This window comes from Acomys minous, assembly GCF_964271855.1.
Source record: "Acomys minous genome assembly, chromosome: 4".
Taxonomy (NCBI): Eukaryota; Metazoa; Chordata; class Mammalia; order Rodentia; family Muridae; genus Acomys; species Acomys minous.
In genome coordinates, this window is record NC_140486.1 from 10832970 (window position 1) to 10943026 (window position 110057).

The window sequence follows — 110057 nt, forward strand, 5'->3', positions numbered from 1 at the left end:
GAGAGAGAGAGACAGAGAGGGGGAGGGAGAGAGAGAGACAGAGACAGAGAGACAGAGAGACACAGAGAGAGAGAAAGAGAGAGAGAGAGACAGAGACACAGAGACAGAGACAGAGACAGACAGAGAGGGGGAGAGAGAGAGAGAGAGAGAGAGATAGAGAGAGAGAGAGAGAGAGCAGACATTGGGCAAGGCTAGAGTAGTAGGCTGGCCCCAGGGCCTGAGTCATAGCCAATTCGACCTGCCCCTCCATCCAGCACATGGTTCTCTGGACAGAGTAGGCCAGATGACTTGTTACCACACTCAGCACACAAGGAACTTACTTGGTGTCTCTGACCTGGAAAGTAAACACCACTAAGCTGCTTTCTCTTGTTGCCCCAGCATTCTAGAAAAGCTAGCCCCATAAGGATGCCATTGTAGGAAGACTTATTCTTCCAGGCTTACTGCTGATTGTCTCCCAAACAAAATCACTAAGGACCTGGCTTAGAGGAGGGAATCTAGAAAGACATTAGTCCAGGGCCCACTCTTTCCTCTTCAGTGTCTACCCAAGTAGAGCCATGTTGAGGGAGAATGAACTCAGATCTAGAGCACTCTGCCCCATGCAGGCTGGGGGCACGCTCTTTCCGGCTGCTTCTCGAGTCTTGACAGCCTGTCGTATATGCATTTCCTTTATTGATCCACAAGACCAAAGTCACCACAGTATCTGCTGTCCACACTCATCTGTCAAATATTCACCACTACCTATAGTATGGCGGGCAATAATTTGGATGTTAAAGAGACAGGAAAACCTAAATTTGCACTCCAATATGCAGACATGTTCACAAGCACATACCAAGACCATCTGAGGGTAAAGGGGAAATTGTAGAGGAATTGCACCTAATGATAAGCACAGCCCCAGTGGGTGGGTGGCCGACTGGCTGTGGGTCCTTTAGATCAGGATATTTTCTTTGAAGATATTTGGCCCTGAAAAGACCAAGCTGAAGGTTGTAGCCTAGGGTGGCCAAGGGGATAGGGATATCCCAGGAGTGTTAACTGGAGGTAGAAAGGTCAGGTGGGAGGTGGGAGGGGCACGGGCATGAGGAGAGCGTGACAATGTGGGCTGGGACGGCAAGGTTGGGGTGATTCTGAGTGAGGTGGAAATCAGAATGGTTTTAGGTCCTGCATGAGAGGGAAATTTTTTTGTTTTGTTTTGTTTTGTTTTTCAAGACAGGGTTTCTCTGTGTAGCCTTGGTTGTCCTGGACTCACTTTGTAGACCAGGCTGGCCTCGAACTCACAGAGATCTGCCTGCCTCTGGCTCCCGAGTGCTGCGATTAAAGGCGTGCGCCACCATACCAAGCAATAGGGAAATTTTGAACAGAGAAGGGTCCTGGATGGGAGACCCCCTCCCAAAAAAAAAAAAAAGGCTGATGTTTCTTCTGTTCTGACAACAATCAGGCAAAGAGGCTGAGCATAAGGGCACCCGGGGTTGGCACTGAGTCCTGGTCACAGAGATAAGGAGGGAAGAATGGGGTAAGGGAAGGGTGTGTGCTGTGTCTACCACAGTGGGTGGGAGGTTGGGGGAGATGGTAACTGTGGTTGGGGACGCTGTCACCAGGAGCATCCCTCTGTCCTACATTAATCAGTCCTCAAGCATGCTGGTTTGGGCTCCATTGCCTCCTGTACGGTATCTTCCTTGACCCCCTGCTGGGACACAGCGTGGGAAGTCAAGGACCTGACCTAATGCTGGGTGGTAAGTCAGTCTTCTTCTGTCTGCAGGTCTCAAGCTCAGGAGTCCAATTATGAAAACTTGAGTCAGATGAGCCCCCCAGGCCACCAGCTGCCACGTGTTTGCTGTGAGGAACTCCTTAGCCATCATCGTCCAGTCGTTCACAGTGAGAAATGATGGACAGTGCCAGGCTAGACCTGTAAGGTTTCTAGTCCCCTGGTTCCCCGGCAGCTGTGGGCCAAGCAACATCCAAGGGGACCAGGATTCTGCTCACGGAGGCTCAGAGGCCTGCAGAATTATGCCAGTGGAACAGCAATCTGGACGTAGATGTATACCCACGTGAGTCTCTGCATGAAACTTCTGGGAGAACTCCCTTTTATTATTATTTCTTTTCTTACTTAGAACTACATAGTAAAGCAGATGAAAAAGGTAGCCATGAAGTCTCCAGCCTGCCCTGTCAGCAGCTTGCAGTGCAGACCAGACACTTCCTTCACCTCTCTGGGGCTCAGCTTCTCTCTGGACTGGCCAGTCTGTCTGGAGCTAAGAAAACAGAACCGAGGGAGCCGCGAGAGCTTACAACTCTAGCTCAGAGGCAGGCCTTTGGGCGTACAGAACTCTTAAGTAAGCACGACACTGCTCAGCCTTGTGGAAAGCAAAGCACTCCAGAGAACAGCCTGGGGCTGGAACTGTGCCCACCGATCAGGGGAACAGCAAAGCATGGAAACAGCAAGAAGAGTCCTAGAGCCCACTGCCTCCCGAGATTTCCACAGTGATGTCCCAGCCCACAGCTTTGAACTGGGACCTACCAAGAGAAGGAGACCAAAGACTCCACAGTCTCCAAGCACCTAAAAGCTGTGTCAATAACCGAGAGACTTGCAGGGGCACTGGGTTCCAATGACTAAGGCAGTTGTGGCTCTGACCTCTCTCTGCAGTATGCACCCTCCCAGAAAGTGCAAAGTCTAGGAGCACTGGCAATGGACTTGCCCAAGCCCAGCCAGGCTGACTTCGGGAGCAGTGCTTTCCTTATTTACACTTCAGTGTCTATTTGTTGATCCTTTTAAGAAGGAGAGAGAGGTACTTGGAACTGAGTAAGAGACAATGTTTTTCAGTGACAGTCTCTGTACATTGAGGGCCGTGAGTTTCCAGGCTTCCCACTGCACCAAAGCCTCAGCCAAGGCAAAAGGGTGACAGCTCCTAGTTATCTCAGGATCCAGCAAGAGCTGTTAAGAGAGCACAGGGGCTGTCATCTGGACTCTCCTTGCTGAGCGGAGCACTAGAGCATCTCCATCAAGGGCCTTGTGTCACCAAGGAAAGGGATAGGGATGTGATTATGATGTGGATTAGAACACACATTGGTCTTTGAAGCTGTTTTCATAGCCAAGAAAAATCTATGAATTATTGCTTATATACTGTGTTGTATTAGGAATTGGCATTTGGGGTTACAAAACTGAAGAAGACATCATTATCAGTCAGGATGAGCGAGGCCATGCTGCAGTAACAAGCTCTAAAATCACAGTGGCTCCAATGGTATTCGTCTCGCCCTGTATCAGTCAGGATTCTCTAGGGGAACAAAATGTATGGAATGAATATATGAAGAAGGGGAAGGGAAAGAGAAAAGAAAGAACGAGGATTTATTAGAATGGCTTTACAGGCTGTGCTCCAGCTAGTTCAATAGTGTCTACAAAAGGAAAGCCCAACAATCCAATAGTTGTTCAGTCTATGAGGCTGGATGCCTCAGGTAGTCTTCACTGTACCATGGGGGTGGGAGGAAAGCTCAATGCAGTGAAGGAATGGACTGGCAAGCAAAGGCAAGCAGGCGAAGAGATCAGCTTCCTTCTTCCATGTCTTTCTAAAGCTGCCAGAAGCTGTGGCCCAAACTAAAGGTGGCTCTTCCCACCTCAGAAGGCCAGGATTAAAAGTGGATCTTCCCACTTCACATGACTACACAAAGCAAATAGCCCTCATAGATGTGCCTAGCCACTTGGGTCCTAGCTAATTCCACATGTGGTCAAGTTGGCAACCAAGAATGGAGCCATCACACCCACCCATTCCCATAGCAGACTGGCAGGGAGGTTCATTGTTGTTAATTGGGAGCCTAGATCACTGGAATCTACCTCTGATGTTGTGAATTGGTAGACTCGAGGTAAGAAGAATTCTCTACAAAGCATCCTACTGGTGACTCTGAGAATGGATGACATCACAGTAAGCTCTTCCAGAAACTCTCAAGCTTGGAGACAGACAGACAGACAGACAGACAGACAGACACACACACACACACACACACACACACACACACACACACACACACAGTGAGTCCAGATTCATGCACATAAAAGGGGTAGCCAACCCTGTCTTGGGAAGGCTTCCTGGAAAAGCGTATGCGGAGATGGTAAGGATTGGCTATGTTGATGGGGAGACCACAGGGGAGGGTAGAGACTGGAAGGCAAGAAAATGGGGTATTTGAAGCACAGGGAAAACCCAAGTGAAGGTGGCATAGTATGGACACAGTTATTAGTTTCTGGACATGAAGGAAGAGGCAGGGTGTGGACAAAGTAGGCAGAACACTGCTGGGCGGAAGATGCTGCCCTCTTGGGCAGTATCCATTACAGAAGACTGTTCAGGCCTGAGTTTAAGCCAGTAGAAAGTCTTTATTAGCCAGCCAGCAAGTACACAGTGTAAGGGATCCCAGTGCAGCACTCTCATGGTGAACTTTTAAGCATGAAAACCGTATTCTAGGTTGACATACTTCAGTTAGCAAGAACCAGAAGCAGAAGCACAGAAGCCCAAAGGCAAGGTTTATACATTTAGAGACTTTCCTGTAACTATGGGCTTTGATGGATTAGGTCTTTGTTTTTGTTTTAGCAGGTGGTACTTTCTGTCTATGTGCTGAGTTTTATGGCCTGAATGCTAGTTCCATCATGGAGTCAGTTGAGCTAAGGTCTGGGGGCTGTTACACCCGTAGCAGGGGTGAGAGTAGCAGAAGTTGGCACTCAATGGACTGAGTATGGTGCTGGTCTCCTGCTCCCGCAGAGCAGGGATGCCTGTGTTCACTCATCATCTTCCTAAGGACCTGAAGGATGCCTGTGTCAGGAATACCTGGGGAGTCATTTAAATAAGCACATAAGCTGAGCATTGCCTGGCCCTACCGACCCACAGGCTCAGGGAAGGAATTAGGACTTTTAAGCAGTATCTTCAGGAGACTTTACCTCCAAGACTTTAAAAAGTATCTTTCAACCACTCCCCTCTTTAAAAAGTTGGAATTAAACACCCATGTGGCCACCATCACCTCCATCCATCCATCACTCATAGGCTGCTGTTTGGGTACTGCACATCTGGCTGAACCATTTGCAAGTAGGGAGCAGACTTCACAGTTCTTGAAGTACCAAAATACCTTGAAGAACATAACCACTCTGTGTGTTATTTAGCGAATCAGCCTTACAGTCTATATTCACATTTCCCCAATTGTCCTCAAAATGTCTTTTGTGTGTAGTCAGAATCCAGTTGATTTCAAGGCCAGCTGATGTCTGTTTGCTCTCTGGTATGCCTGGCCTCGCTCACAGTGCTGGCACTTTGCTGGGATACCTGAGCTATGTGCAGTGGCCTTTTTGAAAATGAAAGCAGCAAGATTCCTTGGGGAAACAGTCCATGGTGGTGGTTCCACTGATGAGCAACAGAGGAGCTGCTATCTCCTTTAACAGTCTGGCAGGCTGCCAGGGGTGCTGGGGAATACAGTGATGGCATCATTTGTCACCATCTCCTCTGAGCTGTCCCCAAGATCTAGATGGCATGAGATGCCTGTCCTCTCATACCCAAACCTCTGAGGAGGTTCAGGTTGTCCACCGGCAAGCAAGGACCAGAGACACAAGCAATAGTCAAAAGTCATCACATTTGGGATTCACCTCCCCTCTGGTAGGCCAGGAGACAAGGAGAGGACCCCAAAGACAAAACACTTTCAAGACTGCACTTCCCATGTGGTGCAGGCTGCAAGGCTGGAACCATCTAGTTCTTCAACCCCTGAGCCCCATGGCTCGCTCTGGAAAGTGAAGCTGATCCCACACAAGGATGGGGAAGACATGCCCCCATATCAAGAAGGCTCTGTCCTTCGAGAACCTCAAGTTCCAGTTAATCCCACATGGCACCTACCAACCCTCCACCCACAGCTTGGCCCATTCCAGATCTTTCGTCTCCATGACCCTCGGTGCTAAGGAGAAACTGTAGCAAACCAACACTGAAGACAGAGTTCCATAGCAGACTCTGAGAAAACTCAGGCCAGGCCCTGCCAGACACTCCTGCCTCTGAGCACCCCAAACATTTCTGTCCACACAGACCTTGTGAACCTTTGCCCAGATTTCCAGGTCCTCCTCCTGCAGGGGCCAAGGCCACCTTACAGATGTTTCAGCTATCAAGGGCTCTTCTGATTTGATGGCCTCCCATCCCTATCAGTTCTTAACTGAGCTCCCAAATACGAGAGGGAGAGAGAGAGGAGGGGGGGGCAGGGGAGGACGATGAGAGGGAGAGGGAGGAGGAGGGAAAGGGAGGGAGATGGAGAGAGAGAGGATAGTTAGAAATTTTCTCTTTGAAACTAGAGGTCTTACCTTGTGGTCAAATATTTAAAAAAAAAAAAAAGACTTAGCCATGACAAATCAATTAACTTAAAAGTTCTCAAAGTGATTCATGTGTGAAAAGGCCCGCCAACCAACTTGCTGAGAACAATGAGCCAGGCTCAGCATGAGTCAATCACAATGGCCTTTATTTGCAGAATTTCACTTAACTAATTCTCACATCTTCCAGTTTCTCACCATTATACAAAAAAAAAAATATGTGTCCTTTGTACAGCATGAAAAATATTAAACAATGAACAATACATGAGTATTTCACAGTTAATGACCAAAATAAAATATGGTTTTAAAGGTCACACTAGATGAGGTGAACACACCACAGTGTTGATCTCCAATATAAATTATCTGAAACCACGGAAAGAAAAACTCTCAGTGTGATCACATGATACAAAGAGAAGTAAGTTACAACCAACAATCCTTAGAAGTAGCATAAGATTTTTTCAAGTTACTCTCATGAGGGATCAGGAACCTGTGCAAAGTGAAGGAGACTATGGTTAAGCACTTGACCTGCCCCTGGCTACATGACTCCTGTTGTGCTCTGAAACAGGAGCATCCTGTGGCACAGTCTGTTTAGGGCCAGGCTCTAAGTCAAGAGCCTCCCATAACTTGGTCAGCCATTAGCTCAAAATGAGCTGTGAAGTTAGCTCACTAAACAGCAGTAGTACAAGGTGAAGTCCAAAGAGCCTGACCATTGGGCCAACCAAGCAGATAGGCAGTGTAACTGGCCTTGGAAAGTGACTGTTATTAAATGAGGTTCGTAGCTTAACTCAGTGCCAGGTTACTCTGCCAACTACAGACCACAGTGGGAGGTGACACTGCCAGGATGGCTTGTTATTAGAGTGATTTGCACTGCCTGGCCCACAGGAGGTGACAATTCCAGGCCAGGGTCTAGGACTCGGCAACAAAAGCACCAAGGACAAAAAGGGCAATGTGTTCTCTCTACATCTGTGAGGGCTGAGTGAAGTGTGTTCCAAGGTGCCTCACTTGTGTCATTGTAGTTCTGGCGATGCTAACCCTTGGCACAGTAGTGTGGACTGACTTTGGCACTGTGCCCCCAAAAGCAGTTATATTGGACATCATGTTCAAAGAGGACTACAGATTCTGAGCATTTAGCCCAGAGAAGACTAAGGGGTGGGGGCAAAAGAGGTCAGAGATGTGACAAGAGGCAATGTCTTGAGGTATACTGAAAGAAAGCAGGCCCTGCCTGATGTTCCAGGCAGATCCGCAACCAGCAGGCAAGGCCACCAGGAACCATTCATCCTCAAGATAAGTAGAACTAGAGAGCCCTGGCATAGCAGTGGACTCCAAGACATGGGCCAGATGGAGGAAAACTTGAGGACCCCCACTAAGGGAACCAAGGTATTTAATGTGCCTTGACTCTGTCCATGGTTCAAAACATTGGCTTCTTGCTTCAGAAGAAGTAATTTTTAGAATAAACACCTTTGAAAACCACTGTCATCAGCTTGATTCAGACAAAGAGCTTAGACACACCAGAGCTTCTGCTGATTGGCCTAAGGAGCTAACTGTAGGGAGTGTCTACATGTCTACTAACACTAAAAAACAAAAACAAAAACAAAAAAACAAACAAACAAAAAACCCAAAAGACTTGGGCACAACACAAGAGAGATGGAGGCTAACCAGCAAGACATCAGTCATGTTTAGAGCCAAGGTCAAGTGTGCAAGAGCTTTAAAAATGTGTGTGGTGAATGCCAGCCATCACAGCCCCACTCACACTGTACCCTGCTGTCACTTGTTCTGGTGAGGCTGCAGAGAAACCTCTCTGCCTCGTGGGAGCACTGTGACTGAGGTGGTGGGCAATGCCTGGAGAGGCCAACACGTCTTTCTGTTCCTGGGAAGCACTTGATGTTGTGCTGCGAAGGCTGCAGAGCTGTGATGCTCCATTTTCCGCACTGCTCAGCCATGGCCCTGCTGGTGGAAACGGTGTCTCTGACACCATGGTCTTGCACTCTGAAAGTAAATCACTTGCCAGCAAGCCAGGCTGTCTGCAGGCAGCTTTCTTTGTTCTGAATTACTACGTGTTTTTAAAGCACGTAGTCTAGTGCTTCTCAGAATCTGAGGAAACAACTCTCAGATGTTAAGCAAGGATGAAAAATATCGGCACTTCTACCGACCAGTTACAAAGCCAAATAAATTTAATATCAGGCACAAAAATCGACATCAGCCTTTCAATGCATATTCATCGGTAACAATCAAAGGTTGGTTTTATTGTTTATACTTTTTACAGACAAAATGTACAAATATTATAAACTTCCAAGATTAACTGATTCTCAGCACTGTACACACGCCCACGCAGACACTTCACATTCTAGGATTGGTAACTTGGTTCTCCTCAGAGAAACACACACAGTATCACTGGTGCTTGCTCAATAGTTTACAGCTTCTAGAGTTTTCTTCTACTCAGAGTTAGGAGGGCTGATTTGAAAAGCAGACATATTCCCTTTATCAGTGTTCCAAGGCATATCTATTAGGCAGAATTGTTCTGTCCAATAAGAAGTCCCTGCAAGCCTCCAAATGTGGGGGAAGCAGCCCACTAATTGTATAATCCCATCTGTAGTCAAGGCTCTTGATGGCCACCCAGAGATTTTACACAGATATTCCTGGGCTATAACCCATAAAAACAGACACATATTCTAAGCTGGTCATACAAAATCCATTTGGGGCCATTTTGGAGAAGTACGAATATATTGACAGAAGTCAAACTTCTAACCCCACAGGAAGTAAATTGAGCAAGAGAATAGAGCAATGTGCTGGACAGGCTTTGGCAATACAGACTGTCAGCAATGACAGAAGGCACAGAGCTACCCAGAAAATGCCAAAATTCTGAAATTCCCCTCACCTGGCTCCTTCTCCTGGACATGTGTTCCAGCATGTCTGTGAGCTTCATCTGAACTTAACTAAGGAAGAGACCAGGGTCCCCAGTGTCCTCTGACAGTAGGACCTGCAGAGAGCGATGACATATATCAAGAGCTGGGAATGTCCACATGCACGTGGCCAGCGAAATGATATGAATGAGGAGTCCAAGGGAATAGGCTGCTCCCACTACACAAACCAAATAAGACACACCAGTGCGAGCACAGTCCTCACAGTGCACTGCTGCCACATCAATTCACTTCCAGAGGATGTATCAGCATCTCTGCAATCCACTGTGTCAGGCTTAAGTGACATGTCTTCATAGGACTCATTTTAGCTCAGCTTCTTTGTTGTGTTTGCTGAGACACACTTGATGCACACCTCAGCTTCACCTTGTAACCATCCCACTTCAGCCACCCAGGAGCTCAGGTTACAGGTGTGTGCCACCACCGCTGACTTAATTCAGTTATTATCTCCACTCTAGGAGAAATGACATAATACTTCTGAGCTGGTGTTTTTCTCCACATTTGGGAAATGCAGAAATGTTCTAAGTTGATTTCTTTTACATTGGAGAATACAATGGAGTCCAAAAGAGAGCTCTTCATGACTCCCAAAGTGATCAGCTCTGCCAAGGGAGCCTCGACATTTAAACAAAGCATGGAGGCATAAGCACTCTGTCGTTCTTAGCGAGCTGACGGGCGCATTCCCCAATGTGAGTGGCTCTGTCCACAGTGAGTGGACTTCCTTTCACTGGTGGAACACAACAACACAACACAACACAACACCATAGAGGCTGTCTAATGCCTCCCAGCTTGCACCTCAGCTCTGTGGTGAAACTGAACAAGGGGACATGAGCAACAGCACAGTAGTGTAAACACAAGGCCACAGCTTCAAGGGCTTCAGTGTCACTATCGTATGTTGTCCAAATAATGCACTTCTGGGTAGAGACAGTTAACAAGAAGAGCCAGGAAGCCTTTCCCGTTCTGAAGGCTATGGCCAGGGTGTTTTATAAACTGGACAGCTTGCAGTATCTGATCCTGGTACTCCACATACTGCTTACTCAGTGTCATGGCTTCAAGAGCAGACAGCACCTGCAAGACATGAATGACGGCATCACTTATCCAGGAATGCACACGGCCTGACTGCCATCCCTGTCTACTTCCACTGTGGGCCTGGAGAGAAGAGGGCAGCCCAGAAGACGGGCTTTGGGTAACAAGCAGGATGAGGCAGACACCTCTGAAGCCTTCTGCCTTTTGTGCCGTGATTTCCCAGCCTTTCCTTGCCAAGAGACACTGCCCCCAGCCAGCCTAGTGTTCCTGCCTGTCTCACCTACCACAGCCGTTCCCCTTGCCTACCTAGTCCCTGTTCTCCTGGGTCCCACCAGTGGGCTCTTCCCCACTAAGTGCCAACTCCATCTCTCCTCAGAGCCCAACAGAAAAACCACAAGCACCAGCTGCATCTCACTAGGGTGAAAGTGCAACTTCCTGCTCGCTTTGTTCTTAGGTTACAAACCATCACAGGAGACAGAGTGAGTGAAATCCCAAACACAGCAGCTACCAAGTGCTGCTAGGAACAAAAGATAAGGAGGCCACATAGGCCAACTTCCTCCATAAGACAGAGCGGGCCTGAAGGAAACGTATGTTCCCATAACCCTCTGCAACAGAAATAATAATGGCATCTCTAGCTGGGTAACTTCGATTTTTTTCCTTCCTTCATTGTAGGAAAAGAAAGTACACAGAAAACAAAAATTCCAAACAGTGATACCAAGAGAGGCATGGGGGGGGGGGGAGGGGGAGGGGGGAGGGAGGGCATTTGAGGGTGGCTGTGTTTTCCAAGTGCCCAAATGCCCACCACACATAGCATAGTGTCCTACCCTCTCTCCTCCTCCAGCTTTGGGAACAGCTTTGGGCTGTGTGTGTGTGTGTGTGTGTGTGTGTGTGTGTGCGCGCGCGCGCGCATGTGTGTTTTGTTTGGTTCAGAATACAAAGAAGGAGATTTTCTTTAGTATGGTAAATAAAGCTGGAATGTTAGAAACAAATTATCATGCCAGCCATAAGCAGAACTTGGGGCTGAAAACCTTTTTAAAGATTAGTCATCTGAAATCTGAAAATCCCGAGAGCACGTTTGCAAGGACAGGTCAGGAAGCAGCGTTTCAAATCTAACAGAAGGGGGCCCACGTGACCTATGGTCACAGTAACATCAGAATCCTGATGCTCCAGGTCCTGGGACACAGGACAGTTGAGGTCTCCTCAAATACTCTATAAATTAATCTCACCGACTGTCCAAATGCCCAAGCAGGGCTCACCTGCCCATCTGTGAGGCTTTATGAAGACATCAGGGACTCCAACAGCGAGTGTCAAGTACCAGATGTCTTACATCCTGAGATCCTGATCTCCGTGAAGGAACTGTATAACTGATCCACACTCTGTTTGTTTGTTGTATGGGACAGGGTCTCTCTATGTAGCCCTGGCTGTCCTGGAACTCACTATGGTGCCCAGACTAGCCTTAAACTCGCTGAGCTCCTCCTGCCTCTGCCTCCAGAGTGTTGGGATCCTCACACACCCCAACACTTGCCACATACAGATAACCTGCAGAGTGGAAAATGTGCAGCGGCCTGGAGATAGAGCAGCCATGAAGCCTAGCCCTACTACCTACTACAGCGTGACATGGGACAGGTCACCTAGCTTCTCCTTCAGTGTTTCCTCGTCTACAAGATCAGAAGAGTCACCACTCTATGCTACAGGTTGTTATGAGGATGAAATGAATAGAAATACTGACTCACATGCACAAATACTCAAGGGTAGCAGCCACTATCTCACTATTTTAGGACGGCTCTACCTGGTCAGCCAGCTGGGAAGGTGAAAACAAGTTATAGGAACCAGCCCATGGACCTGCAGCCTCCACGTGCTCAGTAATGTAACTTCATTATTATTATTATTATTATTATTATTATTATTATTATTATTATTATTATTATTAATTCAGATCACATCCTGATTGTTATCACCTTACTTGTATCTTCCCATTCCTACCCTCCCTCCCTCTCACACCCTAGTCCCCTCCCCTAGACCTCTGACATAAGGGGACCTCCTCCTCCACCATATGATCACAGCCTATCAGGTCTCATCAGATAGCCTGCTTCCCTTCCCTTCTGTGTACCCACCAGGCCTCCCCACTAAGAGAAGGTGATCAAATCAGGGGCACCAGAGTTCATGTCAGAGGCAGTCCCTGCTCTCCCCACAACCGAGGAGAATGAGCTGTCCATTAACTAGATCAGGAGTCCCGCAACGAGACCTCAGGCTGGCGTATGTGGACCCAGGGGGGCCTGTACAAACTGCTGTACCAACAGCAAGGACGATGAATGTAGTAAACTTCTGCATTTTGTTGGTTATGCAAGCAGCAGCCTGCAGTGGCCACTCGTCAGTCTCCTGGAACAGGAGTGCCTGCTTTGGTAGCACACGAAAACTCAGCCTACTATCTCTCACATCAGTGAGCCATCTTCTGTGAGTGCCAGTCCTGGCATCAGGAAGTACACTTGGCACAGTCTCAGCTTGCCCTGGCCTTGCCTCGTCCCTGCTCTAGGCTTAAGATCTAAGATGAGCACAGGAAGGGAACCAGCCCTGTGCTGCTGCAGAGCCTGAAGGGTACAGCTTAGAGCTGCCGCCTCTCTTCTGAGAAAGTGCACTAGGAAACCTCCAACCTTAAGGCAGCTGTTACTGACCTGCTGAGCTTTCGGAGTTAGATGTAATTCAGAGCTGGGCTTCAGACGAATCTGGTCTTCTGCAGGCACCTGAACTGACAGGAAGGCCACCATGCTTCGGGCAACCACCCGGAACCTTGGGTGTAACAAGAGGTTAGAAGTGGGAGACACTGAAGTACAAACCCTATTTCCTATTTTCAAAGAAAACAATGTAACTCCGTTTCCAGATCCTCCCTTAGTTAACCCCTTCAGGGAAACACTAATCTTTCCTCCCATGGTTATCCAAACAGTGCGTGCCCATTCAGATTCAAGAATGAAAGTGTGGGTAGAAACATGGAACAGCTGGGACAGTCAGCTACTGTTGGTGGGAACGGAACCCGTGGGGGAGGGGCCTGCAGAAAACAATGCACTGCCTCACTACACAGTACTGCCATGCCACCAGCAGTCCCGCTCCTGCGTATGTACCCAAGAGAACTGAAGACAGACGTAAGTGAAACTTATGCACGAATGTTCAGAGCAGCATCAGCCGCAACAGCAACCGAGGCAGAAGCAGCCCAAATGTCCATCAGCTTCTGAATGGATAAACGAAATGTGGCAGATCCACCCTCATCTGTGTGCCACTCAGCCACAGGAATAAAGGGACATGGCTCGGCTGTAGGACACTTGTCACGCATACATGGGTTCAATCCTCAGCATCACAAAAACATAAATAAATAAAAATAAGGAAGGACCTGCTGATACATGCTACAACACAGATGAACTCCAGAAACTATATCCAGACTGGAGGGCACATTTTATTCAGTTCACTGTTATAAATGTCCTAAGAAGGACTTAAATATGAAGTCTACCAATGGTTGCCAGTGACTAGGGGAAGGGGGAAATGGAAGTGAATATGGGGATTACTTGGGGGTGATGAAAATATTTCAGGTTCTAGAATATTGAATTCTAGAGTGTTAATACTCTAGGCATTACAACAACATTGCAAACATCACTGAATTATACATAGTATAATGGTTACTGTAAGTAAATAAAGTTAAATATATTTTACCATACTTTTTAAAAAGCACTTAATTCAAGTAAAAGATCTATAAACAAATTTAAATAAAACTAAAATTATGTCTGTCACAACCTACCATAAACAAACATGGAGTTAACTGGTCTGGAATGAGGGGTTCCCACGTTACAACACAATGCGTGTCAACAGAGTATGAGACCTCTCTTCAGTAATGACAAGGATTTGAAAAAAAGCCATGATGTAGTTGATAAGAAAAGGGTGTATGGGCTGGAGAGATGGCTCAGTGGTTAAGAGCATTGACTGCTCTTCCAGAGGTCATGAGTTCAATTCCCAGCAACCACATGGTGGCTCACAGCCATCCACAATGAGGTCTGGTGCCCTCTTCTGGCCTGCAGTACATGCAGGCAGAACACTATATACATAATAAATAAATAAATACTTAAATTTTTTTAAAAAGGTGTAGATTATAAAAGGTATTTCTGAGCATGAGGAAGGAAGGGAGGGAATGGAATGGGGAAAGGAGGGGAAGGAGAGAAGGAAGGGAACCCTGAGTAAGAGAGCAGCCTAAGACAGAACGAGAGACCATGGCAAATTACCCCACGCCTTGGAACTTTAACCCACAAAACCTAGAGTTGTTTCTCATCACTTCTCACTAACTGAGCTCAGCCCACCATGAGGGTTTAACTGTTCGACACTGAGTCCCTCACAGTTCTGATTCCCCCACACTCACACTGGGGGTCAAGATACCACAATGAAACAAAGGACCAACGTAGCTTAATTCATTGTCACTGGTTCAAAACCAAAGTGAAACCAGGAGTACAGTCAAGTTGCAGAGTCAAAATATAACAAAAGGTATGGTTTGACCTTTGAAACAAAGCTGTATTAATATTCTCTTTAGGATATGGAGATGTAAGCAGTCTCTGACCACCTCACCTTTATCTTTCTAGAAAGCCTGCATGCCTTAAGCCAAAAGCCTATTCCAGCATCACGCCTCGATCAGCGGCCGCTGTCTGAGGCCCACCAGGAAGAGCAGAATAGGTGCTCCCTCACCTGTTGGACAGAGGTGACTTCCGGCCCAGCCCAATGGCCCCCAGGATCCCGGAGCTGAGCCTCTCCTCGGCCACAAGGCTCTGCCTGCTCTGCAGCATTAGCAGAATCCGGATGACCGACTCAGTCAGGACGGGGTCGGTCTGCTCCAGCTGAATCAGAGACAGCTGCAGGATTTGATGCCACCACAAAAACAGCTTTGCCTCTTCCTGTGCAGAGCTGGGGGAGGAGCCAGAGCAAACAAAATATAAGTATTTTCCCCACTCATTTAACAAACTCACATTTGAGTTTTAAGGAAGGGAGAAATTTATTACTTTAAATCATACGCTAGGGCCAACAAGATGGCTCAGTGGGTAGAGATGCTTTTGCCTGACAAGCTGACTTTGATCCCCAGGACACACATGGAGGAAGCAGAGAACTGACAAAAGCTGTCCTACCTCTACAAAGACACACCATGAAACACACGAACCCACAAGTACACACACAGACACAGAAAACAAAAATTAAGGAATTAAAATAAATCCAAGGCTGACGTGTTAGCAAGATGTTAATAAAGCAATGGGGCTCCAACAGCCACCATTTATTGATCATCTGCATGCCACACATCAGGTTATATGTCCTCTGTCACTTGATCTTCTACTTATAAGAGAGCTGGAGGCTGGTCCTTCAAAATACTTATGTTTTGAGATAAAAATTAACAAACAAACAAACAAAAGAGTCTTTGCCAAGAACCTCCTACTGCCCCTGAAAGGCCTTTTTGACCTGTACACATTACTGTGTCCTGTGCTCTTGAATAGACATGTACCTAAACTGTGCATTCCATGTAAATTGTGCTCGCCACAGCCACGGGCACACATACCTTGGGTACACCTGCTCCAGCCACTTGCTTAGCATGAGAAGCACTTTCATCTCGTTCCTCACAGTCTGCTCACTGTTTAAACACTGGAGCAGGTAAACGTAGAGCGTCAGGCAGCTGCCCAGGGCTAAGCACTCCTGCAGGAACTCTTGCATGGTGAGCTCGGGCACTTGAAGGGACACCAGAATGGGACCCCAACCTAAATTCTGATTGAGGGAGCCTAAGAAAAGAACACCGAGAAGAAATATCAAGATACACTCATGTCCATAAGCATCCTAATGACTGTGTTGACTTCAGCCTCATGTATGACGTCATTTCTCAGAGTGGACCTAGAGGCCAGAAAGTGAGAGATGCCCTGAAGCTTAGGCTAGGAAGCCAGATGCTACTTTACTAGAGAAAGTTCACAAAAATTTGGGACTCAGGACTATGTATCTCTAAACCAAGTTTCTCATTATATGATGATTATTAGCATCTACAGGGCACCAGAGAGTTTTAACTTTAATCAGCACTTAGGCTTTCCTAAGAAAATAAATCCAATCTCTCATAGGCATTTTTATTTACGAAAGTACAGCTCATATTCTAGTGGAAACCATTTTGACTTTTAGTAACTCAAATTCTAATCCTGAGTGTTATGCTGAAGGTTCTCAACCCTTTGGGTAGGTGGAGATGTACAAAGCACCTCCACAGTAGGCAGGGCAGATGGCACATCACGGGTACATCTTGGAACCGCACGCTGACATTTCCCTTTCTTGTTATCTATAGTAATATTTTATATATTATATATCCCAACATCAGAGCTAAGAAGGGCTATTCTGAGCAGGTCTTAATCACAGCCCCCAGAGTCTGGAGCTGGGAAATGAGAACAATAAAAAGATGATATGATATTTTATGATAGTTTTAAGAGTATGACAAGAGGGCTGGACAGATAGCTCAGCAGCTAGGAGCACTGGCTGTTCTTCCAGAGGATCTGGGCTCAATTCCCAGCACCCACAGGACAGCTCACAATTATCTGTAATTCCAGCTCCAAGCCATCCAGCACCCTCTTCTGGCCTTGGTGGCACCAGGCACAGATGTGCTATACATAAAAACATATGGGTAAAACACTTATACACAGAAAATAAAAAGATAAATCTTAATAAAAAGCATGGCAAGAAGAAATAAAAAGATCTCTATGAAAACTCCTTTCACCAAAAGTGGTAAGAAAGAAGAAATTACTATCATTATTATCTGAGTTCTGGTTTACAGCATTTGTTTTGAAAACAGACTTTGCTGTTAAAACATGGCTGGTCTGATACTCTGAAGCACTGTAAAAAACAAATTAGAATTTTTCTTTCTTGAAACATATGATTAAACCCAAAAGACATGGGCCACATGTTCTGATGTTGACTAGCTCTTTATGGAATAAATCTATTTCTATCATATATGTAAATATATATAAATGTGTGTGTGTGTACTGTAGTTTGTGTGTATATATGTATGTCTGTATATGTATTTATGTATGTGGTGTGTGTTTGGATGTGTGTATATGTATGCATGTGTGTATATATGAGTCTATGCATGTTGTATGTGTGTATATGTATATGTGTGTATGTGTGTGGTTTGTGTATATGTGACTGTGTGTGTATGTGGTCTGTGTGTTTGTGTATATGTGTGTTTATGTATGTGAGTGAGAGAGACAGGTGAGAAAGAGAGACAGAGACATAGACGGGGAGGGGGGAATAGAGGGGGAGGAGGTAAGAAATTCCTCACAGAAATAAGTAGAACAATCTAAGCTCTTTGAGAAGAGTGGAAAGCTATCCCTGATGCTTTGACCTTCCTGGAAAAGGCTGACGTGATGAGAGCAGAAGACAATGTCCTCTTACTTTCCTTGAAGTAGGCAGTGATACAGGCTTCTGTCGTCTCTGCCATGTGGCGGACTGATGCCAGGCTCTGGCAGGCTGCTGTTAAAAGGGGCAGCACTACCAACCCGTGGACCTTTTGGCCAATCCAGGTTCGAATACTGACACCAAGGAATTCTGCTGTTGGAACAGTTGCGCTGTTCATCATCATTAGGACTTCCATAAAGAGGCCGCTGAGGGCCATGTGGCGGGTCTGGCTGTCCATGTCTAAAGGCAAAGACACACACATTCAGACCTCTGGGGCAGGGCTCATTAGAACAACAGTTCTTCTCTCAGCTGCGCTCCAGGGTCCTCACAGTCCTAGTGTCTGACTGCAGGGCACCAGAGCAAGGGTCTGACGACACTTGAGTTTTATGGGTAGGGTGTGATATATACACACACCGTAAGAGGAAATCAGGAACTTCTGTAAGAAAGTATGCAACAAAGTATGTCAGAGAAAGACACCTTAACAAGGAGGCATGGGGTGCCTTCCTGCAGCCCCCCTCCATTCCACTGTGACACCCACCAACCCACAGAATCACTCTCACCACAAGAGACCTCAGTGGTCACAGTAGGCTGTGACTCAGGTAAGCTATCGTTATTGCCCTTGCTGTCTCTCCAGACGCCTGTGAGCAGTCACCCCTCCTCCCAGCTCAGCTCCACTTCCCGGGGCTTCTGGCTGTTGGTGCAGACCCTAGTCCTGCCGTCACTTTCCTTCTTCCCCTCTCGGCTTCTCCTCCAGCCCACTTCCATCCTTTTGTGACACCCACTGACTCACAAGAAAGCTCCCTACCAGGGACTCCAGTCACCACACTTGGCTGAGATCCAGAGCGGACAATGGAATACCTACACAGCCAAGAGAAGACCAGACATCCACACCAAGAAACACTTCCAAGCACCTCAACCTTGGATGCCTAGATCCCAGCACAAAATACAACTATGAATAGCCAAGATAATATTTATCCTCCAGAAGCCAACAACCCTATTGCAAAAGGCCAAGAAAAGCAATTTAGCTGAAGCACAAGACAAGAACTTCAAAATAGCCATTACAAATATGTTAAGAACCTTAAAAAGAATACAAATAAATTCTTTAATGAAGACTGAAAACAAATAGTTGAATGAAATAATGAAAACAATTCAAGACATGATAGCAGGTTTTAACAAAGAAATTGAATCACTTTTAAAAATTATAATAAACTGGGAACACAAACTCAGGATGTCAAACAGAACTTCAGTGGTAAGCTTCACCAACAGGCTAAAAACACAGGAGACAGGATTTCAGGTCTAGAAGAAAAGGTTGAAGAAATGGAAAGCTCAGTCAAACAAAATTTAAAACTGTGAAATCAAGAGGCAGCTGCAGTGGTGCACGCCTGTAATCCCAGCACTCAGAGAGGCAGAGACTGTTTGATCTCTGAGTTCGAGGCCAGCCTGGTCTACAAAGTGAGTCCAGGATAGCCAAGGCTACACAGAGCAACTCTGTCTCCAAACAAACAAAATGTGAGGAAAAACAAACAAAAACGGCCAGGCACAAAAGTCCAACCACTATGAAACACCAAACCTATGAATAATAGGTATAGAGGTAAAAGGCACACAAAATATCAAAATTATAGAACAAAATTTCCCCAAACAAAGAAAGGATTACCTTTCAAGGTACAAGAAACAGAAAAAACATCAAGTGGAGTCAGAAGAGAAATGCCCGTGACACATGGTAATCAACGCACTAAATGTAACAGAATAAAAGCAGCACACTAAAAGCTGCACAGGAAAAGGTATTAAATACATATAAAGGAAAAAACATTAGACAACACGAGTTCTCAGTGGGGACTCTGAAGCCACAGGATGTTCTGCACATTTAATAGAGGGTTAGTAAGAACTGAAAAAACTGAGCATCAAGAAAACCCAACTTAAAAATGGGTACAGAAATGACAGGAGTCCTCAAAAGATAAAATGCAAATGGCTGAGAAACACTTAAATGTTCACCATCCTTAGCCACCAAGAAAATGGAAATTAAACTACTGAGACTTCATTTTACCCCAATCAGATCAATAAAACAAATGATAGCAGTCATCCTGGCGAGGACATGGAGAAAGGCAAATACTTATTCATTGCTTGTAGGAGTACAAAGTGGTAGTGACTATGGAAATCAGTATGGAGGTTCCCCGAGAAGCTGGAAAGTGTTTACCTCAATACCCAACTATAATACCTTTAGGTATATACCCAAAGGACTCTGTAAAAGTCTGTTTAAAAAAGACTAAAGATACTTACTAAAAAGATACTTGTTCATGTTCATTTCTGCTTCATTCGTAATAGCCGGAAATTAGAAATAGCCTAGGTGTTTATCAACTGATGAATGAATAATGAAAATGCAGTACACTTTCACAATGGGCCATTGTCGGGAAAAGGGACAAAACATGATCAAAACACTGTATAAAAAATTTTAATAAAAAATTAAAATATCAAGACATATATGTTGAGATGGTGTGAAAAAATATCTTACCTATCAGAACATGAATAATTTGTATTTTCTAACCTTTGCTCATAGAGAAAACAAACATGTAGCTCTTAGATGTCAGTCATTTGACAACTACACAGAATAAGTCTACTTATAACTCAGCATAAAAGGAAACCTCTTCTAAAGGCTTCTAATGACAGGTGCTTTGTCTGCTACAGATACTATCCATGGGTCCTTTGGGTTTTTTGTTTTGTTTTGCTTTGTTTTGTTTTTCCATGACAGGGTTTCTCTGTGCAGCCCTAGCTGTCCTGGACTCACTTTGTAGACCAGGCTGGCCTTGAACTCCCAGAGGTCTGTCTGCCTCTGCCTCCCAAGTGCTGGGATTAAAGGCATGCGCCACCTCGCCTGGCTTATTCTTTATTCTTTATGTTTATTTATTTATTTATTTTTTGAGGCGGACTCAAGCACTCTGCCCAACTTAGCCTCTAGTACCTAGGGCACTTGGCTTACACTACTGCATCTGGAATTCTTCATATTTTGATTAATAGTTTCACAAGGTATAAAATGACGTATCTTACTTTCCTGGCTCTACCACCTGAGAAGTGTATGAAGGTCTCCTGCGCTGGGTTAAAGGCCTGCACCACCACACCTGGCTCTTCTTAAAAAGAGGAGAGGTGGAAAGAGAACAGCACACAAGAAAATGAACAAATTCATTTTACAAGAGAACAGAGTCAGAGAGAAGGTCACGGGAATAGACCACATCACTTTCAAAACGGAACGTATGTCTCCTTGAGTGAACAAGCATGTTTTCCTAATTTTTTTAGCCATCTCGAGTAAGATAAATTTTTTGTAATAGACTAGAGCTGAGGCTTGCTTCCCTCCCATTGCAGACTCAGTATTTATGTCCATGAGAGTGGTGAGAGCTCTGGACGTCCTGCCAGTGAGGCAAATTCACTATCACAGAGGGGAATGGACCCTAGCCAGATGGTACTGGAGAAAAGTATTGTCAAAGAAGAACTTAAAAACAAAACACTTGAGAGTGATATTCACTGAACAATTATCAATTTTGGTGTTTTTTTTTCCTTGAGCATTCTTGGTTGTTTTCAGCAGGATGTCCACTGCATTGGCCAGCTAGCAACAAAGCTCTCCGTATAAAATGTCTTCACAAACCAACAGGTGACTCTGACCTGCTGAGCTGCTGCTTCCTCCAGACTTCCGATCACCCCATCACTCAGTGTGCTTATCCAGCGGGAACCTTAGCCCAGGTCACTTCACACTCGCATCTGCCAGGGTCAACTTCTCCCAGTGTTAACCTTTCTGCCTGCCCCCAGGGCTGGTCCTGCTAAACAGGCCACAGACTGTCTGGAGCAGGAAAGGTCTTGACCATCTTCCTCAGCTCACAAGGCCTAACACACAGAAAGGATCACTGCCCGCCTGAGTATGTGGCTTCCGCTGGTAACTTACCAGGTGGGTTAAAGACAATGATATCATCTAAGAGCTTAGATATTTCCTGTTCTAGGACTGGGAAGGCGATTTTCCCATTCTGCTCCAGGGCACTGAGGAACTGAACCATCTGATGAGTGAAAGCTCGGCACTTTGGAAGTATGTCCTGAAAAAAAGGAGAGGGAGAGAAGGGACAGTCAAGTGAATCTGAGCAAGAAAAGTTAGCAGAACATTCCAGGGGAGCACAGTGGCATCTGGACAGATCGGGAAGATGCCACAGAAGACCTCATTTAGATGGCTTAAAAGATGTGGCTTCAGCTCCACAAAACAGCAATAGCACTGAGACTAGCTTCCACAAAACAATGACATTAACTAAGCAGTAATTACTTGTCAAAACTTCCCCCCAAACTTTTATATTTACTGTAATGCAAACCTCCAGCTTACACTCCCCACCCCCCCCCCCCCAGACACTCTGACTTTAAAGCTGGCCTGCTGCTGTCTTCAACCCCTCTGACCTCTGGTCCACCTGGGTCACTACAATTAAATGGGAAAAGTCAACCCAAGGACCTAGAGGCCATGACTTGGGTGGCACACCCTCTAGCTTTCTTTGCTGAGGAAGTCTCAAGAGTCATGGCTACCCATACTAGCACATATATGACTTCTGGTCCTAAAGAACACCAACCTTTAAACCAACTTACAAGATGCTTCTGGCCATCCGCAGGAAGAGAAAGCCCTGCTGACACTTTCAACAGCCTCACTATCAGCTCAGCCGAACAGTCTTTCGCCAGGATGACGGACGGTGGGTAGTGACTACTGAAATAGCCCAGCGCACTCTGATACGACACAAGGTCCACAAGATGCCACGAGAGTGAGCTCGTCTGTCCAAGGAGACTCAGTAAAGGTGAGTCCTATAAACGGAAGACAGGTTGTTTAAGTTCCTTTACCCAGAAATATAAGCCTCTAGTCTGGGGGTAGGGAATAGAGAAGACAAACAAAAAATAAAAACAAAACAAACAAACAAAAAGAGCTTATGGTAAGACAGAAAAGTTAGGAGGGTACAGTGGTGCAGGCCTGTAATCCCAGCATTTGGGGAGGCAGACGCAAGTGGGTCTCTGTGAGTTTGAGGCCAGCCTGGTTTACAAAGTGAGCCCAAGAGAGCCAAGAATACACAGAGAAACCCTGTTTCAGAAAGAAAACAAAAAAGAAAAGGGGTAAAAAGGAACAGCAAAGTTAAGGAACCAAGGAAGTTAAGTACTCAAGTTAGCATCAAGGGAAAACAATATTCAAGGTCATAGCAAAAGTACATTAAGATCTAAAAGGATTCAGAGGAACCCTGGTGGTACACAGGAACACTGACTTCAAGAAAAACACAACAGAGCTGGAGAGATGGCTCAGTGGTTAAGAGCACTGTCTGCTCTTCTAGAGGTCCTGAGCTCAATTCCCAGCAACTACATGGTGGCTCACAACCATCTATAATGTGATCTGACGCCCTCTTCTGGCCTGCAGGTGTATGTGCAAATAGAGTACTCATACATGAAATAAATCTTAAAAAAATAAAAAATAACTTAAGATATGGTAGGTTGAAAAAAATTAAAAATTAAAAAAAATAGAGCAGACTGAACTAAGAATTAATAAAATAAATTATTCTAATTCAATAGGGTTATCTTGATTATTCAGAACTAGACTGTGGCTACCCAGGAAAGTAAGCAGGTAGCCGGATGCACAGCTCATATGCTGAGCATCTACTCAGACTAACAAGGTGTTAGGGAAACACCTGAAAACATCATTAGGAAGAACCAATGTGCTGAGACGCCAAAGCTCATCTCAGCCCCTAGACTTACCGTCTCGTCGACTAACTGAGCTTCCTTTGCCAGTAAAATCATCATGAAAAGGAGGCAGACAACCATACTCTGGGTCTCGGGAAGAGGGCTGGGATTCCAGGCACTGGCCAGCACACTAACCCAGTTGACTCTGCAAAGTACAGACCCCAAAAACAAGAAACAGCTCTTGGGGCTTCCACGCTCCACCTGTAGTGAACAAAAAACCAGGATCTTGCTTTAGTTGTTTGATATATCTTAAAAATGGAAATAAGTTAATATTTCATATTTTTATACAGTCTATACATTTTTTAAAAATATCACTTCTCCCCAGACTGTAAATATTCATTGATAATCTCACCTTACATAAAATGAATTCCAGTCATAGCTTCCTTTCAGGTCCAGCACATATGTGCATTCTTAAGCTTGCCTATTCGTAATTCACTATCTACTCTAATAATTCTAATCCCTGTCACCAAGGCACTGGAGCTGCTGGAGTGCCCGGGCCTCAGGAGAGCTGGAACAGGAGGAAAGCTGAGTCCTACTAGTCAGTGGTTTTCAAGCCCCAGCGTGTACTGAACCACTGCTGGCACAGCCAAGAGCTGCTGACTGCCAGGTATATGCTGGGAGCAGGGATAGGCAAGTTTCCGTCTGGTGTTCATACTGATGTGGCTGAGACCACGCTTAAGTGAATTACCACACTGGTGTGTATAATATTAATATGAACTTCCAACATAATGCTGTGTTATAAATGTCTCCACATGACTGGTCTTTAAAATCTAATGTTTAAACTCTAGTCAGAGATTTTCTTAGGGTGCACTAGAAAGTACATAATCTGAAAGTCTTATTTGATAGCCTATTTTAATATTTCTAATTTGTCTATCTTAATACATAGTTATAAATTTGTCTTTTAAAAACTAATATTTAAAGCTCTATATTACTTATAAAATAATGATGAGAATCTGGTGATAACTTTTGTCTGCTTCCTCTTGGAAGACAATTCTTCACCTTCTTATAATCTGTTCTCTAGCCTTGCTATCGGCCTTGCAATTTAAAAGACTCAGCTTCTGGGCAGGTCAAGGCTATCTAATCCTTAGAATAAAACTCCTACATACAGGATCCACATCACTCCTTGACAGACTATCCAGGTTAATTGGTCTTCTAAGGCACCCGCTTGGCTAAATGCTGCCTTTTGAGTCATTAAGCCAAGGTTCTCTCAGGCACTCACACTGATGATTAAGTATGTACTCAGGACCTGCGCCTCAGCTACTAAACAGAACCAGCTTCCTTGAAAGTCAACTGCAATAGAGCAGCTGCCAAGAGCAGTGTTGGGTAGGGCTTCACAAAAACATACCAGAGGCTCCAGTACATTTTACTAAACATTGTAAATAATAGTTGTGCCTTAGTAATCATCATAAATAATTATAGATCTGTATCAATTAAAGCACTGAAATGACTCAATAATAATAACTATGACATTAAATTAGGAGAAAACACAAATGAACTGATGACTAATGAACAAATGGACTGAAGCCAAGATCAGGAAGGCCTTTACAATACAAAAGGAGCACATCAACTCCTGGCCGCTGCTGAGCTCACCCTGAGGCTCCTGTAACTGCGCTTCTACGGCAAAGGGTCACACGCACATTTCTTAGCCCTTCCTCCAGATTACTCTGCCTCCTTCTATAATCATGATGTGTCCCTGATCGTCGCAGTGGTTTTATCTCTTGCTAACTATTCAGTTGCATAACTGCTGAAATCAACTTCGAGTTTGGTTGCTAATTTCCACTTTGCTTTCATGCACCATTCACAGGTAGTTCTAACAATATTAGCCTAGAAAAATAAAAACTAACTAGGACCGAGAAAGACTCAGGCAGTAAGCCAGGGGCTCACACAACTTTATTTCTAAAACTAAAAGATGAACAACACATTAGAGGTAAATCTTTCTCTGGGTTTTAAAACTGGCCTAATAGATGTTTTCAAATCAATCAACATGATTTCCATGGGCTGCTGCTTTCCACAACGTGTGCCAGGCAGGGAATGTGCACACACTGGAGAGGAGACACCAACAGATGGCGAACCTTGAAGAAGGCCTCCATGAGCCTCTGGTCAGGGTGCAGGTCCTTCCACTCGAGGTTCTGGTACGCGCAATGAAAAGCATAGAGAATGAACTCTGGCATCTTGGGCGCTGTGCATGCTTCACAGTAATGCAGCAGGTGCAACCGCAAGGCTCCTTCATCACCTGGCAACAGCTTATCTAAAATTTCCAAAGAAAATACAGCTCAAGACATTTGGCTTCTTTAAAAAAAAAGGGGGGGAAGAAATAAAAAAAACATGCTAACACAAAACACAAACGTGAACTTAGAAGTCTAAGAGTCTCATGGTGATTAGCTTTTTTTTTTCCAAAACTTCTAAATGGCTTTTAACCCAAATACGTTTCTATAGCCTATTGCCCTCTCATGTTTTCAATCACACTCCATTAAGGCTTCTTTCTCTATTTAGCATTTTAAAAGAATTCCTCAAAAAATTATAACATTTCTTTTAAAAATCATAAAAATGACCAACGAGTACATAAAAAGAAGTGTCCGGCATCACCAAATATCACAGAAATACAAAATAAACCAGAATGGAGGCAGGCAAGATGGCTCACTAGCTCAAAGTGCTTGCTGCCGAGACTGACAAGCAGAGTTTGACTCCTGAACCCCACATGGTGGAAGGAGAGAACCAGCTTCCACAGTTGCCCTCCAGCCTCCACATAAATCACACACACACACACTATTAAAAAAATTAAAATCATGATGAACAATTGCCTCACACTTGCTTTTCATTTATTTTTATGTGGATGGGTGTTTTGCCAGAATGTGTGTCTATGCACCACATGTGTGCAATGGCCAAAAGGTAAGAAGAAAGTGCTGGCTCCCCTGAAAGTGGACTCAACAGATGGTTGAGAGCCACCATGGGAATGCAGGGAATTGAACTCACATCGTCTGGAAGAGCCACCAGTGTTCTTATGCACTGAACAATCTCTCCAGCTCCTCGGACTCCTCGTATTAAAAAGACGTGGGCACTGAGAAGCTGGCTCCATGCATAAAGTGCTTCTACGCAAGCATGAGAGCCTGAGTTGAGATTCACAACACGCACATCAAAGACAAGTGTGAACCGTGTGTGCTGCAACTCAGTGCTGCAGAGTCAGGCAGGTCTGTGGAGCGTGCCAACCAGCCAGTCTAACCAAAAGAGAGTTCCATGAGAGACCCTGTCTCACAAATAAAAAGTAAGATGCAGAATGACAGAGGCAGGTATTCGACATAGACCTCCATGTAGCTACAGGAAGGGTAGGCATGTGGACACACAAAGAAGGGGGAAAAAGGAAGTAGGAGAATGCAAGGAAAAAAGAACTCACATGTCTTACTGGGTTAGGGTACAAATCAGTCCGGTTGTTACTGAAACCAGCAAGGAAGCTCTAGGGTGGAACTAGCAGTAAGCAGCATTAATAAAGTGTAACTCAGAGGACCTCACAGAACCGCCATAAGTAGCTGGAGCAGAGGACAGCACAAGCAAAGGGGGACAAGAGGCTGAAGGAAGGCACAGCATGCATCCCCAGTACCTTCCTACCTTTAAAACGCCCATGCAGGAAGGCCACACAGTCAGCAAAGAGCTGCACGATGCTGGAGGCCACCTCAGCGTCGCTCTCTAGCCAGGGGTAATATCTCTGTTGGTTACTTCAAAGGAGAGAAACATATACTCAGAAACGGAAGTGCACAGGGCTCAGGTAGTGGGAAGACTCTAGCTGTGGCGTCCAAAGCTGCCCACTCCTGACACTTCAAAGCTACAAGCTCCTGGAGGCGACTGACTCGGACTTCTCCCTCTTCTATTTGTGCCAGCGCAACCAACACTCAGAAGTGTGCTCATGCGGAGGGAGAGGAGAACTGCTAGGAGCCAGGTCTCTCCTTCTGCCACATGGGCTTCCAAGATTAAGCTTAATCTTAGAGGCAAGCACCTTTTGGTACCCACTGTACCATTTTGCCAAACCGACAAAAATGTATCTCTACTCAGAGCATGAACAAAAACAAACTAAAACTCATGTTAACAAACAGATGACTCAAATTTACCACAGGAGATAACCAAAAACCTTTTTTCCTAAAATTGATGTGTGTGTTTGTGTGCATATACGTGTGCATGTGCATATGTGCATGTGTGTTCACACATGTGTGTATGTGTACACATGTACATGTGTGTATGTGTGTGTGTGTGTATGTGTGTGCGCGCATGTGTGCGTGAGTGTGTATTTGGCCAGAAGGAAGATGTAAGATTCCCTGTAGCTGGAGCCACCTGACACAAGTGCTAAGAACTGAACTCCAGCCCTCTGCAAGAAAAGCAAACATTCTTAACAGCTGAGCCACCTCCCAACCCTCACAAAGAACTCCTTTATATGAAATTCTGCATGTCATCTAGAAAGTTCAGTATCAATAAGCTCCATTAATTCATGAAAATTAGCAAACTGCCAAGCCTATAATGAGGCCAGTCCCTATAAAATCCTGAAGCTAACAAATTACTCAAAGAGAGTCCTCTAGCAGGAGTAAGATCCAAAGCCTCTCAGGTTCTCTCTAACACGCTCTCAGTTAACACAAACAACCGTGGTACAAAGACTGAGATCTGGCTCAGCTTTGGCACTAATGAATCAGCTAGGAGATTTTAGTAAGATACTAATGTTTCTAAGGGCACTTTATAAAACATGACATTTGTCCTCTTACAATTTCTATAAAACTAGGTTCATCTAATTTGTTTGCATACTTTTACAGAAAAGTTTACAGAATAGCATTTGTCTGACTCTATATCACCACATAGTCTAAATGCTCATGAAACAATTTCATTTAACTCCAGAGTTACATGATTTAAGGGGTCATCAACAACCCAATAATTTGTTATACAACTTAATTCTAAAAAATAGCTGAGCTGCCAGGCGTTTGGTGGTGCATGCCTTTAATCCCAGCACTTGGGAGGCAGAGACGGATGGATCCCTGTGAGTTCGAATCCAGGATAGTCAAGGCTACACAGAGAAACCTTGTCTCAAAAAAACAAAACAAACGAACAAACAAACAAAAAAGCTGAGCTAACAGAAAACACTGAGACCAATATTTATAGAGCTAACTTTTTGAAAAAAACTTTTCTTTATTTTTGTTTTGTTTCTGTTTTTGGTTTTGGTTTATTTTGTTGGTTTTTTGAGACTGGGTTTCTCTGTGTAGCCTTGGCTGACCTGGACTTGCTTTGTAACCAGGCTGGCCTCTAACTCACAGCTACCTGCCTGCCTCTGCCTCCCTGAGCGCTAGGATTAAAGGAGTGCGCCACCACATCTGGCAAATATGCTAACACCTTCAACTTCCTTACTGTGGAAAATTGGAAATCAGTGGTCCAGTTTGTTCCAAAATTAATATCAAGATAACATCACTGGTTAACCAGATGAATAATTACATAAACAAGTGCTTTGAATTCTGTATTTTATCAATTTAAATGTCACTATATTAAAATTTAAATCTGTAAAATCATCATGATCTGTATAAAATATCATTAGAACTTTAAGTAAATAAATTTTTAAAAAATCTGAGTATATGAAAAAAGTATATACCTTTCATTGTCCTCTAAAACCAGGATCCAGGGCTTGAAAAGCTGGATGATCTGTGAGTGCAGCGACTGCAGCACTGAAACACAACAATGTCACAAACAGGAATGTTCTCATGGTGGCCACTGGTCACATTTTATACTAACTGCACACACAAGCTACTTCAGAGTGTGGGCCTTTGCTGATACAGAAACAGTGTGGCTAGTACAACTACTCATGCTTCCTTTTTCATTTGCTACAATGAACCAAGTTAAATTTTTATTATAACAGGATGTCATAGATAATCTTATAATGTACATTTTCCAAGAGAAATGCCTCCTATTCTGAACACTGGTATAACCTAGGTAAATGACAGGAAGAAGGAATTGGAGACAGAAATAGACCTCTTCATACCATACCCCCACCAAGGAGGGGCACAGAGAAGCTACAGCAAGCATCCTATATTCACTGTGAAACAATAGAGGTATAACGAATACACCAGCTCACACCTGTACGACTTTGCCTCTTCAGCATTTGAAAAGACTCTACTTCAAACCTGTTCTGATGTAAGGGCACAGCACTTGGCTCCCATCATCCTGGAGGCACACTACCTTCTTTGCTGCTGGCAGCTGGGTCCTGGGCCAAGGAGGCTATTTCTAAGTCAATCAGCCTCTTCACAAGGTATTCCAAAAAAGTCTTAACATCAGCCATGTACGGGCTCCATTTTGAGAATAATCCAAAGCTTTTAAAGTCCAACTTGGATAATCGAAGCTTATAAAAGAAGTCAGAAAGCCACTGTATCGTCTCCACAACCTACAAGAGACAACCAACAGAAAACTGCATACTAAAGATCTACTTTGGTGCAGTATTTCCCCTCTCCTTCCTTCTTTTCTGCTGCTGGAGAGGAAACTGAGGACTTCATGGATACCAGGAAAGCGCTCCACCCGCGAGCCCCGCCCTCAGGTTTAGAGCACTGCGCTGGCAGGTTGTGATGGGAGTGTAGATGTTTGACAGAATTCCAAAAGACAGAAAAATTAGTAGGCTTAAAACTCTAAAGCAATGGAACCTTTATGTCAAATAAATTCTCCCTTTTTCTTTATTTTTGAGGTTGTTTGTTTGTCCTTTGTTTTTGGTAATAAGGTCTTACATACAGACCAAGCTGGTCTCAAACTCAAAGGGCTTCATCTTGAGCATCCTGATCTACAACTGCAGGTGTGTGCCACCACACCTGGCTTCACTTATATGACACCACTACAGATAAAACTGATAAAACAGAGGACTCTGTGGAACCTACCATGGAGACCTGTGGAGTGGCCTCAGGGATGAATAAGATGAGCTTAGGTGGGAGGGAAGGTTTACACAGGAATGCTGCTCTGTTCTGTTCACATAGGGATCAAACTACATGCAGGAGCTTAAGAGAAGAGCAGTCCAGACAAAGGGGACAGATGAAGCAAAAATCAAAGAAAAGCATATAGCTTTTGCATAAATGCGCACACACACACACACCCCAACTTTTACATGTGCTCCAGTTGTTTGAAGATGCGCAACAAGGAAAATGGAAAGTAATGCACAAAGCTGTCAGAAACCAAAAGGCACACACCTGCTTGTCTGACAAGAGAACATCTGAGGCACTATGAAGCACAGAGCTCTCTACCGAGGCTGCCCCCTGCTGGCTGCTCGGGGGATAGCAACCCAGTGCTCTCAAGGTGGCTTTCCAGCATTCAGGACTCAGCAGCTGCTCTGCAGAGCCTAGAGAAAGAGACAAGACAACAGGTCTGTGTTTTCTCCAAACCATTTTTTCAATCCAAATCAAAGAACATGTGTATTTTACAAAATAATGATGATAATGACAAAGATGATTCAAACCAAATCTGTAGGGATGCATGGTATAAGGAGACTAAAGGAAAGGGACAACAAAAGTGACTTAACTGGGAGTGAGCTCCACTGAAGCCACTGGAGCTGGAGAGTTGGGGGTAGGTGTGACCTCACACTCCTACTGTGATTGATAAATTTTATTAATGTGAGTGTGTGTGTGTGTGTGTGTGTATGTGTGTGTACACGACATGAGTATGAGTGCAGATGCACACACATGATCCAGCACTCAATATGGAGATGAGAGGACAATTTTGAGGAGTAGTTCCGTCCTTTCACCATGGTTTCTAGGGACTGAACTCTGGTCATCGGACTTGAGCAGCCACCTGCTGAGGCATCCCTCTGGCCTCCCCTAACAGCTCTGGATGGCTACTCTGGTCATCGGACTTGAGTAGCCACCTGCTGAGGCATCCCTCTGGCCTCCCCCAACAGCTCTGGATGGCTACGGAATGGTCAATGTGATCTCTAGTACTGAGACACTCACTTTGCACCAGCAGCCTGAGGACATCGCTGTACTGGTCAGGGAACTGGTAGAGCAGAAGGTGCGTCCAGTGCTTACAGAAAAGGTTAAAGGGCATCAGAATGTCCTCATCTGGCTCAAGGCCCCAGGCGGTCAACGCCAGGTGAATGGATTCCAGAAGCCTGGTGCGATCAGACAGAGGGGGTTTAGTGGCGGCTAACCATTGCTTAACATCGAACTAAAAAAGAAACAGAAACAAAAAGCAGTTTTATTTACACTAGAAAATTAGACGAAGCTAAGAGGTCTGTGCAAACTGAAAAATCAAAGACCATCTTGCAATTAGTTACCTGTCCACCTACCACACAGAAACTAAACTACATGGATATGGCCGATGGGCACTATGGCACCGCCGTCTCTATTCATCCTCCGAGCCCTGAGTAGGGCCCTTAGCCAACCTTCTTTAAACACAAAGATCGTTCTTGGGACTGGGTAGGACATGTTCAGAAGCAGAGCACTCACCTTGAAGGCGCACAGCACCGCAAACAGAAACAAAGCCCAGCACTGACTAGGCGCTCACTATTGCCTTACAGTTCCATTCTGTTTCTGAAGGCTCCATACACGTCTGTCTTCTGTACTAAGTTTCCCTTCTGAGACCTGAGCAGCTTCAGAGCTGCGCTTCACTCATCAGTGTCAGAGCCAAGCAGCCCCTTTCCAGAGTGTACTTAACAGCCATGGGTTTAGTGTCACTGGTTACCTACTTAAGTGTGTAGAAAGTCAGACTGTTGCAATCCTCCCGCGCTCCGTACTATGAAGTATATGCGCCTCTGCTATAGACTGAGGTCAGCCATTAGCCAGCGACATGCCAGGGTTCCACTGCTTCACAAATGCCACGGAAACAACGCGAGGACGAGGGAAGCTTACTTAGACTGGGCTTGTTCAAAGCACGAGGGGGTCAGGCACATCATACCTCACAGATCAAACAACCCAGGCACAAATTCAAGATAAATTAAAAGAATTATTAAAGCCTTCATAGGACTATTTCAGGAATGTACTAAAGCTTTTTTGGGTTTTTGTTTTTATTTGTTTGGTTGGTTTTGTTTTTGTTTTTGAGACAGAGTTTCTCTTTGCAGCCCTAGCTGTCCTGGACTCACTTTGTAGACCAGGCTGGCCTCAAACTCAGAGAGATCCGCCTGCCTCTGCCTGCCCAAGTACACCATCAAAAAATGCATACTAAGTTTTTAAAGAAAGCTTGGAATGCAGTCCTCTGGAGATTCACACTAGGTGGGAACCGACTGCCCACACAGCACAGCCAATGCCCCTGGCCACTGCACTTGGCCACTGCAACGAGAACCAGCTCTTGTGGTTCTGTGGCATGAGAAGCAAGCGTCATCCCTGACTATCCACAGGCGTAGCCGTTAGTACCTTGGTAAGCAGCATGAAAATCATGTCACTGTTGTCCTCACTTAGAAACTTCACCACTTTTTCATACAGCAGGATGAACTCGGCTGGAGCAGCATTGGGCGTGAAGAAAGGAGAGAGCAGGGAGCAGAGCCGCCTGTTCTTCAGAATGGTCTGCAGCACTTTCCTGCACTCCGACTTAGTGCCGCTGATGAACACCTGGGCAGAGCACAGAGCACTGTCACTCAACTCTCCCTTCCCTCGGTTTTTAAGCAGTCAATTTCAAGGGTACTAAATAAGGTGAAAATTTTTTTGTAAATGAGAATATATAATAAAAAGATATCCAAAATCATGCACCTTTAATCTTAGCACTAAGGAGACAGAGATAAGGGATGTCTGTGAGCTAGAGACCAGCCTGGTCTACACAGTGAGTTCCTGGCCATCCAGAGCTGGAAAGTAAGACCCTGTCTCTAATAATAATGACTTCTTATCATCATCATCTTCATCATCATCATCAATGTGGCTCAAAGGCTAAAGTGCACTAGAGCATAAGTGGCTCTCTAAGCAGCCTCAGGGTCAGGAAGGCTTTGCTAAAAATAACATTTTTTTTTTGTCTTCTACACTGTATGGATCATAATAAACACATATTAACTTCATGATAATCAGCTGTTGACATAGGTCAGTGGTGGAGCAACTGCCTAGCATAGGCAAAGCCCAGAGTTAAAGCCCAAAGGAAAAAAAAGGAAGAAAAAGAAGCGGTTGCATCTGATCAGCATCCCGGTATGGGTACCCAACTGCTCGACTAAATTTGGATGCAAATATGGTATCTGAACAGCATCCCTTTTGGGTACCCAACTGCTTGATTAAGTTTGAATGTAAATATGTAGCCAGGATTGCATTTTCCAAACAAGTGGGTTTCCACATATGTAAGTCTGTATGGATACTTTGCCTTCGCTCTGTTTAAACAAAACAGAAAACAAATGGTGGTAGAAACAGCAGCTGGGAGGCAGTGGTGGGGGAGCAACACTGTCAGAAGCCCTGGGCTCATACCTGAGCCCCAACACTCATGGCTGTGTTCTTTAGGGAAGTTGCTTCGTCATTGAAATGCCAGTCGCTTCTTTTTTGAATAAATAGCAATACTAGGGATTCTGCATGCTGGGCCAGATTTTACCATGGAGCTATGACTCCCTACCTTCTTTGGTTTTTTTGTTTGTTTGTTTTTTAACTTTTTTAGACAAGGTTGCCCAGGTTGACCTTGAACTCATTCTGTAGCCTTAGGCAGGCCTTGAACTTGGGACCCTAAGTAGCTAGACTGCAGGCTATGCCACTAGGACCCACTCTTCTTGATCATGTTCAAGATAAGAATGGTACCAACTACACAGAGTCAACATGAAGACAAACTTTAAAAATTAATTAGAAACTATTTTGCGAATGATAAAGAAACTTTAGCAATGCTATTGTCAATAATACCAACAACCTATGCCAAAATCTGATGTCTCCCTAGCCTTGTAGAAGCAGCAGCACTCGACAACAAAAATTCTGCCAGTATCATAGGATGCCAACAGTTCTCAAGAGGCGTCTGATTGTAAGTAGTCAAGATACCATGGGGATTCGCTGACTGTCTGCACGTGGCTAACAACTGGGAATAGTCTTACCTGCCCCAGGATCTCAATGCACGAAGTGAAGAACTGCCTTGTAGGAGGATGGCGCTGGGTCTCGTCACTCACATAGTCCACAACAGTAAAGAAAAGGCTAATGCCAATTTTCTGAACTCCAGGTGTGGGTTGTAACTTATAAGCATTCACTAGGGCCCTGTGGGTAATGGTGAGCACAAAAATTGTCTTACTATAAATAATCCATATTCTCAAATGTCCCTTTGATTTCCTACACTCCTCGGGCAATATCTATAAGTCTTCAGAGCCCTATGCAAATAACACTTTAAAATATTACATGTGGTAAATGTGTAGCAATTGCCCAACCATTCATATTTGATTTTATACTTCCCTAGAGAAAATAAAAGTCAGCTGTTATTGTAAGTACCAATTAACATTCTGACACATATTAAAGTTTTTCATGTAGTGTATGTAATTCATAGTTACTTATAATTCATAATGACTTTTGTATTCCTTGGAGCTCTTTCGAGTCTGGGTTATTTCACCAAACATAATGGTTTTCATTTCTGAATATTTTCTAGCAAATATCATGATTCCTTATTTTTTAGGAGTTTTGTTTGTTTTGTTTTGTTTTGTTTTGTTTTGTTTTTCAAGACAGTGTTTTCTCTGTGTAGCCCTGGCTGTCCTGGAACTCTCATTGTAGACAAAGATTCACCTGCCTCTGCCTCCCACGTGCCGGGATTAAAGGCCTATTCCTTACATTTTTAAATGGAAGAATGTTGATCTCTCTACATTTTAAAATCTAAAATATACCTGAGAGTGACACGAGCATCTGAGACACAAGTGGTACATGTACATATATGCAGGAAAAATACTAATACACATAAAACAAATCTAAAATTTTTTTCTAAGATTTCCTTCCAATGTTCACGTTTTCTAGTATGATCGCAGTGATAAAAATACCAACCTGTGGTTAACCTGATCTTTGCTAAAGAGGTCAATGGCTTGCCAGCAAGTGGAGTGACCTTAAATTAAGACAACATTCTCCTGAGCTTTGTCCAGCTTGCTTTAGGAAAGGTGAACATATGCCAGGAGCTCTCAGAGAAAACCACAATGACCATCTGAAAGTTTAAAAAGCCCTCGTCCCTGCGAGTAATGGAAGTGAATGTCACTGTGTAATCTGAGCCGACAACGTTAACTTCCCAGGTGAGGATGACACTAGTGTAAACTCACTGAGTTCCCGCGCACAGTACTATCTTACAGGTCAAGCATCTGCAAACTTTTTCTGGAAAAACCCAGACAGGAAATATTTTATGTTTGTGAGCCATAAAGCAAGCATCAGAAATAGTCAATTCTGTTGTTGAAGCGTGTAACTCATAGCCATTATGAGTAACAGAGAAGCCTATGCTCCAATAAAACTATGTGTAAAACAGATAGCTAGTCAGATTGGACCCAACAGCCCTAGTTTGCTAATTCCCATCCTAAATGACCAGGTGTTTAAGGCAGGGAAGGGGCAAGGTGACATGCATGAGTACCATCAACAGCAAAGCCAACAGTGAGATGGTGGCCACCAGGACTCACGTGATCAGGTTCTCTGCATGCACGGCGGCCTCCACAACGCTCAATGCCGGGGGCTGAGCAGCTTCAGCTTGGAACTGCCTCACTTCTCTTTGCAGAACATGAACCTGCTGGCTTACGGCTTCGTTCTTGTACATGCCTTCAAACTAATAATAATTCAAGGGGTCAGCCAACTTTCTACATTGTTGTTATTGTTTGTTTTGTTTTGTTTTGTTTTAATTTTTGAAATGGTCTTACTCAGTAGCCCAGGCTGGCCTCAAACACATGACAATACTTCTGCCTCAGCCTCCCCAGTGCTAGGATTAGAGGTATGATCTATCACACCCAACCCTCAACAGTCTTGTTTTCCCCTAATACTTCTAGAACAGGCGTTTTACTATAAGTACAGCGGCATATGATGGAGAAAATATTATTATAGTCAATAATACAATTTAACGCAAACCTTGGTTGAATGTAAAATGAATGGAGAGCTATGTCAAAAACTATTCAAGGATTATTTTAGCACTCAAGATAGAAGCAGAAGGATCTTGAGTTCAAGGTCATCTCAGGCTATACATAGAGATCCAAACTCTTTAAAAGAGAGAGAGAGAGAGAGAGAGAGAGAGAGAGAGAGAGAGAGAGAGAGAGAGAGAGAGAGAGAAAGAGTAGGGCTGGAGAGATGGAGCGAGGTTAAGAGCACTGGCTGCTCTTCCAGAAGTCCTGAGTTCAATTCCCAGCAACCACACAGTGGCTCACAACCATCTATAAGGAGATCTGGTGCCCCCTTCTGGTGTACAGACATACCTGCTGCAGGAAGAACACTGTATGTAGTAAATAAATAAATCTTTTTTTTTTTTAATTGACAAAACATTTTAGTTCTCTTATGTTTCAACTGTTCAAACCCCCATCAAAAAACAGAACCACCACCTCTCCTGCTGGGGTATTTCCACCCGCTCCTCCCCCCACCTCTCTGGAGGGAGGGAGTCGGGCAGAGAGCTGAAACAGGATCAGTCTCATCCAGTTCAGGACCAACACACTCTCCTGGATTCAATTAACCACAAGTATCATATTGCAGTTACTTAATAGCATGGTCCAGAGGAATGCTGTCCCTTTAAAACATTAGGTCCACTGGAGTCTGGTGATATGCCTTAGCTGGTAAATGCTTGCCATGCAGCATGAGGACCTGAGTGTAAACCTTAGTCAACAAGTGCAGCACAGTGGGATGCTCAAACAGATCCTGAGTCCCTCCCAAGGACTGAGCCTGTAGACTACCTTAGCCCACTTGACAAGCATCAGCCGGTGAGACACCATGTCTCAGAAGAGCAAGAGGATGACACTAGGATGTCCTCATATTGCACATATACAGAACTAAGTCCACTTAGAAGTGGCCACAGTTTGATGCCGTCATCTCCCCGGCCACAGCTCTTCTCCCTGCACTCTGACTGTTCTCTGATAAGTTCTGGCTGATTCTTACATGCCTGAGCAGGTCCTTTAAGTGTTTTCCCTTTGTGACAGAAACTGAGAATTACCCACAATTCCTGGGAAGCTTGTTCATACTTGCACTCAGGCCATTCTCTCGCCTCTCTCACAGCAGTTCCCACTGGCCCACTTACTACCCGACTCTTCTGTATTTTATTGTTTTATAATTTTGTTTATTTTTATTTAAAATGACAGGTGTTTTCACAGCGTCTGTTTCTTCCTCTTTGTGCTAGGCACACATACAGCCCCTGAATATTTGCTTTGCCTGTACTCTAGATGGGAGAACACAGAGGGTTATGGTAGTGAGTGGGGGGGGGGGGGATATTCAACACATGAAGGGGTTGGTGTTCTTTCAGAGAAGCTTCAGAAGGGCTAGGGATGTAATACCATTGTTTGCCTAGCATAGACATAACCTCCAGCACTGTATAAACTCGGCACAGTGGTGCACACCTGTAATCCCAGGACAAGCTAGTTTACCACCAAGCACACTGGGCTTGGGTTCTGTGGTTTAAACTCAGAGCCTCAGGCTGCAAGATAAACATTCTAGATCTCAACAAGGATACCATGAGTGAGCTGGGTGGACCTGTGGTGGGCAACATCAGCACCATCCTCAAACATACTGAGGTGGTCCACTGCCGGGACCTCTACAAAGCTGCACTGTCAGCACCCTGTAAACATAGCTCCCTCCCAGGCAACCTTGCCTATGATGCCAGTAGTGCCTCTTCCCAAAGGATCAGCAACCTGAACCGTGACTTTCAACCATATACTCCTCACAGGCACCAGATATCAGCCGCGCCTACAAGGTCTCCACCACTGCATCCAGTAAGATGGTAGCAATGAAAGCCAAGGATGCCACTGCTTCACGCAGGGAGGGCTGCTCACACCAAGCAAGACAAGGTCACTATGCAGATAAGGAAGTACAGCATCTATATGCCCAAGATCCAAGAGCAACAGCAGCAGACAAAAGGCCTCCCCAAGGCATCCATGTTTGACTGTCCCTCAGAGACACAAGAAATAAGCCCAAATGAGTTTTCAAACACAAGCCATCCCAGCGATAAATAAGGATCTGACTTGGGACAATAATAATGCCAGCTGCAACTCTGTCTTTCAGCTGAGGCTCTAAAGAAGCAGGGACAGATACCAGACAAGGCCAGTCCCAGCCAGTGGGCTGTCAAAGCAAGGCCACAAGCTTAGTAACTACTACCAGAGCTCCCCAGAATGCTGAGGCACCAGTGCTTTCCTCTCACGCTGGGCTAGAGACAGAGAGGAGCGGCTCACTCTGGCGGGGCTGAGGGGCCAGTTCCAGCAAGGGCTATGGAGCTGGACAGTCTATGCAGACACCTGAGCTTGAGCTGTTCAGCTGACTGACCACAGGACCCTCTAGATCCCATGCAAAGTGGGGTGAAGTACAACATAACAAGCCGATCAACACCCTCCAGCCTTCTTCAAGGGCACACCAGCTCCAAGTAACACTCTGCTTATTGTCCTCAAGTGTTCACACTGATTCCAAGAACTTGGGAAGTTGGGCATCTTCTTTGTCTAAGATATTCCTTGAGGACTCTGAGACTGTCTTCCCTCCTGCCTTGTCAGGTGACCCTCACCTACCTCTCCCTAGTGCCAAGTGCCCTTCCTCATCCAGCAGCTCTGCTGCCTTACATCCTCTGGTGGATCGTACACCCACACTGCAGGTACCACAGGAGGGGACCCAGAATCCCCGCCCTGAGACTGCCCTCCCTCCTCTGCCGCCTCATTTAGGAACATCTCTGCCTCTCCTCACTGTTCATTTCTTTTGTATTTTCTGTCCCTATGGCAACACACGGCCATCTGCTACATCCTGCCCAACTCTTCAGCACCTCTGGCTTCCTAGCAGTTACTCAGGGATACCGGCACTGAGCCTGTACCTCGATGGCTGCACTCCACTCCCAGGCTGAAGACCCTAGAACCCTGAGCTACAGTCAAGATGTTTTCATTTCTCTGTCCTGGGCATCTTTTTCTTTTAATCTTTTGGTGAGTGGGCAAGGGGCACTGGGAAAGGAGGCTAGTTTGGAGAGATGATATCTATTTTAATATATTTTTACAACTTCTCTAAAACAACAGGATGAGGGAGGAAGATGAACCCAATCAAGTACATGTCAAAGAAAGACCAACTGGCCAGGTGATGAGTTCCTGGTAAGTTTGTCGGACTCTTAGTAAAGATGTGAAAAATAAGAACTAATGGAGTCTATTCTTTTAAAAAGTATGTCTTTCCTACCTGAGGTAGTTGCTAACACAGCCTTTCTCTAACTGACTGTGGTTTTTGTCTCTGCGTTTCTGATATGTGGATGTGGACAGATGCACAGGATATCCTATGCCCAGGATGCATCACAAAGATAGACATGGGGTCACTTCCTGGTTGGTGTCAGTGGCTTCTAACTAGAAGAATTCTGTGTCACAACCGCTGATAGCAAAATATATTCAGGAAATGCTCCAAATTGGGTGCCCTGGCTGCAACTTCAAGGCCACAATTTTTAGACCAGGTCATCACAGTGGCATAACTTATCTAGCCACAAAGAAGAATATGCTGTGCTCTTTTTTTTTATGATTATTACTTTTTCTGGCATGTGGGGGGGGGGTAATGTATGTACATATATATGTTCACACAGTACATGAGTCATGTGTGTATGTGTGCACAATCATGCACAGATGCAAGGGCACATGCATCTACTTCATATATTGAGACAGAGCCTAGCACTTGAACCCAACACTTGCCCATTTGGCTAATATTGTTATCCAGCTTGTTCCACAGAGTCCCTGTAGCTGCCTCTCAGGTTTTGAGAATCAAGGCAGGCTACCACATCTGCCTTGCATTTACACAGGTGCTGGGGATCTGAACCCTGGTCCTCATGAGTGCATAGCAAATGCTTTACCCACTAAGCTAATGTCCCAGCCCATACTGCATTCTTTTACTCTAGATTTCACATTTATGTGCCCATAGGGATCATCACTTCAGTGGCAGAGGAGAAAATCTTATGCACCCAAACTATGAAGTGAATGGTGCTTCTGTAGATTTCTACATCTGTCATAAAGCATCAGTGAAAACACCGAGGAAACAAGGCAATAGAGAGCTATGAATATCCCCTTGGTATCAGCCTTTAAGCACGGCAGTGCTCAAGATTTCAGAGTTTCAAAGGCCATCTCCCTCAACGGCCTCTTTACCACAAATAAGAAGGATCGCTTGTGAATGGAGCTCCTGTTGGCGACGATGTGCAAGAGAATCTGACACTGACTCAGCCCCTGCAGTTCGCTACTGACCAGGGGACCATGCACTTGGCTGGCTGAAAGCTGCACATGCTACCATCCAGCATGATGTCCAAAACAGGGACAAGTACTGAGCACTTGGCCACTGAGTGCCACATTACAGCAGGCAGCCGCAACAACAGAACCTCTTCTGCACCTTTTCCTAGTAAATTTGAACTAAATAAGATGGGGGAGGTACTAAAAAAAAAAAAAAACATAGTGAGATGAGCACACATGCACGTTTACAAACACACACAGACAGGGAAAGAGAGTATGTGTGTGCGTGTGCATTATCATGGCTTTTGGAATGGAGGGACAGTGACCAGAAAGAGAAAGTTTTTTGGCAAGCTGAGACAGAATAGTCAGAAGAGAGCAAGGGGGGATGACCTGGAGGGACCCCAATGGACAGGCCACTCTTAAGGGGGAAGCACAGCTGCGAATGCTGAAAAGAGCAGAACATGTGCAAGGCAGAATGCTAAACCCTCATTCTCTCAGTTTTCTCACTCCCATGGGGAGCAGTGGTATTTACACCTTTTCTTTATATCCACATACCCAGAGGCCATCTTCAGCTACCACTGCAATAACTATATACCATTTGTAAATGCTGTAAATATAATTTATCAACTTAATTAAATGAGACCCTCATAAATGCTACATTTAAAGTCTTGAAGGCCAATGGTCCTGTCTGTTTCACATCTTTGGGCATATCGATTTTTCCCTTTCACAATAACTGTGTTATATAAGAATCACCAGTGTTGCACAAAAGTCTTCACACTTCCCACCACTGTTGAAAGATTCCTTGTCTTACTAAGAATAGATGTGAGAAGGACTGAAAGACTACAGCTCTCAATACCAAGAAGCTACAGAAAATGGATCAAAGCAGCATGGTGGAAGTCCTTCCATTTGAGTCATTTTAATGAGACAAAGAAAAACTGGACAAAGCATGTCCTTTTACAAGGTTTTACAAAAATGGGAGGCCCTTGGTGGGCCTTTTCCACCTTTTATTTCTAGAAATGGAAAAATTATTCATTTAAGAATAAATCAATCCTTGGTCTAGCAAATATGCCCTGCACTACTAACAATAACAAAAAGAACTCATTCATAAATCACTCCGTTTCCTCTAGGGATATCACTGAACTATGAAAGGCAGCTCCTGGAACTGGAGACTACTCAAGAAACACGTCTCACTTCTCAAAATACATTCAGATTTTGTATACTCCAAATAAGCTTTGCAAGTTCAAAGAGTTGCAGACAGCTGGAAATATCCAGAAAATTTTTATTAAGCAAGAAAATGAGGTAATATGAAATCTTTCTAAATGAACCATTAAAAATTACATCTGAAAAAACTGACTATAAAATTATTTTTCCATAAAACTAATGTTTAGAAACTGATCAAGAACAAAATGTTCAGCTAAGATCGTGTATTCTACAATGACACAGACTCTGATAGAGAGTAATGCATGTGTTCATTTAAAGTGAAATCTCACTGTCTTTACTAGCTCCCTGAAGCTGAAGCCAAAGCAAATTGAGTGGCCTGGCAGTACTGAATGTGGAAAACACAGGTCCTGAACATAAGTGGATATGAGGACTGCAGATGTAGCTCAGTGATGAAGCACTTGTTCGGTTCTGGGTTCAATCCCCAGCAACATAAAAAATAATAAGACAACCCAGCAACACTGAAAACTGACTTCTGATGGATGTGTGCTGGTTTCTAACTGAATGACATAGCTATGTTACCTGGAAAGCTAGTAGATATGAACCTGTCTCTCTAACTCATCCCCTGTCTATAAAAGTAAGTGGGATGCTGTAAGAAAAGTGCCTCTGAGAGTCCCAGCATATGCAAGGGACATAAATGACTCTAACAGGCTGGGAAAGGCATGGTATTGCACATGCATCATTCCTTCTGCTCTTCAGGAATGAGAAACTGGTATTCAAATGAAAGGGTCAATTGGGATTTATACCAAAAGCGTTAAGATGCCAAATGGACCAAAAAGTAACCATTAGCAAAGAAGGACTACAACTTCTAGGAAAAGGTTTCCACGTCCACACTGTTCGTAGCCAAGCACTCTACACAGAGCTCCTAAAGACAGCTCACAGAATGCGATGCAGAGGTTATAAATACAGCTTCCTACAACACGTGCTCACTGTGAAGCACTGACAGCACAAACGCAAATAAGACGATGTCACTGATCTCCTGCGACTCGAAATCTACCAACAGCCACAGAACTAATGACACACAGCATCATTAACATAACCTGACAAGCGGTTTGGCTTCCACCTGTGCTAGAAGGCGCCCTAAACGATATAGACAGAGGATACACTCATGAGTAAGGAACACTATTCCCTCAGAATTCCGTCTGGCAGGGAGAGAAGAACAAGTTACTACCACACATTAAGTACAAGCTGCCATGGAGGGAAGGGCTTGTCACCCTGACCATAAATGACCTCTCAAAATGCAACAATGAGTGTGAAGGCTAAGAACGGAATGCGTGGAGGACAGAAGCAGCAGGGCTATAAGGCACAGTGTGACCACACGGATCTCAGAGAGTGGATAAAGCTAAGTGGCTAAAAACAGACTGTTTAAGAGGTGGTCAAGAGTTTTCAAAACAAGATTCCTCGCCCTGTTTTTTCATTGTTGCTTTGTTTTTGTTTTGTTTTGTTTTTAAATCAGGCTATGAAGGACTGGAGAGCCAGTGTGGGTTTAAAGCCTGGAAATGCAGTCAGAACTGAGACTAAGAGATGAATGGCGGAAGAAAGAAACAACAGAGAGAGGGCTGTGGGCAGGAGCCTAGCAGGGGAGCCCAGGGGGGTGTGGTACGCTGCTGGAGGGCAGCGGCCATAAAGACAAAGAGGAGAAGTTCCACAGGCCACACCTACGCTGCTGGAGGGCAGCGGCCATAAAGACAAAGAGAAGTTCCACAGGCCACACCAATGTCGTGGGAAGGAGCTAGACGGCCAGTGCTGAGTGGGAGAGAGTGTGCGAAAGAAATGACCACAGCGCTGCACTTCCATCTTGGAGCGCGGGTGGGAGGGGCCTTCCCGGTCATCTACAAAGGGCAGGTTGACGTCTAGATGCGGAACTGGGAAGGGAATCCCTGACTAAGCTCATCTGTATGCCCAAACTTCCTGGCTGTGAGCTCCCATTTCACTCTACCTTGCTCTTAGCTGTTAATGAGTACACAAGAAAAATAATTTTATCCTCAATTCCTAAAATTATCAACCAACAAATACTATGCAGAGACAGGAATGGTTCTGTAACTGTCGAGATACGTTCTTCTCAAGCCTCAGACTACAAGTTGTTTCCTCTTTGCATGCTTTAATTCCCCGGCACATCTGCATTATCGAGCAAATCTGTCCTGTTTCCGTTCTTGTATGTGCTTTCCCCACAACCTCCCTCCTGTGTTTTCTCTGGAAACAGGTTGTTACACAGCTCAGGTGGCCTCTGACCCTGTGTTCCTGCTTCCTCAGCTGCCACCCCTCATCCCTCACCTTTCTTTAAGTAACATCAGTGCTCATCATTCTTTTGAGAAAGGAGGGCACAAGTACTCTGGTGAATCTATGTGCACAATCTATCATCTTTCTGACCAGCCCTCAGTAGAAAGATATTTTGAAGATATTTCTAGAAGGGATTCTTTTTCATCTCAAAATTAACAAAACACCAGGTTACAAAATAAAGTCAATTCAGGAGTTCAGACATAAAATACTACAATCTCCTTTTTTGTAAGAAAGAGACAAGTCACTGTTGGCCATGGTTACATCCTGCTCTAAGGCCAGCCTGGTCTACAGCCAAGGCTACACAGAGAAATCATCTTGAGAAACAACAACAACAAACAAACAAACAAACAAAAGCCCTGAGCATAGTAATAAACCATCTCCCTCTTTCTATGACCAGAATCATGTCAACTTCTCCCTGTCCAGGTCTAACTCTGCCCAGCTATCCCAGGCTAACCTAGGCTAACCCAGGCTAACAGACTTTATTTCCAGATTCACAACTTAACAACAGGTGACCTTTCTTAAATACCTCTACCTAGTCTTACTTAAGGCACTGGTAACTGAGGGATAAGTCACCGAGAGAAAACTAACTTTTGGAAAAGCCTGACCAAAGACAGCAGTGTTTAGGAGTCTGACATACCTCCATACAAGGCTAGCTCATAACCTGGAGTTATCTTGACTTTACCATTAGATGTATACAACTAAAAACAAAAAAATCTGAAATAAATGTCAAGGTATTGAAAAATACAGAAGTCTAACAGATAACTTTAGAAAAGATAATTTAGAAGAAGCAGTGTTACATAGAAAGCAACTCAGAATAAACATGACAGTAAAATGTGGATTTGAAAAGCAAGGAGTGGGGAATTCTAAAAGACAATTAACAACGAGCAAAGAAATGACTCAATTTCTTAAAGCTAATAAAAGCATGTTTATGCAATGTGGTCAGGCAGCAGGCACGCCTGTCTCCAAATGTCCCATCTCCAACTCAAGTAACGCTGCTAAGCTCATCTGCACAGGGTGAGGTGCACCCCACTCCATGGAAAATGAGGATAAGCAATGTGCATCTCACTGCACTGCTATGATATCAAGTGAGTCATATGAAATGTTGAGACAGGGCCTGCTACGGACTAAGTACTGCACAAGCCAGCGTAGGCTCAGTCCCTATTCTGAACTGACAATTATCTCAGGACCAACTTCTGTCTCTATCTCCAGTGTAATGGTGACAAGCAGGTGAATTTTTTAGACAGATTGCTACATATCTCATCTGCCTGTTGGCCAGCTCTGCCCAACACTCTGCTTCCCCCACATGTCCTCAGTAGCTGCCTGCTACCCACACCATCAGCTTCAGTGCCGTGGTCACCTGACACAACCTTTGCCGTGAGAACCCTGAGCACTATTCCCCAGAACACCTGAATCCAACTGGTCTAGCACGGAACCTAGACAGAAACACAGCAATCCACGCCATTATCTCCTCTAACTGTATCCAAAGTACCATCATCAAAATCTTAGGAGAGCAACGTAAGCATCCTGGAAAGCTTCCAGATGGTTTTCCTCATTTTGGAACTCCTAGCTTTCAGTACTTTCTTGCAGGACACATCTGTCACAGGATGTATTTTGGAGCTACATATGTACAAAAATATTTTTTGCAATTCCTACAAGTCTTTTGTTATCTGTGGGAAATTGAAGGCAATGTAGTTTGTTCCCTGTGTATCTTCACTCTCTGTGATACTCTAAAAATATTTCAGGACACGGGTCATATGTTCTTGTATTTTTCTCAGTAATATGCCAATATAAGGGACCAATTAAAATCCTGTAAATTATGAAGAAATTAAAGAGCCTCACCTGAACCGTCACAACTGCTGCTCCTTGGCACTTCTTACCACCACTGCCTCTGCACTCCAGATGTAGAGTGGCCTGCTCTTCACGGTTAATGTACTGTTTGGGCATCGTCTCCAACAGCTCGCCATCCAAGGCAACCTGCTGTGACTCTCGGAGAGCTGCAGCTCTGAAGAGTAACCCCATGTGGGGAAACCAAGTCAAGAATGGTTATATAAAAAGTCACCAAGGGGCTGGGGCTGGAGAGGTGGCTCAGCTCTCAAGAGTGCTAGCTGGTCTTCCTGGCTCAATACTCAGAATTAATACCTAGCACCCACATGGTGGCTTGCAACCTGACAGACCATGTCAATAATATATTAGCAGACAAATATTCATATATGCATTTAACATATAATTACCAAATGCCTGAATCAAATGTAGCAAAAGGAAAAATGACAATAAAAGAAATGATTCACACGGGAGTTGTAAAACTAAGCCTGTTTGTTGTTAAATAAACAGACTTGCCCGTGTATACTCCTCAAGACTGCATCTGAGAACAGTTGACTGTTCTGTATGTACCATGTGAACTCCAAACAAATGACTTTCCTACCCTTTGACCAAGCACCTATGTCAATTTCCTAAAAACACAGAAGACAAAGAGTAAAGCAATGATACAAGAATATAAATTAAATGTTGCCTCCTTCTAACAGCATCTTTCCAGTATCAGACAGTTTTCTGAAAGGAAGCAGAAAATGTCTTAGCCAGAACCACTGACCTCAGAAACCACCCCACAGGAAATATGTGAGAGTACCACATAATGTGAGATTCAAGGACTTGTCTCAGGGGCTGGAGAGGTGGCTAGTAAGGGCATGTACTGCCCTTTCACAGGACCCAAGTTCAGTTTCCGGCACCCATTTCAGGTGGCTCCCAACTGCCTATAACTCCAGCTCCAGGGGTCCAACACCTCTGGCCCTGGTGTGTGCTTGTGCTCATATACTCACTCACACACACAGAAACACACATAGACATGAAATAAAAAAAAGACTTGTAATGACTCAGTTAAATAAAGTGCCTACAATTGTGAGAACACTGTCGAGGAAGCCAACCCACATACTAAATCATCACAGCCGATGAGGCAACAAGCAGGAAGTGCAGTTCCCAAGATCTCATGGTCTTACCTGGCCTGCTGCTGCAACAGATTCAGGTCTGTGCACATCAGCTGGGTGGCATCCTTCTGACTCAACAGCACAGATGGAGAAATGCGTGGCACAGGAGGTCTCATGGGGAGCAGGGCAAGAGGAGGCTGCGGAGCCTCGTGCTTCCGTAAGTTACTTAGAACCCTTTCTTTAGCTGAAAGGACAGCATATTGAGTCAGTAGAGGGTAGCAAGGGGTGGTAACACACTAAGTAGACAGAGCTCTGGTCTGTTAACTCTGAAAATTAATGTTACAGATTTTCAGGATAGTTCCTTAGTCAAAAGCTGCCTAAATGGATGGTGAAATGTGTGGTTCTTTCATGTTTTGAATAAGTCCCACAAGCCTAATAATAGGGTAGGGAGCTAGGTGGTCAGGCTGGGGAGACAGACCAGTCTATTAGCTACTGGCTGTGCCAATATTAGGACCTGAGTCCAATACCAAGAACCAACATAAGAAGAAGGACCACGCCCAGCAGCTCACATCTGTAATCCTGGGGGGTGGCAAGGCAGACACAGCTGGATCCCTCGGACGTGTGAGCTCCAGGCCAACAGCAGACTTGTCTCAAAAAGCAAGTTGTATAAAGAATTACACTCAAGACTGAGCTCTGCTTCCACATGGTGCATGAACACTAACATACACATGTACCCATACACACATGCACACTCCTGCCCCAAAAACACATACAGAATTTACCATCTGATGATTAAAGAGCAAAGGCTCAGACTGGAGAGATGTCTCAGTGTTTAAGAGCACTGGCTGCTCTTCCAAAGGGCCTGGGTTCAATTCCCAGCACCATGTAGCAGCTCACAACTGTCTGTAACTCCAGTTCCAGGGGACCTGGCACCCTCACATATATATATACATGTGGGCAGAACACCAATGTAAATAAAAACAAATGCATTTTTAAAAAGAAAGAACAAAGGCTAGAAGGCTGGTGATCTTAATGTCTAGACAGTCTTGCATGACATCTGGTTTGACCTTACTGTTAGCATACAGTGACCTACTGAGCAGAGGTAAGCAGCCACCATCTGGTTAGAGGTGGTTCAGGGCTGCTATCCTGAGAAACTTCAGAGAAGACAGTGAGAAGGGAATGGGTGTTATGGAACAAAGAAGAAGCAAATCTGAAACTCAGTCAAGTTTTGAGAAGGAAAGCTGAGTAAGGAATGAAAAGTCCTGAAGCCGGTACAGACTGTACACACAGCCAGATAGTGAGTACAAATCACTCATAAAATGACTTACAATGAGCAGCTCAGTCTATGTTAGAAAAGTGAAGGTGTTGGGACGGTACAACTTGGCAGTGATCTCATGGTCTCAGACTGACTCATCACATCAAAATGTTTCCATCCCTAATAGAAAGCTGCATACAAATTCCCACTTCCCTCAATCTTCACCACACTACACCCAAACCACCAAGTAGGTGGGGAATTGAAAAACATGAGAGAAATGCTGTCATCTCCCAATTCCTTTTAATGCTACAGAAAAGAAAAGGGAAGGTCAAGGGAACCTCAAGTCAGAAAACTGTCAGTGAAAACCTGAGGCACTGCTGTGAATTTCCAGTTTGTTTCAGATTTAACAGTGAATTTTCTATTCTTGTTGAAAAGTAAAAATAAAGTTAGTATCCATAATTTCCATAAAGACATTTGTGTTGTTTATACCCCAAACAGATGGAATTAGCACTCCAAAAGGTCAAGTGTAGCACTTAGGCTTACAGCTTCTGTTTTTCCACTAAAACCACCCTTCCTTGCATGGATATGGTGAAATTGGAGCGTTATCATTTGATAAGATTGGTGGCATTATAGGTTACAAGCTTAAGAGAAAAACTAGGGGCTCTTTCCAACCCAATAACTTATCATAAAAGAAAAATCAAGGGTTACATATTCCTCCTCCTCCTCCCCTTCCTCCTCCTCCTCCTCTTACTAGTCTGTTGTGTTAAAGACAGGATCTGACTATGTAGACCAGGCTAGCCTCAAACTCATAGAGATCCATCTGTCTCTGTTTTCCAAGTACAGGAACTAAAGGCATACACTCCATGCCCAGCCAAGGGAATTTTTTAAACAAAAGAGAAAGAATAAATTCAGGGCATATTTAACTATAATCAATCACTATCGATCAAACTAGTGAAAACACTGAAGTCTAAAAAAACAAATTTGAGAAAAAGAACCTGGCACAAGAGCACTGGTCAAATCTTTCTTACATTTTAAATTGTACGGTCATATTTAATTATGTTATAATCTATCTTTAATTTAATTATGTTTCAGTCTAACGAGAAAATTTTTCAATTTATCTAGAAACCCAAGCATCTGTTTGAAATTTCAAACTGTAACTGTTATCTAGAACTGAGTAATAGTGCCCTGTGTGAGCGCGATCACGGCCACTTTCTAGCTCTGTGACCCGTGTAGACCCCACCTCATGCCCCAGGTTCCTTCCCTGCTTCATGGAGATAGCATAATTGGGTCGTATGACCTGACTTCACATACATGAATACAGCCTTCAGGCAGCGTGAAAGCACTACAGGTGGGCGGCAACAGAAGCACTGGGCATCTAGAGCTAACCTGGTGTCCCTCACTTAGCAAACACTCGGCAAAGGAAATAAATATCTGTGGACAAGCTGAGGGCATTCCTCTGTTCCTTTCCACAGGATTTTTGTTTGTTTTTGGTTTTGTTTTTTAATGTGTATATGTAAGTTTTCACAAAAATTTTTCTGGGGGAAACAAGGAGAGAAATGTTGGAATTTCAAAAACTGTTGGTGCCTTAGCTGAAACTCTTCAGCACCGTAAGTGAAGCCCAGAGGGGTTGTTTCTGTTTTGGTTGTTTGGGGGGGGGGGTGGCTTTTTGGGGTTTTTTGTTTTTTTGTTTGTTTTGGTTTTTGGTGTTTTTTCATGGCAGACGGGGGACCTCTTCCTGACTAACAAGCTGACCGGGGCAAAGTTGAAATAAAAGAGTACACTGCCTCTGCATTGATCACTTCAATGTTTTACTACACTATAATCATAACATGTTGGCAACAATTTATTCTAAATATATTCTAAAATTACTGTTAAATGTAAATCAAATATAATTTTCTGTGTTTTAAAATTGGGCATATGCAGCAACTCTGAAGGTTAAATGGCCTATGTGGCCCAGCCTGGAGCTCTGCGTGATAAACACACTCTCTTTCTAGGAAAGTGAGCTGTAAGACAGCAGCAGCGTCTACACAAGCACAGCTGTCATCCCAGCGTTCTGAAGGCAGAGACAGGGGGATCTCTGTGAGTTCTTCTTGATCTACATAGTAAGCTCAGGCCAGCTGGAACTACACAGGGAAATAAGGCAAAAGACGAGAAGGAGGAGGAAGAAGAAGGAAGAAGGAAGAAGGAAGAAGAAGAAGAAGAAGAAGAAGAAGAAGAAGAAGAAGAAGAAGAAGAAGAAGAAGAAGAAGAAGAAGAAACTAAAGCATTTCCTGATACAGTGTTTTCTCAAAAGAAAAAAATCAACCTCTGAATGCTAAAACTGCAAACCCAAATTAATTACATCTAAAGTTCACTTTTAAAAATAGTTTTGTTTTTAAAGCTTTGCAAAAGGAGTGAATGATGAGCCTAAGGTCTCACAGTCAGCTGTAGACAGATGTGTAGTTAGGCCTGGGCCACTGAAGGGGTAGCTATAGAGTCCGTGCCACCTTCTTGAAGCAATTCTTTTAAGGACACTTCCCTTCTATCTTACTGCAACGTATAAGCAAAGAGGACAACGTAAGTGGCCATCTTGATTTGGAGGTAGATGCCACTTAGAAACATGAGGCAGCAAGATAAGAGAACAAAGTACTTGAAAACCCCATGAGTCATGAGGGCTGCCCTACTGCTCTGAGCCACCTCCATGAGACGTAATTCATCACCAGTTGTGCTTATATCCTTCAGGGCTCGCATTCTATCTTTCATAGCAAACAAGTAAACATGGAATTTTTTTTTCCTCAGTAGCTTAAAATGTATTTGTTTTTTATTTCTATTGATTATTTTTTCACACAGGGCACTCTTAAAGAACAATTCTCATTGGAGACAGAAGGTATGTCTGTCAATGACTCTGATTCAAACATTCTTTCTTTCAAAAAGGATTGATGCCACAGGACTCACCCAGCAAAGGATCAGTGAAATCCAGCTGTGCTGAAGAGCTGCAGAGTTTGGAATGGGACTCGAGCTTGGCCTGTGTCCACAGAGCAACTGTCTCCTGGAACTCATGATGTATGCGCTCCATATTCAAATACTCCACCCACAGGTCCTAGAGTAGAACCAAAACACTTGAAGGTTAGTAGATGATTCATATGGTCACACATACAACTATGAATTTACCTCAGTGAGATACTCAGTTACAAGGAGGTGATCCACTAGGCTCCCAGCGTAGGGTAAACTGCGCGGCAAATGACAGTTTAAAAACTTTTAGCTTATGCACCATGACTATATGCATACTAATGAACTGTAAACACACACACATAACTACGCTAGTAAATTGTGCACATATAAGACATATGAGGACACAGAACATTGCTTAAAATATAATGCTAAAGTAAACACAGGAGCTAGAGAGACTGCTCAGAAGTTAAGACTGCACGCTGCTCATGCAGGGGATCTAAGCACAGTAACTAGCGCCCATGTTAGACAGCTTACAAGCACCTGTAACTCTTACTCCAGTGATCTAAAGCCTCGGCCTCAGTGAGCAGCTGAATGAATGTACACACACCCACCACACACACAGACACACACACAAACACATACACATGCATGCGCGTAGACAATTAAAAATAAATTTAAAGTTAAAATAATTAAAAGTAGTAAAATTAAATGTTTAAAAAATAAAGACATATCATGCCTGTATTCTCAGCTCTCAGAAGGCTAAAGCAAGAGGACTGGCTGCAAGTCCAAGGCGTCTGGGCTACATGGTAAGAGACAGTCTACCTGAGCTACAGAGCAAGACAATGAATGAATTCGTGAATGATAAATTAATCTGGATTAAATTAAGCCAGATGAAACTAATGCAAATTTATAAGAAATACTAGAGGGCCAGGCGTGGTGGCGCACGCCTTTAATCCCACACTCGGGTGGCAGAGGCAGACGGATCGCTGTGAGTTCGCGGCCAGCCTGGTCTACAAAGTGAGTCTAGGACAGCCAAGGCTACACAGAGAGACCCTGTCTCAAAAAAAAAAAAAAAAAAAAAAAAAAAGAAATCCTAGATATAGGGAAATATGTTAAGCTACACTACAAAATATGTTTGCTGATACATAAAATCAGCAAAAAAAAAAAAAAAAAAAAGAATGTAAAACAATGTGGACAGAACTAGCCACTTTCTTCGACAGATAAAAAAATGAAACAAAGAAAGAATAAGACTTATAGTTAAATAGACCATCAACCACTCACAAAATGAGGATCATGATTCAAACTGTAAAAATAAATAAAACCAAAAGTGTCAGAGCTAGAGAGATGGCTTAGCCACTAAGTGGCAGTTGCTTCTGCAGAGGATCTAGGTGTGGTTCCCAGCATCCACATGGCAGCTCACAACCATCTGCAACTCCAGTTCCAAGGAATCCAACACCTTCTTCTGACTTCCATGGCTGTATAGATTTATATCCAGTAAAAAACACCCGTATACAGAAAATAAAAATAAATAAATATATATTAGGATATATATATCCTTAATGGTATTTATAAGACAACTAGAATTTAACAGGCAAGTCTGGGTCAAGAGCTGCCAGAACTTAGCCCCTAGGTGAAACAATCCGAGAGAGGCCATCTCTCCTCTTTTCCTGCATCCTCCTAGGCTAGCTACAGAAACACAGAGAAAACTGACACTCCAAGTTAGGGCCAAAAAGAGAATCAAAGACATCAGTGACACAAAGACAACCTATTAGAGCACATGGGAACTAGAACCAAGGTCCTGAGCTGACCTATGACCTATATGTCATATGTCATAGACAGAAAGACCTGGAATTCATTCCCCATGTGTCTGATGGTAAAGATGACAGCTTAAGTACTCAGCTGGTCACATCTAGAATAAGTAAGAACACAATCAGACAAAGGCTGTGTTCCTCAGGTTATGAAAAGCCCTAGAACAAGCTTGGGGCTTCAGGTGAGACCATTACAGATTTGGAGCATTAAGAGAAAATATCTTGTCAAACAAAAGATTGAGATATGCACTGACAAGGCCCATCAGAATGGCTGCGTGTGACCACCATCCCACATCAGTAAGCAGGTCTACTAGGATGAGTATGGCCAGTTCACCACATTTAGAAGTGCTTTTTAAAACGGCATTGTCATAGTTTTACCTGCTGGTTCTGCATCACTTTTGCAAGCCTGTAAGTATCATAGTGTTTTGGTAAAGAAGGAATATAGGTATCTCCTTTTTGAAAATTTTCATCTTCTAGCCATAATATATATACATTGAAGAGCCTAAAAGATAAAAACACAATTATATAAAATGTAAAAAGATAGGCAGAGAAATCAAGTTTCTTGTATTACTAAGAACTTAAAAGGCTCCCATGAAGAAACAGGCAGTCCTGCCTGTCCTTAGACTCTCATGGTGGAAGACCTCACACATCAGAACTTGCTAAGGCAGAAAGTCTGGAAGGGGGCTCTGAGAGCCCTGCCACTGATGGAGTAAACGCCTGGAGGAGTGCTTACACCACAGCCCCAGCATCTGAATTCACAGCTTTGCCATTCCAATCAGACATAGTCAACCTTGGCACTTGGAAAATACCAAAAGCTAGTTTCCACCCAATGACAGCACTCAGCAGCTTAACAGCAATGGCCCCTCTTTGTTTTAGGAAACCATAAATAAAAACTGCACTCTGTGTATCTTGCCCTCATTAAAAAGGAATATTTTTTAAAATCTGGGCTTACAAAACAAGGCTTTATTCTTAAATATATTTTAACAATGTTTCTGTTTTGCTTTTTCAAAGAACACAGCCATCTATTAGCTAAGATCACTGGTATTCAAATCATTGTTTGAATAAAGCACAGAAAAGTAGTTGGCAGACCCAGATGACCAAAAGGCAGTCTCGGGTAGCCCTGGCCCATAAAGTGGAAAATTACCCCCTTTATAAGCAGGACAGTGTGTCAGGGAAGAGAGAATCAGACAAGGCTGCCATATATGGATACGTATACAAATAGAGCTTACTTTTCTAGCTCCTGACTCAGGAAGACAGAGGACCACTTTCTAAATACCCCACAGAAAAGGAACTGAAGAGAGGGCATATCAGAGACCTAAAATGTTCCAGGAGAAAACCCTCTCAGGCTAAGAGCAAGCCCTGAGGGCACAGGGTCAAAGCAAGCCTGAGGCCTGGGTCTCTTCACTCACCAAGGTATTTTGCACTTGAGGATTACTCTAACAACCATGTATACTAAGTTAAATGCACAGGGAGAAACCACGCTAACCAAGCGTGGATCACTCCAAAATTCCAAACACTTAGGGACATGGCAATCTGTGCTAGGATCTCAGAGTGAAAGAACCCTGCCTTGGCCACCACTTTCTTTCAACAGCTATTTAAAAGGTCCTGGTGTTAAATGGCTGCTAGGATCAATTTGCTTTAGCTTACTTCTATTTTAACATTAAAGAAAGGGGAGGGTATCAGCTCTCTGAGTTACTACTCAGACTCAAACACTCAACAAAACTACATCCAAACAGTGACCTATTTCCTCTGTAAAACATCTCCAGGTCACTCAGTGTCAAAGCCACCATCCAAATACAAACTAGCTGCGCCAGCACAGTGTCTATGCCACAAACAACAGCAGACAGCCATCTTACCTCACTAGTTCCCTGTGCAATTCTGGTGAAGTCAGGTAACCAGGGGTGCCAGCCTGCTGCTCTGGTGTCCCTTCACTGCCCTCTGCTGGAACTCGGAGGGCCTTGCTTGCAGCATAGTGGAAGTCTGCCACCTCACTCAGGCGTCTCTTCATGTCTTTCAACAAACTGATATGTGAGGGACTTTGAAAAAACCTTCTTCCAATACAACCATCCACAGGTAACCTTAAAAATGTAAGCAGAAACTTTCAGCTTTGAGCTGAAAATTATCTAAGTGGTGTAACACAGCAGTCAATTAGCAAGTTACCTTACTATATTTACCTCAGAGGTTATTTTGAGAAGCCAAAGAAATGGTGTATACAGAGTTCCCCTCAGCTGGTTCTGTTTCCATAGTTCTAATTACACATAGTCAACCGTAGTACAAAAATATCAAACAGAAAATTCTAGAAGTAAGCAATGTGTGTGTGTGAGTGTATGCATCTGTGTGAGTACAGGTACACATATGCCATGGCATTGGTGTAGGAGCCAGAGGACAGCTTTCAGGAATCAGCTTTCTCCTTCCACTGTGAGTTTCTGGGATCAAACTCAGGTAACCAGGCTTGCACAGCTGGCACTGCTACCCACTGAGCAATCTTGCCAGCCCTAGCAATGATTTTTTAATCAATTTTTATTACAGAATGCTACTAACCCGAGCCTTCTTTGGCAGCACATGTACTAAAATAGTACAGTGTTGTAATTGTTCATCTCCTTACTACTCATAGCTGTTTATCTCTTACTAAGCCTGGCTTTGAAAAGAATGAACATTACAAAGGCAGGACATCACCACCACCCGGAGAATAAAGAGTCTGTTTTTGAAAAACTTGAAATCAAACAGAAAATAAAGGTAACCAAGTCAGCATCTTTCTTTTATGTTTCACAGAAGTGAAAGGAAGAGGTGGGACCAGTGCACAGTCCGGACAGGACAGGCCTTGTTATTCAGCAGAGCCATGCAGCATCCCCATGCACAGCACCAGGCCCTCACTCAAATACTCTTCACAAGGTCTTGCGTGGGCCTCAGAGAGGTCACACGTGTAGCCTCAGTCTGGAGCATCTTCTCTCCCTATGCACCTCCAGAGGTTCTCTGCTGAACCTTGCCCAGCTCCCAGGTGCTGTCCTTGACATGTTAAGGACAGAGGAAGGTAAAGAGAAATAGCCACAAGATAGCCCAAACTCCATCAAGATCAAGGCTAGTAGGTACTGAGCACAGAGAGTCCTCGCTGCATCAGAAGACAGTGGCTAACCACACTCCACAGCACACAGATGGGAATGAGCTGCCAGGAACTACTACAGTACTGAGTACCATACCCATATTGTGGTCCTGGGCGATGAAGATACAGGAGGAAGAACTTCTGCCAAATTAGTGGCAGAAGAGGGTGATCAGAAGGTGTGACCAGAGCCTGGTGGGCCCAGCGATAAATCAGCAGCCTCTGCAGGGACGGGACGATGGGCAGCTTCAGCTGGACCTGGGCTTTCTACAAGAAACCAGAGCATTAGCAACCCCCAAAGGAACAGAGTCAAAATCACTTTGCTCTTTCTAAGTTAAACATTTTGTTTTCACTTCAGTAAGAAACAGCCATCTGGATACTTTCCAAGCCTGTTGGCTGACATTTTAACCTCTTTGGCAGGAAGACACGGGCTCAGTTTTTTTCTGTGAAGATATTTCAAAGATCCCAGAATAAAAATCTACCTGAAAGTTATCTAAAACCCTGGGGATAGAGCTCAGCTGAGAGCACACATTTAGCATGCTGGCACTGTAGTAAATGGAGAGACAGGAGCAGGAGGGTCAGAACTTCAAAGTCATCTTCAACTACAGTGTAGATTGGAGGACAGCCTGGGGATGCCTAAGACCTTGTCTCAAACAACAACAACAACAAAATTCTAACACTAACCTCATGTTCATCTCTGAAACTCCTTTACATGAAAAATATTACACTGTCTTCCCAGTCATGACATGTCTGTGGCATTCTTGAACCCACATCAGCTATACCTGAACACATCTGCACAACACTGGGTCCAACAACATACTCTCATGGAGAGAGGAGAGGTTCTTAAGGCTCAACCTCCTTGAGGATGGAAAAGAGAGCGAGGGAAGCCTGGATTTTTGGGTTTTGTTTTGTATTTTGTTTTTCCTTCAGTTGAAAAGCCACTGGCAAGGCACCCATGCTCCTGTAAATAAACCTAATTAAACTCACTAGGCCACCAGGGAGGGGGGAAATGTCAGTAAAATGGAGAGGAGCCAGCTGAGAAGCAGAGGGACCAACAGGACAGGAGAGGATGAATAATGGTTAGAATATTGTCAAAATATAGTATAGGTGCCTATGAAATGTCATGATAAAACCCATTATGATCACTAGTATATGTCAGCAAAAAGTTAAGTAAAATTTTAACTTCAGAGAGCAAAGCAGTCAAACGAAACAGAAACCAAAGATGAATGTACCAAATTTTATCAATCTAAAAATCTAAATTTTAATAAAGCTTTTAGGGCGTGAAAAACTCCTTGACAGGCTCTGAAACCTGAAAGCACAGTCTCTACCCTGACTCCTGAAGATCTGTAAATCAGAAGCCTTAGCCAGCTTATTTCACATACTGATCATCAGGAGTTTGTTAAAAAAAAAAAAAAAAAAAAAATTCCTCATTCCAATCCAGCTGCAGAGAGTAGGAACTTCTCAAGCAAGCATCAGGAATCTGATTTTTAACAAGTTTTAAGAAGGGGTTCCCGATACACTTGGGACACAAGGGCAACAACAATTCACAACAACAGCAAGCTCCTCCATGACAGGGTGGGGACTCTGAGAAGCCAACACACCCTTCAGTTACACAAGGATTTTAGATGCTGAATGGTGGCTGCACTTTGTGAATATTCACAGTAGAAAACAAGGAGTTAACCGGCTACAGTGAGTGGCTCAGCTTAGAGTGTAAGGCATCTCCTGTAACTCAATCGCAGACCATGACTGTACCTTTAGAGCTTGGTCAGGGGTAAAGGCATTTATAACCAATTCCCCTTCAACGACTCTTCGAAGCTGAGAATCCTCTTCAAAGATGGATTCCATGTTCAATACAGTCCATGCAAACCAAACCTATAACACCAAACAAAGGGGAAGAGAAGAAGCCACTAATTCCAACTGATGGATATCTCCTGCTCACAGGTGTAAGTGTTTTCTAGGGCTGGAGGCATGGCTCAGTGATGCAGCATCTGCCTAGCATGCACAAGTCCCTGGGTTTGATCTATAGGACTGCAAAACACACACATGCAGTTCTCCGGCAACAAATATTGGGCTTTGAAACTTTCTGTGTACTTAGTATGTGTCTATGTTCTTGTCACATGTATACATTTAGACAAAACAAGTGATTGAAAAGTGCTAAATTCTTCTAGAGCAGTGGTTCTCAACGTTCCTAATGCTGTGACCCTTTAGAATACGTCATGTTCTGGTGACCTCCAAGCACACCTTTAATCCCAGCACTCATGGAGGCAGAGGCAGGCAGAGTGCTGTGGGTTCAAGGCCAGCCAAGATGGTCTGCAAAGTGAGTCTAGGACAGCCAAGGTTACACAAAGAAACCCTGACTCAAAACAAACAAACAAACATGTGTATGTGTATGTGTGTGTGTATGTATATATACACATATACATATATAGAGAGATCTATATCTCTATCTCTCTCTATATATGTCTGTATATATATATTTGTTGCCACCTTATAACTGTAATTTTGCTACAGTTATGAATCATAATGTAATTATCTATGTTTTCTGATGGTCTTAGATGACCCCTGTGAAAGGGTCGTTTGACCCCCAAAGAAATTGCAACCCACAGGCTGAGAACCACTACTCTAGGAGAAAATGATGATGACTGCATTTGGGGGTGGGGTGCTGTACCAGAGAATGTTCTAGAGCTAGGCAGGAAAGATGGCCCTTTAGTCTCAATAAGGCAGAAAAACAGAAGTGGAGGGGTGGGTACACATCCGTGAGGAACTGTGTCAGCTCAGGCCCTGGAGGACCAGCTAACAGACTGAAGGACGTTACTACTGGCTTCAGGGGTGAAGCAGCATGACTCACGCAGCCTGAGCCTGGCAGCAACCATGAGACGGCTGCTGAGCACTGGCTAAGAAGGCCTGTTCTGAGTGCTTTACATACAGGCTCGATTATATCTCACCTGACGATGAGGAAACTGAAGACAGAGAAGTAAGCAAGCAGCCCAAGGCACAGAGCTAGCAAATGGCAGAATCACTCTGAAACAGGGGCCACCTACCCCTAACACCCACTCTTGATCTCTCTCCACTCAGCCCCTGACTTAACCTCAGTAAGGATGGCAACAAAATTAAAATTCACAAAGATTTTAACAGCCCTTAGTAGGTTTCATACCTGCGTGGACATGGACAAGCCCTCCACGAAGGAAGGTGTGATGTTGCCTGCCACAATCCAGCTCACCAAGGAGGAGAGGAGACTCCGGTCACAGTGGTAACCCAAAGCATTCTGCATGAGGAGAAGAGGAGCAGCAAGGAGTTTTCAAAGAGCCTGACTCCCCCAGGCGTCAGCAGTAACCTCTACACTGGAAGATTCCAACAGGACACAGACTGCATGGTGTAGCTGCATTCAGGATCACGTGCTGTACTTAGAGTTTGGTTTCCATGTTCATTGTGGACTGGGCTTTCATTCTTTATCATCCCCTTAACTGTTTTTGGTGTCGGGCTAACACCAGCTCACGGAGTGAGTTTGGTAACACTCTGCCATGAGATTCTGTGGAACAGTCTGGGGGGCGTTACAGTTAGTTCTTTTTTAAAGGTCAGGTAGAATTCAGCAGTGACCCAGTCATGAACAAAGTACATGATGTACATGTATAAAAATATTATCATGAATGTCATGACTTTGTATACATACTAACTGAAAAAAGATTTCAGGAATGGGACTGTCTGCTTCAACAATCCCAGGGTGCACCACAGAGACAGGTACTAAACACTACAGGCTCTCCTTGACTTACTCCTCTATGCCTTCCCTGAGATCTGTACCAGCAGACTATGACTACTGAGATGAGACAACATTAAGGTGTAATTTGTATAAAAATAATAAAGATTTGCCAGAGATTATTACCAGGAATTGAATATTTAGGAGACCCTTTTAGCACCTAGTACCTAGCCAATGGCTGGAAGGTTTCCTTACAGTTACCTTGTGCTGTTGGTAGAGCAGCTTCTGCACGCAGTCTTCTTGCATCAGGTGAAAAGCTGTTTTACACAAGTGATCCATGAGGAAGAGAATGGGCTGCTCTCGGTACCACAGGTGCTGGCTTATGAGCGCCTGGACCCAGAACTCCAACACAGCCACGGGGCCTACCTCATTAGGCTGAGTGCTTACACATATGTGTGCCTGTAAAGAAGAACCTCAGGTGATATGGAAGGTTGACAACCGCCCGCCCTCCCACATTAAAATGCATTCCAAATGTATCCACTCCCAGAAAAACCCTACTCTACCAGCCTTCTCGTACTCTAACGCCACATGTTCTGTGTATAGAGAAAGAGTATAGTATATGTATGTATTTACACACACACACACACACACACACACACACACACACACACACACACACACACACGGGACTAGTAAGGGCTCTGACCTGGATCATGCTGTTGAGAAGCTTCACATTGTCCCCGTGGCTGGTTCCTGTCAGATGCTGTGCCACCTTGTGGGTGACCTGCTGGGTGACCCCCTGAGGAACACCACTGTCCAAGTGTAGGAAGAGGAGAAGGTTCGACAAAAACCTGTGGAGCACATAGACAGGTGTGGTGGCGCACACTTCTAATCCCAGCACTCAGGAGGCAGAGGCAGGTGGGTTGATGTGAGTCCGAGGCCAGCTTGGTCTACAAAGTGAGTCCAGGATAGCCAGGGCTACACAGAGAAACCCTGTCTCGAAAAAAAATAAAAACCAAGACAAAACTGTGAAGCACAAAGGATCTCAAGCCTTGCCTTCGAGACGGGCAGAACTGCAGCAGTGGGCTGCATTTGCTTGCTTTTTCTCTTGCTGTTTTGAGACAGGGTCTCATGGAGCCTAGCTAGTCTCTAAGTTGTTATGTGGTTGAAACTGCCCTTGGAAGGCAGACTTCCCAAGATGCTGGGACCACAGACACGTACCAGCACAGCAGACTTGGGCAATAGGGAGACGGGGTCTAGGGATGGACCATGAGTGTCCTGGGCAAGGCTCTACCACTGCTTTATATGCCCAGAGCTCAGAAAAACATTAAATTAGCTCCACTTTTAGGATACAGTACTATTTAGATATTCTGATAAATTTTCAAGGACTTCAGAAGAATAAATGTGTGTTGAATTAAAACTCTCTACAGCACTGTAATGGACAGGTCCAAGTCAAATACATACGGACAAGTTAAAGGGACCTGGAAGAAAACACCTTGAGATTGCATTATCCCCTCCATATCTTGGACTCCTCATAAGAACATGGACGCCACCCTTACCCGCTTGCACACACTTCTCGCCCTAGCACCACTGGATTCTTACCTCCTCTTTCAATCACTCTTCATGAAGCCCCAGGTGGTCAGCCTCCTGGAAAGGTCATCTCTTCCCACCTTTGCATTCATTTTATCTGCCTACAACCCGTAGACTACATAAAATAGTATGCTTTGGTGTGGGTACCACTGCTGATACACATAAGGACCGCTGTTCCAAGAGTCTCAGGGGAATAAGTGCTCTTTTAAATACTAACAGGCTTCTAAGCAATTATAATTTAAGTAAATAGGAAATACCTTTTATAAAAATAAAACTAGAATCATTAATCTAAACAATGTTCATCAACTACATTCTAAACCAGACTGCACAAGTTTTCTATCTCATAAAAATAATAAAAACAATCAAACAAACAAACACTATTGGGGAGCCAGGTGTGGTGGTGCACGCCTTTAATCCCAGCACTCGGGAGGCAGAAGCAGTTGGATCTCTGTGAGTTCAAGGCCAGCCTGGTCTACAAAGTGAGTTCAGGACAGCTAAGGCTACATAGAGAAACTCTGTCTCAGAAAACCCAAACAAACAAAAACATACTGCTGGGGGCTGGAGAGATGGGTTGGCAGTTAAGAGCATGTACTTCTCCTGTAAAGGACCAAGTATGGTTCCCAGCATCAGTGTCTAACAACCAGTCCCAGAGATGTCTGACACCCTCCTCCAGCCACTGCAAGCATGTGCCCATACTGCCACACAGACACACAAAGTATATGAAATCAGCAATAAAGATAAATCTTTAAAAAAGATAAGCAGTCTATTAAACTGAAAAAAGAAGGTATAAAAATACACTTTAAATGTATTGGAAAATACAACATGTATTTCTACAAACTGAGAGGAAAACAAAAACCAAACAAACAAACAAACAACTGAAATACTATCCCCTTTTAATTTACTCTAGAAACCAGAAATTGAAGTCATTTCTACCTGCTGGGGTGCTACTGTTGTAGAATATACTCACTGTTCATTCTTCAGAAGGTAATACTGGCAAGGATAGAACACAGGTAGAATCTTATCTAAAGCATGGACCATTGCTCTCAAATGCCTTGATTGGACCAGATTTCCCAACAGCGGGATGCCTTCTGCACAGAACTTCTCAATGCTACAAAAAATGAAAGGGAAATGTGAGCACTCTGTACCTCATTCATAAAATTGTATTCCTAAAATGAAATACAAGCTTACAATACCTGGATTATCTCAGTTAGCCAAACTTTTAGTGAATAACTTACACAAAGAAAGACCTGACTCGTAACTTAGAAATACAGAATTCTTAAAATCTCATCTATATTTTCTCTTATTAAATGAGAAAGTTGAAAGCACTGTGGGCAAATTAACATGGTGCCCCAGGAACGAGATGAGAAGCCAAAGCTGGCCCTACTTAAGTGTCCCAGCGGCTACTGCAGCATAGGGAAGCTTAGAGCATGAGCTCTGCCAGCCTGACTGCTGTTGTCCCACACATTTTCTTTTCCTTTGCAATAGCTTATTATAAATATTACTGAATAATAATAAACAATAGTTGTTTTGTTTCCTTGGTTGGTTGGCTGTTTTGTTGTTGTTGTTGTTGTTTCTGTTTGTAGACATACATATATTATTTTCCAATACATTTGTACTGTATTTTGTATTTTCTCATTTTGCTGCTTTCTTTTTAGTTTAACTGACTTAAATGATTTATTTTTAGTTTGAATTTGAAATGTAATTATTTATTTGAACACATATAGGGAGGAAACAGAAGTTGACCTATATAAAAATAAAGCTCCTCATTTTTCCAACTGCAAAATATAGTTGTAGGAGATTTAAGTAAAGTTAGGAGAAATATGTTCAATGGAAATCTTTAGCATCATTTTCAAATAATACACATGCCCAGGAATCAGGAGGCAGGTGCATACAAGTTGCTGTGAGTTCAAAGCCAGCCTGTTCCAAACCGAGGTCCAGACAGCCAAGGCTACACAGTGAGATCCTGTCTCACAACAACAATAATAAACATGACAGTCAGAAGCCAATGAAAACACATTTCTGCTCCAGTGAAAAAATATAACACTGTGTTCTCATGATTATGTCTAATAGGAAAGGTATGTTAGATAAAGAAGAAACTCTCAGAGGTGACCTCACAGATTGCTCAGGGTACACGAGCAGGAGAAGCAAGTGGGTTTTTCCTACTTTCAAGATTTTGTACTTTCCCTATATTGCTTTAACTCTAAGGGAAAAGCCTCCAAAGAATAAAAGTTATAGTACAAAGGGCTACTGTGTAAGAAGTACTTACAATAGTAACAACAAAATACAAAATTATGTATGTTTTGCATATATTTCATAAATTATGTAAATATAAACTCTAAGAAGAAAGAAAAGTATCGAACAGAATAAAGGCTGGAATGGCTAAGAGCACGTGTTTCTAGAAGGACAAGTCCCAACAGCCACGGCAGGCCTCAGGTCTGGCTCCAGGGGATCCTCAGACTCTGGCCTATGCAGGTCCACACACATTACAGTGCGCACACACACATATACACGTTGTTTTTTTAATAATATAAATTTTTTTAAAAAGAAAAAAATAATATAAATTTTAAGGAATATATTTTATAAACAACATTTTAGCATGAGAACGATTCTGGGTGCCCTTCTATTATTCTCTGTATTCTCCATAAGGTTATGGTTATATACAATATAAGTGTGTCTACTGTACTCCCAAGCCCCATAACACAGACTGGTTGGGTTGTTTAGTTATTTTTGTTTGTGGTTTTGGGGGGGTTGTTTTGTTTTATTTTGTTTGGTTGGTTTTTTCTTTGTTTGTTTTTTGTTTTGGATTTTTTTGGGGGGTTGGGGTTTTTTTGTTTTGTTTTGTTTTTCAAGACAGGGCTTCTCTGTGTATCCTTGGCTGTACTGGACTCAATTTGTAGACAGGCTGGTCTTGAACTCACAGAGATCCACCTGCCCTGCCTCGACCTCCTGAGTGCTAGGATTAAAGGCCTGTGCCACTATAACCAGCTTATACTATTTTTCTTTTCTCTTTCTTTCTTTTTTTTTTCTTTTTTTTTTTTTAAGGGAGTTGCTTCTATTCAATTCACAGACTGAACCAATCCCAAAGGAAAGCACTTACTCTCTGTCTCTCACTGCCATCAGTAATCAGCATGTACAGAAGAACCCAACAATGAATCATCCAATGTGTATTAGATGATACACAATGAAGATGAATGATAAGAACGACAGCCCCAGAATGGACACAGCATCCAGAGAAAACATGAAACAAGTTTGAAAAACTATAGTTAAAGAACCAACAACCCAGACAACTGTTCTATTATGAGGCCAGTCAGTACTGCCATCTCCATCTGAGAGCTGAGGGCCCAGGGCTCAGGGAACCATTCTGGAGCCAGAGCTGCTTGGAACAATGTAGCAAGGACAACCCTAGATAACCTTGTCCTTTTCCTTCTGAAACATTCTACATCAACCGCCCTCTCTTACCTACTTTCAAATTTGTCCTAGCAGCCATCCAATCACCTCTGCTCAGTACCGCCCCATTTCCACTTAGCTCACCTCCCTCACCAGGTGCGCCTGCTTGCATCCCTTCATTCTACCGTATGTATCTACTGAGCACAAGTTCTGAGACACACAAAGGAGTAAGAAAAGTCGCCACCTTCTACAAGGAAGCTTTAGATGACCTATATATACATATTTCTTTTGGCAAATGAACAGGAATGAATTTGGGTATTACTCTCCCTTTATAAGCTAATCAATGAGGCTCATTATTTGGCCCTAATTAACCACCCATGGGTTTAATGAAGGCCTCATGGCTGGAATGTGAACAGATGAGATTCTAGAACTCCTACCTACAACCTACCCTGGAGGTTCAGCATACAGTACCTGTGCCCAACAGCTGTCAGAGCTAAGGCAAGATAGCAGCCAATGGGCATGCCTGACTTCACAGCCTTCAGGAGAGGGTGAAACATGGGTGACTCGGTCATGTCAGGTACCGTGCTGGAGAAGGGAACACCTGGGCAGTTCTGCTGTCGTCCAAAATCATTTTTGTGTAATTTTAACCTCAAGATCAAATTCCAGGCCCACTGGTTAAATGAGGTCTCGGGAGTCTCTCCATATCGAACAATACTGGCCAGATATGAAACCTGAAACAATCATTCATTTTCAATAATATTAGTCATATATAAATTAAACCAGTAGCATCATCTACACCTCTGTTTGTGTCAATAATGCCCTGGGAAGAGAATGTGCTCCTCACTGCCCTTGGTTGATGCTTGCTGCACTGTATCACAGCACTGTCCCATTGGTATCTCCACACTCATCTTACATGCTTTGTGAGCCTGATCTCAGCTCAAGCAGAAGAATATAAAGGCTGATTCTCAAGACCACTGTGTTATACAGTCATCAAACCAGTGTTAGGGGACTCACAGATATCATTTGCCAATTTATCAGTATAAAGACAAATATCAAACTACCAATAATTTAGCTACCAATCTGCAAAGGATTTTAAAATGTCACTCAGTTCTCCTGAGTTGTACATCTGAGCTCCAACATATCTCTATAACCCAAGCCAAATTCGGAAACACTAATGATCACAAAAAGATTTTTTTTGGTCATGGGTGGTAGGGCAGGCCTTTAATCCCAGAATTCAGGAGGCAGAGCCTGGCAGATCTCTGTGAGTTCAAGACCAGCCTGGGTGAGTTTCAGGACAGCAAGGGTACATAGTGACATCATATCTCAAAATAAGACAACTTTTAAAGAAAAATCTTTTAAAACTATGAAAATTAAATTTGGTATCTTGAGCCAGGCGTGGTGGTGCACGCCTTTAATCCCAGCACTCAGGAGGCAGAGGCAGGTGGATCTCTGTGAGTTTGAAGCCAGGCTGGTCTATAAAGCAAGTCCAGGATAGCCAAGGCTACACAGAGAAACCCTGTCTCGGAGAAAAAAAAGAAAAAAGAAAAGAAAATTTAAGTTTGGTATCTTGAATTGGCAGAAATAAATCAAAACTCCAATCTCATATTCCCGGGCAATTTTTCAATGAGGACGTATGTTCTCGGTACACAAGAAGAGTGAGCACCTGTTTCATACTTTCAGAGATCAGCCCAGCATAGGGCTTCTGTGCTAGGTACTTCTGATAAGCCTCGAGGACGAGCAAGGCCACGTCAGTGTGCAATGCTTGATCCAAATGAAGGGCACCCTTTTGAGAAAACAAACAAAAGCACAAATATAATATACCATCCTCATATAGTAAGCAGTTCCTTAAACAACAAAGGCAGAAAAGTAAAACAAGACTTTGATTCATAAGAAAAACGCTTCAAAAACCTTATCTCCTTAAAGTGAAATTATGAGACAACAACAGGGGAGAGACCCTCATATCTACAGAACACGTAGACTGCACCAAGACGTGTCTAGCCTCGATCATCCCCAAGCCTCCCAACAAGTATTAAAATGAAAGATGCCAGACAGCTATAGAGGGCTCATGTCCCCCCAGTCCCTGCCAATTGTTCGCATTCTGATCAATAAGCCAATTAATAAAACTCAGGTAATGAGGCAAAAAATATAACAGTCAAAATCAGGAGCATGTCTCTTAGGAGACTTGACATATAGAAGCCCTTAATAGTAACTATTAATAATTCTGAAGTGAGGAGTGAAGTAACAGTTTCTCTAGCTCTCTGTAATAACTCAATGGGGAAGGATTATTGATATTAATATCTACGGATGGGCACATGATGCTCAGAGTTTAGGAAGCTTGTTCAGAGTCACACTGTCAGGAGGTCACTGAGCAGGGATCAGAGCAAAGTCAAACTCATAATTAAGCCATGTTGTAGAAAACAACTCCGGCGATGACATACAGGACAGACTGCAGAAAGAGGCCTGGGGCAGCAGATACAGTCAGGAGGAAATGAAGTAGGTAGCCAAAGATAAAACAGTGCATTCAAGTAGCTTAAAGACACAGGGAACATCTTTCTTTTTCTTCTTTGACTGTGTGTGCACATGTAAGGCCACCGGCTAGCAATCTCCATGGTGGGTCCCTCTGTGTCCCTCTCTCCAGTGTGGAGATTACAGGCACCTGCTGCTGCACCCAGCTTTTACGTGGTTGCTAGGGATGGGGCTGGGGTCCTCACGCTGTACAGTGAACACTTTACCAACTCAGTCAACACCAGAGTGTTTAATATGTGTACCTTCACTAGAGGATGTTCACAACAAAAACAGAAGTAAAGGAAAGATACTCTGGGGACTATAGCTCAGTGGTAGAACCCCTTCCGGGCATTTACAAAGCCCTAGCTTCAGTCCCCACTGGAGGAGAAGGAGGAAGAGAAGGAGACCAAAACTCTAACACAGCTGAGAGAATTTGCAGGCCTAGCAAGTGGCAGAAAGAGATGTTACTGCTTTAAGAAAACACTGTCCTGAAACTGATCCATGTAAACTCTGTTTCTTGGGAATGGCATACCTGTTCAGTAAAGCCCCAATTCAGTCCTTCTAGGATCACACAGGCCAACTTGTTCTTCACTGCTGTCAGACTGTAATTCAGCAACCAGTCCCGAATCACAGCTATCTCAGAGGCAGAGGGTTGCCAAAGATACAATGGCAATTCTTTAAACAAGTATAAAGAAACCTTTTTAAAAAGAAAGCAACGATTAAATTTAAGACTCAGGAACAATACTGCATTACCCAATACATTATTAAAATTTGTAAATTTTCCTTGGAAAGGATGTGGGAGTGAATTTGATTTTGAGGCAAGTAAAATTAAAATAATGGACAAACATATAAAGTAAAATGCACTTTTAAAACAATGATAGACCTAAAACACAGGCAATCCTTTGCAGAGGTCAAATCCTTTTATTGTTTAAATTGGTATGTTTCCATCCAGGTAAACTACCATACCAAAACACAAATTTAAAGTGATGATAAATCAGAATAAGCCACTGATTTTTAAAAATATTTCTCTTCTACACAATACCATGTAAAGATATTTCTATTTGCTGGAAAGCAATCTGTTGGGCCAGTAAGAAGTCAATGTAAGGACAGATGAAATGAGATCAAGAGTTAATAATTTCTGACACTGGATGCTGGATACACTATGCAGTCCTATTTATCATTATCACAGTGTGTGTGTGTGTGTGTGTGTGTGTGTGTGTGTGTGTGTGTGTGTACGTATGTGTCCGTGTGTACGTGTGTGTCCCTGTGTGTGTGTGCCCATCCCCTAGTCCTACGTATAGGCAAGAGCAGGAGTAGTATGAGTGTAGATGGGGATCCTAGGACAAATCTGTGGTGCTGGCTCTCTTCTTTTACCTTTATGTGGGTCCCAGGGATGGCACAGGTCACCATGTTTGCAAAGCAAGGGCTTTGTATGCTAAGCTACCCTGAACGTCCACTACTTTACGTGTATTTGAAATATCTAGGTTAAAATGGGTTTAAAACCTGTTTGCACACAAAAAAAGTCTACAACACAACCTTTTCATTAAAATTATATATATATACACACAAATTAAGAAAACGCAGGCTCACATAATAAAATTTCCTTTAGGATGGTAGTCAGAAGTATAACTACCTTTATAATGTCTTACTCAATAGCCCAGGCAGTTCTGTGACAGTATGCAGCCTAGGCACACTTGGAACTCAATGTGATCCTCCTGTCTCAGCCTCCAAAGTATTAGGAATCCAGGTAGGAGTCCTGTGTTCGGTTGACTCCTTTTACATTTTGTTTGTTTGTTTGTTTCTTTGGTTTTTCAAAACAGGGTCTCCCTGTGTAGCCATGGCTGTCCTGGCCCCACTTGTAGACCAGGCTGGCCTTGAACTCACAGCGATCCACCTACCGCTGCATCCCAAGTGCTGAGATTAAAGGTGTGCGCCACCACTGCCCGGCTCCTTTTACGTTTTTTTGGTTTTGTTTTGGTTTTGGTTTTGGTTTTGTTTTTTTTTTTTTTTAGGTTTTTCGAGACAGGATCTTTCTGTGTTAGCCTTGGCCGTCCTGGACTCACTTTGTAGACCAGGCTGGCCTCGAACTCACAGCAATCCGCCCGCCTCTGCCTCCGGCTCCTTTTACGTTTTAAACAGGCTGTTCAGTGAAAATACAATGCAAGTAATATGTGACATTTTTACTGGTGTGATGACTAATCTTGATTGCCAACGTAACTACATCTCAATCAACTAAAATTGATGCAGCTCAGCACAACTGTGAGGGATTTTTCCTGACCCATCCCTATATTTGGGCCACACCTTCTGTGGCAGAACAGTAAAAGGACATGGAAAAAAAAAAAGTTTTTTCCTTTTGCCTGCCTGACTTCACTCTCACTAGCAAGTGCACCCATCCTGCTGCTGAGGCACCCCTGGTATTAGAACCTACTTCTCTGGAGCCAGCAGTTCTCTAGGAGTCCCCCGGAACTCTAGCACCAGACATCCAGCCTCATGGACTGAACAACTACCAGACTCTTTCCAAAGAGAGACAGCCATTGTTGGACTACCTGGACCACACTGGTAATAGCACCACCCCCTTATCCATATATAGTCAACCTATCAGTTCTGTTCCTTTAGAGAAACCTGGCTAATACTATCTGTGTGTTATGCTCTGTTTGTTTGAGACAACTTGATATTACGAAGTTGACAATGGCTTCCCAGTTCATAATGTCCTATCTCAATAGCTCATGTTGATGGTTGTTGTGGCGCACACCAGTAGGATTTGCTGAAGGAGGTAGAGGCAGGCACATCGTGAGTACAATGGCCCATGTCATAGAGTTAAGTCTGCACAGTTTGCCAGAGCCGTAAAACAGAAACTTCAAAACTAGAAGAGTCCTACAGGAACCTGTATGTGCCTGACAGAAACCGTAAGCCAATGATGCTAGCTAGCAGTGGACTTTTGAACCATTCCCCTATCACAGAACTGAGACAAGAGTGCCCATGCCCACTTGTACAGTAAAGGTTCTAGTCAACACCACAAAACAAGTAAAAGAAATACAAGGCATTAACAATTACACGGGAAAACTAGCTAAGAATTCTAGTAAACAGCTGGCATCTAGCTGACAGAGCACTTGCACAGAATGCATTAAGCTCTGAATTCAATGCCCTGTGCTACTGAATCACACATTGGTAGGTGTGGCAGCAAACACCTGTAATCCCAGCACTCAGAAGGCTGAAACAAGGAATCACTGTGAACTCTCAGGCCAGCCTGGGCTAGCAAGACTCTGTCTATAAAAAAAAAAAAAAAAGGAGAGAAAGAGAAAGAAAAGAAAAAAAGAAACAGAGAGAGAGGAAGAAAGAGGAATTCTTTTAGTAAACAACTTAATATAGAATTTATAAATATTTTAAATATATTGATGCTTTTACTGCATTGTAAGACAAAAAAAATCCACACTAATTTTACTTTAAGGGGTATATGGCTTTCATAAACAAAACTATAACATGCATTCTGAAAATGAGCCAATCTTTGAAATTGCAAAATTGGCAATATGTGTATATAATTTTTATATATTAATAAAATAACATATTTATATAAATATATTTATAAAAATAAATAAATTGGTACCAATTTGAAGACTGCAATCATACACATTCCTGGGCTCTAGACTCTGCACTGAAAGCAGGGCTAGGGAGACAGCTATTGGTAAAGATGCTTGCCACCAAGCCTGACAATCTGAGTTGGACTCCTAGAATCCACAAGGTGAAGAGAACAACAGCCTTAAAAGTTGTCCTTGGATGTCCACACACATGCACGACACATTTGAGATACATACACACACTAAATAATGAATGAACAAAAATAAGAAATGGAACCAAAGTCTCTCAAAATATATTCATTGGAAATTATGGTCAGAACACCAGAAGGTGGAAGCAAACCAAATGCCCATCAACTGACAAATGGATAAATGAAATGTGATAGAGAAATTCAGTGAACTATTACTCAAGGTTTAAAAGGAAGGAAATTCAGGAAGAACTCACAATGTGCAACATAAAATAAGCCAGACACAGGAGACCACCCACTACGATAACACTTACATAAAATGTCTGAAACAGGCAGCTCCGTGGAGACGGAGGAATGGGGAATGTCGGCCAAGGGTGTGGAAAACCTTATGAAGAAGGCTTCTCTGTGAGGTGACAAAGGGCTGCCCCTACCTGTGCCTGTACTACAATCACCGGCACGTACACCTTCACCAAGGAATGCTGGGCAGGTGAGTTATATCCAATACAGCTCTCTTTAAACTGTATGTGGACTGCAAGAGGGACTGACGACAACAAAGGTAGAGGATGATCCTGTACAGCCCCACCTCACACTTAGGGTCTGTTTTGTAGGAGAGTCATTACGGGCAATGTTCCTGGTATTGCCACTGCTTCGTTACTTCAGGTTTTGGGGACTTTTGGGGGGGGTTGTTTTTTGCTTGTTTTGATTTTTCCAGACAGGATTTCTCTATATTGGGACTTGCTTTGTAGACCGCGTGCTAGGACTAAAAGGCATGTGCCACAGATACCCAGCTCCTTCAGGATGCTTTCAAAATGACGTCAACATTCTTACCATTCCCACTTGGTCAATGGTTTCTTGCACTCTATCCAGAAGGACAGAAATAATCTCAGGGTGAACAGCTGTGATGGACCCCAGAAGCTCTCGACCAACCTTTGAAAAGGTCTCTCTGGTAGACAAGGTAACATAAGATACCTAAATGAGAGGTGAGGAAAGCATTGATACTTTTTTTTTCGAGACAAGGTTTCTCATGTTATCTTGGCTGTCCTGGACTCGCTGTGTAGACCAGGCTGGCCTCGAACTCACAGTGATCCGCCAGCCTCTGCCTCCCGAGTGCCGGGATTACAGGTGTGCGCCACCATGCCCGGCAAGAAATGATACTTCTAATACTAACAATCAAAACGCATTTCCATAGATTTTCCCCACAAAACATTACCTTGCATTGAACCTCACAACTTGTCAGAACTTGAGACAGCAAACTATCTACCCTGAGGCAGGAAGGTGTTAGGGAGAGAGAACAGAAAATGGCACCTATTTATTTACATCCATGAGTTAAAATGTATCCCCAAAAAGCACAGTGGACATGAGCCTGAAGCCACAGATACTTGGAACCCTGAACCAGGAGAATTGTTTGAGTCCAGGAGTTGGAGACCAGCTTGGGCAACATAACAAGACCTCATCTTTATAGAACAGATACAGCAAAGATTGAGGGAATGCCCTACCAATGACTGGCCCAACCCACCTCATGGAGGAGAGCCAACCCCTGACACCATTAATGATACTATGCTATGCTTGCAGACAGGAGCCTAGCAGAGTTGTCCTCTGAGAGGCTCCACTCAACACCAGTTTGAAACATTTGCTGAGACTCACAGCCAAACATTGGGCTAAGCATAGGGAGTCTTGCAGAAAAGTGGGGGAGAGGGGAGAATAAATGGACCTAGAGGTGACAAGAGCTCCACAAGGAGACCAAAAGAACCAACTAACCAGGGCCCAGAGGGGCTTGTGGAGTCTAAAGCACCAACCAAGGACCATGTATGGACTGGACCTAGGTCCTCTACACAGATGTAGCTGATGGCAGCTTAGTCTTCATGTGAGTCCACTAGTAAGAGGAGCAGGGGCTGTCTCTGACATGGACTCTGTTGCCTGACTTTTGATCACTTCCCCTTGGCAGGGGCTGCCTCACCAGGCCACAGGCGAAGATGACAAGCTCAGTCCTGATGCAACTGGATGAGCTGGGGTGGGTAGATGGGGGGAGTCCCCTTTTCAAAGGAATAGGGGTAGTGGGAGGGGGACTGGGAAGAGAGGAGGGAGAAGGCCACAACCAGAATGTAAAGTGAATAAATAAATTAATTTTTTAAAAAAGATCTCATCTCAAAGAGACAAAGTTTCTCATTCATAATGAAACAAATGAATATATAACTTATTAATTTGAGGAAATCACTAAAATTATTTTTAAAAAGATATTTCATAGAAATATACAATCTCTACTACCAAATAAAAACCTAAGTATAAAAGCTTTTAAAATCTTGAAGTACAGGGCTGTCCTCCAAGACAAACAGCACCATCTCCAGGAGTTCACTGTGCCTCCTTACACATGATAGCCAGAGCTGGGCTTGCTGAGTGCTGACGTTCCTCAGGGGAGGGGAAGAGAGATTTATTGGACCCACTCCTGAGTATCCAGCATTTCTGTGCAGTTCTCCTGTCAGTACACATCACCTCAGGCTCTGGGCTCCAGTGAGAGCCTTGGTGCCCTGGCATTTCTCCTGTTAGAGAAGGAGCAGATAAAAACTAAGAAATGCTAGGCTCTCAGCTCAGCTTGTCATCCCGCAGATGAGAAACACAAGGCAGATTGGCAAGTTCTACTTTTGCTTAAGATGGGCAGCTAATAGCAAAGCTAAACCAAGACTTCACTTCCCCTCATCTAGAGTGACTTGAAAGCCATGTATTCATGTTCCTGGCAGAAGCGCTGGGGTGGCACTTGGTGTGTGGCTATAGAAGACACAAAAGCTGTGATGTCGGGGTGTGCTATACTATTGATTCCTTACCAAAAGTTTTATTAAATGTCAAGAGATAGTAGTGGGAAACAGAATTTTAAACTATAGGTTTTCTAAATTCCCCCACAGCTTTGATTCTCCATCCTATCCATAAGCGCAAGCTGGAGCTCAGTAAATTACATTTTTTAAAAAGTGGTACCCAAGAATGAACAGACACCAAAAGAAAGCATTCACAAAACTTCACATTCTAACCTCATAGATCTCCAAAACAATGATTTTTATGAAGTCTTCATCCACATTGGTTCTTCTGGCCCGAGCCATCTGGGCAAAGGTAGTCAGAAGACAGATCTCATCTGAGCTGTTCATGGAAGAAAGACACTTCTCAAAGCTCGCAAAACGCTCTGGGTCTGCAAGTTCACACCAAAAACATAAAACACAGAAGGAGATCCATATATTTAGATATACTACCAGAAAGATGGCATAGAAATTATTTTTAATTTATTTATTTATTATATATACAGTGCTCTGCCTTCATATACACTGGCAGGCTAGAAGAGGACATCCGATCACATTATAGATGGTTATGAGCCACCATGTTGTTGTTGGGAATTGAACTGAGGACCTCTGGAGGAGCAGTCAGTGCCTTAACCTCTGAGCCATCTCTTCAGCCAGGCATAGAAAATTTTAATTTACTAATATTTAAAGATTAAAAAGATCTTCCCCTTTCCAAATGGATCCCTACAGGCTCAGAAGCTGAATCAGTTGGTCTCTGAGATTCCAAAACACAGAAATGTAATACAGACTCAGAGCAAAAAGCTAACATTAAACTATGCCTCATCTCTCAGAAAGCTATTTTAAAGGACTGAGTGAGGCAGAGAACACGGTACAGATCTGGAGGATATCCCAAAAGATGCTTACGATTAGTGCAAAGCACTATTACTGCCACTAGGTGTCACTGTCAACCTCATGGGCATGAGTGACTCCATGGGGCTCATTTTCAGCTATTGAAATACAGACACTCTTAAACTGTTCCAGGCAGCAAGTACTCAGCATAAGCACGGCACTCCAAACACAGGAGATGAGCTCATGGACTAAGAGTGAGGACAAGAAAGAGGCTGTAACAGCAGCACAGCATCCATTCAGCCCACTCTCAGAGGAAACTATGAGCAGGGTCACATCTTGTCACCAGAGGTAGTTTTGATAACTCTTGTAATTTTACAAAAAGCTATGGGCAGGCAAGTGGCTCATTTATGAAATACATCCCAACCTGAGGGCAGGAAGTCCTTGGGAGGGAAGACCGATGGCACTGTCGAGGAATCCTCACAAGGACTAGCCTGAGGCAGATACCATGCAAAGGACCGTCTCTCAGCTGTGTCTGCCACTTCACCAGCAGCCAGAGGATTGGCCTCGAAACACACTTAGAGCTGGTAGCTCATAGTCAACTATGCAAACAGCAATGCAAGCGCCTCCCAGCACAGTGCAGAAACATTTTATGAACCAGAGAATTACAAGGAAAAATACAAAACAAACAAACCAAAAAAAAAAAAAAAGACCCAACTTGAAACAGGAAGGCAAACAAAAATTTGTGTGTAACACATACACAAACTGAGAATGAAGAAAAAAGTGAATGGCTGCAAAATTTTGCCAATAATATGGGTTTTGTTCTTTTTTTTTTTTTTTTTTTTTTTTTTTAGGTTTTATAAAATTTGGTTTTTTTTCTCTTCGTTTGGGTTTTTTGTTGCTGTTGTTGTTTTGAGACAGTCTCTACATAGCCCTGGCTATCCTAAACTCACTAAATCTGGCTGCCTCTGCCTCTTGAGTGCTGAGATTATTATATTTCTTTTAAGCAATGCAGAGGTTTAGAAATTTATAAGAGACTTTGGTATGTTTTTAGTCCTGTTAATATTCTATTATGTTTTCGTCCATATTTTCTTTAATATGAAGGGTAGTGGAGAAATATCTGTGCATCTAAGCAGGTAGTATGCATTTTGTTTTGTTTTGTTTTAGCTTTTGTACGAAAGGGCTGCTCTTTATAGGCCTGGTTGTCTTGGACTATGGCAGACTGGACTGCCCTAACAAGTGCTGGGATTAAAGGTGTGGACTATCACACCTGGCTCATACTCTTTTTTTTTTTTTAATAATTCATTATTTTATTTTACAGGCATGGGTAATTCCACCTGCATGTATATTGGTGCAACACATATGTGCAGTTCCAGGAGGCCAGAAGAGGGTGTTAGATCCCCTGGAACCAAATCTGGTCCTCAGCAAGAACATTTTTAACATTATAACACAAATATCCTGCATTTCTGTATTAGTATGCATTAAAATGTAATCAAGTTTTCACTACAATTAATTTTTGTTATTTTAGTTTGGGAAGTTATTTTGTTGCTGAGGATTAAACCTAGAAACTTACACATGCTAAGTACACAATCTACCACTGTGTTGCTACTCAATTAGGTTTTTGAAGAATTACTATCTATCTCTTACCTACTTCATAAAATCAATACAATTAATAAAAATAAAACAGAAAAAAAAATCAGTGGAGCACCTAGGCACAAACCTTAACAAATCTCAAGACAATTGACAACTTGTTGATCTGACTAGAATGTTACACACAAAAAAAATAATAATAATTCAAAGTTAGATCACTGTGCTTATTGCACAAAATTACTGACCTAATGGATTTTGGACTCTACCTAACGAACTAAAACAATGAAGCAGTCTCCTGAATGTCAGATCATCATACAATAGTGCTTCTAAAGCAGGACCAAGGTGCGACCAGGAAGCACATGAAGGGAGAGAAGCTGCCCCATGAAGTACCTTGGAGTTGCCTCTTGCACTCGGCCGGCTGCAGGGAAGCACAGAGTTGCTGCAGGTTCCCACTCTCCACCTGGTGCATGAGGTACAAGAGCTTCCAGAGCATCTGGACCGACAGCGTGCCAAAGGGCATCTCAGACATAAACAGCCAAATGCCAAGTCTACACATTTTAAATGGCAACAGGGAAAATGTTATAATTAGAAAGCTTCACCACACTAAGAAAGGGGAGGCAAGAAAGGCTCTCACACTTCCACATGTTTCCAACACAGAGAGGCGGGTATCCTTTATCATAATGATTTGTACCAAAAGCATTTGAGAGTTTTTTTTAAAAATTTGGAATATTTACACATATATAATAGCATATACCATGGAAGAAACTGGTCTAAAGGCCAATATATGGAACTAGACTTCCATTAATAATAGGTAAATAGATAAAGAAAATGTGTACATATATACAATGTAATTTTATTCAGAATAAGGAGGGCTATTTGGAGAGAGGAAACAGACCAGTCAAGAGGGACAAAGACAGAGAAGTAGAAGGGGCAAATATGAGCAAGATACAATGATTATATGTGGACATTTTGTGTATACTTTATATACAGAGCCCTAATGATAATTTTATACAGTATTTTTACTATGTGTGTGTTTAATTTTGCACATCACATGAGGTCAAATGTGGAATTTTCCATTTATAACGACATTAACACTAAAGTTTCTAATTCCTGAGCTTTCTGTGCTAGGGATGCTCAACCTGCAAACATCATCAATTTATTCCATCCTTACAAAAACAAAGGTGTAGTGACAATTTTGAAACTTTGTTTCTTTAAAAAAAATACAGAAATATTATAAGAATATGTTCTCTTTTTTTTTTTTTTTTTTTTTTGGTTTTTCGAGACAGGGTTTCTCTATGTAGCCTTGGCTGTCCTGGACTCGCTTTGTAGACCAGGCTGGCCTCGAACTCACAGCTATCCACCTGCCTCTGCCTCCTGAGTGCTGGGATTAAAGGCGTGTGCCACCACGCCCGGCTTATGTTCTCATTTTAATCCCAGGTGTGGGGATGTGGGACTGCTTTGCACTGTCTGCAGCAGCTGACTATGATTTGCCTCATGCTTAGCAGAGGCATGGTTGTGCCAGCTGCAGATAGCTTCTGTGACTGTGTGACATTGGATTCTGGGAACTTCTCAGAGGGTGTATAAATGCAAGGGCCCTGAGAGATGGGGTAGGTGGTTATTGGTGATTCAGGGGGGTTGGCTGCAGTTTGTTAGTTAGATTCAAGGACCTCTATTTCTCGCCCCTCTATCATTCTTTCTCTCCTATCTAGTGATAGGGGATGAAACTGGGGAGATAAAAAGTGGGGGAAAAGAGCCTACAAAGTAGCAAAGACCACAAAGGTAATATTATTATCATAAATTTATACATAAGACTTTCAGAAATATGGAGAATATTAAGAAAAAGTGCTGGGTTTTGAACCAAAGATCCTTTTTAAGACCTCAATGAAAGGGAGTCTATCTTAGTTAGGGTTACTATTGCTATGATAGAACATCATGGCCAAAGCAACCTGGGGAGGAAAAGGTTTATTTGGTTTATACTTCCACATTACTGTTCCTCATCAAAGAAAGTCAAGATAAGAACTCAAACAGGGACCTGGAGGCAGGAGCTGATGCAGAGGCCATGGAGGGTGCTGCTTACTGGCTTGTTCTTCATGGTTTGCTCAGCCTGCTTTCTTATAGAACCCAGGACTGCCAGCCCAGGGATAGCACCACCCACAATGGGGTGGGCACTCCCACATCACTCACTAATTAAGAAATACCCTTAAGGTTTGCCTACAGCCCAATTTTATGGAAACATTTTCTCAGCTGAGGCTGCCTCCTCTCTGATGACTTACAACTTGTATCAAGTTAACATAAAACCACCCATCACAGAGGCTGTTTCCAAGATAATGATGTGTTAGGTCATGCACAGGTTTAAGTACAGCACAGATAAGGAAGCTAAGGCCAAGAATTCACCCAAGACAAAAAGTAGATGAAATACACTAAGTCATCACTCGAAGGCCCACATAAGTCAATGACTTTCATGCTAAGCTTGCTTCTCAGGCATGAAGCTCTCACCAACTGTTACCCTATCTCTTACCTTTTGGCTTTCAGGACATGTAAGACAGCTCTGAGAAACAGCTCATCAAATTCAATCTGCAGTTTCTCTATGGAGTAGGGTTGTAGTGTTAATCCCATGCCTGTGCAATGGCTCACATACTGTGCCCAGTGGTCACTGACATAGCCAAGGGTCATCCTGAGCATGAGAAAAACAACATGGCACTTTTCAATCACTCACTCAGTATCACCTTTACACTACATGTGAAGGACCAACATACTCAGTACATATTAACCTCGCACCTACTATCTGCTCAGTTCTGAAGGTAATCTTTAACAGAGACAGTGAAAAATCAATCCTCGTAGTAATGCACTTTGCAGAAGGCATAAGGACAAGTAAATCAGTAAAATGAATAGTCTGCCTATGGTTGTATGTAACATTTCATGTTGGGCTGCACTCATAGCTATCCTCAGCTGTACATGGGCTGCAGGGCACAGGAGACATATGCATGCTAGGATCTTAGCCTTTTAAGGGACCCCAGGCATTGAGGGCATCCTATAAATCTTCATAAGGCTGACTAGAATAAATAAATGTAAATCGACTCAATTTGGAAAACAAAACTGGTAAAAGAAGAGATTTTGCAGTCTTATGAACTTCTTTTTAAGAAAAGAGGTTGGAAAAAAGAATAGCCTATGTATGTGCTAAAGAGAATGATCCAGAAAAAAACTGAAGATGTAGAAAAGGGTATAAAGTTGATAGAGAAAAGCAGTACATAAACTCAAAATTTTTCAAACACTTGCTAATAAAACCATAAACATATCTTTCACTCAAATACGTGAAGTTCTCCCAGTTGAATAGAATGTGACGTATTTATGTCTTTGAGACTTTCCCAAATATTTTAAACTACAGTAAGGAACTGAAGAAGGACGCTCGAGAATAATGCCAGTAAAGAGCCAATGCCAGTTGGCCATGGTTCAGCCAGTGACCATTCCAAGGAAAAGCAGCTGCAGCGGAGGAGGGAGCACATGACGCGAAGGCCTCTTCTCCGTAGCATCAGCTTTGAGAATCAGAACTCTAAGAATTATGTGACAAATCAGCTGAATCTTGGATAATTAACCAAATATTTTCTTTTTTTAAAAAAGATTTTGTTTGTTTATTATTTAGTGTTCTGTTTGTATGTACACCTGCAGGCCAGAAGAGGGCACCAGATCCCATTACAGATGGTTGTGAGCCACCATGTCCTTGCTAGGAATTGAACTCAGGACCTCTGAAAGAACAACCACTGTTTTTGACCTCTGAGCCATCTCTCCTGCCCTTAATCAAATCTTTTCACTGGAAACATTTATAAAACCCCATCTAGCTGGTGAGAGAAGATGTAGGTATACATCCGTCATCCCTCATGTGTCTAAGCAAGGGGACACCAGCACAGACGCGCCAACGGCACCATTACCTGATCAGGTATCCAATGCGCTTTACAAACTGCCTATAGCGGGCTCTGTTAAAAGTTTCTAATCCCACAGCCAGAAGTTCCACTAAGGAGTTGGCAAAGGCAAAAATTTTCATCATCTCTTGGGGCCTTGTTGTTTCAGGTAAATAATCACCTAGAAGTGAAACAGATAACAAGGAAAAATAAGTCCCATGACAAAAAGCTGCAAAACACAGGTGTGTAAGTCAGTGAGAAAGCCAGCAGCAGGAGGGATTAACCCCACCTTTCTTGCCCCAATATCAAAAAGGGAACTTCATTAAGATTACTGAAGTTAACCTAGGTAACGTGTGCACTAGTTGGCCTTCTTCATTTAAGAATGCAGTTAAAAATTACAATCGCAAGAGAGGAGGTTTTGCATCAGTGAGCACAGGAAAACCCCTATCAGCAGCTCATCTAAGAAGCAAGACTTGAAGCTTCCTGTGTGGAGCCTGGACCAGTACCACCTTCCAGTTATGACAAGAGAAAGTTATCTACCTTTTGCTTTAAACCCAAGAAGATGTTGAAAGAGCTCATGAAAAGGAAACTGGGACAAAAGGATAACCAAGTCATCTTCATTAAGGAGAATCCAGCTGGTCTCTGGGTCTTCATCCTAAAAGGAAGAAGCCAAGTCCCATCAGATGAGCAGATGAGATCACCCTCTAGTCTGTGGCTATGGGAACTACTTCATCCCAAGCCACAGTGTGGTCCTTACAGACACCTCAAGGCCATCTTCTGAAATTCAAGTTTAAGTCATATATACCTGAGTCACATCCATTGTACAGAGCCTGAAACAGCACTCATTACATCATAAAGAAGATAAAAATAACTATTAAAGCCAGAAGGTGGAGGCACATGCCTGTTATCCCAGCACTCAGGAGGCAGAGGCAGGCGGATCTCTGAATTTGAGGCTAGCCTGATCTACAGAGTGAGTTCTAGGACAGGCAGAGCTACACAGAGAAACCCTGTCTCAAAAAAACAAACAAACAAACAAACAAAAACACCTCTTCTAGAGTGAGGACCTTCCTATGAGGCTCACTGTTGGGCATATTAACAGTTAATTAAACAACCATGCTCTACTCAAGTTATCTGTAGCTACAGCCCTCTTCCATTAAAGCTCAAGGTCTACTGTCCTGTTCAGAAGACTTCTGAGGAGCAGCTAGTGTTTGCTACAGATACCTCAGCCTCTGCTTTGGGCAAGACAAAACTAACTGATCACAGATCATTCAGGGGACACCTCTGGTATCTCTTTGAAACAGAGCCTAAAGTCACCTTAGAAATCAAGTTAACTTGTGTCCCCATATGCACTACATTAAAAGGGAGGGATCTGAATGTATTACCTCAACAAGGGACTAATCAATTCAGCAATTCACTCATAATATCTTGAGCACACCCTCTTTATCTGCTGTTCCCACTACAGTTCAGTTATGCTTGCCTCATGATTCACGTATCAGCTTAGTCCCAAGCCTAGTAGTACCGGGAGTTAGCGTGTGGCCTATGAGAGATGAGCCCTAGTGAGAGGCCCTTAGTTATTGACGGTACTTCCTCTAAAATAAACTAAGGCAAGTTCTCACAGAAAGGGTGTTATGAAAGGATGAGACCGGCCCAATCCAGCTCACAGACTTCTTGTTTTGCGATGAGGTTCTCTGCATTCTGTCATCTATTATGGAGCCCAGGCCTGAGCCAATGCTACTAGGGCTTTCAACCCCTAAAACTGTCATTTCATTAAACCTCTTTTTATAAAGTAACTTGCTTCAAGTAGATCAGGTAATACAAAATAGAATAACATCATGTATATAATGGCTAACAAAAGCCTCAGAAACTCTACTTGGGATCAATAGTTCTTACCTCTGACTGAACATTAGGTAGGCTCTAGGACACCTGGAATAAAGTGTGAGCCTGGCAAGCTTATAAATTGCCCAGGTGAGCCTTCTGTGGACCTAGCGCTGAGAAGCAAATGATGTGGATGAAGCACGCATAGGGCCTTCCCCCGCACAGCTCTTCTGATCCAGCTGATCCTAACTGTGTCAAGTGTTTGGTTCTCCTGACTGCTTCTGTTTTGTTTTCCTCGCTTGCTGCTAGCGCTGTTGGGTTCTTGCTTGTTTTGTTAGGGAGGCATCTTGGTTCATTTTTTCTTACTGTTGGTCTTTTGGCCTGATTTTTTTTTTTTGGAGGGTGGGTGTCTTGCTATCTCGCCTAGGCTGTCCTTCACCTTAGAATCCTCTTTCTTCTTACTCCCCTCTAAGAGGTGGAATTATAGGCACGCAACATCATGCCCAACTCCCTAAGTTCCTGAATTCACTCAACTTTTTACTGAGTGCTGAACAAAAGGCAAGCACAAATGCAGAATCAACCTCTAAGGTTGACTTTAGTAAACCCATCAGGGAAGGAAAAAAGGACCATTTTAAAGAAAGACCACATAAGAAAAAGCAAAGAACAAACAAAACAAACAACAAAAAACATTGCTTTGTTACAATCTTGCAGAGATAATTTATATCAGCACCTAAGACGCTCTCTGCCAAAGGTGTCTGCATGCCTGCCCACCTGCTGCTGCTAGGAGGTGATAAGGACCAGAACGACTGCCTGGTGTGGTGGCTCACCCTTACAATCTCAGCACTCAAGGACGCAGAGACAGGCAGATCTCTGTGAGTTAAGGCCAGCCTGGTCTACAAAGCCAGCCCAGGACAGCCAGGGCTACACCAAGAAACCCTGTCTAGAAAAACAAACCAACAACTGTGAATGGGAGCACTTGCCCCTGAATGGGCCCCGGTGCAGGACACCGACAGGATCCCACAGCAGGGTGGGTGTCGCTCTTGAGACTGTTAACCAATTTCTACTCACACAGAGGGTTTTAATGAACCAGGTCAAGGAGCATCTTAGAACATCATGACAGGGTCTGAGGGAGAGGTCAAGCTCCACATTACACCTGTGTGGTGGTGGTGGAAGGGTGTGTCTGTGTGTGTCTATCAGAGGACAACTTGTAGAAGTCAGCTCTCTCTTTCCACCAAGTGGTACTGAGGGTCACTCGGGTCGTCAAGCCTTGTGGCAAATGCTTTTCCCTGCTGAGCCACCGTACTTGCCAAATCAGGAGCTCAGCCAGAAGCAGGCCCTGGAACTGCTAATGAGCACAAGGAAACTTCCTTACATATAAGCACTATTCCTGGAGGAAAGCAATAGTAACAAAAATTATCTTAGTTTTTTTTTTTTAATTATCTTGAGACGCAGCATTTTTGTCATTAAATTTTCATCAAAATTATTCAGAACAGGGTATCTGTAAGGGAGAACCTAGTCCCAGAAACCTGCTACTACGTAAAATAAGACCTTAATATAAAAGGTTGCAAGTATCGCCAGGTGTGGTGGCGCATGCCTTTAATCCCTGTGAGTTCAAGGCCAGCCAGGTCTACAAAGTGAGTCCAGGACAGCCAGGTCTGTTACATATAAAAACCCTGTCTTGAAAAAAACTAAAAGAAAAGAAAAATGTCACAGATATCACTCTACTTCATTGTCCCATTCCAGATTCTGCCATCTGAACACATCTAAGGAAGGATGTCAGGATGGCCTACCGGCTCGAAGAACTTGCACTGACCATGTGACTTGAGACAAGTTAGGTCCCCTTCACACATCAGTTGTCGCCATCTGTAAAACAAGTGCCCTAACAGTAGCCACCTCATAGGCCTAACTAAGATAGAGCTTAGGATGGTGCTTGGCAAGTAAGAAGAGCGCAACACTGATTAAAGGAAGCAAGGTAGTCACAGGTTACCTCTTCTCCTCCCTCATCTACAAGCGTCCAGGTCCCCGACGCCGGCCCTGAAGATGATGGCTTCCCCTCACTGGGCTTCATGTGGCACATGAACTCTGCTCGGTTTCTAGAAGACAACAGACATGAATCTGACCATGTGAATATAGAAAGCCTTCCGTGAGCACATTTTCGGCTCATCTATTATGCCAAAGGAGAGTCAGGAATCAGCCCAGCTGTCAGATGGTTTAAATTAGCCAATAAGTAAAAACTAAGGCCGGGAATGGCAGTGCTTAGCTTTAAAGCCACTACTCAGAAGGCAGAGGCATGCAAATCTCTGAGTTCACGGTCAACCTAGGCTAGGTAAATAGTTGCAAGCCAGCCTGGGATAGAGAATAGGCTCCAGGCCAGGTCTACATACTGAAACCCTATTTCAAACAGACAAAATTAAAGTATAGGCTGGAGAAATGGCTCAGTAGTTAAGAGCACTTGCTGTTCTTGCAGACAGCACAAGGTCGGTTCCCGGCACACGTGTCAGGTGGCTCAGTGATCTGGACCTCCAGCTCAATAGGATCCACATTCACATGCACACTGTAACACAGACATGCGTGAGTACCCAGGAGTGAACATTTTTTTAAGTCTTTAAAATATGTATCTTATCAAAAGTAAAAAAGGTAGTATTCAGTTGATAGAAATTGTTTGGGGCCAAAAAGTGCACATAAAGGCAAAAACACCCTAATGAAACATTATTTTCAGCTGGGCGTGGTGGAGCAGGCCTATGGTCCCAGCACAGGTAGAGGCAGAGACAGAGGCAGGCAGCCTGGTCTACAAAGCAAGTTCCAGGACAGCCAAGGCTACACAGAGAGACCCCGTCTCAGGGTGCGGGAGGGGTGTTATCTCCATGCTCAGGAGCAGCTTCTACATACAAGCAGCATGGGGTGGAGGTCAGAAAAACCAGCAACACGATTTTCCAAGCAGGTGTTCCATCTGATGAACAATGTGACCAGAACAGTTTCCTCTTAGACCACAACCTAGCTTGCAGTCCTCTGGAAAAGTATGAATTCTCATTAGCCAGAAACTTCCTACAAACTCCAGATCTGGCTTCAAATATTTCCCTTTAGGTGGGGAAAACTCCAATCCTGAGCCCCGTATCCATCAGTATATGTTATCTGAATGTCCTTTCTGTACTTCTGCTAGTGCTACCAACACCCTCCCAGTCACTCGCGCTCACACAGGTCTAGAGTTAAGAGCTACGCATTCATTACTTAATCAGCTACTAAGCCATTTCTCAGAAAGAAGGCATCTAGGTTCCCACACGCTATCCACTATCATGACCCCAGTCAATACAGGCCCAGAGGCAGGTTTCCCGGTACTAACAGTGTTCAGGGTCACGTATGAACAGGCTTTGCCTTCTCCCTGAGTCAAAACCATGCCTGCCTTTTGCTGTGTGGTTGACTGGGATCCTGGGCCAGGAGAACAAATGCCTGTAGCCATCAATGAAGCAATGAAGTCCAGTCCAGTCTATCCTAAACACCATCACTACCCCCTTGGGCTTGACGTAACCCAGGTGCCTTGAACTGAAGATCCTCCAAACACAGCCTCACCCCTGGAATGCTGTGAGAACAGGTGTGCCCCACCACACCTGGTCTAACCTTCCTCAAATACAATTTCTGCTCCTTGTTAAAAAAAAAAATCTTCCACTGGTTCACAGCCTAAGACATACCAAGTATAGACTGTTCATCTTTAATTTCAGCGTCTTCTGCCCTCCAGCCCCAACCCAAGTTACTCACCTTTTTTACTACCACCGCTTGCAGCTAGCTGCCCCCAGTGCTCTGCACACCCTGGATTAAGACCTTTGCTCACACCTCCTCAGCCCCCTTCATCCAGTGAAAGCCAACCCACTCTCAAGCCAGCTCATGCACCGTGGAGCTGTCTCTGACTACTCAGCTCCGGCCGCTGTGAGCTCATGCACCGTGGAGCTGTCACTGACTACTCAGCTCCAGCCGCTGTGCTTCCAGTCCTCACAGCCCCACAGCCTTAAAGCAGGTCGCCCGACACTAAATCCCTAAGAACATACCATCCCTTATATGGCACCTGTCACAGTGACATGCACAATGAGAGAAAACCCCATTAAAACGGGAGCCACAAATGATTAATAAGCAGCTAAATGTATCACTTTGGGGCAGGGGTATCAAACCCAGAGAAAATTTGCAGTGTTGAATTCTAGAAAGCCAGCACTCTTTGAATGTGGGCAGGTAAGAAACCCAATCCTTTGGCAGAAGTAGTTCGATTTCTATTTCCCAAAGCTTTCCACACTTACTTGACAGGAGACATCAGCAGGGCAAGGGACTGCATAAAATGAAAGACCCCTGAAGGGTTACTCAACACTTTGATCTGAAATCAGAAAATGAAAAAGTATGCTGTAGAAAACCAGCCCAAGCTGGTTCACAGCATCTAACAACCAAGCTACTAGTCAGAGGACAAAGCTAACCCAGCCACCTAAGCCAAAGCCCAGGACACAGCTGGAGCAGCTAGCTGCCTGCACACCCCGTCAGCCTCTCTAAGAGCAGGGACGAGCACAGCTGGGATGGAGCACAGCACTGCTGCCTTAAACCCTAAGAACAAAAACAGAACACCCCTCTTCTCTTCTAAGTGATCTGGGCTCCATGCCACCAGAAATACTAAAGCTAAGAAAATATGCAGCAGTTGACCTTGGCACTCACTTTGGCTCCTGCTATCTAAGTGGTTGGTATGAATAGTAAAAATGGTCAAAAGGAGTTCAGCAAGAAGAAACCATGAATCAGCTGGTAAGTGTTTGAGAGCTGCTAACAAGCCTACGATCTCTCTACCATGCTGAACAGATACTTCCTTTGTACCAATTTTACTGTGAGATGGGTTAATTCGGAGAGTTGTATCACTTACTACAGAGAAGAAAAGTAGTCCCAGTAAGATGTCCTACACTGGAATCTTAACAAATTAAACACTTGGGAGCCTAGCAAGCTGGGTAGCTATCTGAACTCTCTCGCAGTTCTGTCCTAATTTCTTCCACTGTGATGACCCAGAAAGCTCTGGCACTAAGTCCTATAAGCATGTACTCCTGCCTTCAGGGCTTTACTTAGGACACTGGGGAGACAGCTCCATAGTCAAGAGCCCTCACTGCTCCTCTGGAGAGAGGGAATTTGATTCCCCCACACAAAGATCAGGAAGCTCACAGCCACCTTTAAGTCCAGTTGCGGGAAATCAACACTTTCTGTGCTCTGCAAATACCTACACACACACACACAGTGCACATAAACCCATGCAGATACATACAGCATACATGTAACAGAATTAAATAAATCTCTTAAGTTTTTATTTAAATAGCACTCAATTAGGCCTTTGGGAGTGGACTGTTTTAGACATTTCTTAAGAAGAATTTAAAGTAAATAATAAAGTAAAAATTAAACCCTCTACCCAGCACCCAGAACCAGATGCTCACCATCGTACCTGTACAAAAGGAACCGCCCACTTACTGACACCAGCTGGGCATCGCAGAACGTGGTTTAGGAGGAAGAAGTGATCTCCAGGAGAGCCAACTCTCTGTAACACTGAGACCTGAACAACAAAGGGCTCATGGTTTCACAAGTGTAATAGATTCTCGGGCACAGAGCTAGGAGAGCATTTAATCGGGGTAAGTGCACGGATATTTCTAGAGTACAGAGTCCTGACACTTTTCTTCTTGTGTTTGGTATAACTAAATTCATCATCAAACATAATCAGACACTTGGTGAGTCAGCGGCCATCTTCAAATGTGGCATACTTCCCTCTGTGGTGTCCCCTGAGTTCACCTCTGACCCGAAAGCTAGAGTTCATTAGAGACAAAGTAGCAAGACAAATAGCTTGTACCCATGTGTCATCATCAAAGAAAAGTCACTAACTCATTAATTGGCTGGAAAAGCTACAGAAGACAAAATGTGAAATAAATGATTCTTAAAGTCCCCAGGCACTAAAAGGCTTCTCTGCCTGTGCCTGCTCCTGTGCCCTTACCAGTTTCTGAAGCCAGAGAAGGATGTCCTCACGGAACTGAGCGTCCTCACTCACTCTCCTGGTGAACGTGAACAAGACGCTGATGCACTCCTTCAGCTGACACACATCAGAGGGCATGCTTTCCAGTTTATACACTAGGAAGAAGAGAGGATTAACCAAGCCCTTGCAATGGTGTTGGGGAGGTGGACTCTCAGCTTCTTCACTTAAAGCAAAGAAAGCAAAATGTGTAAATACCATTTAGTTCAGATAAAACCCAAAGAGGCTGTCTGCTTCCTGAAGGTGGCCCTGCTGCCATGCCTGCCTCTCTATGACAGCCTGTACCCCATTGAGCTGAGAACCAAATAAACTCTTCTGACCTGACCTGTCTCTTGTCAGAAGAGCAACTAATACAAAGAGATGGCACCACGGGGTGGGGCTGTTGCTGTAACAAGCATGAAGGTGCTAATTAATGTGCTGGATAAACACACAAGACCTTAGAGCCGCAGGCTGAACAAGTCTTCACCTGACACAAGCAGAGCCCGATAAGCCATTCTGTTGGACATTGCAGGCCTGGCTCGTGGCATGTTTCAGTGTTGAACAAGGACTCCACTGGGACCTGGGACAGAGGTCCCTCCTATGATACTCTAGCACAGGATCTGGCCCATCTGTCCATGTTCTGAGAACGTGAATGAGGCTGAATTTAAAATGACAGACAAGTAGCACTCAGGTTACAGTATGGCTGGTGCTCACTTCTCTTATCCAGGTCTACAGGGAAAGAGCAACAATGGAAGCAGAGAGGGTTGAACAATGTGCAGGCTCACCAAAGAAGAAAGAGGTGAGTTTGAAGTGCAGACAAGACAGTGCTGAAAAAGAGTATAGTAGGTTCAGGACAGAAGTAGGTGTGCTGCACAGAAAGGACAGGAAATACTTGAGGGCAAAGCCCTAAACATCCAACACTCCCAGCTTGTAAAAAGCATGTGTATTTAAAAGGTGACAGCCTAAACTGAGAACGCCCTGACAGGCTTCCTTCCTGGTAGCAACCTCCTAAGCAGTGTGTGCTCAGCAGGCTGAGGTGCACAACGCCACTGCACTGTGAGAGAAGTACACAGGCTGTACTTGAGGCTGATGGGTCCAGCACCACTGTCCACACAAAGTGAAGTGAAATGTGGGATAGTGAAGGGGAGCATGACGTCTTGCACCAAGGTTCCTGAAAACTGCTGAGCAAGGCTGGACAATAAGGGGCAAAGTCTGAAAGGCCTTCAAATAAAGCTGTGCGTGCAGAGTCTAGGCTGCAATGAAGACCTCAGGCTACTGAAGATGCCAGGACCAAAAAGAGCTGCAGGCACCGAGCTGGAGCCAGCCAATACGGAAACAAGTAAGGGTTACCCAGGGTTTTTGGAGCCAAGGTGATTCTACTTCAAGCCCCAGATGCCCAGACATGGAGCAACAGGAGTTGTTGCTCACTTACCCTGCTGGGTTTGTTAGAACAAGGGCCTGTACCTTCAGGCTAGACCCTACAGCCTCAATCAGGCCATGCCTCCCTGCAGCTGTCTGGGACAGAGAAAAGCAGTCTCTGCTATGACTTGACAGCTTTCAATTTATGATACCTAGATCCTCCCTGCTCTTTGTCACACTTACACAGAACTAACTTCCCGGCCACTCTAAAATGTTACAAAATGTCAAATTCTTTTGTTCTTGGGATTGTCCTAAAGACCCCTCAGGGGCATTTTGCTCAGGGAAGTGCTCTGAAGACACTTCTCTAGCCTCCCTACTATCCCTTCCATTGTGGACATGTGTGTGTGTGTGTGTGTGTGTGTGTGTGTGTGTGTGTGTGTGTGTGTGTGTGTGTCACACACATACTTTCTTGTCTCTCTCATCCCCCTCTCTCTCTCTCTTATTCTCACTCTTCTGTTATTTTGTTTGTTTCATTTTTGAGACCGGTAGCTCTGACTGTCCTAGAACTCACTCTGTAGACCAGGCTGGCTTGAAACTCACAGAGATCTGCCTGCCTCTGCATCCTGAGTGTCGGTATTAAAGGCGTGCATCACTATGCCTGGCTTTATTCTTTTTTCTTTCTTTCTTTAGAGAAAACAGAGGCAGTTCTTGAAACTGTATTAGATGAGCCAGGATCAACGCTGAGACTGTTAAGGACTGTGGGGACTTTTGACGTAGTACATACTGAATTGAGATGGCCAAGAGCAAAGCATGTGGTTTGAATGTGAAGTATTCCCTAATTTGCCTCAGCACTTGGTGCCCAGCTGATAGTGTTTTTGGAAGGCTGTGGAACCTGTAAGAAGTGGAGCCTCATTAGAGTAGGCGGGCCACAGTGTGCTGAGTGAGGATGCTGCAATCCTGCCACGATGGAAGATGTATCTATTTGAACTGTAAACCAAAGAAACCCTTCCCCTCTCCCAACACAATCCCCACAAAGTTCTACGGATCTATCGGACCCACGGCCTGAAGATGCACTCAGCTGGCACAGGATTTGTCTTGTTTGCATGAGAGGATTGAGGTTGCAGCTCAGGGGGAGAGCAGTAACTACTGTGAAGAAAGAAGAAATTAGAATCTCGTTTTCAGAATATTAGAGAGCCTCAGTTAAAATTCAAGATAGCAAGAAACTGAGAAAAGAAAGTAAAGTACAAGAAAGAAAAGAAGACTGGGAAGGTATTATGCGGCTGAGGAGATCGCTCAGTACTTAGAGCACTTGTCCTTGCAGAGGACCCACATAGCACCTTAAAACCATCCAAACCTTCAGATCCAAGGGATCCAACTCCATCCTCTGACCTCTCCTGGCACCAGGCATGTGGTGCACAGACAGACATATGGCAGAACACTCAAACACATAAAGTAAAGTAAGTAAATCTAATAGTAACAGTAATGATAGCAAAACTTTTCAAAAGAAGCGGTACCCTGATGACTAGTTTGGGATGGAACCTACTGGAACACTACCTGGCAAAGGCAAGACAGGCAGCTATTTGGCCTCCTTTAGAAGAAATGATGGCCATGGGGAAGAGAGGTCTTGTACTACTCAAGAAAGTCAGTAAACAGACCTGATTCCTGTACTGTGGATGAGGGGCAAGGAAAAAAATACAATGATACCTTGTGAAACCAGTTATTATCCAGTCAACTCACTCAGAATGCGCCCCTTGAATCTTTTCACGTTTACATCTAAGGAGGACAACTGCACTACTTACATACCTTGGTCTGGCTGACTAACTGCTAGAGCTCTCAGGACAGCAGAGCTATTGAGCAGTGAGTAGATGTACGACTCCACTTGCAGCCTCGAGAGCACAGACGTGTACGAGTGGAGGGTCAGGGTCTGGTGCAGGTGCTCAGACTTGGCGTCGAACAGCTTCCTCAGCTCTCCTAGAACACTTTCATTCATCTCTACTCTCTGATAGTGGTGATGACCATAAACTTTCACTTGATCTGCACAGATGCCCTACCGGTAGATAAAAGGATGAAATGTGAAACCGCTGCACTTGATGCAGTCAGGCAGGTTTCCACACCATTCCAAAGAGCTTACAATCACAGTGAGAGGCAACACTGTACACACACACTGTGCATACACAACAGTGCCAGCAAGATGGCCCAGTCAGACAACAGTGCCACTAGTGAACACATGACGAGTTCTGAAGAGTGACCCTACAAAGCCAGCAGAGAAACAGTACCATCCATCCCCAAACTCTCACACCTGCAGCTCACTGTCTATGCTATACCAAGGCCAATGTGCGATCCCTCAGCTCCACAGTAGCCCAGTATCTCTAGAGCCACCTCATTCGCTGTGGCTCTTTTCAAAAAGAATCCTTCTCCCTTATACTAATGCTTCCACCATGTTCTTGGGTCCATCCTTTCTTTTTCTTTTTCCTTTTTTAGATTTATTTTACGTATGATCGTTTCATCTGCACATGCATGCCCAATTGCCCATGGAGGTCAGAAGAAAGCAATGGATGCCCTGGAACTGGCGTTACTAGCTGCCACATGCATGCTGGGGCTCAAACCAGGGTCCTCTGCAAGAGCAACAAGTGCATGCTGGGTAGCAGTGGCGCACACCTATAATCCCAGCACTGGGAAGGCAGAGGCAGGCAGATCTCTGTGAGTTCGAGGCCAGCCTGGTCTACAAAGCAAGTCCAGGACAGCCAAGGCTACACAGAGAAACCCTGTCTAGAAAAAAGAAAAGAGCCACAAGTGCTCTTACTTCCTCTGTTGAGCTTTTTCTCCACCCTCTCTTTCTTTTCAATATTTACAAATGCCTCTCTTCCCACCAAATCCTCAAAAGACACACAAGGCTCTGCACAAATGAGAAGTGGGGACAACAAAGCCCATGTGTCACCAATATCTCCTCCAGCTTCCCTTTCTTCCTTGCCATCCTCCCAGACCCTTAGGAAATGGGGGCTCTGGCCTCCTTGGTGGCTCACAGTGAATGGACTTTGCTACTCGCTGCACATTTGCGGCATTATGCCAAAATCTAAAACTAATATTCTACAGGCTGAATTTTACCTTGAGACATGGTTGGATGGTATGGACTCTGTGTAGAATACATGTCTGCATATTTTTGCATTTATTTAGCTGCTAACACTGCCAATTAGAATCTTTCATGCAAAAATCCAGATGTCTGCTTCTCTTGAAAATCCTAAGGTGTAGCAATCCCACTCATCACAATCACACAGAGACAGCTACACGTCAAGGGCTGCTGTCCCCAGGCGAGGCATATGCTGCTCCACTGACCACCACCCTGCTCAGCCCCTCCTACATGTTACATGCCTGCCCTGTTGCCTACTGATCTTGTGGTCCCTGGATTGATGGAGCCAAGGCCAGCTAGGGTTTACCACACAGACTGAATCCTAGAGAGCACCATGGAAAAGGCAGCTCAACCACCAATCCCCTGAGCCCTGAAGCTTGACACACACAGTCAAGGTACCTGTACAGCCATTTGTTCGTCCTTAAAGTTCCACAGTCGACTTTTGGCATTTTGGCAATCAGACATCAGAGTGAGCAGCTCAGCTTCAGCTAGCAGCAACTGCTTCCGGCATCGTGAGTAATTCAAAAGCAGCTCGTAGAATTCATGCCTGTCCTGATGAGCAATGCTGTCAAATTCTTCTACATATGACTCAACATTTTCCAGCCATGAGCCAGGCTCCAAGAGTTTTAGCTGTTCTTTAGTAAAGGGTACGAGTTCTGGCTGAGACGGGAGTTCTGGGTAGAGTCGCTCACTACGGAGAGAGGGTTTCACCACCACTAAAGCTGGTACTTGAGTAATTTCAGCTGGCAACTCGGGATACAGCTTCCTTACCCTGGGAAGCTGAGAAACTTCTTTGGCTTCAGAAGAGCTGTGCAGGCTGGCACTCTGAAGCGCCTCTGAACAGCCAAGAGCTTCTTCATCTTCCTTCCTAGTCTGAGTTTCTCTGGTGTGTGAGCTTTCTGTCTCCTGCTGAGTATGGGGAGTGTCAGAGTGTAGTGCGCTTCCTGAGGACCCACACTGTCTTGCTGTGTGCTCCTCTACTTCTGTGAAGTCCTTGGAAGAGTCACCTTCAGTTCTAACATTGTCTCCAGGGTCGACCTTCAACTTGACTTCATCGTCTCCATCACAGGCTCTGCTCTCTCCCCTTTCTGTTAGGGCCTCTGTGTCACACAGCAGGGGTCCTTCACCACCTACAGTCAGGGAGGTGAGCGGAATATCAAACATTTCACTTTCATTCCATCCACTGGCATCGCTGTGGAGCTGAGAATCAGCTGACACCTTCAGATCATCTTCTTTGAGCTCACAAGCTAGAGGTAGGATTTTCTGCTCTGTAGAAGTCTCTGGAAGGGAAACTTCATCAGAAGTCTGAAGGGCTTCATATTTCTTCTTTTCCTAAAAGCAAGGTATGAAACATAACAGTAGCCAATGGTTTCAGCATGAAGAATTTTTAAACTATATATAAATATCTGATTTGTTTATATTGAGGGCTCTTTCCTCAGCTCGCTAGCCCACTTCCACTCTTAGGCATGCTTTTAACTTTCTTAAGAGTTTCCATTTCAGGCCTATCTCTCTCAGCTGCCAAGACTGCCACCTATCCTGTCGTTTAGTTTTTCATAATAAAACTGTCCTCGAGCTTCCTTCGGAGTCCAGTTCTTTATTAATAAGAGAACCTCGGTTTCCTCAGTAACATGTGGCAACCATGAACAGACCACAAGGAAGCTCCTCTGAAGACTAAAGACTGAAGACTAAAGACTGACCACCAGTCATCAGCAGTTGACACTGTACACCAAAAGCAGCCAGCAAGCTCCCATGCCTGCTGAGCACTTATGTTGTGGGCTTTCGTTCCCCGGGAAGCCGCCTCCCGCTGCCTCTATTGTATCACCCGGTGTAGATGGGGTGCTCCTTTCAGCCACGCTTTCTTCTTGAACTATGACCCTAACTGAGCATACTCAGAAATGTGTACTTTAAAATGAAAGGCATTCACAGGAATGGACCCTCCCAAAGGTGCCTCCTCTTCTCCATGAGTCTGTGTAAATTTCCTAGTACGTAAATATACATTTCAGTGAATATGAATGACAGAAAATTCAAAAGAATACACCAGTTGGATTCGAAAACACCAGGGACTGTGGAGGGAATTAGCACCACTAAGGAGAAGCCTCACTAGCTTCACAGAGACAATAGGAAAAGTGTCCTTAAGGACAATAATCCAGATGGGAAATTCCAAACTATTAACATGGAAATTGATCTGAAAAGAGACAGTTTGAACTAGAAATGACAGCACAGGGGTTCCCAGCGTCTCTCATAGGACAGCCTCAGAGGCACACAGAAGCAGCTGCCACAAAACTCACACTATCCATATAATGCAATGGTTTTGCAGGTATGAAAGATGCAAGAATGTGAAGGTAATGGAGATTTGTACCTTGGTTCCAGAAAGCTACGGAGGCTTGCCAACATGTGACAGGGAAAAACTCCCTGAAGGAGGGGTGAAAATGACACTGCTGTCTAGGTAAAGCCTAGGGTACACTAGCTACTCTAGCATAATGGAGAAGCAAGGGATTTGGGACACTCACCAAGCAAGCCTATAGATGGGGCTGGCCAAGAGAGAGGTCACAAGCACTATTAAGTGACAGAGCTCACTCTGAAGGACTCGGTTGGCTGCTGCTCCACGAGCCCATAGGATGCACATGTGCCTGCAGAACTTGGCGTTTGATCTGCCGCTGCATATCTAACATCGGACAAACCAATCTTCCTTGAACCTATGCTCTCTTTCCTGTTTGGGAGTGGGACTGTTTACGATTATCCCCCGGCGCACGCGCGTTCCTCCTCTCTCTCTCTCTCTCTCTCTCTCCCTCTCTCTCTCTCTCTCTCTCTCTCTCTCTGTGTGTGTCTGTCTGTCTGTCTGTCTGTCTGTCAGTCTCTCAGTGTGTGGTGGGGGGTGGGAAACAACTTTCCAACATATGAACCCTTGGGGAACATACTTAAACCACATCAACAGTAATGACAAGATGCCACAGGCATGACAGATGTTACAGTGACAGAGCGAGAACCTGAGCAAAAACAACATAGTCTCAGGTATTTCATAATAACAAAAGAAAAAATAGTGGGTTTCAATGGAGAATCCGGGAAACAATACCATAACCAAACAACTAAGGTTAGTGTCCCCAGTAAAACACTCCTCACACGCTCCCTGCTACTCCAGAGAGGCAGCGTCTCAGTGCTGTCCTGCCCAGCAATGCGTAACCTCAAACTGCAGGATGACCTACAAAACAGTAATGTTGTCGAAATGAAAGGGAAGGGAAGGGTGAGCAGCTGTCAGGGGTTGAAGGAAACTAGAGAGGTGCTAACCTGGCATTCTAGACTGGATCCGGGAACAAAAAATGAAAACTAATTTAGGGAGAAAACTTGAAACCCAAATATGTTCTATTTTTTAGTTAACACTATTATACTCCAGTTAATTTCTTGGTTCTGATAAATGTTCTGTGACACAGAAGATGTGGTTATGTAACTGGATAATTAACAAGAGTAGTAGGCACATAAAAAGGTAACTTGGAGCCAGGCCTAGTGGAGTACATCTTTAGCCCAGTACTCAGAAGGCAGGTGGGTGGGTTCCTGTAAGTTCCAGGCTAGACCCTGTCTTAAATAAAAAATAAATAACTATTGGATAGATATAGGGTAAATATGATGAAATTATGTTACATGAATGTTTGATAATATCACATTATTTTGTACAATCAATAATACTAACAAAAATATTATCAGTAAGGCCAGGCGGAGGTGATGGCACAAGCCTTTAATCCCAGCACTTGAGAGGCAGAGGCAGGTGAATCTCTGAGTTTGAGGGCAGCATGGTCTACAGAGTGAGTCCAGGACAGTCAAGGCTACACAGAGAAACCCTGTCTCGAAAAACCACAAAGAAGAAAAGAAAAATCAAAAACGTGATCAGTAAATCATCTTTTAAAATTAACCTTTAAGTCAGGTGTGGTGGCGCACACCTTTAATCCCAGTATCTCCAAAATTCTTCAGTCCACACTGGGAACTGTTGGGTAATAGATCTAAGTCATCCGACAATGCAGATCTAACAAAAGGCATCTGTCAAACTGCCAAAAACAATAAATAACAAAACATTATATGAATCTCAATAAGAAAACAAATAAGAACACTTGATTAGTCAAGTGTGGTACTCCGCAGGCAGGAGGGAATAAGCAGGTTTCTCGAACTGAAGTGCAAAAAGAAATTTAAGGAGGGCTGGAGAGAGACAGCTCAGCTGTTGAAGGCTAGGCGCACAACCAGAAATATAAGAAAATTAAGGAAATGATTACTAGAAAGAGATATTGGGACACCAGCTGCAGCTCCTCTCAGATGGCTACCTACGTCTTGCCTGCCCACTCAGGCAAGCACCCAGAGAGCAGAGACTGTGTCTCAGACCTGCCATCCAAACCCCCAAGTCTTTTTTTTTTTTTTCAGTTTTTTTGAGATAATGTTTCTCTGTGCGTATCCTTGGCTGTCCTGGAATCACTCTGCAGACCAGGCTGGCCTCAAACTCTCAGCATCCACCTGCCTCTGCCTCGTGAGTGCCAGAACTAAAGATGTGCATCACCACCACCCAGCCCCTCTCCAATTCTTGACCCTGTGATTACTAAGTATTTCCTGAGCTAACAGGAACCATCTGCAATTGGCAAGAGTCAGCTACATGCTGAACTCTGTCTCAGGTACTGGAATTCCAAGGTAAGGCTGTGACATTATCCAACAAATACCTACACTAGCCATGTACTTTGGCACACTCAGTTCAGAAGTGAACTTTCATGACAAGGTGGGAATCTACTGCAACTCCATTTTAGTTAAAGACAATCAGCTTCCTACTTTGCCTACTTTATACAGGTAGAAAAAAAGGTACTAAAAGACATATTGTGAATATGTCTTTTGTGAAATAAAATTCAAACAACTCTGTGTTATCGAGCTACTAGCATTAAAATCCATGTTTTTGTAATTTTAAGAATTTTCCCTTTTCTGATTCATGTATATGCATGTGTCCTGTCTGGATGTACAACCACATGCATGCAGTGCCCATGGAGGCCAGAGGTGGGTGCCGATTCCTGGATGTACAACCACATGCATGCAGTGCCCATGGAAGCTAGAGGTGGGTGCCAATTCCCGGAACCATAGTTACAAGAGAGTGCAAGCTCCCAACATGGGTGCTGTGAACCAGACACAGGTCTTCTGCAAGAGCAGCAAGTGCTCCTAACTACTGGGCCAACTCTCCAGTCCAAAAGATATATCTTATACATAAAAAAAGCTAAGCAGATTTAAAAATATCTGTATGCCTTTGTTATTTACCCCAGTACAAGTTTTATGTACATGAAGCAATTTTAAAATCATTCAGGGCTGAGGCGATAGCTCAGTGGTAAAGCACTCACGTTTAAGGAAGGACTTGGGTTCAATCCCCAGCACAACCAGAAGATATAAACTAAAAATCATCCAACAGAAAAAAAAATCTGGAAACAATACAGAAATGTACGTCAATAATGAATATAAAAGAACACACTTATCTAGAGACAAAAAGGCCAAAATCACCGCCATTCTTAACAGTCAGGCCGCACTGCTGGGTCTATGAGCCCTCACACAAACAGTTAGAACCTTACACCTACCCACCTCTGGCCGTCACTCAGCGACCACTCTCAGGGACAGCAAGCAGGGTAAGAAATGTACCACCTGACAAGATAGTGGGCAGCTGGCCTATTGTCTATTTGTGTATTATCAAGCACAGTGTCACACAAGGACCATGAGGCAAGCCACACAAATACCCACGGCACAAGCCAGGTTACTTCTTTTTATTTTAATGTTAGTAATATTTATTTTATGTGTACGGGTGTTCTGCCTGTGCACCATGTACATGCCTGGTACTGCAGAGGGTGCCTACTCCCCTGGGGCTGGAGTTACAGACACTGTGAGCTGCTATGTGGGCACTGAGAATCAAACCCAGGTCCTCTGCAAGAGCAGCCAGTGCTATTAACTGCCGAGCCATCTCTCCAGCCCCACATAACTTGTCTTAACTGATACTAATGCCCCCTGTTCCCTCTGAGGGGAGCAGCTGCCTGTTCCTGGGAATTTGCCTGTGTTTCTGTTCACAATTTATATTCTTTCTTAAAACTTTTACATCACTTCTGGTCTTGGAAACGTCTTGACTCCTGAACCTATCATAGCAAAATGCCCTAGAGTGTTGTAGTAAGGCAGAAAATGGCAAAGCTAAATTAGAAGGACACACAAGCTGTCACCACAGTCCTCTCCTGGAGACGAAAATCCATGGTGTCCATTTCTGAGTATGCATGTGCGCACTAACATGCACATAATTCTTTAAGCAATATGAAATAATCATGTACTTATGTTTGTTCTGAAACACAGGTGTGCAGTTTCTACTCTTGCCTTACAGTTCTCTGCACACTCCATTAAGTGAACCTACAACTCCGTTCTCTCCTTAAGAGATAATGAGAGACGACTTCACGAATCACAGTGGCCCAGTTTTTAAATTTTAGACAATGCTTGTTATTAGACTGTTTCAAAACCAATGTGGTTTATCAGCCAAGCGTGTACTCCAAGCCATGCACGTAGCACAATGCCCAGCGTGGAACAAATCAGGAGGAGGGGGACGGGAAAGGTAGACACAACAGCTCAAGTGTCAGACCCAAAGCTCTTAGGGCAACTTTACCAGCTCTCTTTAGGAAAAAAGAACACCACACACAAAGAAGCCACACACATAGAGGAAGTGGCATTTTACTATGAGCACTGTCCCGTGGCTGCTACCTTTTTCATGTTGCTCTTATGACTTGCCAGTCGGGCTTTCCTCATCCACTGCATTTGCTGACTTGGTCTCTCCATCCCATGGGAGCTCAGCCCACCTCACTGACTGGCTCCTCCTCTTCTCAGCCTCTTAGTAATGGAGAGTAGTTGGGCCTGACCACATCTTTTTTATTTATTAATCTATTATTAATGCTTACGTGTATGTCTATGGGGGAGGGCCACGTGAGCCACAACACATGTGTGGAGGTCAGAGGACAACTTTCAGGAGATGGTTCTCTCCAACCTCCTTTCTTTGTGTTCCCGGATTTGACCTCGGGTCACTAAGCTCGCACACAAATGCCCTTACCAACTGAACCATCCTACCAGCCTTCTTACTACCTTCTAATGACATTAACCCCAAAATGAAACAAGTCAGCTTCTGGCTGAGTTTCATCCGTCTTTTTGTTTGTGTTGCTGTTGTTTCAATGCTGGGGACAGAACCAGGGCTTTTCACATGTTAGGCAAATGCCCTGCAAATGCCCTTCATCCTCCGCCCACTGTGAGGGGCTGCATGGTCCAGTTTGGCCTCCATCTCTGGATCCTCCAGGTCTCTACCTCTGGCAAACATGTTAATTACTGGAAAGTTTTCATCTCAGCCTCAGGTTATCTCCAGAAAAGTAGATTCACATAGCCAACCCTGCACTACATCGCCATGCTACTAACAAACTTCTTTTTCTTTTTCTTTCTTTCTTTCTTTTTTTTTTTTTTTCTGTTTTTCGAGACAGGGTTTCTCTGTGTACTCTTGGCTGTCCTGGACTCGCTTTATAGACCAGGTTGGCCTCAAACTCACAGCAATCCACCTGCCTCTGTCTTCCGAGTGCTGAGATTAAAGGCATGCGCCACCACGCCCGGCTTGTTTTTTGTTCGTTTGTTTGTTTGTTTGTTTGTTTAAAACAGGGTTTCTCTGTGTAGCCTCAGCTGTCCTGGACTCACTTTGTAGACCAGGCTGACCTTGAATTCACAGATATCTGCCTATCTTTGCCCCCGAGAGTGCTGGGATTACATTCTCTGGCTCCCACCAACCCTGAGGCTGGGCGTGTCATCTGAGGCCTGCAGCAGATTGCCCCCTTTACTGTAACCCAACAGCCTAATGTCCCATGGGTACTTTTAAAAAATGATTTGATTTATGACTTTCTTTGATTAATTATAAAACCTTAATGTAACTGTTAGCACACCGGAACACAGTACTTTAGGTAACTAAATCTGTGTTGCTAGGCCTCAGTCACTTACACTGGGCTCCAGGATGCATCTCCTATTCCCTTTGAAATCTGAGCTGTTTTCACATTAATATCTTACTGTTTCCCCTGAACCGTAAGTCAGAACCTGACCTCCTCTGCTCAAGCCTGGACATGAGTCTCACGTCACAGGGCATGAAGTCCGCACGAGGGCCCGCTCTCTGAGCGCATCTTCCTTCTGCTCGCTCACTGCACCCTAGCCACACTGCTGCACTGCAATCTCAGGGACAGGGCAGGCAGTGGCCTTAGGGTCCATCAACTGCTCAGTCTGTAACACCGTCACTTACAGGTCTCCTTATCCAGGCATGCCGGGGAACAACGGCCTTTAACCCCAGCACTCAGCGGACAGATCTGAGTTCAAGGCCAGCCTGCTCTACGCAGTGAATTCCAGTAAGTACAGCCACAGCTTCAGGGAAAGTTTGTCTCAACAAACAAACAAACAAAAGAAAAGAAAACAAACATCCTCCTAAATAAGGATTACACTGCCCATCTATTTGAAACTGCAACCCACCCAAGCCTCTCACAAGGGTTCCACAACTCTTTACATAACCTTCTTTTTCCACAGCACCACCATCACTGTCTAACATAAATCTTAATTTCTACGTATGGTATTCTTTTCCAGTTTGTCTTTTCCAGACTGTAAGAAGCATTGAGGCCTGAGGGTTTTCTCCTATACCCCAAATGCCTAGAATCATTTTGAGGGAAACAGTAAGTGGGCATTATGTCTTCTATAATGACTGGATCTCAGGAGGCACAAAACGGCTAAATAATATATATAGCATTGTCCAACTTTATTCCAACAATTCATACCTAGAAGAAACAAAGGAAGAAATGGGTGGAAAAGGTTAAGCAGGAAACACCCTAGTCCATCCTATGGATTACTAGACATTCTTATTAGTTGTTAGAATTCACAACTTGACACAGAGACAGGGTCTCCTTACATAACAGCAAGCTAACCTAGAACCCTTTCTGCAGACCAGCTGGCCTTGAACTCACAATCCTCCGGTTGGTCAGCTGAGCACCACAATTACTACACGTGTCGTCACTCTGTCTTTCCACAAAACCTAATAAGTCTGCAGAGTAAATCCAAGTCCAAGAGTCTGTTCTTAGCCTAAATTTACTAAGATACATGAAGTTGAAGTCCAGATTCTTGGAGTTGAGAGGCCGTGTTTACAAAGGATCATACTCAAAGAATGAAAGCATTACTGGGGCTCATCTAAAGGACCCAGCAGTAAATAACAGATACCTAACCACAACCTGTCATCCTGGAGTCACCTACTTAACACTCAGGAATGTAGGCCAGAAGCCACAGCAACCTAAACACAACAGCACGTGACACTCCACTTCCTGAACTCAGCCTTGGAATCTGTTCGTGAATCCACAAGCAGATGCTAACATCACTGTAAAGTTTCAGTGAAATAAGCCTTCACGACCATAGCCAAGCAACAGCCGGCATGAACAAGATGCATCTGCTTACCATGAAACTGATCAATTTTCTTAGCCTGGCAAGCGGGAGAGTCTTGATGCTGGTATCATGGACATTTTCTGTTTGTTTTCCTGTACTGGTCTGAAGAAGAAAACTACTAAATTCTTGAGTGACAGCACTTGGAAATGTGCTCCAGTGCTTGCTCTAATTCTTCAATCCAACAACTTTATCAGGTGACTATAGGAGTTACGAAAGGCCCTGGGAACAGGAGCTAACCTTCTCTCAGCAAGTTCCCAGTCTAAGGCAGTGGCTGACAAAGTTACTATGAATGAGGAGATTGACATAAAATGGGTGCACAGTGTAACTGACAGAGGGGGTAACACAGGGCGACAAGGGGAAGCTCTGGGCGGGCATGGCTTAAACTGGAACACCAAAAACACGCAGCAGCAGGAGGAATAGAGACTGGAAGGGCAGAAGGCAGAGGGACAGCATATGGAGGAGACTCTGAAGCTGAGAGGTACACAGAACACAGGTTCCTCTGTTTTTCAAATGGTCATAGTACCCAAAGTAAACGATAAAAGGTGTGTTGAAAGTATTATTTGTAGAATGAGGCAGCAGGTTACAAGTCCTGCCTGGGCTACAGAGTGAGGTCAGACCTGTCTATTTTTAAAAAAGGAAAAAAGAAAAAAGAAAAAAAAGGAAGATGAAGAAAAAGGGAAAAGAAAGAAAAAGGAAATTCTGACTTTGATGTGCCTAATTCCATACTACCTTACAGAAAGGAATTCACACACTTCATTTACACTCTATTAAATAAAGTTCCTATAAATCACTGTTAAAACTGGTTCCTACAGCCGGGCGTGGTGGCGCAGGCCTTTAATCCCAGCACTCGGGAGGCAGAGGCGGGTGTATCGCTGTGAGTTCGATACAGCTTGGTCTACAAAGTGAGTCCAGGACGGCCAAGGCTAACACAGAGAGATCTTGTCTAAAAAAACAAACAAACAAACAAACAAAACTGGTTCCTACACACACACACACACACACACACACACACACACACAAAGTTATACTTTGGTCTCAGTAACATCACCAATTCTGGGGAAGGACACTTCCTATACCATTAGTACCACCTTCATAGCTCATTTCAGTTTATGTAAATTCTGGTTTGGATAAGGCAAAGTTATCAAGATCTGGGAGCTAGGTGTGGTGGCAAGCCAGGTATCTAGGAGTTCCAGGCCAACCTGGTGTGTATGATGAGGTCCATCCAGGCCAGGCAGGGCTACATAGTTAAAACCCTATTTAAAACACAGATAAGAGTTATAGGTATAGGCTGAGCATGGTGGCTCATGCCTTTAATCCCAGCCCTTGGGAGGTAAAAGCAGATGAATCTCCGAGAGCGTTCGAGACCAGCCTGGTCTACAAATCAAGCCCAGGATAGCTAGGGCTCCACAGAAAAACCCAGTCTCTAAAAACAGAGTTATAGATAGGTCTGATCACCACCTTCAAGTAGAATTTAATTTGTTAGCCGCAACAAGTATAAAAGAGCAAAGTGAAAAATCCAAAAATGCACCTAAAAACAAGTCAACTTAAAACCACCCTAAGGACATGCAGCAATCCAGAAAATCCAAACCCTTCCCTACTATGTGGGCTCTGCCCTGTGCCGATTTATGGGTATTCACGCCACACTATAAACAACCAGGCTCACAGGAAATAACACTGTCGCCCTGAAATTTGAAAACGAAGAAGACTGACACATCACTGCTATCCACAAACCATACCTCCCAAGCGAAGGACTTCCCTTCTCCGTGCACTTCCAGCGGCTGGGAATGTCCCCGTGTCACAGAGGATAAGGTGCGACAAAGGAGAAAAAAAAGCTGCTTCTGCGCACGAAGCCAGGCTTTGGTGTGGGAAACCAAGAAAATGGGCAAAAGAGAAAAAGCCCGGCGAGGTCAGGGCAGGGGGTCGGCCAAGTGGCCCTGGCAGCCGCCCGCCCCCACGGGACCCCACGGGGCGCTCGGGGAGCAGAGGCCACGCGTGCGCGCGGCAGCATCCTCACCTTGCCTTTGGTCCGGCTGGCCTTGGCCTTGGCCCGGCGGGGCTTCACCGCCTCGGCCATACACTCCGCCTCGGCGACGTCGCCGTCTGTTTCTGTCAAACTCCTGCAATTCACGCAAGCAGCCCAGTTCCGGCCTCCTGGCTGTCATGTGACAGAACCTCCACCACTTGGGCGTGGGAGGCGGCAACTGGAGCCTGTACGGGCTGCGACTTGGAACAAACTAGCCAGGACAACTAGCGCGGAGGGAGACCCCGCCCACTCTCTCTCTCAGGCCCCGCCCCAGCTCTCGCCCCGCCTCCGGCCACGGCCTGCGCTTCCGCCATTGGCCGCTAGGTGGCAATCACAGCTCTCCTCTGCCTCCGCAGCTCTACAGAGAGGTGCTCAACCTGGATCGTGAAGTGCCAGAAAAGGCCTAGGCAATCGGATTTTGATCACTAGATAAAATTCCAGTCAGCCTAAATCTACATTACGTTTCCAGAAAGAAACCTGATGTCCATCCATAGTGCACTCTAGTCCTTTTGTAAAAGGAGATGACAATACTTCCATTTCGGGCGTTGTGAAGATTAAATAGGTTAATTGTGAGAGGCACCTGGTAACAGCGGCCGTCTCCGTATTGTTGTTACTATACAAATGCAGGCTACAAAAGGAATATATGCTCAGAAAAAGACAGACAAAATGGTTGAAACGTGTAAGGCCGGAAAACTAATCAGTGTACATTCTGCATACTGCTTCAATGGACCGTCCAGGTTTTTTAAAAAGAAAAGAGAAGTTGGCCTCATTGCCTTTTCACAGTTTTGATTTCTTTTTCTTTCTCTGAAAACATACTTTGCATTTGTGCTTATTTGTAGGGTCTGTCAATGCTCCTGAAAGGCCAGCTCTTGGGCTTTTCTGGATTGTCCCAAGGCCCTCCAAAGCAATAGCCCACACATAGTACAGAATACCTGATGAGTGGACTGAACGGTGTTTTGTTGAGGGGGGTGGGGTGGGAAAACACTGACCACGCACTCTGTAGCCTACCCTAAAATGAAGCATCCAGGATTATAGTGTGAAAAATGGAAAGGGCCAGAAATGATGGCCTATGCCTTTAATCCTAACAGAGACAGGCAGATCTCTGTGTTCCAGGTCAGCCTGGTCTGCAGAGCAAGTTACAGGACAGCCAGGGCTACACAGAGAAACTCTGTCTTAAAAAAGTGAGGGTAGGAATGAAGGAAAGGACTTCAGAAATTAATTTGTATGGTGTCTTTTTCCTTGTTCTTCTTCTTCTTGTTGTTTCTTTATTTGTTTTGTTTGTTTTTCTTTTTTGGTTTTTTAAGACAGAGTTTCTCTGTGAACCCTTGGCTGTTCTGGAACTCACTCTGCAAATCAGACTGGCCTTGAACTCAGAGATCTGCCTGCCTCTGCCTCCCAAGTGAAACTGATGTGCAATCAGACTAATCGCAGCTAAAATTCTTTTGGTGTCTCCAGCTAATTGGCATGTACACCAAAAGTATCCAGCTTACGTGTTTATCAGACTTGCACGTGTGTGATCTCCTCCATTAACAGACTTTTGTTTCCATAGGAAGAAAAACACACAAAGCATCCTTTTTCTAATATTCCCCTTTTCACAATCTTCTCCACTAAAAAAGCAAGCTAGTTAGGTCATTGAATTAGTTGTTTACATCCTCAAAGCAACAAATGTGGGGCAGACACAGCAAGCACCTCTCTCTCAATATACCCCAGGCTGGCTTCACACTCACTATGTAGCAAAGAAAGACCATGAACTTCTGATCCCCCTGCCTCCACGCCCAAATGCTGAGATAGGCGTCTATCATCATGCTGATGGAGGGGATCAAAGCCAGGGCTTCTTGCGTACTGGGCAAGCATGCGCCCAACTGAGCTACATGCCTGGCTCCCTCCATCCGTCCCTGCCCCACACCGCTCTCTCTCTTCTCTTCTCTTCTCTTCTCCTTCTTTTCTCTCTCCCTCCCTCCCTCTGTCTCTCTCCCTCCCTCTCTCTCTCTCTCCAGGATTTCATGAAGCCCAGTCTGACCTTTTTTTTTGGATTTTTGAGTCAGCTTTGGCTATCCTGGACTCCCTTTGTAGACCAGGCTGGCCTTGAACTCACAACGATGCGCCTGCCTCTGCCTCCCGAGTGCTGGGATTAAAGGCATGCGTCACCACGCCCGGCCCCAGTCTGACTTTTAATTACTGATCTTTCTGACTCAACCTCCCAAATGCTGGGATTACAAGGATGAACCACAACATTCAGCTAGCACTTACATTTATAAGTGTGCAGTACCCCACAACAACAACTCTGCCTCGGGGCCCATTCTGGCCACATGTAGGGCATGTCAGGAAAATATGGCAAACCAAGACCAAGCCTTGGCTGATGATGTTAGGAGTTGGCATATAGATACAACTATAAGCCAAAATGTGTCCCTCCCCAAACTCTTATGTTGAAGTTCAAACCCCCAGGACCTCAGAATGAGACTTTGCTTTGAGGTAGGATCTTTAGAGAGGTGACTGAGATAAAAATGAGACGCTAGGACATGGTGGCACACACCTTTAATCCCAGCACTCAGGAGGAAGAGGTAGGTGGATCGCTGTGAGTTCGAGGGCAGCCTGGTCTACAAAACAAATCCAGGACAGCCAAGACTACACATAGAAACCCTGTCTTGAAAATGAGATCCTATAAGTATGAATCCTCAGTGCAACTGTTGTCCTTGAAGGAGGGGGGAGAAGGAGAAAGAGACAGAGACATAGAGAGAGACAGAGAAGCATAGAAGGAAAACAGTAGGAAGAGAACAGAGAAAGGATGGCCTCTACAGTTCAAGGAGAAAGGCCCACAACACACTCTTCCATGATAGTCCTCAGACTGAGCCAGTCTACACCTTGATTGCTAATGGCAAGCCCCAGAATTGTGACAGTAAGTCTCTTTTATTTTATTTAAGTCACCTAGCTTATAATACTTCCGATTTCCAACTTTCTTTCTTTTCTTTTTTTTTTTTTTTTCTTTTTACTCCCCAAGACAAGGTCTCTCTGTGTTAGCCTTGGCTATCCTGGACTCACTTTGTAGACCGAGCTGGCCTCGAACTCACAGCAATCCGCCTGCCTCTACCTCCCAAATACTGGGATTAAAGGTGTATGCCAGGCTCCCAATTTTCTAATACAAGTGCCCAGCACTGTCATCCTTTGGTCAGACTAACTCATGTCTGTGCTTTGTGCTGCTTTCCAATTTCCTCCAGGAAAACTAAAGCCCAGTCTCCTACAATGGCAACTTAACATCACACTTCCAAAGGGGTTTGTGCACCTGTCTGTCTGTCTGTCTGTGTGTCTGCCTGTGTGTCTGTGTGGCACATATCTGTGCACAGAGCTCAGAGGACAGGTTTCAAGAATCAGTTTTTCCCTCCTACCATAGGTTACAAGGGTTGAACTCAGGTCCTCGGCCTGGCTTGGCAAACACTTTTCTGGACGGAAGCCTCTCACCAGCCCTTTGAAGCACATTCTTTACCCGTTTCCCTCTCCTCCCGATCTCACTTCCTCTCCCACTGCTGGGTCATGTGCTCACTTCCTACCCACACTATGTGACCTCAGATCCTTCTCTCAGGATCTCCTTCTAGGTGACTCCAAGCTAAGACAGCTGACACCAGAAACGGTACTTGCAAGTGTTCAGAATCCTGTTGATGATTCTGAACACACAGCCAAAAGCCAAGGTTCTCTCTCGCTGGAGGAGAACAGTGATAGTGTCGGAGTTGCAGCCTTACCCCTGAGGCCTCTCCTGTATCGTCAGGGAGGAATTCAGGTAAAAAGAGCTCATGTGACGATGTCACTAGCATTAAAGAAGAATGCAGGGCAAGCATAAAGCTAAGGACAACAGTGTAAGCAGGATTACCAGCTGCTCTTGCGCCACTGAGGGAAATCACAAGCTCCACACCCAGCGCATACTGGAGGAGCCAGAAAGCTGCTGTAGCAGCATTTAAAGAGATGAACAAAAACCAACAAAGATATACATTTTGTTTTTTAAAAAAAGCATAAATATGAATATGAAAAGAAATTATGTCACTTCTACACTGCTTTAGCTTTCTTCAGACCCCATGAGTCCTCAGTCAGCCCAGCACATGAGCAATCCACCATGCAATGTAAATGAAGCAGTCTGCCTGTGCGCCATGGTGGCACTTGCCTGTAAGTCTCAGCACTCAAGAGGCAGAGGTGGGAGGATCCTGTGTTCAAGGTCAGCCTCAGACACATAGCAAGAATTTGTTTCAAAGAAAGAGGGTGGTGGGTGAGGCGCAGGTCCATTATTTCAACATCTCGAGGCAAACACATCATTGCCTTCCTCTCTTTACCTCATGGTTGTCGTCTCCCAGAAGATCCCTTCGACCCGGCTGACAGAGAGGTGTGGCCTGCTGCCACACACTCCATACTTAAGAGTAATTGAAACAAGGATGGAGTGAACCAAGCAGGCACTGTGCCAATCAGTCCAGCTGGTCGCCAACACACTGTGAGGGGAGACCCAGCCAGGGTGAATGACGCATGGGCTGGTGAATTGGACCCAGAAGAAAGTTTGAAGACCCAAAGGCAGAGAACTAGGGAAGAAGCAAGTGGGTGGGCTTATGCAAATTAGCAACAACAACAACAACAAAAAACCACGCAACTATTTGTATCTCTTACTAGTGCCTGTAAGGGAGTTGCAGGGGGATGCAGAACTGCGTGAATGGGGTAACTCCTCCAGTGGACTGCGCTGGACTCTGTCGTTGGCCGCTCCAATGCTTCCTTGAACCCATGAACAGAAGGGTCATGGCTAGAGAAATGAGACTCCCATGTGGTCTATGATACTGCCGAGCCCCTGGGCTGAGGCTGAACTGTAAATCTGTCACCATCCCTCCAAAAGACCAACCAGTGAACTGAACCCACCAAATCTCTCCCACCCCGGAAATAGCAATGGCTTCTCCCTGACAGACAGATGCCAAGAAAGGGTTTGCCCTTTAGTCTACAGCGTCTGGCCAATTTCCAGAGTGCCTGGTCTGTCACGTGAAATTCCATTTAACATTACCTTAGACTAGTGTCTCTCAATTGATTTTCTTTATCATTCTTTTAAACACTTCTCTTACTTCTTCCTGCCACTCTCATGAAGTGTTAACACGGCAGGCAGACAGTATCTTTAATTAGATGCTATGACAGTGCTTGGGGACTCGAGAGGTAGCTCAGTGGGTAAAGCACTTGCCATACAAGTTCAGATCCCGATTGAAGAAGCTGTGGCAAAGGCCGACAAGCTGGCAGAAGAGCACGCCTCATGAGGGGTCCATTTGCCAAACTCAGCAGTCTGTACTGTCCTCTCCTTCCTCCATGCTGAAAGCTCAGTTTCCTGTGTAGGCCACACAAGAGCCTTGATTGAAGACGTGATGTTCTCTCTCTGAAGAGTATTTAAAGTTTTCAATAAAATGTACACCCCTCGCAAAAAAAAAAAAAAAAAAAAAAAAAAAAAAAAAACACAAGTTCAGATCCCTGAAACTCACATAAAACCTAAGGCTCAGCCAGGCGTGGTGGCACATGCCCTTAATCCCAGCATTTGGGAGGCAGAGGCAGGCAGATCACTGTGAGTTCGAAGCTAGCCTGGTCTACAGAGTGAGTCCAGGACAGCCAGGGCTACACAGAGAAACCCTGTCTTGGGGGGGGAGCCTAAGGCTCATCTATAATCCCAGGGCTTCTATAATGTGGGATATAAGGAAAAGAAGATCCCCAAAAGCTCCAACACCAGACAGGCTGCCATATACAGTAGCAAGGAACAGAGGACCCCATATCAAGTGAGGCAGAAGGCAATGAGCAACACCCAGGTAGTCCTCTGACATTCACACATGCACAGTGCTGGGACCCTGAAGTCACTGGACACACACACACACACACACACACACACACACACACACACACACACCACCACCACCACCACCACCACCACCACCACACATAACACACCATGACTATCACCACCACTACCACCACACATAACACACACCAGACACACACACACACACACACACACACACACACACACCACCACCACCACCACCACCACCACTACCACACATAACACACCATAACT

At 44.2% G+C, this 110057-nt stretch overlaps 2 protein-coding genes across 3 annotated transcripts in view; one reads left to right on the forward strand and one right to left on the reverse strand.

Moving 5' to 3' along the window:
• Positions 1-3108, forward strand: part of SIGLEC15 (sialic acid binding Ig like lectin 15) — a 13167-nt gene extending 10059 nt beyond the window's left edge. Inside the window, 2 exon segments of the mRNA XM_084778039.1 lie at positions 1754-1800; positions 1803-3108. Coding sequence (XP_084634165.1) covers positions 1754-1800; positions 1803-1834 — 79 coding nt within the window. The 3' untranslated portion in view covers positions 1835-3108.
• Positions 3109-6431: 3323 nt separating this feature from the next.
• EPG5 (ectopic P-granules 5 autophagy tethering factor) lies at positions 6432-104157 on the reverse strand. Of its 2 annotated transcripts, XR_014778491.1 has the most exons (45): positions 103979-104157; positions 92890-93822; positions 91167-91410; positions 87990-88123; positions 87450-87557; positions 86284-86357; positions 83988-84093; positions 80726-80840; positions 80216-80366; positions 78808-78963; positions 76680-76837; positions 74112-74266; positions 71920-72060; positions 67864-68028; positions 66490-66609; positions 65298-65557; positions 62407-62547; positions 60556-60700; positions 60111-60308; positions 59310-59420; positions 57908-58027; positions 56256-56422; positions 54915-55136; positions 53437-53560; positions 51254-51398; positions 47137-47308; positions 45986-46148; positions 35921-36063; positions 34382-34538; positions 32751-32945; positions 31353-31566; positions 30597-30745; positions 29608-29809; positions 29024-29096; positions 27013-27119; positions 25482-25657; positions 23425-23610; positions 22282-22491; positions 21605-21749; positions 17674-17916; positions 15815-16031; positions 14959-15174; positions 12915-13029; positions 8160-10284; positions 6432-8106 (listed from the first exon to the last, which is right to left on the reverse strand). XR_014778491.1 is itself a non-coding variant. In XM_084778395.1 (44 exons), exons 1-44 carry the CDS (start codon positions 104036-104038, stop codon positions 10102-10104), a joined length of 7719 nt encoding a protein of 2572 aa, XP_084634521.1. In that variant the 5' UTR covers positions 104039-104157; the 3' UTR covers positions 6432-10101. The 2 variants fall into 2 exon arrangements, 1 of the variants encoding a protein (XP_084634521.1); XM_084778395.1 differs by having other exon boundaries at positions 6432-10284.
• Positions 104158-110057: the final 5900 nt, after the last annotated feature.

Coding starts and splice junctions, on each gene's coding strand:
- EPG5 (XM_084778395.1), bottom strand. CDS start 104,038: ATGGCCGAGGCGGTGAAGCCCCGCCGGGCCAAGGCCAAGGCCAGCCGG. Junction 36,064..45,985: donor CAGCAGTTGTGACGGTTCAG/GTGAGGCTCTTT, acceptor AATTATTATTAG/TTTGAAGGCATGTACAAGAA. Junction 30,746..31,352: donor CCTCAGGCTGCTGGTGCAAA/GTGAGTGTCTCA, acceptor CTCTTTCTCTAG/GCTCTGCAGAGCAGCTGCTG.